This window comes from Cololabis saira, chromosome 5, assembly GCF_033807715.1.
Source record: "Cololabis saira isolate AMF1-May2022 chromosome 5, fColSai1.1, whole genome shotgun sequence".
NCBI classification, from domain to species: Eukaryota; Metazoa; Chordata; class Actinopteri; order Beloniformes; family Belonidae; genus Cololabis; species Cololabis saira.
The window spans coordinates 35249577-35393755 of record NC_084591.1 but is presented as its reverse complement, the minus strand read 5'-3'; the positions used below and the strand labels follow the sequence as shown (position 1 = coordinate 35393755).

The following is a 144179-nucleotide window of genomic DNA, read 5'->3' as shown; positions in this document are numbered from 1 at the left end:
GGAACATAATTCATGCGCCGGAAAATAAATGTAGGCCATAAATCTGGGAACCCAGAAGAATCGAGCCCAATTCAAATATGTACCAGCAAAACGATGAAAAACCACAGATGATGCGTGTAGTCAGCCGTTAGAAAGAAATACCTCAGCGAAGCTGAACAGGAACTAGAAGACAGAGTTTTCTCTTCAACTCTTCAAATGTGAGATCAAGCTCATCGCCATCTCACCTCTTTGCAGCCACCGGTTTTTTTGATGTCACCAGGCTGTTTTACCTGGTTCCAGAAGCACAATCGTGCTGTTCTTTAAACAGCGCTGCTGTGTATTTGCTGATCTACTTCGCGCCGCTTTTATGCTGTTACCGTGTCTCTTGTAACTTCTCAGCACTCGGCATCAGAGCGGTGAGACGCGGAGCTCCTCTAAACAGCAGAGGTTATCCTCAGTGTGGATGTCTGCAGGGGAGTAAACACCACTGGAGTGCAAGTGAATATTTTGTGTGTAAGAGGATATTAATTATTCATGCCAGTTTCATTGTGTATGATGATGTGTCAGGATGTCTGCCAATAAACAACAATATTCCTTGTAGGATTGATCCAATATGAAAAGTTGTTGAGCTAGTTACTGTCAGCGTGGAGAAAGTCTAACGAATGCAGTGTATGCGGGAGAGCTGGTACCAGTACTTATCTGCGACAATATCAATATTGTATCACAATGCGGTATTCGCTCCACTTAGGAAAAACAATACAATCAGAAGGGTGTTTTAAATCTGGACCGTGAAAATGGCAGTGATATGAGGATTAAAGGAGCTCCTGAACCGCCGCGTGAGAAGCTGGATGATAAACTGGGTCAAGCGTTGGGATTTTCTGGATTGGCAGAAAAGTACCCACAGAAGAAACATAAAAATACTCCTGTGCCTTGCTTTAAAGTGTTTACTCTGCTCAAACGGAGGCTCTAAATAAACCTGGCACACCCAAATAAGCTGGATGCTCATTGGTTAGTGGTGCTGAGTGCAGGGCGATGAGCCTGGTGTGTCTGGGCTTGGATGGGTGAGTGGGGGGGGACCTCTGCTCTCTTTCATGGTAGCGGTACCCGCCGCTACCGTCTCCCTGTGACGCCCCAGGGAGGCATCACCACACGCGCGGGACGGCAGGCCAGCGTGAGCGTTCTAATTGCCTTCTCCTCCTACAGCATGTTGTGTACTGTGCAGCACGGTGATTAAATCAAAAAAAAAAAAAAACTCCTCGGCATCCCAGCTCTTTACCTTGCAGGCAAAACAGCCCGCTCCTCTGGGACAGGGTCACCGTGGCCCCCCCTGTCTTCTGTGATCTCTGCAAAAAGGGAGGGGGTGCAGGCTGTTCGCTCTCATCTACCGCTGGGGTAAAAAGAGGAGCTTAATTGGTGTTAAAGTCGAGCCTCGTTTATCGATTTCCTTATGCACAATGTTCACATGCACTATAGAAATGTGGATAAATATTTGGATTAGTGGAGACTAAGAGCTTTGGGTTCGCAGTACGTTGACACCACAGGTGAAATAAAATATCCCTGCTCCTCATTAAAAACACCTACTTTTAGCTGATTTATGTTGTTTCTTTGACTTGTCTGACAGATGATGTAAAAGAAACTCAAAATTCTAAAACCGCAGATGTTTTTTTTGCCTGTATCGCCTCACCTTATTATTAACACTTCGGTGAGATGCTTCGTGATTCGAAGCTGCTAATTTCAGCACACCTTCTTCGATCATTGTCATTCTGATTAAAATGTGTCTATAAAAATACAGATAACTCACCTGAAGCCATAAAGAAGATTAGACCCGGGTTTTACACAGAGTTATCGTCCTTGGACAACCTGCACACACACACAGATCGGACCATCGTGGCTCGGGTTAATGGCTTTGTTAATTTGAAGACATTAACAACTGCTTGGCTGTCCCCAATGAATGTGTCACACAAGGCGGGCCTTGTATTGTTAAATGGGTTACTAAGTAGATTGATTCCTGAGCTGCAAAACGCAGCATCGATGTTGCCAAACAGGTTAATTAAACATTTACACACAAACGCCCAACAATCTATTGTGCTCGACTAATTTATGGCATCAATATGCACTTTCATCAGGATTTCTTGAGAGAAACATATGTTTGCTCGCTCCTTCTAATTGGCGCCATGCCGGTTCGGCTTGCACTGCTGTTTTTGAGCTGGGTGGCTCTCTGCAGTCACCCATAACAGGGACAAGGCGGTCCCCCGACTGCGCAGCGAGACTTTCAGGTACAGACTGCAGCACCTGCACCCACACCTCCGTTTCCTTTTATCCCCCACACCAAACGCAGTCGGAGGAAGCAGAGCCGTTGGTTCCTAATCACCTCCGTCTCCGACGCCTCCCCCTCTTAGCTCTGCTCAGCTCACGCACAAATACAAATTTACACATTTGCACACAGAAATACACACAAACACACTCCACCTGAGAGACTCCCGCACAACACTCAGATGTACAAATGTAGAAACGAGCAGCACACCTCTCCCAAAAAATAGCTTTTTTCTTCTAATTTTGAACACTCGTGGGGTCACTAACACGGGAGAATTTCTCCCTCTCTCCCTCTCTCCCTCTCTCTCTCTCGCTCTTTCTGTTTTTGTTATTTTCCAAGAATTTCTACATTTGTGAAAGTGGGATTTGGGCCAGAGGCATAGACAGCTTCCGTCTTTCATGTATCCTCCGCTGACAGAAAGTGAACTGACAGGAAGGCAACAAGGGAACAATCAATCACCTTTTTCTTATCAGCTTTCTTCTTGGCCCACATATGTGTTGGTTAATTTGTTAACTCTGAGGCTTTTCTACTTTTCTTCAGTGGTTGTCTAAGTGATGGAGCGTAACACTCCCGTGTTGTAACAACAGCAACAGAGCTATGATGAATTCCAATGATCACTCCATATGCCAGGCCTCATTAGCCACGGATGTGTTTGCTCACAGCTTCGCCTAAACACCTCAAGTGCTCGATGCGTGTTGTTTTTCTCTCCCCTTTTAAGTTCTCTCCTGCATTTATTCACACATGCAAACACACACACACACACACACACACACACACACACACACACACACACACACACACACACACACACACACTGGAAAAACCTTTAATACACTTGCCAAGCAGGCCCTGGGTAAGATTCCTCGAGGGCGATGTGTATCCACGACAGTGTCTCTCCCTCAGACATGTGGCATGGGTAAACAACGCGGTTAAGCCTAAAACAATGTGTGTCCCTGATGACTGCAATTATTTATGAAATCAAACACAATTCAGCTCTTAGCCATGTGGGACAGCTCTCCGGATCACTCAACAAATCACTCTTTGCAGCTCACAATTACCCCACAAAGCAATCCCAGTTATCCCATCCTTGATAACTTGACCATGAAAGAGACACCGATCCACACTTTGATCTTTCACTCGTATTGGACAGAGCGATTCGTTCACAGCGTCCAAACCAAGTAGAACACGTGTAAACGATGCTGCCTTGAGGCTATTCCTCCCCGGGCTGTCTTTGTTGATGATCGCTGACTTGCAGCAAAGAGACGGCTAAATTATTCAACACGAGGTGAGATGGTTCCTGACAGGATGAGCAGCACAGACGTAGAAATGCCAGTGTCAGGACAGCATGTGTGCTCTCGGGGCATTAGCCCACAGCCAGCAGCTGCAGCAGATGGTTTGCTCACTTTGTCATCCACTTTCTCGACACTGCATGTGAAGAGCAATTAACTAACAGGGCGCTCATAGACAGTCAAGCTCATTTCATTTCCAGGAGAAAAATTAGAGAGGTGGACCCGGGGACAAGGCCATTCATCACTCAGGCGCCTCTTTATCTCACACTTTCTGGACTTTAAAGAGTCTCAGGACTTTAATCAAACAGTCAGTTCTCCACACCTTTAACACAAGCGGTCACACAGGTGCTGACAAGCCGCTTTCACCCATGAACTCTTCTCAGAGTTAAGGTGGATGACCTCTGTCGTACGCGCATTTCTCAAGCTGAGAAATATGAGCCTGTTCACTTGTAATTTTTTCCCTTCAACAACAACCAGCTCTTTTTCAGACTGATGGCATCACATGGTGCTGTTTCGCCGGGACCAGTCAGCATAACAAGGATGCCTTTGAACCTCAGTGTTCAGTGTGGTGAGAATGCAGAGTAAAGCTGCACATTTATTTATTCATGTTGTGGAATGGTTTCTTGAAAACAACTATTATTTCTTCAATCTGTCCTAGTAGTTTTGGTAGCCGAATGTGTAAAAACGAAATGGAAATATGCTTAGTCATGTCAAAAACAGACTTTCTGAAGAATAGTCTTAACTGGTAAGCACTGGTCAACACTGTATCGGCAAGACCTGCCTCCGTTAAACCCTGGTTAATCCAGGAATGGGCTAACCCGTAGCCCCTTTTACATTGGCGGATAACTAGGGGTGTAACGATACACTAATCTCACGATACGGTACGATACACGGTATTGCGGTCACGATAACGATACGATACGATATTATAGCAGTATTTTTTTAACAACCTTGAATGAGGAACATATGACTGGAAAAAATTGTCTTTTATTTGAAAGACACAAAATACAAAACAATGCTGTGCGTTTGCCCTATTGTTACAGTTTGTAATTCTTTATAACTGTTTAAGTTTTAAAGAGAAAGCCAGGCCAACCATTTTCCACAAACTGAACTAAAAGTAAATGTCAGGTTTGCATTATGCATCTTCAGTTTCATACAAGTAAAGATATTTTGTCACAAACTGAATAGTTTCTCTCATGTATGATTTGAATTTTTTCTTTTCCAGAAATTTAACAACTAAAATTAAATAAATAAATAAAAGTAAATAAATAAATACAATTTTACATCATAAAAAAGATTGATTCATGCTCACCTTATAAGTGTAAGAGGAGATTTATTTTTGTTAAGAAGGTTATTTTGGTAATTCAGGGTTCATTATTTTATAAATATATTCTTTATATTCTGATGTAAATCAGGGACTATAATGACACTAGTCAGTTTATCTGTAGTTGTTAATATGTTTTAGATTGGGCGGAGTGATACAGCACTAGGTGCTGTGTTGATGTTCTAAAATCCTACACTGTTGAGGGACATTAAAGTACACTGGAACTCAGCAGAAGTTGTCCCCGTGTTTATCCTACTCAAGACCCGAAAAAGGTTTAATTTAATAAGGTAAGGCTTAACTCTACACCACCCTTACAAAAGTAAAAGTTTAGAGCTCAAAAGGGGACTGCAAAACGGGACTAGTTTCTTCTGAGCGGAGTAAGATTTTGGTCCGCGCGGTCGCGGTCGGATGCGCGTTACTAGTCAACACAATAGATTAATATTAATAACCCAATATCGCGATACACTTTGTCACCTCCACGACACGTATCGTGACGTTTTTGTATCGCAAAATTTCGTGGCACGATATATTGTTACACCCCTACGGATAATCCACGTTTAATGCACAGATCTAGCGTGTTGCCTGTCCTTTTTACATTGACGAACGCGGGGTAGCTGCCCCGCGAATAACCGTGTGGTGGCGGGTCGTGGGAGGGATCTGTTGAGTACAACCCACCAAGGGAGGTTGTTAAAAAAAAAAAATTATTATAATAATTTTATAAGATAAGGTAACAGCTGATGAGAGTAACAGCAACAGCAGGACGTCACAGGTAGGATCTATATTTGCAAGATGAGTAACTGGGGAGACAAGGACATCTGCAAGCTCTTCAGCCTTGGAGCCAAGGATGCCATAAACCGGCATATGTCCGGAACCATAGAGGATGGTCCGTTGTTTATACAAGTGGCCACAACAATGACCGGGGCCAAAAAACGCTCCTCCCGATGTTCGTCCATCCTCATTTTGAAAATGACACCTGTCTGACGGCGTATGAATCTTGCTGTTGTAGGGACAATGCGTCATTCTACACTTCCACACAGTTTACGTTATGTTTCGTGGATGACACCCTCCAACTCGCCTTCCTTCCTCTCAACTCGCCTTCAGGCCCGAGGTGACAAATAACACACCTTGCGTTTATATTACCCAACATTAAACACACGTTCATCATCCAGCGATTGTAGTGGGATCCAATCTATAAACGCCTACAGTTAGCGGCTGGTTGGAACACGCCCACCTTACCCCAGCTACCAAAAGCTAGCTGCTTTACCCTAGTTTAGCCCCTGCTCACATATGATGTTAACCACAGGAGCATTGGTTGGGCTTGATGAACATGTGGCTGTAGTTGGATAACTGCTGGAACCTGTGTTACTAGCTGACCACTCCGCTAACTTGGTAGTGGCAGCTTGCTGGAACGCCTAGCTAACCTAGAAAGGTCATTATATATCCCTTCGGCCAGGGATAGCGGTATCTCCTTACGGCTGCTTCTGTTTAGCTGAGCTAAGGCCCGGGCTCTTCCAGCTAACACCGAGCCAATTGTGGCTCGCAAAATAAACAGCACGAGAAGCCATAACACCTCTAAAACCAGGATAACTATGATCTCTTAGGTTTATTTACTTTATTTACAGCTCAGAGGTCAAATTCACAAAAAGTGCTGTGTAGATCACACGATGACAGCTAGATGTTTGACAACACACTGTTGTCCCAGTAGACTGTCAAAAACAACGGATGAAGCATTAAGTCACGTGACCCATTGGCTGTTTTGAAGCCTCTTTTTCTTAGTACTGAGCGAAGACTTGTTGCGTGGGAAGCCGATGGACACACTATGTGTCAATCATAGTTCCTTCAGCTGATCCCCGCCAAAATAGCTGCAGAGATTCCAGATATGAACAGCAGAACATCCCGTTTCATGTGCTGACACGATCGCAAAATCAGAAGTAAATGTGTTAAACTGATGCTGGGTTGAAAAAAAAATACTGACAGGTTAGGTAAGTGAGGTAACATGACGGTTACATGTGAGGAAGTGATCATGGCTAGCGATTAGCAGAGCTGACTGTCAATCAATCATATTAGGAATAAATGAATTGCTTTATTTAAACTCTCCTAATGTGGTACAAAAATAATCACCCTACTGAGTTGTCATGGATGTGAAATCAAACCATAAAGACCAAAATAGTTTTTTTAACCAGACCGTAAATATGTTTATTTCTGCTCTAAAGTTGGACATTTTTGAAAGGGAATCAACTGAGATGGACTCACTTTTGCAGCTTCTAGCAGCCATTTGAGGAACTGAAACAGATCTTAATTCCACAGGAGCCTCAGCTCGGAGGTCAGGCGGTTGGTGCTTGGTTGGCACTCACAAAACGGAGCCCTTATTATGCATGAAACTGTGATTTTCATTCGATTCAGCAACACTTAATATGGTTTTCACCTTGAACACTTGATGAGCTTCCAGAAGAAGAAGAAGAAGAAGAAGAAAAGAGAATGTGATACCTGGGATTGCTTTTCTTGGATCAGGATAAGTACGTGTCACATGCACGAAATTAACTTTATTCATTGACTGAAGAACATAACCATTTATTGGATTTTATAATTATATTTTCACACTTTGGTTCATAACAACTGCTAGTAGGTCAAATCAGAGCTCCACACATTTCCTTTCAAAAGCACAGTTAGCGCTTCAAATTGATTGTAACTGCTCTGCACTACCTTCTTCTGACGTACGGCGAATAAAACATGACATGAGGGTGAGGAAGCTGGATAATTTTATTCCTGGTCAGGGCCTGTGATAGTAGAATCCTGGAAATCAGATTTTACAGGTTTAGTTGGCCCTAAACAAAGTGACATCTTTGTGTTTTTTTCTTTAAAAAAAATGTCCCTTTTAAAGCATGAAGCATTACAAACAAAAAAACCAGAAGCAACACAAATATTCCCAGAAATAATTTGTCCAAAAACATTATGATATGCCTCCCTGATGATAACTCAAAGGAAAGATGATCTATTCCCGCAACAAAGCATGAACTTCTGTGGCTTGATCCTGTGAAGAGACACCTCACATTTGCGGTGCATAAATTCCAACCCCATAAATCACATGTGGAAGATAAATACGGGAGGGCAAGTAAATTAAATGGTACTTAGCCTTGTGAGATGCACTGTAATAGATCTAAGGCGGAGGTTTAGGGAAACAAGGACATGTGCGCTCTTCTTTGCCCAGTCACCGACTGTACTCTTCAGTGATCTCCCAGAGCCAAGAGGGAACCAAAGATCATTTCAAGACTTACTGTATACTGGAAGCATAACTCATTATGCTGCCGGCATCCCCCCCCCCATCATTTCAGAGTGCCCTCTTTGGGAATAGAGAAAGAGGGCTTTGTCTGCTCCGTCCTCATGGTTCCTGTCAGAGTCTTCTTAATTGTGATTAATTGCACCTGCGAAGAATTCCTTTACAAAGAGCAAATAATCCAACAATGATAACAATAATCACGCAAACAAAAGAATGCTCTGACTAGATACTACATTATTTATCAGCTGCAGGTCTGTTTCCTGCAAAACAAAACTCATCTTGAGGATATATTGCCACAGTTTTTCATATTTTCACTGAGACTTCAGAAGCACATCTATTTCTTTGCAAAGAGTGCCCTGGCTCCAGGCTCCGCCGCGTACGGGAGGTTTTCCCTGGGTGGATGCAGTTGTTATGGATGCTGTTTATGGTGCTGCTATGACAAGTGTGAAGGGCAGGCATGGTGAAAGATGTATCACTCCTTTATCTGTTCGGTATCTGAATATGTTATAGGATTGTAAATGACCCCGTATCGTTGACACGAGTCTCACAACAAGCACCCCCAACCGCCCCCCATCCCCGCCCTCACCTTCCTTTTTATTCTCTATGACAACTTTTTTGACACAAAGTGGTAAATATTGCTCTGGAGGCTAAATGTCTGTAAACTCATTGAATTTGAATTTGTTTGCGTGCTCTGCTTGTTGGCGGTGGCTTCTTATAAAACATTTCATACGAGATCAAATGATCGTTTCCTTTTTTCGTTGTTGTTGTTCCAAAATTCCCACTTGTGATAGAAGTTTTTTGTGAGTTTGCTGAAAGTCGTGAAACGAAAAACAGCTAGCTGTGAGTAAAATGGCAGGACTGAGTGACAAGAGGCAGACTAATGATAAGGTTTATAAGTTGTGATCGTTTTTACGGCCTTCTAGTGCAGCTGAGACACATCACTGAGATGTGCTCTTGAGATGCACAGAGAACAATGTGCCTTTGAGACACTCGCTGCACTGAAGCAGCCTCGTCCTTCCGCCTCCTGCTGCATATGCTTTATAGCCGACAATAAACCATTTTAGTGCAAAATAAATTGGGATCGTATTGAAATGCTGGCGCTATATATGTCATCGAAGACATACAGTTATTTTTTAGCAAAGCTGGAGTGTAGTTTATCATGGTGTCAGTGCTGCGACGGCTCTGTTCCACATCATTGGCTCCTTTTGCTTAGTTAGATTGTGAAGGTCAGAGTTCTCAAGCCTTTTATGGCTGTTTAACTTGAGAGAATTATCACAGGAGCAGGACCTGGCTGATATATCCAGCACAGTCCTATATCAGCATAGTGTCACATCTGTATATCCTTCATTTTTGGTGGAAGATATAGCACCACTATTTGGACCACATCACAAGAAGAGCTGGGTTTACGATACAGTAGAGCTCTTCTACTTGACTGAAAATAAAGGAAACATATCCCTCGACTAATGTTCATGAGTTTGGTGTATGAAATTAGACGGTGTTTGTGAAAGTTGTCGCTTTTGAGGCACAAATAAGGATCAATTAACAGACTTTTATTTTGAAATTTAATGCAAGTTCATTTATTAATTTAAAATCTTAACATTGCAAGCATGCATCTGTCAACATTTCATGCCTGCTCTGGAAAAAAAACATTTGTATTCTGCCATTTTCTGTTACAACTATTTGAATCGTATGCCTCAATTGAGTTGTAAAAGTTTGCAAATATAATTAAACCTCCTTCTAAATAGAAACGGTGTTAGCACATGGCGTGGTTAGAAAATTACCATAAGAAAGAAATTCTAGATTTTCCAAATGAGAGCTTGAGGGGAGACGCTTTCTCCCCTGAAACACCAAGGTGACATTTTTGTCTCCAGCTTTTAATTGATGTTCTGCTGATTAAAGCATATTTAATGCCGAGGACCGGGGGGGTTCTGTTTCTGTGAGCTATCAGTTTGCAAGCACGGATTGCAGCAGAGTTACAAGGCGGTGCTCAGCTTCATATCTTTTTTATGTATTGCATCAGAGATCCAGTTTCTTCTGGGAAAGCTGCAGATAAAAGAGCAGATTTAAAAGACAGGAAAGTATAATTAGTTTTTAAAAGACAAAAAAAAAGTCCTGTGTTGTGTGAACACCAGCACGTATACTGTCTTACAAGAGAGTGACAGCACTAAGTGACATTACTCAAAGTATACCATAGGATCCCAATTATTACAGTATTCTATAGTAAAGATGCTGTTGCATTGTACAATTGATGCCTTTTTCTTTTTTTTTTTACTTGTAAATTACCCATGTCATTAATCACAATATTTGCTAGAGCAAAGCAGACTAATAATTCATATCGGCCCCTTATTTATGGAAGTGTACAATTGATAAAATGCCAGGAAGCAATAATCTTTTAAAGCACTTCTTACAAAAACCTCTTTGTCAGAATAATATAACACAATCTGCATAATTTACATCACTTCCTTGGATGCATGTAGACCCTGAGCTTAAAGTAAAGAAGTTTGTTTTCTCATGTTTGTGCCTATTAGCCACAAATTAATTAATCTACCATCCGAAAACCCAATTAGGCCACAAGCTATTTTAATACATCGCCCATTTTCCCAGCGTGCTGAGGAAGAAAAACAGACACGCTATTATTTTCACAAACACAATCACAATGCTTTGCTTCAACAGTTGCACCCACGTATTTTTGGTAATGTATTCAGACGCCAGCAAAGCCAACAGAGGAGGAAAGAGGGAGCCGAACCTAAGCAGGGAGATGATTTTAGGTTCAAAAGACAGATTTATTGTCTGCCACTAGGGGGAGAGGTGCTCCTCGCACGCAGGTTTCGCTCCTTACACCAATAATATGCAGCTATAAAGCAGTGATGAGGCTGGACAGTCCTGAATTGGATCCCCCCCTCACAACCGTGGTCATCTTATTCAGAAAGCCTCTCACTCAGTTTTATGGCTCATGTATAATGACTCATCCTGAGCACCAATCATACAATTACCAGCGTCTCCAACTCGAGTATTCATTCACCGTGGGTTCCTTCAGCCTTTCAGATTCCTCTGTCCATCAGCGATGTGAAAAACCTCAGCTCCTCCATTTAATACTGTTTGTTTTGTTGTTTGTCAACACAACAGAGGAGATGTGCTTTTCTAAAGCTGGGTGTTAAAGAGGCACCCCAAAAGAAGAATACACACAGCGTTGCCATGGAGCCCATTGATGTGCAAATGTTTTCATTTAAATATTTTTAAGAGGATCAGCTCAGATTACGCCAAAGTTTGACAGAGCTAATTCGATGGCTTGTGTAGCAGCTTTGTTTGTGGAGACCATCATTCAAGGCACGTCAGACCACCTTCTCAAGCCACATAGCCTTTTTAATGAAGTTTACTTTGAGAGAAAGGCCAAAGTTACTACTGCGCAAAGCTATAACGGGGAAGTCTCGGAGTGAAGTGTTTTAAAAAGTTCCTATTTTTGCTCGCGCCCTTGTAAAGAGGCTGGATGAGTGTTGACGACCGTGTATTATTGCCGTTCTGTGGTAAACAAAACTATGCACTTAACATGCGCTCTTATTTAATGTGACACTGCTGAGGAAAATAATGCCAAAAAGCTGTTATTGTAGCATCTAGTGGATACATTTGCTCTTTTTCTTGCATTATGGATAAATGCACCATGGAGACCCCCCAGTATTTGGGACAAGGGAGAAGAGCTTAAATATTTATGCCTAAGCCTCTGGAGGCCCTCTATTAGAAGTAAAATGTTTTACTTTCTGGGGCTGTCACTCTGCTCCGGCTCCCATTAACAACAGGGCTGACAGGGACCTCTGGGTCAAACACTTTGAAACAACAAAAGGCCCTGATGAAATCACTCAGCGAGACCCAAATTACTTCTGTGTCATTGCTGAACAATATTTTCTCCCTAAAGCATTCCTCCTTCTGTTAACGCCACGACCCCGTCCGATGCATATGGAAAGGACTGTTTGTCTATAACACTGGGGGATGGAGATGAGGAGAAGTTCATGGACAATGTTCCTGGCTGTGTTAGCCCCCCCCACAAGCAGCGAGGCTCTCCTCCCTCTGTTTTGTTGTGCTTTGTGGAAAAAGTTGATAAAAACAGGTTGTAAATGGAGATGGGCAGTTGGAAATGAACATGTTGGGGTGGAGCAGTGAAGCGGGAAATCCAAATATACAAGACCTCAAAGAAAACTGGCAAAAGCAAAGAGCGACGCACTGGAGATGCCTAGCGCCGCTCGCTCGCATTCAAACAAGGGCAGCACATGAGGGGATTGTGCAGCACGACAATCGTGCTATTGGGCAATCCTTTATTTTAACATTTTTCATCAATTCGAAAGACAGGGAAGTGGATTCTCTCCCTTTACTTCAAAAATTATGTTGAAATATCAGATTGTCAGGGTTTCTTTAAAACACAAGGTTGGATTTTCAACTTGTGGATATACCAGCTATAAAAAGAAATAAACAAAATCAAAGCCCATCCTGAGTTTGATGATTGTCTGGTAAAGAATTTAAGTATAAACCAGATTGAATGTAAGAAACTTTAGTTCAAGCTTATTCCAAACGTACACTGATGTGATCTGACAAGAAGCACTGACAGCTAAAATGTTTCTTTAGCGTGTTGGTAAAAGCGGCACAACTGGATGAGCTCAAACACTATCAGAAAGACCTGGAAAGGAATGAGCTGGCAGTTTCAATTCCCCTCTCAACCCTAAGTGGGTGGTCCTTTCACTGTGGGTAACTGTGCAGTCGCCAGGCATTCACTCCGCTCGGTTTTCTTCCCTCCTCCGAGGACGACAGGCTCTCCCGACGCAACAGTCACCATCCAGGGCCCATACATCCAAAGAATTAGATTCATGCTACACTGACTTTATTTAAGCTGATAGTGCTGGCAAACCCAGAATGAAATGACGGACAGTTGTCTGGGCTTTTTCTCTGGATTAAAGGATGATTCAGGAGAGGAAGGCAGAATGGATTAAGAAGGGGTTCATTCAAGGAGAAAGAAGCCTACAGTGTATTTTTAAGGAAAAGGCGTCTGAGACTTGCACAGATTGACAAATTCTATTGAACACTTCAGACACGAGTAGCGATTGACAGAGAGATATGCCGTCGCCCGTCGACCGCTGGACACACAACCCAGCACAGTCTTTTTCACACATAAATTAAAGTACTGCAAAATAAAAATACAACAGAGTATATTAAAAAAAAAAAACTTTAAAAAGGTACTAGTCATTTACAGGATATCTTTTTACACCTATTGAGATGTTACCCCCACCCACCTCATTTTCTTGAAATAAATCACCAAAAGTTTCACATCAGACATTTTCTAACTCAGGTATCATGGTGACAACTTCTGTTTACATAGTTGCAAGCCCACTTTTGCTCGAACAGTCAATATTTGAGCGCCACCCAGGCATGGGAATGAAAAGCAGCCTCTGAGCCGGGCACATAAGAACTGTTTAAGCTGGCCCCACAAGTCATACATTTCAATGATTTCAAAGAGACCTCCAATTAAAAGCTACAAACATGTCTTTGGAATGCGAACCAACACAATTAAAAGTGCTTCATGAGTGTATTAGAGGAATAAGTTGTGAATTAGCGCCTTGAATACACAAGGCTGTTTTCTATCCGAAGCCATTCACTCATTCAAGAAGCGGAGGGGGGATAGGTCTTTTTGAAGTCAGCCGGTACTCCTTTCTTTCACCCTCTCTCTCCGGGCAAAAGAAGATTGAGTCAGCCTAATCTGCTCCTTGTACATTTGAATGTCCTCAGCAAAGAGCTCATCCTGGCCGCTTGATAAAGGCCCAGGTGCAGAGACAGTGGCCGTGCCTAACTTTGTCTCTGTGGGGGCTGTAAATCACAGAGGGAAGCCCACCCTTTGAAGATACGAGCTTGCCTTCCACACTGATTTGTGGCCACAAGGGCAAGCCTTTTTCCAGCCGTGCACAATGCTCCCGCCAAAGCGGAGGGAATGTCAGCAAGAGGCAGACTCGTAACTCGCTGATATGCTCGAGGGCTCTCAATCGAGCTGCACAACACACACTTCATGTGCTGAGAAACAGGGGATCCTGGCTGGCAAAGGTCAAGTGGACTTGGGTGAAACCGTCGGTCGGAAATTCATATGCAAACAAAAGAAATATTAACAGGTGCTGATGGCAACAAAGATGTTTTTTTTTCAGGTTTTTTTGACACGTCAAACACTGGTTTCTCGTTCTAAGGCCACTATTAAAATCTCAAGCACGAGAAAAGGCTGCAAATCTTCCACGGACACTATATACTTACCCGGGATACTTGAGAGGATGCTTGTAAATAAGATCCGAAATGTATTCACTGCTGCAGGGCATACACGTAGTCAGTCTTTCTACACTGAGGCCTCAAGATGTTCATTATCTAACTGCTATAAATAAACACCATAGGAGCCAGCTGCACGCTTTAACTAAACTAATATATTAGTCCGGCTAATATTGGCCGCATTTAAACTGCGTTACATGTAATACAGACTTTTATTTGTTCTTATTTCCCTGTCCAAGTCATAGGTCCTCATGCAAGGCCAAAGCCAGTAATCCGTGTTATACAAACACGCACACACAAGCCGCTGCTTTTCATTTGTCCGCCACACAGCCATAATGATGCCGGAGAAAAGAAATTAGCCGACCATCGAGCGCTCCCCTTGACAGAGTCATTAAAGTGGCCAGTGTGGGGTTGAGGCTGAGCCCTGAGAAGCTCGCTGTGACACACGGGCTCGTAGGCCTCTGTTTGTTATTTAGATCCTTATTTACACTTGTTGTCAGAGAGAGGCTGGGAGCACCGCGGCGACTTGCTCCATAGGCTGGGTGACAATGAGCAGCAGGGAGCAGGCCAGCGAGGCCTTTATCCCGGCCCCGCCCCGTCATAAGGAGGAGTGCACAGAGAAGTTTATGAGAAATTTCACTTCTCTCCCACTGATCTCTGCCTGAGGGCCAACAGGAGTTCTCTCTGAAACGATACCCAGGTTTGATTTCATGTCTGAAATGGTGACGAAGCGTGCAGCGGTCCAGCATCTTCAAATTCTGAGTCCCTTAACGGGGGCTATACAGGCGTACAAAGTGCAGCCGGTCATCTGCAAGAAGAAGGAACTCACTCCTCTCATCTGCTCCACTTTACAGTTCACAGAAAAGAAAGATGAAGGCACATAGCGAAAGAGTGATGTTCATTTGTTGTTCTTAAAGTGCTGGTCTGGCTCTTTCACCACATTTCATCATTCTGCGCTTTTGCTAATGAATTTAATGAGTGCATTAAAAAAAAAAGAAGAAGCAGTGAAATGAAAAGAACACCACTTTTTCAATGCATCATCACAAAAACTGCCACATGAAACTGGGGCTTTCCTTTTCTGTCACAAATGGAAAAACCCAACTTTCATACAAAGACAATACAAAGTATTTCGGAGATCAAGATACTTCCAAGTTGAATTTTGCATAACGATAAGAAAGTGTGGTTTCAATAAGAGCCTTATCAACAAGCATGGAATAATTATAGCTGGAGGATCAATAGAACCATGTTGCATCATTTATTTACCCCTTTTTCTGGTGAATTGATGACTCTCATGATCATCACAATTAGGTTGGTGAAACGTAGGACGTACTGTATGAGAATGCACAGTTTGAAAGTGGTCTTATCCGAGCCGCGGATGGGTGTGGGCGTCCATTGTAACCTTTTTTGTTTGTCGACTTCCTGAGAAGACAGGCGGTGTGTTCGGAAGGCATCAGCAGCTGTGCGATACATGCCTCTGATCCAGGCAGCTATTGACTTCCTGAGATTTGAATTAATTACTTGCTTCACAAGAGAAACTGGATTGCAGTGGAACCCCCTAAGAAGTCCACTCATTCTTAGGAAACTGCCCCATGGACTTGCAGATGGTTTCACCGAGTTGTGCTTTCCCATAGAGAACAATTACACAGGGGATTGTGGCGCTGGTGTAAACCGGGAGCACACAGTCTCCATTCTGAACGTTTCAAAACAGCCATAGGGGAGGTTTGTGACTTAACATAAATTAGACCACCAGGGAATGGGGAGATCTGAAGTGGTAGAAGGGCAATATTGCACATAAATGCACTGTGCTGAGAGCCTGTGCACAGTGCAGAAGAGGGGAAATTACACTGTGACACCTTCAAATCACATTACAACCAAATTAAAGCCTTTTAATGTTCGATAAATAAAATCACTGCAATTTTGTCTGCTTTTATATTGTGATGCTGTGCTAATTCCTCCTCTGTGTGTTATGATAAGAGCAATTAATGATGTGAAGAGACAATTACGGTCTGTAATTTTGAGCCTGTGTGTTAGTCTGAAAGGGATTAACTTGGCGCTGCGTTTGTATTCTGCTTACTTACAATTGGCTCAAGGCCTTGCGTTTGGTCTTGTTAGCTCCAGCGGCCCTGCTTCCCGGTGAAGAGTACACTTCAGCTGTGATGAAGTATCCAGGAACACTGAGGTTACCAGTGGCTGCTAATTAACCTCACATTGTGTTCACTAACAAAGAAACAAAGGAACAAAGTGGAATTTCAATGTAGAAGATTATCACAATCACAATGAGCGTGGTGCTGGATCGTGCACTTAATAGGGATTTTCACACTAGCCATGACAACATGAGATTAGATCAAAGACAGATGAAGTTACATTAACAAAACAATGCAACAGCAAGCAGCCATCTGGGCTCTGTTTGGTGTAGGAAAAGGGCCCCAAGTGTGCAGCATCTACAACCTCCACAACTTCTACATGATTTGATAGGAAGAACTTTATTGCATCTCTGCGCTGTCTGAGAGGAGGTAGCGCGCATCTTCAAACACACGCAGACAAAGAGGGAATGGGCTATGTGTTCTTCGCTGGTTATTGTTGTCTCTGTTTCTGTTCTGTCGGCTGAATGGCAATTACTGCTGACTTCCTATCCAGGCGTGGAGCCCGGGCCTGCTGAGGGTGCCCTGACCCTGCAGTATCCAGAGGGGAGTGACGAGAGCTGTCAAAACTTACACCTCTCCCTGCTCCCGTGGGGAGTCCTCCTCCAGCTGCTTCCCCACGGGGCTTTGCTGCACACTCCTGCTAATCAGCTGCATTTCATCTCTGGAAGGCCCCCGAGTGGATGTAGGGCCTTTTTCTCACCTCTGCGACCCAGCACACCTTTGAAGTCCAGAGTAAGTGTTAGTTTATGGCTGGAGAGGGTATGATAAGATCCCCAGAAAGGCGAAGAATTAGGTTTTGGTAGCACATTTAAAGGGGGGAAATTGGGCAGCTGGTAAAATCCACAGAATAAGTTAGAGTTTTAACACCTAACAGCTAAAGCACTTGTGAAGCCAAAACATTGTGGTGTCAAATTTGATAAGTAGCTTCATTAAAGCAGCTTATTTGGACTTCCTCGCAGTGAGGGAAGCTCAACCCCTTGCAGGGAGACTTCTTTGAAAGAAGAATTAATAAATATGATAATTGAATGTCCAACAGATTCACCCGAGCTGACAAGCTGGGACAGAGTGGAAACCTTTTGCTTTCAGTTTACACCCCTCACTTAATCAAGGATTAAACACAAGAGAGGAAAAAAGTGTAAATTGATGCCTTAGAATTTGATCCTTGTATGGACCTACACACACACACACACACACACACACACACACACACACACACAGTCCCAGTTTTAAACATTGAATTCTACGTGGAGCTTATTCATGCGCTGAAATGTAATGAAAGTACATGAGGACCTGATATAACGAGGAGACGTTGAGAGCTGGAAGCTGAAGTTTGATGGATGGTTTTCTGTTAGATGCTTGTCTCACCTTGTCTCAACCCGTCCAACTCTCGCTCACACTCGGGCTTATCAAATGATCCATCTGCATGCGCGCAGAGCTGCAGAGCAATGCATCAAATATTGTGATAAGTAACTGTGAAAGCATGTCAGTGGCTGTCGCTGCGCTTTGAAAGAATGTCACGCCCACTGGTACGCTATTAGATAAGTTAGCTTTATTTACACAGATTAAAAATCACAGTTTACACATTTTTTTCATTTCTGGGACTTTACACTTTCAGCATCATTGAGTACACTTTATGTCTTCTTTGACAGTTAACAGCTAACAGAATGGAGGGGGGGGGGTTACAGTTGTAAGTGCGTTTCCCTTTTTTTTTGCGAAAAATTAAAACTGATAACGACACAATTATTGAAAAATAAAAGCTTGATAAGAAAATCATGAAAAATAAATAAAAACATTTGATCACAAAAAAAGCAAAATAAAAGCTTCCTTCACACACTATGTACAAGAATAACTTGTTTCTATAATGTTGTGAAAGCCGTAGCTCTTATTTACACTCTCTCTGTCACAAAACACACCTTAATCTTGAGTAGCAATTATCACGCCATCTCCCAGAATCTTCTTTATGGCGCCAGCTTCCATTAGAGCCTTCAAAAGCTGCCCGGCCTGCAGCTTGAGAACAGCCTGGAAACATAACTCCTAAAATTAATTTTCTCTCCAAGTTCGTTACTGAGAAGAAAGGCTGAAATGATTTAAATTTACCGCTTGATGCATGTTTAGACTTTTTTCACAGATCCCCATCCAGAATCTACGGCCTGCTATAACTGCCGCCGCCACTGTCTGCTCCGGCTCAGTGGAATTTGCCGCTGCCACCCACTGACATAATTTGTTTCACAGTCGCCACCCAGCAGCATGAATCAGATGTTGACACTCTAATTTCATGCACACATGGGTGTTTGGCTGAGCCCGCTCTGGACATTGCTGTTTCTTCTCGTCTCCCCCCTCCGGCTGCCCACTATACCTGCCCTTTGCCCTCTGGAAGGGCCACGGTGTGTGTTTATCCCGGGACATTATCACTCATAATTTAGGGGTTAACTGTTGTAATGACATGCAGTAAGCTCTTCTACTATACTGTTTCCACTATAAAACAAACATATGAATGGTAAGATCTATCAAAATGAAAACATGTGACCTGCTTTCGGTTACTTTAAACCTGTAGATGAAATGCTGACAGTGTGAAAATGTTCAGTCAACAGCTTCTCCTGCTGTCCAGGACAGCCCTAAGTTGCTCTGTTTACCACTAAAATAAATCTGTTTACCATGGTTCACAGCTCCATCGGAAAATATTTGCTTTACTTTGTTGTTTTAACTAGAACTACATGCGCTTGCAAGAAGCGATGCAATACAGCCACTAGCCGTGTTTCAAAATGTCAAAGGCTTGCCAGGGATTGGCACATTTGGAGAGTATAATTAATGCAAGTTTGGTCCATCGCCGAATATTTTGCTTCTTCTAAAAAGTCAGCACTGACAGACTGCTGTAAAAGAGAGGATGAGCCACCTTGTGCAGTTTGTCCTCATTCTATCATCGCAAAGAGTGCAAGCTAGTTTCACTAAAAGTGGCCACCTGGATTTATAAAAGAAATAATAAAAAAAATAATAAAAGGGAGGCCAATTCCCAATGCCATATCCTCACATCAGATCTGGCACTTTTGAGTAGGCATAACTCCTCAAGATAAACACATAAAGGATAAGTTGTTTGTGTACAGTGGGAGCCAGATAGCAGTCAGGGTTTGCAGAGACACTTGCTTACTTGACAAACAGCAAACACAGTAAATAATAGCACCCTGTCCATATCAGTTCCTTACTTGAGGTTAAGTTGAGTTTATTGCAGAGGGCACTGCCTGCATGCATTAAGCAAATCATAAATTATACATGCTAATTACTTTGGGCTTCCACTTTAATGAATTATTTTAATTAAACGACAACATTGGGCTTTTGCTTGTGGTCTATATTTCCTCCCTTGCCTGCCTCGGATGACCTTCTCTGTCTAAGTGGGACGTTGCAGAGAGAACAAGGACGACGCTGAATTTCAACTGATGACTAAACTAAATGAAGTGGTAAAAAAGAAAGGAAGCAGGCGTGAGAAAGAAGAGGAGCTCTGCAAACATCTGGGACTGTGGTCCCTAATATTTTACAGTGTGAAAAACATCCACATGTTCATTTTGTATTTTATTTACCTGTTCATTTTAAATGAGAGTTTCTTCGAATTCCACTAATGTCAGGATTTGTCTTCTTGGCTGAAAGGTGTTTTTCTCTCCTCCCACCTGTTACACTATTTTTAAATCAAGTAGTTTTCCACTGAAATGTTAAACCTATTTGTGATTCAATTGATTTCAAACCAAACAAGAACCGTATTATTATGATTAAGGTTATTTTTAAATTGATATTGATTCATCCCACTTATTGTGTAAGCGTTGCTCTTTTACGTAAAATTTTAACAAATTGGCATTTAATGATTACATTTCTGTTGGAACATGAAGTATTCAATGAAACCTGTTGGTGGGGTAAATTTACAATGTCTTATTTACATTAATATTTTGTCGACATTAATATGTACTCTCTCTCTCTCTCTCTCTCTCTCTCTCTCTCTCTCTCTCTCTCTCTCTCTATATATATATATATATATATATATATATATATATATATATATATGTATATATATATATATAATTATATATATATATATATATATATATATATATATATATATATATATAATTATATATTATATATATATATATCACAAAAAATTACTCATAATAAAAACACTAAATACTATAAAAATACAGCGAAATCCAAACAATAGTTTAGAAAAATTGCAGATATAAATATGCAGTGTATAATAGAGAGGTTTATAATTCACATGATTCCCCGTGTCCTTAACACAATCTGAATAAAAAAAAACCCAACAAAACAAAAAAAACGAGTGTTATTATTTTTATTTTTTTTACTGTTTTAAGGTAATTTCCACGAAAAGCCAAAACCACATTCGGTTGATTTAATTCTAAACTATAAATCCGGCCTTGCAGTTTCAATTTTCAGTGCATTTAGTCATTCAAAGTGGAAATGAGTGTTACTTACACAAATGCACAAAGTGTGTGTGGGTAAAGAAAAAAAAAACTAACACTGTTATACAAACAGTCCGTGGGGGGAGGGGTGGATTTAAATTCCAAAAGGGTCTCGCTGCTCGTTTCCTAGTTCCCCAGTCAGCAATGTGTTTGTGAAAAATCAGTCCTTTTTTGTCTCGCTGAAAAAAGGCTAAATCTACATTGGTGGCCCAGTCTAAGTTGACCATTCTTTGCACTTTCAATACCAGTGAATGAGGGAGAATGAAGTGGCCCGAGACGCTTTATTTGATCGACTGCATTGCACAAAGTGACGGAATTCTAGTGTATTTGCTTAATGCCCCGAAAGAGCTTTTTGCTTTTTATGTATGAAGAAGCTGCACAAAAATCCTGCAAAATTTTGAAAGATATGTATTATTTTCAATCCTTAGAAAACGATCTTACTTTGCGCCTTTTTTTCTTTTGCAGAATATAAACCTGTTGAATTGAAGCTCATCCATTTCAGATGGACACATGTCAGGATGACAGGGATGCTTAAACATAACATGTATTTAACAACCCATGACATTTAATGCTCGAAATATGGAGCACTGTTCATTTGGATAATAAATACATATTCTGAATATTTATTGTAGGGCCGGATCGGCTTCCATCCCTGCTTGATGAATGAGGCCGCTTGTTTGCGCTGTGAGCAGAGCATCACAACTCCCTGCATCCTAATCGACTGCACGAACTGTTTCTGCTGTCTTCGCTTCTTCACCTTTTCAAATCACAAAATGTCTTGAATAATAATCATTATTATTATTATGATTATTATAATAATTATAATGATAATGAAAATAATAATAATAATAATAATAACATTAGTTTTCCTCCGATTAAATATCCAGAAACATTCTTATTGTTTACTTCACTTTTAATGAGAAAATATTTCGATGACTTTTTTTTTACCAATTCACTGCAGTGTTTTCACACTTTTCCAAAGCACGCATGCTTGCAAATAAAATTTAATGAAACCAACAAACAAACAAAAGAAAGAAAGAAACAACAACATCAACAACATTAATAGTAACAACACAAATTTTAAAACGCATGCTTCACCTAAATAAAAGAAAAGAAAAAAGAAAAATAATACAAATGTACAGCTTCTGATACATATGGTCACCACAGCCTTTAAATTAAATGCTTCACAGAACATTATTCTGCAAAATAGATATCTAAAACATAAAACTAAAAAAGTGCATTTTACAATATTTCAGTATCAGTTTGCAATATTCACATCTTGCATTTTGTGGACATCTCACAATACTGTTTTTCAATGCTGTAAAGATTTTTTTTTTCTTAATAAGTCAGTTTGCTTCTCTTTTACAGGGATGATATGAGAAGAAATTCTAATCCTATTCCTATTTGGTTTACTCTTACCCATCGTCAGAGTTAAAAGCAAACAATAACACGTAGCCATTGCCTCGCAATTTCATTGAGATTACAGTGGTCCCACAGAAACGGTGCAAAAGTTTTGCCACTTGGTAAAACTCAAAAACCTGTGCCACTAGATTGGAGAGCGCTTATTCGCCCCCCGTTTCCCTCAGCACCGGCAACACTCACATATCACAATAAACTGAAAAATAAAACTATCAAATAATTTATATTTTCAAGAGCAAATACTTCGCTGTGCGATTCTGTGCTGGACACTTGACACGATTTGAAGCGACACATTCAACACGTATACACAAATAAATCGATATGCAACTGCAACTCGCCTTTGATAGTTTCCGACGGCAGAGAATAGAAACTTTGGATTTTGGTAAAAGGTGTAAGGGGGGTGTGTGTGGGGGCTCCTGGGAGCCGGCCAGCAGTCTCAGTGTGTATATACTGGGACAGTTCCAGCGGTCAGTGCACGGCCACGGACTGCAGGGTGGACGGGCTGGTCAGGGTCTCGCTCGGGGTCGCCGGGCTGCTCTGGCTGGTCGCTGTCTGTGGGGACGTCGGGCTCAGAGACTGCGGAGAGTTTGAGAGGAACGCGGGGATGTGGGCCGGCAGCCCGGCCGAAAAGCCGGCCATGGAGGTCGGGGTGGGCTTGATGGGCACGGGTATGGCCGGTAAGGACTGTCCCCCCCCGTGACACAGGGACTTTAAGGGCACGCCGTAGGCACTGTAGTCGCCGCCCGCCATGGAGATGGGGGCCGCCGTGTCGATGACGCTGCTGTTGTACATGTGCGGCCACGCCGTCGTCAGCTGGTTGTGCAGCGGGTACCCCGCCGACATGGACTGCATGGTGGAAAACGCCAGGCTTCCCGGGACCTTGTACTCTCGGGCGATGATGTTCTCGATGGCGAACGGGTGCTTGAAGGTCGAGGTCTGGGACACTCCGAGGTTGTAGGGTGACATCTGGGGAAGGTGCGTGCCGGTGGCGGCCAGCGCGCTCAGCCGCAGCTTGGCCTGCTGCTGCAGGTAATGGGCAGCGTCCGACTGCTTACTGGGGGCCAAATGGTCCGAGGCAGACAACACCTTGAACCTCTTGCGGCGTCTCAGAAAGCTTCCGTTCTCAAACATGTCCCCGCAGCTGGGGTGCAGAGCCCAGAAACTGCCCTTCCCCGGCTGGTCCGGGCGTCGGGGGATTTTGATGAAACAGTCGTTAAATGACAGGTTGTGGCGCAGGGAGTTTTGCCACCGCTGGGTGTTTTCTCTGTAATAGGGGAATCTATCCATGATGAACTTGTAAATTTCACTGAGGGGCAGCATCTTCTCGGGACAGCTCTGGATCGCCATGGCCGTGAGGGAGATGTAGGAGTAAGGTGGCTTCTGGTCGCTGTACGTGTTTCTCCCCGGACGAGGCATCCTTGGATATTTTCAGCGGAGGAGGAGGAGGAGGGGAGGGGAAAGGAAGCAATGGAAGGAAATAAAAAATCGTCTCCCCTTTAATTCCTTCGTGAAAGTTGGATACTCGTCATGAAAACGGGCGCCGAGGAAAGTTTGAGAGCTGGTGGAGCCGGAGCTGCGTCGTGCGTAAAGGCGGCCGGTGCGAGTTCCTCCGCGGTGCAGTGCAGGCGAGCACGGGAGAGGACGGTGCACATTTATGGAGCCACGGCCGCTCGGAGTCTTTCTGGAAAAGTAAGTCAGCTTGTCCCGCTAGCAGACTTGAATAGACTTCATCTGGCGTCCTTGATAAGACGAGCTAAGCGTGTGCCTCCATGGCCTTCCTCTAACCATCTGATAGTTTTATGTAGTGACATGAGCAGAAAAGACCCCTGTAGAGGCGCTCCATTAATGTGCCACCTCTTTGCTATCACATGACAATTGCCATGGGAGGAGGGGACTGGGAGGAAGGCATAATCTGGTTTCATTTACACCTATTTACATGGACACCTTGGGCCAATGGAAATCATTTCCATTTGAAGACAGAAAAGGGGGCGAAAAGGATCGGTAACCGGAACTGAACTGCGATGGCACTCAGTGTGTGAAGGTATGCGTCCTTCTGCGGACTTAACACTTGCACTTCACAAGTAAGCTGCATAATGTCAATTAGAATTATTCAGCATATTGTCATTTTCATATTTTACCAGCACCGTACTCGCAGTCTGATAAACAGACCTTTGCGCAATTAAGTTGCGGAAAGAGCGGTTAAGGATTTATAGTTTTTGGAGTGTGTTTGGAATGCTGATTTAACAGTTAAAATGCTGAGGAAATGCACTTCTGCTTCCACCTACTAATTACACTCTAATATTGTTTACGAAATGCACACGCCACGCAAAATAATTCGCCGAGAGCAAGTTTGTTGATGAGCCGACTATTAGTTTTTCTCGGCTAATTTCGCCCAGAGCCGCGCAAAGGAAGCAGACATATGAAAACATCAACACAATGCAAACAATGCTGTTCAAACTGAAAAACTTCATGAGACAATCAGGTCTTTTGTGTTTATGTAAAGAAGATTCAAAAGTACTTCAGAAATGCAAATAAACCCTTGAGGATTGTGTGGCGAAAACTGTATAAAATATCCATAAGTCAATTATATGAATGTGAAACCCGAATGGGAAGCCTATTTTGAGCTAGTGCTATTCAAGCTTTTGGCCAGGGCCACCTTTACGCTTGGAGGGTTTGCAATGCCGGGACCACACACACGCACACGCAGATTTACTCATAATTTATGCTAATTTGCCCCCATAAACCCACAGTGCACCCCATCACCAGTCTGATGGATTACGACAAGAATCGCATTGCAGGGAACACCGGGACACTTACACCCAGAAACAAGCAGCGGTCGACACAGGAGCGTCCTCCAGGCTGTTTAACCATGTAAAACCCGAAGCCAGTAACGTATATGAAGTTATAAATATCTTTTCAAATTTTAGAAAAATAATTAGGAGAAAAATCCAAAAGCATTTTGCAGAACAATGCACGTGAAATAATTTTTAAATAAATTAGAAAAAGTTGACATATAGGGCATCTCGTCCAAAACACCACCTTGCAGTCTCTTTCTAATTTCTTTCTCTCTCCCTGCAAAGTGGCTTTTAACACCTGCCATTTCCCATTACTGTTCAGCTGAAAAGGTTTTGTCCAAAAGGAAGTGGCCCCTGTCGCGCCAACCCAAACACTGCGGATAATGACAACAACCTACCAAACTTCTTCTGACACCCATTCATTTTTTAGAGAAAAAGAAATCCATTGTACCGTTAGGTTTCACACAAATTAATATGTCCGGTGGATCTCTCCTCGAGTGATGCATTTGGCTCCGTGCAGAAATACATCATTTTAAAATGTCAACGCCAGTAACAAACACCGAGACACGCAGAAAATCCGCCGAATTTCACGGAGAGCTCATCTTTTTTTCACGCATGACTTCAGACTTCATGTTTCTTCCCCGAAATCAAAACTCTTTCAATTTTATTTCTTTGCTCCGAAAATTTGGGAGCTGTAAACCTGCAACACTTGCTTTACGTGCACCTGAGAGCGCCCCCCCTTTCTTCTTCATTTTTGACTCGTCTCACTCACAAACGGCGTGGCTTTTTGAGCTCCAGGGTTATGGGATATTGGTAGGCCTTTTGTCCCCGCCGAATGAACACACTGAAAATACCACCATGACTCTGAATCTGAATAGGATTTTTAGCTGCTCCCAAACTCCCGAGTTCAAGCAGCAGTAGATCAAGTCTGCACTATGTTTGGTCATTTGTAGAAACCCGAACAAAGGTTGGGATAAGCCAAATTGCATTGCACTTGTGAACCGTGCCTCGGTCTGAAGTATCTTTTATAGCAGGAGGGGGACCAGGGACAATTTTGTGTGAGCTTAAAAAAAAAAGAAGGAGCGAAAACAAAGGGCACTTTCTGAAACATCTTAAAGTAGAGTAGTGAGGCGTGACATTCCCAGGGTGACGAGACACAAAAGCTGAGGTCATGGGGATGAAAAAGAGAATCAAACAGCCACTTTCACACGTCTGCCCTCCGCTGCTGCACCCCCGAACACAATAGGAAACAAATGTTGTTAAAAGAGGATCGATGCCATTCATCCTAAAGCAGCGAATGATAGCCAAACAATATTGTCACACTGAATCGAGTTGAGATATGCTGCCACCCAGACCCGGGGAGAGGGAAGAGGGAAAGGGAGCTGCTATTCAGGGCGCGATTGGAACATTTTAGAGTGGAGCTAAAACGCAGGGAAACATTTATTCATGGGATGCCCTCACGTTGGAAAATTAAGTCCAATTAATGAAACTGGATCACATGTCAAATCAGTGAAATTTGAAGGTGTGTGTGTGTTGGTTTTGGGGATGTCAAACTAGAATTAATTTAATTTCCCTGTGCTTTAATGTTATTATAATTGTAAGTGTCATTATCGTTTTGCAGGTGCTGCACTGCTCCAGGATGCCTCCTGCACTCGCGAAGCTCCGTCGCAGACTCCAGGCAATGTAGATTTAGGCCATTAACCAGGCAATAAATAAACAAATCGTTGCTAGAGGTGCAAAAATTCGCATTTCAAGGCAAACATTTACAATCCAGTAGAAGGAGTGTAAATCATACAGTGATTTCCCGTTGACTTGTTGGGATTTTCTTCGCACTCATCCCCATTAGGCTTGTGATATTTACAGGGATTTGTAATCGGCCGGCTTTTGTGTTAAACATGTAAAGAGAGAAAAAAAAAAGAAAGGAGGGGAAAAAAAAGGCAGGTAGAGTTGCCGTCTGAACCCACTCAGTAGCCCGCGCCTCTAATTAAGTCCGCGGTGGTTTCAGACCCCCCAGAGATGCTTTACGGCGCAATTAAGGACGCGCTGATGATAAGGTATGAATATTCAGCAGAATGACAATTAATTAGCAGACAGAGTGCTCTCACAAGAACCCCTCAATGGCAAATTTAGCCTATATGATGGGATATTCACACTTCTTAAAGGCCATCTTAACATGCTGCCACCTTGAATTTTGACCAGATAATGTCAGAATAAAAGCACAGACTCTGACTACCACTGATCTCATGATATGGTAAATATAAGTCATCCAGAGAAGGATTATACTCTTCCTGGCAGTCTGTCCATTAGCTGTTTGTGGGTGACATCAGAGGGGGGTACCTGGAAGAAAACCTCAGGGCATTCACAACATATGCTCAGATTATGGTTAATGGTCTAATTACATAAATTAGGCCTTCATTATACAGCACATCATCTGTAACAGATATCTCAATTGTGTGGAGGCGGGACGTGATTCCGTTTTTCTGAGAATAGTTTAATCCAATTAAACAATAAAATATGGAAGGGAAGAAAAGGAAGAAATTGAAATTTGGCAGGAGCTTTGTTTAGCCAAGGTGCCAAATTCTAATATGTAAAAAATGTTCAAATGTAGATTTTTTTTACTGTACTTGGTTGATTTGAATTGTTTTTCCAGTTTTAACATGAAGCAGCAGCAATTTCACTCTGCAGCCATCAGATGGTGACAGTGTAAATGAATTAAAGCTCTCCAGTTCTCCTGAACAATATAAAAACACTTCCTTCTGTCTTTATTATGAAATTGTCTTTATGCACATGGATGTGTGTGTGTGTGTGTGTGTGTGTGTGTGTGTGTGTGTGTGTGTGTGTGTGTGTGTGTGTGTGTGTGTGTGTGTGTGTGTGTGTGTGTGTGTGTGTGTGTGTGTGTGTGTAGGAGGCTGTGCCAGTTCATTGACTCCATATGGTGAGAAGCAGCAGGACTGATGAGCGCGCTACCTGAGGTCCATGTATGCGCTGTCGACTGTAACCAAAACAGAGGCCCCTGACCCCCCACCACCCACCACCACCTCCCCCAACCACCACAACCCACTGCATAATTCATTACAGACAAGACAGTGCTGCTCCCGCTCTCATTTCATCATTTAGCTTTTTGGTGACAGATGACTCCGCAACAACAAATCACCCTGTTAAACTACACATGGCACTTAGCCGGCTGACAGATGTGAAAGGGAAGGAGGAGAGAGCAGGGCGATACGGCGAAGTGATGGTGAGATGAAAAAAAAACTTCAAACGGGAAAAAGATGACAGGAGGAAACAGTGTACGAGTATGATAGAGTCCATATCAATATTGAGAAGAAAATGCAGAGTCTCTCCCTACTGCACTATGAATAAGCTTATAATGAACTTTGATATGAAGGATAATTATGGGAATTTTCAATTCCAGTATCTATATTGTGGAAAATGAAGGAATAATGCAATATTAAGCAAAGTGAGATCATAATATATTAACAACAAACTTCCACAGAAGCTAGAACTTTCATCATGAAGAAGAAAGATGAAAAAGCTTTAAAGCAAAAAAAAAAGAAAAGAAAAAAGGTATAAATTACCATAGGTCAGTCACATACAAAGAGTTATCACTCGCAGAGGATGAAAATGAGGTGAAAGGCTTTGTGGTATAACCATGAACCTAAGATGCACAACCAGCAGCAGATCACAGGATGAGGTCATTTTAATGAAGGTAAACTACGTTTTAAGGGTTGTGGGTGAGTTTTTTAATTTATTTCTTTAAAATCATAAATCAAAATTCCAATGAAGGGTAATGTTGTACACATATGTACACATGCGCCATGTGCTCAGATGGCAGGTGACATATTATTAGAGGAGAAGGGAAAGGATCAATAGATGGGGGTCACTTAAAATTAAATTACATCCTCTTTAGGTTGGAGTTGTACGTTTCATTTCTTTCTCCACTGTAGCTTTATTTAAAGGAAAATACTGAACACTCCCCTTTATTTGCTTCCCTTCCAATAGGAATGGCACTACACCTTTGATAGAGGACATTAAAGAAAAAGATAAAAAAGTTTTGAGTTGAATATCAGTTGGGAGCCAGCTGACATGTCCTCTGCAACACCGCCATGTCTCTCCTTTGGGGAGTGGGAGTGTAAGACGGCTAACTGATGCAAATCCCTTTACACTGGGAGCCTGTGTTTTTGGAAGGCATGGTCTTTTGTGAGGCTCATGTTCATCCAGACCTTGGCACTGATCTGAACACGCTAAATCAACTGGGACCAAGCGAGGGGCATTTCGCTCCGTCTTTAATCTTATACATCAGGGAGACGCTTGGTCTCAACGGACGGTTGGCGGAGCGAAAGACCAGAGCAGCACAATACAGGAGACTTTACATAACATGTAAACAACAACACATGGCTGATCCCCACAGGGAAGGTTAAAGACGAAAAACATACCACGGAAGATCTTAATAATAATACAAAAAAAATGAAAGTTTACAAACAAAATTAATTTCTGGACACTTCAAGCACCTAAAGTGAGCTTTGTTCTTTCTATCCTACTACACAGTTGTCGCTTTTGGTGGTAAATGTCTTGTTCTTTGTTTCCTGCTTTTAGTTCAGACTGCAGCCATCAGAACGATGCTTGATCCATTTCAATTCAATTCAATTCAGTTTATTTGGGAAGGGACAGTGTACATTCATATACATTTAGAATTAAAAATGCAAATGCACCCAATTTTAGCTACAGAGCTAGTTTCCATTGGCAGTCCCCCGGCTAAAAATATATAAAAGAGAGACAAGTTAAACAACAAGTTACAAGTTACTTCGCTTGAGTTACTAAAACTACTTGTCCAAGTCCGATTTTTAGCATCCAGTCTGCATCTGGATAGACGTTTTTTTGACAGTCTGGACACTCAAAAACACATTAAATGCAACTTATGTCCACACTGCCAGCCCCAATCCGATTTTAGTCTTTCTGACTGACCAGTTGCATTAGATCTATATTTAAAGCGATCAGATCTGATCTGTATGACCTTGCTGACCTTCCCTTGTCCACATGGTTGCTATGGTAGCACCAGCGATAGAGGATGCTTTTGTTTACTGCTTTATTTAAGGAAGCTGTCTCTGCTGGTATGACAGTACGGTTGCTGGTCCAGACAGGTTAGATGTTATAGACAGCTAAGGTTAGCTGGTGGGAAGTCTCCCATTGCTCCGGTGGACGCTGTTGTTGTTCTTGTTGCTGTTGTAGTTGTTTGTGTCATGCAGAAAATGACACAAAAGACAATTTTAAGGCTCATTTGAGCAACATCACCATTCAGATTGAGATGCATTTGAGCAAATCCGATTGGAATTGCATTTAAAACCACCAGCATATGAATCAGACTTGGAAAAAAAAAATCACATTTCATGTGGTTTTTGGAAGTTCAGACTGTTAAAAAAAATAAAAACAAATTAAATATGCTAAGAACCTGGATTTAGGCTGGCATTGCCATAGATCAATCACCATGTATCAATTGTATCTGTATATTTTAATTACTGTTTGATACACGGGGTAGTCTTGCTCAGCATGTCCACTGTTAAGCATACACAAGTACCATGGGTATTTACAGAGTTTCAAAATGAAGCAAGCATGTTGCAGTGAACCACTCGTTGCCGTTGACCAGCTCAGTGTGCGTTCTGAAAGCTAATGTGCATGACACATTTCCAAGCACTAATTCATTTGTTTGGTAATAAGGGAAGTAACCTGTGCTGAAAACATAGTTGCAGCAAGTAATCCACGGCTAATTAAAGGGGCACAGGAAGCAACCAAGCAAAAGGATAGTGTTATATTAATCAAGACAAGACTTGAATATTTGTGCATGCATTAAAGCATATTAAAGAAGCAGGGCTCAGTACACACTGTGCATTACTATTCTGGACAGCTATGACACAGTAATAGTGTCACAGCTGGGGCCGACCATCAACAGGTGGGTCGAGCGGTCACCAACTGGGTGATTGGTAGTTTCATCCCTGATTGTGAAGATTTTTTAAGAATATTTTCCACCTACATCAAATATATGGAGTGCATGTATTTGAATTAAGAATCTATGAATGTGTGTGTGAATTGGTGTGCAGACTATTCAACAAAGTCAGTGGGATACGGCTGCTAACTGAAGAAAGCATGGGTAACATCCAGAAGAAAACATATATTTATGTGTGTGAAATCCAGTTGATTAAGGGCTTTTGAAGATCCACTGCAGTTACTATAAGGGAAGATTTATTATTGAAGAATCACAGTAATAGAGTTGATGAACTGTGATGTTTATTAGTAGACTCTTGAGAATCTACCTGAAAATAATGTTGTTGACTCTGATCTGTTCAGGAGCATGCACTTAAGACACTGAGTCATTAGAAAAAGAGATGACAAATGCACACAAGAGTGCATGCACACAAAAGAATGCAATCACACTTCTATCAAACAAATTTCATCTAGAGTTGAGGTTTGTGCTATTAGAATGCTCTAATAGAAAAGCACAGGAAGAATCCAATGAAATGTCAAGTATGCACATCAAGAAAACTCTTTATTGGTCACAGCGACTGTAGGCACTGAGAGAGTGTTAACAGGCTTATCAGCAAGGGAAATGTCCCATTCCCCTGCCAAAACCAAAGCTATTACAATCCCAAATAATTAACTTTCTGTAGAGCAGCCAGTTGTCTTGACAACAAGGATAAGAAAAGCTCCATGTAGAATCATTTCCATCCAAACTATCTGTTCAAGAAAAGGAAAAGGTCCTTCCTAAGTTCTGCATCTCTCTACGTGGAACACAAGACTCTCGTTGAGAAGGCACGTATCAATCCATTATCATATTCAAGTTCAAGATAGAGGTAATTCTAATAAAAAACAAGCTTGATAGTGAACGTGTGTGTTTTATTTGTTTCGTGTCTGTGCTGTTTCCTGCAGGAAATGTGACACAAAGGGGTGCAAAAAATACAACGTTGGAATTTGAATAGTTAACGGCCAAGACTGGGAAAAATATTTGTCTAATTAAACGATTTAGTTGCTTTAATTTGGGACTGTTTTCTGTGTGTGTTTTATAATGAAAGTGCTGAACGTGAGGTCTGGTCCTGAAGTGCATCCATGTGACTGTAAGTCAATCATTACTCACTTTATATCTGCGACTCACTGTCAGACTTGAACAGGCCTTAAACCAACTCAGGTAATATGGCCTAATAAATTGAGACCAATAAAAAGCATTTAATCGTGAGTGTCAACATGATTAATTGTGCACTAAAATCCATTTGAGACCTCATAGTCATGGGGGCAGTGAAAAGGCATTTTGCATTTCAGCATAACTGGCACTGGGACAAGCAGTTATGTGAGTCTATCCATGGAATAGTATGAATATCAAATTAATAATTAGTCGTGTAATTTCTCCTCAGGAATTACTATGCCTCAAACTGGTTGGTGAATTTAATTATTAGCAGCCTTTTTGTTTCCATGTCCCTCTCATTACTGTCAGGATTGATGTAACGTAAACTTCATTAAAAATTAAAGCAAGAGTCTTAATTATGAGGCTACACTGACTGAAGTTAGAATTAGCCAACTCAGTGATGTGCAAATGAGAGCATTATTTAAGAAACATGCTGGAAGTAGTTATGCTAATTTCAAGAGTTCACAGTAGCAGACCTTTTCACTTGCAGTTGCATATTCATTAAACACACTATGCAAATTTAATGTAGCAGTCTTAGTAATGCCTTGTTAATTTATTCAGATTTATTGAGAACAACTTGTAAAAAGTACCAATTTAATTACCCTATCTCCTTGGAAGGTAAGGGATATGGCCAAGGTTTTAAACTGTGTAAATCAGGATTAGTGTGGTTTGATGGAGAAAACGGGAATGAAAGGACACTGCAGCTAATAGCCATGCTTGAAAGACATATTGATTTACCTAAGACATGATCCAGGTAAAGGCCAAACCAGCCAATAAAATGAAATGAAATAAAATAAAATGAAATACATTTCTAAAAGTTTAATTAAAATAGAGTTTGAGTTAAACAACATTACTCTTGCATTACAGTATCACAAATCTGTGAATGCATCAGGATTTATAAAAGAAAAAAATATATAATTGTACATGAAATCAGAACCAAACACAAGGAAATAAACAATACAGTTAGAAACACATTTTTGTTAAAAAAAAGTTTTTATGAGCTCCCATGTTTGCACATTTGAATAACACACTAACATCAACATAATATTTCCCCAGTTTGAAAAGTTTATCATTTGTAACAATTCACTTACACTAAACTAGTACCTCAAATAAATCGACCAAACAACCTATAAATGCATATGGAGAGTCACATTTTAGGATTATTTACAAAAACAGCTCACCCAGAAACAGCACAATTGTATATTTGCTTATTCATATTATTTTTTCTTGAAATAATTTTAATTTCAAATGTTCAGATTTGCTGTCTTTTTCATAAAAAGGCCCGAACTGCTGTAATTTCAATCTCAGCATTGTTCACCAGATATTTGATTCTTTTCAGGTCAGTTGTACCTTAACGTGAACATCGATTACCATTTCCAGTTTTCCAGTACCATTTACAACTGTATGCATATACATATAATGGATTAGTGCCAAGAATGGGGGAAAAAACAACAACAAACCCTTTTGCAGTCACTTTTGTCTCAGCTAGAGTATATATAGCAAATAAGCTTTACACCTCCAAACCAAATGTAATTTCTTTGCAACATTAAAGAGAAATATAAATAAGAGTAGCTATTACTTTAAAAGAGATAATGCAGTCTTAGGTGCTTTCTGATTGGTTAAAGGTCTGGAGGTTCTATTGCCTCTGTTTGGCTGAAAATGATAGGTTTTCTGTGAGAGGATGGGTAGCCTTATGAAAACACACATTCTCTGTTGCTTCCGATCAAGCATGAAACACACACTACAAGGATAATTGTGATGTCTACAAATCAAGAAATTTGGCCACGTGGGTTTGAGCCAGAATCGGATCAGGAGGATGAAAGTCATCATCTAGAGGAGCAACAGCAAAGATTACACAGCGTCTGTTTTTGGGATGGCTGTAAAAGCTGAAAAACATTTGTTGCATCCTCACAAGCAAATACACATTTCTTCCAAAACCAATATATTTACAAAGCAGAAGCTGATCACCCCGTCATTGGTGCACTGTTGAAAACATTTACTTTCAAAATAGACATGGTGTCCATATATATCGTAACACTATACATTGCTGTTTCCCATTGGCTAGACTGCTGACATAATGACACATCATTTAGTTGAAAGCAATCAAATCCAACAACTTGTGACGTAGTTCATTGATGTCCTGAGATTAATTTCAGAGTTAGTGAGACTTAGATAAACCAAGTTTATTTTGCATAAACATACATCTCACGCCATGTCCACTCAAACAAAGTTAACTCTCAAGCTTAAGTAACAGCACCAAATGTGTTTTAAATGTCTTAATAGGTCTCAATGAATAAAACATGAAAAAATTGTGTCAATCAACACACACAAACATGTGTTTTACGGGTATTTCACTACATACTGTAGTCAGAGGCATTATAGGGAACGTGCAAGTCTACAACTATAAGTCAGTTGACCCAATTGTCTTGCTGAAGATCTAGTACATCAGTCCATCATCATCAATTTAAGACTCAATAGTGAGTCTGCTCCATCGTTCTGGTTCTGCAGCAAGTGAATGGAGTCTGCACAATAGCTAAACTTTGTATGCAGGGTCCTGTGCCAGATGCCCCAATTAAGCCAGGGAAAACAGTGTATTTGCCCTGTGGGATCAAAACAAATGCAACATGTCTAACAACCAGTACAGAGAATTTGCGCAATGGGCATGGACCTTGTTAATCCAGGGGACATTTGAGCATCCATATGTCTCTTGCACATGGCTCTGTAGCTGAGGTATGTGACTGCAGCCTTGCCCTGATCCTGATACAAACATCTGCCAGATGTGGGGTTGGAATTCAGGTCTCCCATACCAAAGGCAGTAACATTGGCACTGCACATGATCCTTTGGTACTTCCACAACCAGACCGATGAACAGGTGATGGTTAACCAACCACACATTGTGGTAGCGTTCCCAAGGAACAGCACCATCAAGAAGAAGGAACTCATGAAACTTGAGAAATACCAAGGGTTGAAGGAAGAGATGGAGAATATGCAGAAGACAGGAGTGGTGTCCTTGTTAGTTTGGGCACCAGGAGCTTGGAGAGTAGGTCCAGCAGACCTCAGGAACAACATCAGAGAGCTTGGCTCAGAAGAGCGTAGTCCTAGGAACCAATGTTGTGTGATCGTACCAGGCGCGTAGCCAGTAATGGGCCTGGGTGGCACTGGCCCACCCACATTACTAACTGGCACTCCCAGCCAACTTTGATCAAAATACATGTTTCACATAAACATATTCTAAAAAATTAGAGAAAAGGTATACATATAAACGTGATTTGTTGTTGACTTGTGTTCAGCCTTGAAACAAGTTGTAGGAGCCTCAGGACATAATTGATTGCTCTGGTTCCGACAGATTGAGCTGCCTTTAGCCAGCAAGCTAACCGGCGTTGCAGAGTTCATTGATTAGTTATTTAAAAAAAATCAAAACTTGAAGAAGACACGCCCCTGCCAGTGCCTCGGACTGAGTCCACCCAGCCCACTTCTTCACACTCAGCCCCAGAGGAGGTTAGCCCTGCCGCTAGAGCAGGTTAGCCCTGCCGCTGGAGGAGGTTAGCCCTGCCGCTAGAGGAGGTTCGCCCTGCCGCTAGAGGAGGTTAGCCCTGCCGCTAGAGGAGGTTAGCCCTGCCGCTAGAGGAGGTTAGCCCTGCCGCTAGAGGAGGTTAGCCCTGCCGCTAGAAGAGGTTAGTCCTGCCGCTAGAGGAGGTTAGCCCTGCCGCTAGAGGAGGTTAGCCCTGCCGCTAGAGGTTAGCCCTGCCGCTAGAGGAGGTTAGCCCTGCCGCTAGAAGAGGTTAGTCCTGCCGCTAGAGGAGGTTAGCCCTGCCGCTAGAGGAGGTTAGCCCTGCCGCTAGAGGAGGTTAGCCCTGCCGCTAGAAGAGGTTAGTCCTGCCGCTAGAGGAGGTTAACCCTGCCGCTAGAGGAGGTTAGCCCTGCCGCTGGAGGAGGTTCGCCCTGCCGCTAGAAAAGGTTAGTCCTGCCGCTAGAGGAGGTTAGTCCTGCCGCTAGAGGAGGTTCGCCCTGCCGCTAGAAGAGGTTAGTCCTGCCGCTAGAGGAGGTTAGCCCTGCCGCTAGAGGAGGTTAGCCCTGCCGCTAGAGGAGGTTAGCCCTGCCGCTAGAGGAGGTTAGCCCTGCCGCTAGAGGAGGTTAGCCCTGCCGCTGGAGGAGGTTCGCCCTGCCGCTAGAAAAGGTTAGTCCTGCCGCTAGAGGAGGTTAGTCCTGCCGCTAGAGGAGGTTCGCCCTGCCGCTAGAAGAGGTTAGTCCTGCCGCTAGAGGAGGTTAGCCCTGCCGCTAGAGGAGGTTAGCCCTGCCGTTAGAGGAGGTTAGCCCTGCCGCTAGAGGAGGTTAGCCCTGCCGCTAGAGGAGGTTAGCCCTGCCGCTGGCTCGCCGGCACCAGCACTCTCTCCTGGTCAACCTGCAGTTCCCCTCCATTTTCCGCAATTGATGAACCACCTTCGCAGCCAAGTTTGGGTGTATTTCCAAGCACAGTCAAGAATGGAAAATCAAGATGATTCTCATCAAAGTGGTATGGACAGTTTTCTTGGTTGGAATACAGTTTTTACACGATTTTCTGTAAAATGTGCATGTGACATTTCCCCAGTGGAGCTGACCCCCTTTAATCTGTCTGTTTGTCATGTTTTCTGCTTAAAAGTTTTTATAAGTCTGCTTTTTCTGGGACAATATGGCCCACCCATTTTTGTCCTGGCCCACCCAAAAAAATATTTCTGCCTACGCCACTGTATCGTATGGTTAGCATTAGTGCATGTTGCTTTTCCAATCTGCAATCTGCAGCTGTCCACTTGCAGCACTTCTTTATTGTTGACAATCAAGGGGAGGTGGTCCTCGTGTCTCCTGTAAGCCTTGGGTCTGCCCCGAGGCCTCCTTTCGGCAGTGCATGTCCAAACAACCTTCCCAGGGAGGCATCGATTGGTTTATTTCAATGCAGAGGATCAGCAGTTCAACCCTAACCCCTTCCTGGATGATAAACGTTCCTCGTCCATTCTCTAGAAGTGAACCCAGACACATTTTGGAGGAAGTTAATTTTTTGTCACTGGTATTTGTGATGTAATTTATTTGGATGAATCCCAACATTTCTGCTGTAGGTAAGGGTTGGGAAGCTGATTGATTAGGCCAAGCTTTTTTGTCACTAAGACAGACTATTACAGCAGTTGCGTCACTGTTAACATGGCCCGTGTCAATCTCACTTGCTGTACTCTAACTCGTGAACAAGCCCCCCCCTCTTCCAGCTGAGGTACTAACTCCTTCCCCACGTGCAATGGCAATCCACCTTTTGCGGACTGAATATCATAACCTAAGAGTTGTAGGTGTTAATTATCATTGCATGTTTCACAACTGTCGCTCCCCCATTGCAACATAGAGGTCTCTGTTCAATAAGGTCAGTAGGACCACAACAACACACACAAACTTAATAGTTTTATTATATGTTAAAAGTTCTAAATCGAATATACAAATGGAGAGGAAATTAAAAATTAGTTATCTTATAAGTAACTAAATTTTATTGTATTTTATTTTGTTTTTTACTATGATATGGTTATTCCAAATCAGGATTCTTGGATAGGGAGTTTAAGGAACTTTGGAAAACTGTACAGAAAATCCTGCAATCCGTAACGTTGCATCGCCTGTGTTACATATTTAAGTATTCTTTATTTGCAATATTTAACTGATGTGTCAGAGCATATAAAATGCTGGTTCAATGAGAGGTGACAATTACAAACAACACAGCAATAAACATTTGCATCCGGGACCACGTTTACTGGGTTGGACCACATCCAAATAGAAAGAATTACTGCACAAAGAGAGGGTTGTTAATTAATACGCACTTTTAATTCAATATGTAAAACCCTGAAGATAAAAAATAAATTTGTCTGTACACATGTGGGTACAACTTGTTTATTATAATAAAAGCAAATTTAACAATAGCATGTATTTCTGGATCAGCTTTTGATCTGTATACAAACATCAAATGTGTCTTCTCATTCGTTTGCCGCTTCAAAAGCCGAAAGAAACGGAAATATACTAAACTCTGCAACCAAATCATCTTGTTAGTTTCAAGTGGTACGGTCAGTCGGCAGTGACTACATGTCAGTCCCCAGGGACCCAGTTGAAAGGCCGAGCTGCAGAAAAACATCCTTGGGGCTTATGAAGGGAGAGGCACCATCTCTGTGGAGTTTTTTTTTTTAATGTTAAAAAATTGTTTTTTTTTAAACTGCATACAAGCTCTGAGGACCGTGCAGCTCTGACCGTGGCGGGGCAAAGCTCACAGACTACATGCACCACTCCAGGAGATAATTACACTGACTGGGTGTCGATTGCTTATGTATGTTCATTGCTCCCTGTTGTCACTAAGGAGTCCCTTGGGGTGTGTATCGGCAACCGTGTGTGAGTGTGTGCGCACGTGTGTGTGCGTGTGTGCGTGCACATGCTCATCGGGAGAGCCCCACAAACGTCTAGTTGCTTTGGTGCTCAAAACATTCACTCGTTTGACAAAAGCATCAAAACAAAGATAATGAACCCATTAAAAGCACATTATACACATGTATCCTTTACATGAGTTTAAAAAAACTCAATCTTTACATCTTAGAAAAAAACACTCAATGGATTCAAATGTAAGTTGTTAAAAAAAAAAAAATTGAGAGAAAAAAGCATGCAGCGTAAACCGATGACCTGTGTAGGCATTCAAATACCTCTCAGTTGGCTACACAAATATTACATTATTCAATTATTAAGGAGTTTGTTCTTATACCAATAAAAATATAATAATACCCCCAAAAAGAAAATATTTGTAAGTAAATTTGTTGGACTTTTATTTTTAACGTCAGGCTATGCTTAACAGAAACATAGTTGTTCTGCAAGCTTTGTGTAAAAAAGAAATACAGCCATAACATAAATATGTTGATATGCATTTTTATCCTTAAACAAGCTACAATAAATCACAAAATAATCCCCTTATTCTGTTAAATATGCTTAAATCCATTTGTAGATGAGATATTGATATTTACCGACAAAAGAACAAAACAAAACACAAGACCACAAATAGCACTTACAGACATGCAAAATATGTTCAGATTTAAAATATTTGAGTCAGTCGTGGTAGTTTCTGCTCGACTATTTAATTATTTTTTGCACAACAGCTGTGTACAGTGCCAGAATTAAAATGCTGATTGTATTCATTCTTATTGAACCTCCAACCAGAAGATGACTTAATATACATCCTTTATCATCTTGAGGGAGATCATTTCCATTTTTCTCACTAAGAGTGACAGATGTGAACCATCCCATTGACCATAATTAATCTGTGTTTAAAAGGAACGGCCCTGCGTAGCAGTGGAGGCGTAGCCCAGGGTCTGAGGGCCCGTTTCACAGGAATATCTCTCTGGCCCCATGCATCCCAGTGTAATTATCCCATTGCGATGAATAATGGGACAAGGGGGGATCCGAGTGATGCTTTGATAGAGATGAGATTAGTTCAATCAAGTTCATTGCTTGAGCTAGGCCACCGAATCTCATCATCGCTCCTCTCAAATCATCAGACCCTCACCCCACCCGCCGAAGCTCCCTTTATGCCTGCCACATTAGCCAGAAAAATTTATGACATCGTTAGTTGTAAGCGCTACCTCTGTTAGGACAATGCACACTTAAAGCAGACGGCTTTGTGGCAAAGGGATTCATGTTAAACAGCTAACAGCACGCTTTATTTTAAGGCACTAATTATATCATATGTCCATAGACTATACACGTTTACAACACAGAAAAAAATTGTGTCTATACCGTAGTAATTATATCATTCATAATATGTGCTGTGGCTATGGCCAAACTTTTTTTTAACACGATTCTGTATTTTGTTATCAGCTCTGCATGTATCTCTTCCTCAACTCGTAACTACAGCTAAATAAATAACATTTTTAGGTTCATCAGAAAGAAAAGGTGTTGGTTTTGAGTAGTGTAAGTACCTCTCACAAGACTGCCAAACATGGGATTAGTCATTGTAATGTGTTGCCCCCCTGAGGCCCATTATTCCTTTAAAGCGGAGAGAACATTGCAGGGCATTCAACAACACACAACAAATCACATTTGGCAAAAGAGACAAGCGTGCAACAACAGCAGCGAGGTCCTACGGTGATCTCAGTCACTCCCTGCAGCCCTCAGCCGGCCTGACGTCAGAGGACGGGACCCAAGGTGTCTAGAGGACCACAACTTTGCAAACAAAGCCCTAAGTCAAGCCTCCTGGAAGTCCCGACTTTGACTTTCTCCTAGTTGCATGTCAACCACAGCTTCCGAAAGCCCCCTCGGAAAAAAAAAAATAGTACTATTACAGCACTATTTGGGAGCCATTTATCAAATAGGATTAATTAAGCCTGAGGACTGAATTAGCCTCCCTCTTCACTCATCAAGGTGTACCCTTGGCCTGAGGTAGGAGATAGAGGTGGGGGCTCTGCACTGTTGGTGAGGTGGGCAGGTGGTTGGTCATGATGATTGCATACCACAAGTATGCTTAGGACACCACAGATTTATGCATGCATGGACTTAATAATCCTAATAATAAATGAAAGGCCTAATTTTCTTATGATGTATCACAACAAGAAAACTCAAGAGGGTAATGCTAGTGCAGTGACGTTCAATACATATTAGCTTTTTAGCTTTTGCTGCAAAAAAAAACCCTCTTTATTGTGCAAACTGACTGCTGGGGATGACGGATTTCTCAATGACATTCAGCCTTCCAATATCTTCTTTTTTTAAAGTTGATTAACTTCACATCCATAGCAAGAAAAATGGCAGTGAGGATACAGCAGACACAGAAGAATGTTCTGTTGTGTGTGTTTTATGTGTTATGACAGCCTGCCCTGTGATAAGACTTTCTCTCACTGTGTACAGAGATATGACACGCATACGTTCATTAAACCACAGCATCCTGTCCCTGACTGGAGAGGGTCACGCTTTTGATGAATGGACTGCGCTGCGTATAGCTTCAGGCTAAGATCCAGCACCTCAAGAGGCAGAGAGGACGCCACTCTGGATAGAGCGAAGAAAGAGAAGAAAAGATGGGAGGAAATGAGGGGGAGAGAGAAAGAGAGAGAGATGAATTTGGATTACCCTTGAGTTCTGTCTCCCCCGAGCCCTGCATCCAAGATATATTATGAATCTAATGTGCTATTATTCTCCATCACCCCCCTAAGCCTAAAACATCTGTCCTTGGGGTGTCTGCAGTAATAGACAAGGGCTTTCGGACCCTTCGCTAAGACAAGATAGCAGCTTCTACAAGGGCCCTTGACATCCTGCCGACTTAATCTGCAAGTGCTTCCACAAAATCGACATTGCCTGGAGAGGATAGCAATCAGCAGACATGGTGTTGCGGAGCATTTATATTGCAGCTGCCATCTTTCCAGAGACAGGGAAACCTGGTCTTTTGGACGGGTTTGTCCATCTTCAAATTCATTTTTTTTTTCTTTTTGAGTCTTAGGTTAGTATTATTGTGTTTTTGAATGCGTGAAAGTGAGTATTTTGTGATCAAATTAACAGTAGGATCTATATTCTGTAATCTTCAGTCGCAAGAGATTAAAATATATTTGCATCAAATGAAGAGATTTATTTGTTTTTAAATATATATATCTGAAATAAATATGTATAGTTGAACAAGCTAATGATGATGCATTTTTAGGGTAGTTTATTGTCTGCTTTTTACAAAGATTATACAAGTTCCATAAAGTAGGCATTTTGTAATATCTGTAACCACTAAAGCACAAAGAGAACCTTTGTTAAACATTATAAATTTGTATGTTTATTTATCTATTTATTTATCTATTTAAACGTTTGCCAAAAAGTGCCATTTCACATTAAAACAACAGTACACTGCAACAATTTCTCTTTTTTTAAACTAAAAGTGACTATACCTATGCAACAAAGGGAAACTAAACATTTTTTTAACTTAGCAGTACCAGAGAATAATTGCTTTTCTATGACAACGAATGCAATATTAATGATACTCATTTTTAACATGAAAGCTCTGCTAATGGAGGCATAGTATTTGATGTTGTATTTCCACTAATTGAATTAAATCTAGTCAAAGAGCAGAAATATTTGTCTTGGGGGAGAATTTGGGGCTCAAATCTCTGATTATAAATGCATCGTGTTCAATGAAAAGAATATATCTTGAATCATTAATTATTAAAGAGAGGGAGAAAAATTAGCATGAGCACTCATTAATATAAGAGAAATAATATCTCATTGTTGTAAAGCAGCGATTCTACGATTAGAAAAGTCCTGCGGATCCACCATTCAGGGGGATGGACACCGGGCAACTTGTTTACCGCGCACAGGAAGTTTCATCGCTGAAGTGGCGGCGTCTGGAACAGATGGCCAAACCTGTGCCTTTCACTCCACACTTCGATTGAGCAATTAAAAGTTTCTCACAGCCCTCCTCCCCATTCCCCCAAAGTACAGATTGCAAACATGACAAGAGGTCAAATATCTGCAAGGGAAAAAGGAGCGGAACAACTGTTCCACCAAGCTGCCGCGGCCACACCTGGTGTACACGCAGACGAGTGTTCACCTGCACGAGGACTGGTAATCACCCCACACCAAAGTGAATAATTAGTGTAATAATTACAAGGCTTGGAGTGAATCTGCTCGCCGCCCCCTCTCACAGCGCCATCAAGAATAACAGGTGTTGAAAGTGCCTTGAAGGGACAGAGATTAAAGATTATTTCGTTATCCTGGGTCTCCTTCAGGCGCTACTCTGTTGTTTTTTATCCTGTCATCCGCAGCGAGGGTCATATGGGGGCTCATTTTCTTCTGGCTTGGCAGTTTTGGGAGCCAACCATTTGACAGAGAGCGAATGTTGTTTAATCTGGGAGTGTGAGCCGTCCTTGAGCTTCCTGGACTCTCCGTGTCCACATAACCTCCAGCTACAAGGAGTTAGGTTGTACTAATGCTTATTATTATATGACACAATGCCTCTCTCATGTGATAAAAAGCTGAGGTACAAGGACAAAGCATTTCTGGTGCCAGTGTAGGCAGATTCGAATTGATTACACGTTTAAATCGACAAAGAAGGCAATGTTTCCTCAGTGACTACTGTAAAATAATCGTTTTAAGATTTCTAATTTAAAAAAAGTGGACATTTCCTCTCTAACTTTGTTATGTGTACTCTGTTTTGACTTAAGCAATGAAGCAAGTGAGCCTAAGGGTGTTTGTTCATGTAAGAATTACTTAAAGACTTGTCAAGATGCCATAACTCGAGCTTCAGCTCCGAGGCTCTTTCTGTGTTGGTTATTCAGACTTCCTGTGTGTTTTTGAAATCACTACAGCAGGTGCAACACTTAATAGACCCACCAAATTAAATATTTGTTTCTGATGCTTGACAGAGTGTGTTTTTTGTTTTAGTTTTAATCACTGTTTAACTGGCAAATTCCCAGCAGTATTGCAGGAAATAGGTTGTAAAAGCACACAAATGCTTGAACTCGGGAGTCATAATGTCTCGATGTTCTTTTGCAACACAAAAGGACCTAACAGCAGAAAAGAAGTGTTTGGAGGGGATTATTCTGTATTTCCATCCAGCACTCACTAGAATATGTGAATGTCTATGCAAAATCAAGATGAATAGGTTGCTGAATGAGACATTGGTTGATTTTACTATCACAATGACATGCTGCACTTTATCTTTTACCCTGGCCTGTTGTCTTATAATGTTATATCATTAGTTTTTCTGACAATGATTTAGCATTCAGCCATCTACCCCATTGACCTGTGCTGTGTTTAAATGTAACCTTCTTTTAGCCCTACCCATCATTTGTCACCTCCAGGCTGTCAAATACGCACAAATTGGGCACAACCCGCCGTGGCTGTTTGACACAGAGGGGCTGCAAAACACGGAGCGTGGCAGTCGGCTGCATCTATTACATTTACATGGTCTGGGAAGGTTAGCCAATTGTTCCTGAAAGATTACCGCCTCTAATTTCTTTGGGGAGGGTGGGACCTTGGTTCTGCTGCCAAGTCTGTTTCTAGGTCAGGGCTCCCTGAATGTTAACTAAGACCCAGGAGCAGGTCAGCAGGCAGGCCCTGGGACCGGAGGAAAGCCTGAACGTACTCTTACACGGGCGGACAGGAAGTCGTGCAGAAAGTCGCCATCTATCTCTGGCACACATCTAACGATCCGTTCCTGGTGCCGTCTGCGGATGGGAAGGCTGTTCAGGCAGCTCTTCACCACTGCCTCCCCGCTGCTGACTGCAACTGCAGTGAAAAGACAGGCTTGCTTAGACGTGCGTACCGAGAGAGAAATTCTCGCTCAGAGCCAGAACTGTTTGATGTCCTCGTCAACCTTTGGGCTGTGTTCTTCAAGCTGCGCCGCAAGACATTTTCATACCCTGCCACAAAGGCAGTTACTTTGCATTCATTTCATTTCAACTTTACTTTGATCAAAATGATTATACTGTTTCAACTGCACTTCAGACTCTGACGAGTACTTTGACAGTGTTATGATACAATCATGTCACTGCAGCTGCTGCAGCTTATTTAAGAATGCAATTTTAAGTTTTGCTACGCTTTTAGTATGTTGCTGCTAGCTAGATGCCTGAGAGTATTCAAGCAGTCTGCCGTAAAAACTGGATAAAATTACTATTTTAACTGGGAATGTCAATGTAATTTATCAACGTAGAAAACAACACTGAGCTCTTTTTCACTGCAGAGACATGTCCTCTCATACAGGCTAAGAAATGCACGGTACAATTCACAGAACTTGAAGTAACTTAAAGCCACCTTTGTCTGAACTACAATTTTATTTATAATTCACATTAACTTTAACTGACATTATTACTGATATGCTACGAGCTAAAACCGAACAGCACATACCATGTTGACATATTACAACAAACAAGTAGGCTACACAGTGTTCTTAGACCGTGTACAGTATTTATATAATCTGTATGTCGGGGAAAAGGCTTTTACCAGTATATCATTTAAAATGTAAATTTACATTTACATTTACATATAGTTTAAACAAGTGAGAAGAAAAACAATGACTATTTGTCATCACTGAATGAGAATAGACACACAGGACAATTCTAATTATACACCATTTTTTCCAGTTTGTCAAACTAAGAATGACTTTATTATTTTGGGTTTACACAAGGGAACGTTTCATGTTAAGTTAATTAAACAGTCTTGTGTAAGACTGTACATCTGTTTTGTGCTCTGGTTCTGTGTCATGTTTGCACAGCTAACAAAAGCGCTGCGTGTTTAGAAAATGTTGCTTTTATTTGCTTGTGCATTAGAGCTGCAGTGGATCTAGCTCCTGTGACACAAGATAATAATCCCGAATGTTTGACTTTCAAAATAAAAGAATTACCACCCATTTGCAGTCAGTTGCTGCTGCTCTGTAAATAAATACACAATTAACCAAACAATTAATGACCACTGAGTCCAGGAGATACTTCAAGTGGATAAAAGGACCAAACGGGGTGGAATTAGAATATATAAGTAGCATTTTATCTCCATTTCTGCAGTGGACAGACGGAACAGACTGCCTTAATGTTTTCACCTGTCTTCACTGAATTGCTACAAAGATTTGTTTTTATGCCTTTCTGAGGTAAATGATGCTTGAACAGCAGTGAGATCATTCATTGTTAACCATATGGTTATGTGCAAAAGGTCACCAGTGTTTTTTAAGGGTTAATATCAAATGCCCAAACAAAGACAAAAGATCCCCATGCATATTAATGACACTATATGTTCCCTTGTGCAAAGAAGATCGGGCAGATGATTTTTCTTCTTTGGACAACCGTGAATGCTCAGCATTTTCAGTACTTTCATATGCAATTAATGCATCTAGTTACCTGACTGGGTGATTAACTTATCACATAATAGATTCAGACGCTCTGAACTCATATCAGGCATAAATACAAACATCTCTAAGGGTTAATGTGAGAAGCGTATCATTTTTCAGCTTTCTGTATGAAATACTGCCATTTAACTGTCAAAGAAAAACATCTGGATGCTCAAGGACGTTGCAAGGCTTTGCAAAAAAGCCTTTCATAGCATGCAGTCTTCCCACAATGCTGCAAAACCCAACTTAAACAACCATCACTTTATGTGAGAATTAGCAAACTGTTATCATTTCCATGACATAAAAGGCTCCGTGCCAACACGCAGTGAAATAATAAAATATTGAAACATCTATGAAACATAAATGTGAGTTCTTGCTACATCTGTCTCTTGCTAATTGAGTTGCTACCAAGAATGTTAGTACTCTGGAGAATAATTTGTCACTGCAAAACATGGAACGGACCAATTTATTGGTCGCTGCAGGCTGTAGAGATCCAACCGTCTTTGATCAACCTTTTTAGGTCAGTATCTCTCGAAATATAGAGAGGAGAATTACACAGCACAGAAAATATTTCATCTTTTTAAAAGACAAGGAAATGTATTTTTGGAGTTCCACTGTTTGGTGTAATTGTGAATAAATTCTTGGACCGACCCAGTGAGGGAAAATAGAGGCTTCTCTGCACAATATTTATTGTTTTGTGTGGATGGCAGCTTAAATATTTATTGTAAAACAGAGGCAGAAAGAGTAATTATAAGTTGTTGTTTTTTTCTCATCACTCGCATGCAATGACATTTTATTACTTTTTTTGATACTAAATGAAAAGTTCGCTTTGAAAAGTTTGCTGCTGGCTGATGTGTTAATTAAAGTTTGATTTGAAAGATTTCTTGACATTTTGACAATGCATGTACTAAACCCCATATGATATTCCCATCATGGTTCAAATTCATTTCAGCTGACAAATGTGCCATTTAAATTTCAAACAAATGTTGAAAGACAAATATTGGAGACGGTATCTTCTTTTCTTGCACTGATTCCTCTTTTTATCCTCATGTGAAACATTGCCACAAACTCATTGTTCACATTCTTACTTGTTAACGTTCAAGATCTAGACAATATCTATTAGCACTTAAAGCTTTGCTTTAGAAGCCAACAAAGTAAATATCATTGTCCCTGTTTCTCTCAAGCATGCTGTAATCACTCCTTTACTGAAGAAAACATGACTTGATTCATCTATAATCCATAATTATAGACCAATATTCAATCTGTCTTTTCCCAGTAAAATAATAGAAAAAATGGTGATAAAAGACTGGATGAATATCTCTTTGGTGTCCATCTTCATGGGTTCAGATGCTCTCGCAGCAGCTACCTCAAGATCAACAGCGACGTCTTCCTTCTGTTAGATCTCATTGCCACTTTTCCATCCATCCATCCATCCATCCATCCATCCATCCATCCATCCATCCATCCATTTTCTATACCCGCTTTATCCTTTGCAGGGTCATGGGGGTCTGCTGGAGACTATCCCAGCTAATTTTCAAGCGAGAGGCAGGGATACACCCTTTTACACACTTTTAACACTGTTAATCATGATACTTTAGTTCAAAGACTTAAAGATTTAACAGGTCAGGTTCTGGCTTTCATCACATTTCAAGGACAAAAGCTCTTGTTTCTGAAATCATCAAAAATAAGAATCCTCCCAGCGGTTCCACTGGACTCAGTTCTTTGTCCCCTGCTCTTTAATCTTCATGTAATAGTGTAAAAACTCATAATATTTCCTATCACTCATATGCTGATGAGACACAGTTAAACATTTCCCTCGGATGATCCCTCTTCTGTTCACAAACTGGTGGACTGTACTGATGATGGATGTGGGGAGACTGTTTAGAGCTAAACAGAGACAAGAAAGACGCTTGTTATGGGTCCAAACAATCAGAGACAGAAATTATGATGTCATTTGTCATCACAAGAGATGGTTATTGACTTCAGGAGCTCCAAGGTCAAGAAACAACACATCTTCACGCATGAAGTGGAACACACGTGAAGAAACAAGTGGAGACACTTGGCATGGGCCACTAACAACTCCCAGCTGGTCCCGGAGGCAGAACAGAGGTTCTGAAACAGGACAAACTTCCACAAGAACCTTTGATGAACTTCCACAGGAATACACTCCATCCTGAAAATGGTGTGATATGCCAGCTGCAGCGCTGCAGAGAGGGAAGATCTGTTGAAGGTGCTGAAAGTAACACAGCACATCATTGAGATGGAGCTCCCACATCTGGACTCCGTCTGGGACAGCATGTCGGGGAAGAAGGCAGACAGTACTACCCAAGGACAGTACACACCCTGGACGTTCTCCGTTTAATCTGGTGCCATCCAGCAAACGGTTCAGAACTCAGACTCAGGAACAGGTTTTAGCCTCGAGTGGGGGTTTAACCAGCCAAACGTGCACCACACTACGCACTTGACTGTAAACATGGCAATAAAATGTTCAGACACTTCAACACAGGTACATACGATACAGGGCAGAGGACATACTGACTCACAATACTCACAAGTTTTGCCTTACTTATTTTAATTTGTTCTATCTATTCAATTATTTTTATCTTAAGAGAAAGCTATACCTGATTTCATCGATCTATGTACCGCATAATGACAATGAAGATTATTCTTTCATTCATACGTCGTCTCTGAAACGTTGTGAACAAGTCAGAACAGGTGAATTATTCTAACTTCAGCTTTGATGATTACATTGATCGTGTCACCAGGATGGCTTTTTACCACCTAAAGTATATATCCAAAGAAAGAAATTTATATCTGAAATTGTATTAAACTGGACTACTGTAACGCTTTATTATCAGGATCATCTATACGATCAGTGGGACGACTTCAGCTTATTCAAAATGGAGCAGCCACAGTTCTGGCACAAACGTACATTTGGATATATTATTCCTATTCTGCAATAACCACACCGGCTCCCAGTTCAATATTGAGTAAAGTAAAGTAATTATCAACTGCTTAGATGCATAACGGGGGCTTTTCTAATGCGGAAGTAGTTTTGAGGAGACAAAAATATCTGGAAATGTATGAACTCTTGTCTGATTTAAATGTAAAGAAACACATTTTTGTGGAGAACAGCTGCTTTTTTTCTTACTAAGCACAATTTGTGAAGAATAACGGTCAAGAATGTACTGTATATGCTGATCTTTCTTTTACTCTATGAATGGTCCCTTGGTCAAAGGCTGGAAACTAGAGTTAAGCTGACAGTAAAAGGAAATTTTGAGTGGAACATTTAAACATGCTGAATTGGTTTAATGAATCAAGAAATCGTAGACTTAGTGAACAAATATTCCCCTGTGTCCCCTCAGAAATGCTGTCTCAACACTGTGCCATCTCTTCACTTCATCTGTGACCACGTGAATCTAATCGTACCTTTGCTCAAATTTGCTTCAAGAGGACACTTTGCTACCGAGTAAATTATGAAGGAGATTCTAGTTTACAGACCTCGTGCAAATCATCACACAGTGCCAAGTCTGGTTGAGCAAAGATCACTTCATTTGTCAACGACAGTCACAAACCAGATACATGTGTCGTGCATCAAAACCAGACCTCTATCAAGAGCCTTATGGGGTGACTCTCTCAAAATAGAGAGAGAAAAAAGGCAGAATTAGCTCATCAATTAATTGAGGAACAATAAACTAAAACATGTTTGCTTGGAATATATCCATGCTTTGTAATAGTGAGGTCATGCAATTCATTTTTACTGAAAACATCCCAACGAGCCCTCGAGATAAGATATCAGGTTGTGCGGCTCGCTACATCATTAGCTCACACATGTACAGCGTCTCAGAGGACCTTTAATTTGAGTAGGAAAAGTCTGTTCCGTTGCTATGAGGTTAAAGAGTGGGTGACAAGTGAAGAAAATCACAGCGGAATGCATTAATTAGGTAGACCTAAAAGCATATTTATCAAAGGCTAAGCCATATGGGAATTATCTTAGAAAGGATCTAATAAAGACAAGACAGGTTAATAGAATAAAAGGCCTTGAACAGAATGTGTGCTTATACATAAAATATCAACTGGATCTCACATGTAAACTATTATTAGGATGTACGGATTAAATGTTACTGCGAGCTGACTCTTGGCAACTGGGATGACCTTCATGTGGCTTGACAGGGACAATTGGCTTCTTATGTTCACTCTGATTATAATGTCAAAGCCTCTGACTTCATTCGTCCGGGTAATATTCTACATGAAATGGCCTAATATTTGCTCAGACTGAAAAGACTGATTACATGAGCATGAATATGCTGATATCAAAAATAAATATTTAATGAACTCCCACAATCAGAAAATACGGGTCCGCAGAGGAAATAAACAGCCCGGTGATTCTGGCTGAATCATCTAAATGGTGTCAATCACACGTGAATAAGGAGGGCCCCGTCCCCGGGTAGTGGTGACTTATGGTCCCTCTGTGGGGATTGAGACAGGGGGAGCTGATTGAGAGAGCTTATCTTTATGGCGGAGCCGTGGAATTGTTAACAGGGTGTGATGGCTTGCGTCCGCCGAGCTGAGCTGGGAAATAAAGCGGCCGGGCCCGGCTGCCTTACCATCATTCACGGAGGTAATGATGTCTGTCTGACTCAGAAGTAAGTAATAGTCTTCCCACAGGTTAGTAAGGGCAAGACACAGCTTCCCTGGCAAAGTTGAACTTGTACAGATGAGCACAGGTCAGGATGTTCCTTCATTTCTATTAAATTTAATAAGCAGTTTAATGAGGATAAGAATATGCTGTTACTCTAAGGTTCATGAAGTTCCAGTATGATGATTTGTCCTTTATTCCTAAGATTTTTTTTTTTCAGGTTTCAGGATTTTACATCTGGAACAAGATGACTATCATTCAATATATACAGTTTTAATTTTTTTATTTTTTTTATTTTTATATTTAAACTTAAGCTTTTGTGGATCAAAAAATAGGCAGAAATGTGTTTGATTCAGTCAAAAGGTGTAGCTCCACTCAATTATCTTCAAGCTAATTAATCAATTCAGTATGCACATCCAAGTCTCAGAGGCGTCTTTGAGTTAATTGTTCTCATTGACTTGAATAATTATTTGTTTGCTGATCTAATTATTTTCACATTTGGAAAACAAATGAACATGTGCTTTACTCCAGAATTTCATCTTCCTCTTCTTTCATGTTTGTTGCTGCAAATGCACTAAATGCACTGCAGATGAATCGTATGAAAACACTTCTGTTATGATTAATCCCTTTTGTAGGATGTCTCTTGAGAAAATAAACAACAAATTTAAGACATCGTGTATTTACTTCAGAATCCCAACATCAGTGTCATGAAACTCAATCAGACATTGTGGAATCTATGCAAACTTCCCCAAATCAAAGGCTAATATTTCTTAAATAAAAGGTCGCCGCTGGGTTGCAGACGGTGAAAACAATTGTTGGAGTCCTCAATTCTCACTTTTACAAGTATGAGTGAGACCTTGCGGCTACTGTAACATCCAGCACAGATTACAAGGGCCAATTTAATGGCACTCACTACTATTTATCATGCTGTTTTAAATGTTTTGCTCATTTGTTTCTATTAAATATTTCATCTTCCCTTAAATATTCATTTAACTTCCTCTTTAAATTTTTCACCACTCTCTTTGCAGTTAACATCTTCTTGCCTCCCTTTTAGGCTTTACGATCATAAATAATTATTCATCTACACTCAAAAAGGGATTGCATAAAATATGCACATGAATCCTTTTTTGTCTTTTCTCATTAGTGATATATTTTGGGTAGCCTAAATACTTCCCGCTATCTCACTTATTGAAATTAGTTGGAGAACCTTAATGATCCTGCTTGGCAAATAGGATACAGCCTCAGTTTCTGATTCTAACATGCATCCCTCCCTTTATGATGAGGGGTCTGCAGTTCATGTGTTACTTTATAAAGAAGGAGTCATCCTGTTATATCTATGCGTCGGTCTAAGCAGACAATGCAGCTTTGGTAGTCATTATTTAAACCCGCTGCAGGCCTGGTGTCTTACTTTTGGACATGCAACAGTAGCTGTTTATTGGCTGTTTTTAATAAACAAGGCAATGCAACACAACAAAAACAGCATTACAATAGCTCTATTTTACCTTAGCTATTTTCACTGCTCTCTTCTATTTGCAGGATCAACTTAATAAGCAAAAACAAATGAAATATTTACAATCACATCAAAATTCTCATAAATTTCTCATATGCTTTTGGGAGATTAAATGTTTTGATTTGTTTTTTCTTTTAACAAAAATAGGGAGAAATTATTTTAACTGTGTCCTGGTTGTTACATGTAAAATGGTGTAATTGTCTTGGGAAAATATGCAACATTTGTCTTCATTTGTTAAACACTTTTAACATGACTCATTAACATACAGCGCCATGATGGAAAGTGAAAGGAAAGCACAAACTCTAAATTTGTCTGGATTATCCCTATGTGATGAGGACTAATGATCCAGCAAAGTAAATAGCAATGTGTTAATTAGAAATTAAACTGAAAGATCACACAGAGGAAGCATTAACCCGACTGCATCATTATATTAGATACATAGTTGTATTTGCTTTTCTTTTTTGCTGTGAGGTCTGAAAAGAAAATTGTATTTGCAGCTATTCCCTCTGGACAAGGTGTAATGCATTTGTCGGGTAATATTGAGTCGATGGGTTTATCAGAAATATTTGCGACTAAAACCAGACCTTAGAGATGACTAACCGTGTGAAATTGAGATTTAAACTAAAAACACATTTACTGTCATTACCCTGAAAAGCAAACACACATCAGTATGTCACAGCAAAGCTTAGACCGACGCATAGATATAAATTCAACACCATAGTCTTGAAAGTATTTTAGAAATGATGAGATTTTGGTCAAACCGGAACATACATTTTACTGGCGGTAGATTTTCATCAACTGAGGTTTTCCCACAGACTGCAGCATTTAAATTGGCTTCTGGCTCCATCTAGTGGCATAAATTGGTAACTGGGGTAAAAAATATTAGACATGGTAAAGTGATTGGCATAATTGATTTTGAACTAACATTGAAATTGGAATGATGTGATCTTGAAACATCTGAAAATCGTGATAGACCTATGTGTTTTATAATTTTTTTTCAGTCGACACAGGGGGTTGTGTTCCACATATTGATTTGGCATAAGTTTTATATCATGTCCTTCCTGATACAATCTTTTCTGTTTATCTGGGCCTGGGACCAGAAATGTGAGAACAATGGCTTGTGTCCCCTCAGTGGGCGGGTTATGTTTTTACAGCCAAGGAATGAAAAATAAATTGGAATAAGACAGTTCAATGCAATTTCTTAAAAGAACATCCCAGAGTTAATAGACACAAAACGACAAGAGAAATCATTCACTCTCATTACTTCAAAACGGGTTAGAGCAACAAAAAAAGGAAAGGAGATACAAAAATAAAACAAAACAAAAAAAACCAAGCAGGTGCAAAAAAACAGCTACAGAGCTAAAAAGGTAAAAATGATCTTAATATGACACACAAACAACCAACCTTAATGAGATGCAAAATAACATTTAAAAAAAGATAGGTTTACAGGAAACATCAGTGCCATGGAAACACACAACCACAAATCAAATAGCCTATGCAAGAAATTGTTGAAGTCTGGCCAATATGACTTCGCCGGATTCAGAATCAAGAGGAGAGACAACAGGTTAAGACTCACGAATGTATTTATTTGAAGTTTTACCCAAGATTGCATTCTGGAGATCAGGCACGCACCTTCTCGCGGTGTGTGGCTCGGTGCAGATCTGATCTGATCTGCAGCACAGGTCGGGCATATTTAAGTTTTCAGATCTGGGGGTTGTTCCAACTTCTTATAGTTCTCATCTCTCCGAATTAAATCGTCGGAGACCGTCCTTGACGGTTATCAGTTGTGTTTATCAGTTGTTATGATGGAGGTGCTCGCTCTGCTGCAGCACATCCTCCCGTTCCTCACCTGTTATCCGTGTCTGTCTGATCTCCTCACATCATACAATTATTACATTTCCCAGGTATTTTAATGCATCAGTAGATCCACAGTAATGTCAAACTTATTAGTATTCATTTTAACAATATATCTAAGAGTATAAAAATGTTTACAAGCGTACTCTTAAATTAAATACTACCTGCTGTACTCTACTGCCCTAACAACTTGTGCTGTTTATTATTTTACCTATTTTCTTATCATTTTATTTGTTGTTTACTGTTTAATTGTGTCTTGCCGCTTTTAATGTTGATGTAAAGCACTTTGAATTACCTTGTGTTGAATTGTGTTGTACAAAAAAACTTGCCTTACTTTGCTTTAAATTAAATACTTACCTGCTGTACTCTACTGCCCTTACTTTTTAACAAATTGTGCTTTTTATTATTTTACCTCTTTTCTTATCATTTTATTTGTTATGTAGGCTACTGTTTAATTAAATATATATTTAATTTAATTTTGCTTTTAATGTTGATGTAAAGCATGTTGAATTACATTGTGTTGAACTGTGCCTTACAAATAAACTTGCCTTGCCTTGCCTTAAATTAAATACTTAGGCTACCTGCTGCTATAGGCCTACTCTACTGCCCGTACTTTTTAACAACGTGTGCTTTTTATTATTTCACCTCTTTTCTTATCATTTTATTTGCTATGTATTGTTTAATTAGATAGATTTTAATTTAATTGTGCTTTTAATGTTGATGTAAATTACTTTGAATTACCTTGTGTTGAACTGTGCCTTACAAATAAACTTGCTTCGCCTTGCCTTGCCTATAAGAGTGCAGAACCCTCAGTCACATAAAATGTATTTATTTTAGTTTTGTAATTTTAGGATGTAAAGTAAAGCGGTCCCTGTAGAAAACGAAGCCCATTAACCTGTGGTTTCATAATAACCGCCCATGTTGTATTCAACACGGCCGGAAGGGGGAGTGTCAGAAAACTTTGCACGCTTAAATAAATGTATGAATGAGGGCTTTTTTTAATGTTTTGTTGTTATTGACAGCTGGACGGTGTTTAAACATGAGCAGCTGAGCGCGTCCGCTCACGTCGGCGGCTGGTCGGCGGCCAGTCGGCGGCTGGTCGCAGCCCGGTTGCAGGCAGACACTCGGAGGAAGGAAGGAAGCTGACAAGTCGGACCTGGTTTATGGTTCCGCGTCACACCAACGCAGAGTTTACGCCGTAGGGTACCGCGGCGACGCGCACCATACGGCGCGCGTCGCCGCGTCCCCTACGCCGTAGGTTACGCCGTAACCGTACGCCGTAGGTTCTGCGTCGATTTAACGCGGAACCATAATCCAGCCTTCACCGCCGCTTGAGCAGCGCTGGCGCACTTCTCCCACTGCTAACTTCGCACTGTGACGCATTTAGAAAACAAAAACAAAGGTGACTAAACCTGAACATCCAGTGTGGCCTTTTGGACGTTAAACTCGGACATGTTAAAGGCTGTTAAAGTCGTCGTAGCTGCGCGATAGCGACGCGTCTGCAGACCATCTGTAGGCGGACTGGAGCTAACCCCGCTAGCACTAACTTGGGATAAAGTCGTGGAAAAGTCCCATTTAGCTCCTAAGTTAGGAAACCAGCTAGACCGGGGTTTTTCTTTCTTGTTTTAATAGACTCTGTGACTGATCGGGAAACAGCCTCATGGCAGCGGGGGTGAGAGACGGGGAAGCGGCGCTGAAGGGTCTGGGTGATCCGAGTGTTGTGAACAATAGCAGCTCCAGCAGAGACCGGGGAGACCGGGGAGACGGGCAGGCTCGGTCTAGTACTCCCTGCTCCTCCGGGGATGGCGAGGAGGATACAAACCAACTGCAGACTAGCACAGCCTCCACGGTGGAAAATGGCGAGGAGGCTTTTGAAAACAGTCCCACCAAAACGAGAAGTGCGCCGGAGAGATGGAGGACCGCGGGCTGTGAGCAGCAGCAGCAGCCGGGAGGAAGCGGCTCTGCCCCGGCCACACTGCCCCACACTCACCCGCCACCCGGGCCCACTGGCAGGTCTGTTTGGCATGAATGTTGGAAACTTTAACTATGTTGTGATGTCACATTTCCATTGGATTATCAATGTTTTTCCCTCTCACCTGAGTCTCAAAGTGTGAGCTGGATTATTTGAAAGTTGAATAGAATGAATAGAATACTTTATTGTGTGTCCCAATGGTGACAGAAATTCCTCTTTGACAGGGCTCACAAACACATTCACACATTCCCATCAAGACACATTACAATAGAAAACGAATAAATACATTAGAAATACATTAAAAAGAAAAAAAAAGCAGTAAATAAGTTAGAACAGACATGATTAGTGCCTGTTAAAAGTGCAATGATTTATTTAATAGTGTTCAGAATGATTGTGGCAGATGGAATGAATGATTTTTTGTTAATGTTTTTCTGGGCCAGTGGAATTTTTTCCCTTTTGCCTGACAGCAGTAGTTGAAATGAGTGGTGGAGAATGAGAGGATGAGAGGAGGATGAGAGGATGAGAGGATGAGAGGGGTCTTCTGTGATCAGAGTGGTCTTCCTGACCACAGTGCGGTTGTAGAGATCAGACAGGGGGGTGTGTTGTGATCTGTATATTTTGCTGGCCTGGTTTATTATTCGGGAGAGTCTGGTTTTGTGTTTGGTGGTGAGCAAGTTGTACCAGGATGAGATGTTGAATGTAAGAATGGATTCAACGAGTGAACGGTAAACCAGAGTGAAAATGTCTTTGCTGACATTTTAACTCTTTCTCTTGTGACAAATCAAAACAATGAGACTTTCAAACACGCGTCGCCACTATTTAAGTTGTTTGACAAGCCAGAGGCGTTTCATTTTGTTTTGCATGTCATTGACAGCTACAAATCAAGCCAGAAATCTTGGTGTCATTATTGACTCATACCTGAACTTCAACAGCCATCTAAAGTTGATCACTAAATCTGCCTATTGCCACCTGAAAGACATTGCTTAGAATTAAAGGGTTTCTGTCTAAACAAGACATGGAGAAACTTGTTCATGCATTCATTTTCAGTAGGTTGGATTATTGCAATGGCCTCTTTACAGGCCTGAACAAGAAATCAATCAGGCAGCTGCAGCTGATCCAGAACGCTGCCGCCAGAGTCAAAGGATAGAGTTTAAAATCTTACTGCTGGTCTACAAAGCACTGAATGGTCTTGAACCAAAATACATGCTGGATCTGTTAGTTCCTATGAAGCTCCCAGACCCCTGAGGTTCATCTGGATCTGGTTTGTTGTGGTTCCAGAACCAGAACCAAGCAAGGTGAGGCAGCGTTCAGTTATTCTGCTCCTCACCGGTGGAACAAACTTCCTGCAGACCTGAGGTCTGCTCCAACTGTAGATCCTTTAAATCAGGGCTAAAAACATTACTGTTTACTGGAGCATACTCTTAAATTAAATACTTACCTGCTGTACTCTACTGCCCTTACTTTTTAACAACTTGTGCTTTTTATTATTTTATCTCTTTTCTTATCATTTTATTTCATTTTATTTGTTATTTACTGTTTGTGTCTTGCTGCTTTTAATGTTGATGTAAAGCACTTGGAATTACCTTGTTTTGACTTGTGCTATACAAATAAACTTGCCTTGCCTTGCCAAGAAACAGTGCCATGGACCTTTTATAGACATAAACCTACTAGTGCACAGATCCTCGATTACTCTAACTTTTTTTTGTGTCTCAAAGGTGTCAGCTTCTTAAGTAAAATGTATTAACTTCCCTTGAACACCTCTAACTTATAAGTTACCGCTGTGAAAAGTAACATACCCATGTGCAAAGAAAAAAGAAGTAAAGAATGTAACATAAAATATTTTTGAACATGAGTTATGAATATTATGAGCATCTTTTGAAGCATAAACCATACTCTTATAAATGTATATTACTACAACCCACTTAAGTCACAAGTTAAAAACAATAAAACAGCAAACTGTTGGCACTAATCAAATGTTTTAGTACAGTAAAGATAACTTTAGCAGATAATTACACTGATGTTAAGTTACTTTCCTTTTATATGCTTTATAATTCTGTCATTTCTGTTCTAAATAACATGCATGCATATGTTTTGATTTGCTTCCATGCAGTCTTGCTAAGATACATTGACCAACCCCCAGCATAGGACATACTGACCGCTACTAACCTGATCAGCACTGCTCATCTTCATTAAGTGGAGTTTTTCTTCAGGGGTAACCTGCACTCTGTTATTCACATGGATGCCGCTTTGACACTTGCCCATACCCTAACATTTTTGCAGACCGGCCATAGACCCCCAATCAAACGATCAAATGTGATCACATGACATTTGGGGGATGCAAGACAAATCCACAAAGATCCCCCCCACAACCCACAAAGCTCAAACAGTTATTGTTTAAGTTCCTGCACCGAACACTCATGAATATCTTTGCAAGTTCTTTATTTACGCCCTGAATTGTTCAAGCTCTTTTGTGGCATCAGGAGGACCTGCGTGGTGTCAGGGACGTGCTCATAATGCTGTGGCTGATTGGTGTCTATTTCATCTGTAAACTGTTGGTCATTTCCTGTTTTCTGAATTTCATGAAAATCATAATTCAATTAAAATCCTTAGTTTATATCGGCTTAGAACTTGAAATATTTAAAGTATATATTTAGTTATCCACCTAACAAACGGACAAATATACAAATTCTGGAGGTAGTCTCTGATAAACCTGCTCTGTGGGGGCGAGCGTTGTCGTCTTGGAGGATAAAATTCAGTTCTAGACCGTGGAGATTAGGGATTTCCACTCGTTACAGAAACTCATCTCAATATCTCTCTGCATTGAAATTCCGTCCAATGATGACGAGCCTTCTTTTTCCAGTGAGGGAGATGCCGTCTCACACCATCACGCTGCCTCCACCCAAATATGTTACGCTATCACTCCAGCGATCAGCATCGCATTCCCTGCATCTTCTCCACACTTTGACCCTACAATCCAACTCCTGTAGGCAGAATCCAGACTCATCGCTGAACATAATGTTCCTCCACATGTTCAGGTTCCAGTGCACATGTTGCAGACACCAGCAAAAATAGGCCTGATGGTGAAGGGCAGTCACGACAGGCCTCCTGGAAGCCCTTTGAGATTGGCTGTTTTCTTTGAAAGAAGAAGATTGTACTTTGACATGGCCTTGTAGAATAACAAGCCGTTTTTATTAATACAGGTATATTAAACTTAAACATTTGAGCATTATGAAATCCAAAGAAGTTCACTGTCTAGCCCATAGACAGATGGTGACAAAATGTGTTTATTTAGTGTAAGTAGGATTGTGGTTGGGAACATAAATTCTTTCAGCACTAAAAGAACTAGATTAGCAGGAAGTACCATCATTAATCCAAATCCATGATTTAAAATGTAAACAAAAAGAAAGGAAAAGGAAAAATAGAAAAAAAATGTTGCTAAAATATGATCAAATTTTGAAACTCAAACTTCAAAAGTACCAGTGCAGATGTAGAGCTTTATTCAAATGCAGCTGAGAACAGGTGAGTCTTCAACCTGGATTCAAATAAAATGAGTGTTTCAGCTCATCTGAGGCTTTCTGGGAGTTTTTTCCAGACACACGGAGCATAGAAGCTGAAAGAAGACTCTCAATGTCTGGTTCTGACCTGAAACCGATTAAAACATGTATCCTGATGATCTGAGTGGTCAGGAAGGTTCATACTGGGTCAGGAGGTCACTGATGTACTTTGGTCCTAAACCATTCAGAGCTTTATAGACCAGCATCAGAACTTTGAAATCTTAGCCAGTGCTTTTGGGTTGCCTACAAATGTGTTATTTCTAGGAAATCACATTTGTAGTGTTTTGTATTTCAGATGTTCACTCCATAATTGGCTAAACTGATTCATTATGATGAATTGGATACAAAATCTAGCAACTGCACAGTCGGGACTCTGTGCAGCAATGACACGGACAGCATGGGCAGCATTTGTTAATAGTCTTGTGATTTATAAGCTGAGCTCTTAACACAAGCTTCCAAGCTTTTTATGAAGCCAATGACCTGATTATGAGGCCAGTTTTAAGCTGAAATGATTGAGCTTTTTGAACATGGGACTTTTTTGCTGCATAACAATAAGCAACCATATCACATCTGCATGCTGGCACAAAGGTATTAGGATTTCGCTTTCTCCAGTTTAATCTTTTATTTTAGGAAATTATAATGCAGTAATAGATGAAAACCACACGCACTTAATGTATAATCCTGAACAAGACTAACGTGCGAATTTCCTTAAATTATTTGCCAATTTCATGATTAACTTGCCAACACTTAACAGAATACCCTAATATACCAATGACGGTTTATGAATCTGTAAAAAACAATCAAAGCATTTAATCAGTTAAATGTAAAAATGAAATTTGATATAAAATCTTAAGGAACAACAAAAGCTCATCCGTCAGTCAGCAGGTTGTTGGTTAGATCCTTAACTTGCATCTTTCACATATCAAAGTGTGTTTCAGCAAGATATTGAGCCCTACGTTACCCCCAATTTGTTCTTTACTTGTAAGTCATTTTTGTATAAAAGCGTCTATGAAGCAAATGTATTGTAATTTACAAACTGGCCCAGGTCCGTAGACTGTCAGCAGAGGCTTCTCTCTGCCTACACGAGGAAATGTCTGTTGTACCTCAGACACTAACAGATGGTGCAGAAATGATCAGTTCACAAAGCCAGATGATGCCACTTCTCCACCCATATTTCCAGAGTTTATCCGTATTTAGTAAAAATAGTAATGTTTTATTTTCCTCTTCGAAAGACTACACAGAGACTGCAGATAACCCCATGTAATAATTAAACACCTATATTAAGACTTGAATCAAGACATGGCATTTCTATAAATAAAAGCAACAGAAGTATAGAGGGAAATAAAATGGCTATGTGGCAATAGTGCAACCATTTTGCATAAATGCTATAATTGTGGCATAGTCTGATAGCCTTTTTTTTCCTTTTTTTTTTTTTTAAGCCAGCTGCAGTCCAGACTTGTCATGTGATCAAAATATTTTGAGCATTAGGACAAAAATGGCACTCAGCGCTAATTAACAATGGAAATCTTATATTAGAAAATATTAATAAAATATTTATATAAGTAAAAGATAAACTAAATGGTTGTAGCAAAAGATGCTGAACGACAGATATTGGCATCATACCAACCTTTTTGGTTGATATTAGAAATTGTAAATTTTTTAAACTTGCATTCTTAATGTGATGTTTTTTCCTGAAATATTGATTCAAGAATAACTGTCGCCCTTGTACTTCAGTAAACCGGGTGAACTTCACCGTTTCCATAACCCTGAAGACTGTCACATTAAAAGATAACTGATTACGAGTTCAATTCCACAGAAAACCTTTGCCATCCTGCTCCTGATCGTTAAAATGTACAAAAGACCTTTTTAGTAATTGGAGACTATCAGCCATGAAATAAACTTTTTATGCTTTCTTTCCTAGCCTCGAGCGCCAAGAGTCAGTCGCCACAACTGAAGCTCGTTTAAGGATGGAAGGAGTTGAACTTAAAGAAGAGTGGCAAGATGAGGATTTTCCACGGTATTTGGTCTTTCATGCATGCGCCATAGTTTCGTCATAATTTTGTATCAGCAGCTTGTTTTTACCATTAATGAAGCAAACATGCACCAAAGGAAAAATGTCCCTCTGAATTATCAACAGGCCCCTCCCTGAGGAAGAGGAGCTTGATGAGGAGCTTTTTGGAGGAACCTCAGAAGAGATACACTCAGGTAATCAGAGCATAATACTGCAACATAAATTGGAGCAGAGCTGGAAATGTATAAATGATTATTAAAGAGCACTTTTCTTAAAAAAAAAAATCCACATTACATTAAGTTATGATAAGAATGGTTGCAGTTATTTCTCATCATTCTTTTGTCATTTAAAATTTAGCCGAAAATAAGATGAATGCTCAGCAGTCTGAAAAGTCTGAACAAGTCATTTGTTTAAAATCTGCTTATGTCGTGTTTTGTTCGCTGAGTCACATGAGCATTAAAAGTTAAAGTGCATGCGGGTAACTCTTGACTGCTAAAGGTTATATTAGATCTGACGGAGATTTTGGCACCAACAAACACTTAAATACTACAACAACAACAATAAGATGCAAATATAGCGGCTTCTAAGGTGCTTTTACAAAGCAGGCAGTTTTCTCTCTCCCTCACACACAAACACACATTCATTATATTGATGGTATTTCATTTATTATATTTGATGGATGAGAGTAGCAATACATTCTTTCAGAATAAGTATGGTAAAACCAAATCCAGAAAGTGGAGGTAGATGCACAGAGAAAGTAGAAAGCAACAAACAATGCGGAGCAGAACACAGTGCACCAGGGATGTAAATAAAGTAGAGATGATCTTTACTGCCCATGATTTGTTATTGTCTTGGTCCTGACTGAATCTGAACCTGACCAGGAATTATTCCTACAATGATTTTCCAGCTACTGTAGAGTATGATTCTGTTGAGAACCATGGCAAGAAGACCCGGAAGAAACTGGCTGCTCCGAACATCAGCCTCACACTGGACCGCAGCGACGGCTCTATTCTCTCTGATGAGCTGGATGAAAGTACAGAGCTGGACCTCGACGACATGGACACGCCTTCTGACAACAGCAATGAGTTTGAATGGGAAGGTAAGGGATTGATTTCAAGTGAAAACTACATGAACATCTTCAGCACATAGATTATGTCTTTCAATTGTAATTGTTTTGTTATCATAGAGGATATAACTATTGCATATTGAGATGATGATGCTTAAAAAAAAAAGGAAAAAAAAGCACATTCATTGTTGTTTTTTTGTGTTTTCCACACTGCTGCCTTCACCTTTTTCACTTGGAAGAATTGTATCTCTGGTCTGCCTGGAAACAGGCTACAGGCCAGCAACAGGTTTCTGTCTTCCTGGTGGTAAGGTTTCTTGGACGGATTTCTTTTTCTTTTCTTTTTTTTTAAATTTCAAACCACAAGACAATCAACCCCTTTTTGTCCCGATCACGTCTTCAGATGTCCAAATGAATAACGGATTTTTTTTCATGTTTCACTTCCTTTCATTGTTGCCTCATGTTTGCTTGTGTAACATTTTTATTTTCTATTTACATATTTTTGAGAGCGCTATTGCAACTTATTACTTTAAAGCAGTTTCATAATCAGATTTATATTTTTAGCTTTTGCATCGTTTTTCCAGTCTTCCAGTGTTTGTATTTTGAAACTCAATGAAACTGATGAATAAGCTAATAGCAGATTTAGAATACTTTGCCGAAGTCAGCAGTTTAATTGCACTGCTGTCATTTCTCTTCATTCAGGAAATTTCAGTATTATACAGACACTTGCTTCTGTGTATTTTTCAAGTCACGTTGTGTGCGTTTGTGACTTTCAGATTGTCATTTGTGTGGGTTATTTCATAAAGAACATTTATTTTCCACATAGATTTGGGAATGATACATTTAGAAAAACAGCTTTATATGAGTACCATGAGGTTGGTATATTTTGTAAATAAATAGGATCCTCACAGGAAAAAAACAAACTATTAAGTGTCACTTGGTTTTACTTTTTTCAGTTAATTTTGATTCTGCCTTTTGCATGCTTGATATACGTGATCATTTCAACACATTTCTTGACGTTATTTACATCGTAGAGGTAAATGTCCAAACAGGACGGATGTTCCTGGAGATCTCAGGACTGTTTTGTCGCTGAGAATTCAAGTGTTCCTTAGAAACATTTTTACAGAAGACCCTCACTCGACAGGTTTTTTTCCTTTAAAAAATGTGACATTTAATTTGAGCAATGATTGTTGGTGTTTAATCTTTGAAAGAGCATGGCATAAAGGTACAAACGATTAAAACGAATGACTGATTTGATGCATGTCATTGAGAAGTGAATATATGAACACAGTATTTCCTCAAATACAGACCTTTTATGTACCTCAGCTAAGTGCTTTGCAGCTTTGGCCCTGGGTTTTATTTCTGATTGTTATTAGTATAACTTGTAATTTATTTTCGGTAGCTTATTTTCTTACCTCAAAATGTAGATTGGAACAGTGCAGAAATATTTACATTTGCACACATCTGTGTCTGAGAGGCAGTCAGGAGTCATTATTATTTTTTTTTTTCTTTCTTACAGAAATGGTTTCTCACAAATGTTTGAAAAATTGGAGGCTCTGCATCAGTTTGATGAAGTACCTAACAGACTACCAAGCTACTAGATGAACAAGCTGTTACTGCATACTTCCTATGTCATTTTAAATTTAAATGCCCTCTGCTTTGGGCTTTTATTGTGAAAGCTTGGCTAACATAGCCTGCTGTATTCCAAATCAAACTTGACTGATCCAAAGTTGTTTAAGAAAGGCATCTTTGTCAGTGAAAATGTCTCTTTGACAGTTACATTATACAACAGCAATATTATTTACTTCAATCAATAAGATGAAATTGGTTCAAATTATAGAAACTTTAATCGTTGGTGTTCAAATAAGAAAGATGACGTGCATTTTCTTTTTTCTTTACCTCCCTGGTTTGTATTTGAGGAAATACGATAACTGCGTGATCAGAAACCTCTTGACATGTTTGATCAAAACATCTGATTGAGACCACATTTAAAGCTTTTTGCAGTCAAGCTGTTTGTTAATAGTGCCCTTTGACCCCCAGATGATCTCCCAAAGCCCAAAACAACAGAAGTACTACAGAAAGGTGTGGAGTCCGTTCAGGAGTATTCCGCCTCGGAGGAGCGGGAGGAGGGCCGGCGCTGGAGGGTGTTTCGTTTCGGAGATCAAGATCACAGAGTTGATATGAAGGCCATTGAACCGTACAAAAGAGTAATCAGCCATGGAGGTGCAACAAAGATGCAGTTACCTGATTTGTATTAATTTCTTCTTTTAGACATACCATATCTAGCTGTGCTTATACACATGATTTGAAAGCTTTTTTTTAATATTTTGATTTTTATCTACAGGTTACTATGGAGATGGGTTAAATGCCATAATTGTGTTTGCTGTATGCTTTATGCCTGAGAGCAATCAACCAAACTACAGATACATCATGGATAATTTATTCAAGTGAGTCTCTTGTTTGATTTTCTTGGGCCTTTCAAAAGCTATCGCTGACGAGGCTTTCACGTTGCAGGTATGTCATCGGCACGCTCGAGCTCTTGGTTGCTGAGAACTATATGATTGTGTATTTAAATGGAGCAACGTCCCGGAAAAAGATGCCGACTGTCGGCTGGCTCAGGAAGTGTTACCAGCAGATTGACAGGAGGTGAGTCTGCTGCTCACAGTCCTCAACGAGTGAAGCAGAGACCTTGCCTGCTCTCCAAATCCACTATTTGAAATAGACGATTACAAAGCAACTTTTGTTATTTGTTTGTTTTTTGCGAAGGTTACGAAAGAACTTGAAGTCTTTGATAATCGTGCACCCATCTTGGTTCATCCGTACCCTGCTGGCACTCACAAAACCCTTCATAAGGTATTTGCTGTGTTTGTCACTGGAATAACGCCACACATTTCTGGACAGTGTTCTTAACTTTCCTGTTTTTGTTTCTAGCTCTAAATTTACTCAGAAAATCAAGTACGTCTACAGCTTGACGGACCTTGCTGAACTTGTTCCGATGGAGTATGTGTCCATACCAGAATGTATCAAACAGTAAGTATTAATTCATCCCGCTGTTTTTCTTATATGCTGTATAGGGATTCTGTATGTCTAAAAACTGAAATATAAGTAGTGAACAGAGTTTTTGGATTAAGTCCTGTGATCAGAGAGTCATGAGCCGGCTTCAGCGTTTAAGTTGTCAACTGAAAGGTTGAGGGTGTTATTTTAAGTCTTTCACAACTTAATGTGGCGGACACTTGGACACAGACCTTTTTGTTTACATTTGCTTCTTTTGGTCTCAGGCTGACTTTCCTGTTCATATGTAGGGAGTCACTATGTTGGACAGACAGGAACTGCTAGAGCCTTCATACCAAGGCTGAATGTTAAACAAATATACCAGTACAAATATACCAGTACATTTCTGTTCACTGTTTAAAGCATAGGACGAGCTTGTTTGTATGCAGCGGAGGTCTGCTGTCAGACGTTTACGCCAAAGCTGAGCTTCTCAGCTGTAAATTGAGTCATTTTCACATTTTGTAGCTTATCAGTATTTACACCCAAATTCAAGGCTCTATTGGGTTCCGGTTTAAAATACCAAATATCTTTTCTTTAAGTCACATAAAGGTGATCTGGCTTAACTCTTAAATATACAGGTGTTACGATAAATACTGTAGTCAGGTGCGGATTACTGGAAAGTTAAGAAATAATAAAATGTTACACACTCTCACTTGATATGCTTTTTTTTCAACTATTTTGTGCTACATCTTTTATGTCTGAAAGGCCAGCGTGGCTAATTGCTGGTGGTTTCCCGGTCACTTAAAGTTGTTAATGTTGGATCTTTTAACATTTTAACCTGAACGTTCTCAAGCAGCAGACATTCTAAGGAAAACGTGGATCCCTTCGGCCCAATTGCTTTTAATTAACAATGTCCATCATATTTATACTATCTAAAGTGTAATAACTGTACATCATAAGTGTCAACATTCCTGGAAATGGCTTGTCTTGTAAACCGTTCTTATAAGAACAAAATGTATTCTTTGTTAAATTTCATGACGTCTTGTTGCAAAATAGTGCTTCCTGTTGTTTCCCCTAATGTGGCTAAGCATGAGGCAGATCGTTTGTCATCACTATATTGCAAAAAACGCAGCACAAAAACTTGACTCGATTGATTTTAAGAAATGTTCTGCTTTGCTGGACTTGTGGTTGCTGTCATCAGTGTGTTTCTCTCTGCTGAAACCCGTCTCCCTGCCCCCTCTTAAGGTTTGACGACGAAAAAAATAGGAAAAGCCATAAAAGGTATACGCACTTTCACTGAGGGCAAATCTCTGCATCTTTTGTACTTCATAAAACTAACAAATATCAGGCGGCTTACAGAAATGCACCAAGACACCTATTATCTTATGTTTTTCTGAGTAAGATGATTTCCTTTTAGTTTCTGGCTTAAATCGACTGCTTTGCTTTGCAAAGTTCAGCGTCACCTAATACTGATTTAAGATTGGCATTATTAATACATTGAAAGAGTGTTGGGTTTCATAGGTGACTTGGTGATTGTTTAACCAACTAAATGTCTTGTCTGAGGTAATTACTTAATAAAATAGTTATTTTGATTCCTTTAAAATGATAGTCCTTTATGCTTCTTGATTAAATTCAGTTCAATAATTCACAATCAATCTCTCACATCCTAACTTCTCCACTCAAGTCGTGTTAAGTGAAGAAGTCTTAACTTGAGTTTTACACATCCATTATTTTTCGAAGGATAGTCTTCCTTCTATATGATGTTAACTGCCACCAAAAGTTGCATCAGTAAATTTGAACAGTTTACAAGGAAGTGATTACGAAAAGTTTGCGGTTCATGTTGCACTTACTTGCATTTTTTTCTGTAAAAATAACAGGTTTAGAGTTTAATGTTGTTGATGTTTGGTAAGTTTTCTTTTCTTCAGACTGAATTGGGTGAAGTTGCTAGAGTCACGGTGGTGTGTGTGGTTGCACCGTAACCATGTCCTCACATGGTTGTCGTCAGCAGCCGGCCCTCGCCGAACGTCCAGCTTGTTCACTCTCACAGCTCTTTGCATGACTCACTGCACTCCCTCACCTCACTGATGTTTGCCGTTTGCCAGAGATCTTTGTCCGGCTTCCTCCTGCTCACACAAATACGCTGCTCATTACGCTTAAGTACTGAGTGCATAGCTGCTGACGTGATGGATTGAATAAAGTTGGGCAGGAAGAAGTGTGACATTCACAGAACATTGATATTTTAAGTGCAGAGGCTACACTAACTCTTTGCAGCATACTTCTGATAATGAAAAGAGATTGTACACAACAGATTGGTATATCATCATAGTACACTGAACCACCAATATGGGTCTTTACAAATAAAGTAAGGATGATACGGTAGGTACTGCCGCTGTGTATATTCTAATGATTCTTTATTTGTTTTGAAAAAAATGGGGCTGGTGTTCACCACAAATGTGAAAATACATATTTGTTTTTTTTTTTTTCTTTGATGCTGTGAAGTCACTGATCCCATTTCAGGTTGTGGATAGTCATGGATTGTTAGTTGGCAGTGTGGTAAGTTGAGACTGTTGATGTTGAAGCTGATACCGACATCCATCCCGCTCCTGTTAGATGACATGCCATCCCAGCCACACAGCTGTCTCATGACTGCCGACTCTTTCTGCAGAATCGACCAGGACATGCACAGAAGAGTGGAGATTGCAACCGCTGCTGCCCCAGAGTGACACAATCGCACTGCAGGATAAACGCGGAGAACGACGTAGAACTAAAACCACAGCTGCTCATGTTCATGATCCAGTCCACAGGGCCGGGAACTTCACTGCATCTGAAAAGTGCCTTTTTGAAACAAGTCATCCTGTAACATCATCAGAGCTTCTTTTTTTTTGAACAAGCAGCTTAATTATCAACATTTTGTCCACATGCTGTCTGAAATGTTTTTAATCCCTTTTATTTACTCCTGTATATTATATCAGATTTGGCTTATTGGGGTTCCATAGTTACTGTTGTATCTACACTTTATTTAACTCACTCTGTTACAAGTTGTTGATGCAGGTTCTGCTTTATTACATTTAAATATATATATTTATATTCAAACGGTGTCAAAGGAGATAAATTAATATATTTTTATGGTCTTGATTTTTTTTTTTTAATTGCTTTTTAGGTCTTGATGGCACCTTTTTCACTGTTCACTGCTGGTGTTTTCTGTTGAAATCCTGCCTGGGGGAAATAAAGCTTTATTTTGCTGCCCCTCACCTGATAGTGCCCTTTGCCTGGTGGAGAGTGAGCATTTGTAAAAAAAAAAAAAAAAAAAAAGACATTCGCAATTAAAAATGCAGCTCTTTCATTTCTTTATTATTTCTTCTATGTGAAGGCATGAATCCAATCTGTTACTTTATTTTATTCCTAATAGTTGAGCTGTGAGAGGACACGACTAAAACAAAAGACTGACACAGAAACGGGGACAATATCGTCCATAATGCAGGTAAATTTAATTCAAAACCTCAGAACATATTCAGTCAAAAACATGACATCAAAATATGAAGCATTTATTGTTCAAATGTGCAAGTTTAAGTTACTAAAGAGATATAAATATCTTCCCCTAAGAGAGCACTGGATTAGACAAACACACAAAAAAGAGATTTCACTGAAATCATAGAAGCATTGAAAGTTTTTGATGACTTGAAAACGTTTACAACACCTTGACAGTAGTATGGATGGGTAATGAGACAATGTCTACAGTCATATATATATATATATATATATATATATATATATATATATATATATATATATATATATACACAGGACTGTCTCAGAAAATTAGAATATTGTGATAAAGTCCTTTATTTTCTGTAATGCAAAAATGTCATACATTCTGGATTCATTACAAATCAACTGAAATATTGCAAGCCTTTTATTATTTTAATATTGCTGATCATGGCTTACTGCTTAAGAAAACTCAAATATCCTCAAAAACTTAGAATATTCTGGGAATCTTAATCTTAAACTGTATGCCATAATCAGCAATATTAAAATAATAAAAGGCTTGCAATATTTCAGTTGATTTGTAATGAATCCAGAATGTATGGCATTTTTGTTTTTTTAATTGCATTACAGAAAATAAAGAACTTTATCACAATATTCTAATTTTCTGACACAGTCCTGTAAATATGTATGCGTATAACAGTGAGGCGTCTCAGAAGAAGGCCTTTTCTACTGGATTAACTTGGTTCCTAAAATTTGAACCTCTTGACTTGGCACCATGGCTTAAAGCTTTAAAGCGCAGAACTGACTCTAAGCACCTGATGGCAACGTCATCGACTTCTGGATCAAACTTGTTTGCAAAGAGGTGCTGTTGCCTGAGGAGCCACAAGAGGTCCCCAGCTCCATACACGCAGACGGCCCTCCTGTGGGTCCCCGTGCACGGGTTGTAGGGGGCTCCTTTGTTAACGTCTCCTTCTAAGTAAGACCACTTCACCGCGCGGGCAAAGGCCTGCATGTCTGGCACGTCAAACTTGCCGTTAGCAGGCACCGATCCAGGAACAGAGGGCATCCTCTGCAGAGTGGCCCACAAATGCTCGTCGGGGCTGTATGTGTCCTTCTCCCACTCCATTAGAGTCTGCACCTCTTTGTCCTGCTTCACATGCTCCACGAAGGCTCTTGACGCCACAATGTAGGCATTACCTGAGAACATGGGACTTGAGATGGGCGGAGGACTCTTCTTCACATCCGTCCGGGTGACCGAGTCCGTGACATTGTGATGGTACTGCCAGCGACCTTTCTTGTAGCCGTTGGTGGCTTCAGTTTCCATGCTGTTTCTACCATTGAGGGCCTTCAGCGTCATCACCATCTCTCTGTTCGTTTTGACGGGGAAGTCTGTCCCACAGGTGTTGAGCAGGTACTTCCAAGGGACAGGAGAGTCCAGCAGATCGCTCATGCAGTTCAGATCTGCCTGTACTCTGGACCATGAGGCGTATACAACTCTTTCTAACTTACTGGCTATGAATACATTTGGAAAGCAGGAAACGATGGCTTTCACGGCACTCTGAAAGTCCGGAGAGGATTTCTGGTCTACATGCACGCAGTAGATATTCTGAGGAGCGTAAACAGCTCGCAGGAGTCGCTCGAACATCTCGATCTTCTCATGGATCACCATGGAGTAGGCGATGGGGAAATCATTCTCCTCCTCACTAAGAGGCACTGAAATGAAACCTCTTCTTTTAATAAAAGCAGGGCAGTCCTTCGTCACATTGAGGTAGAAGTCCTCAGAAAGAATATTCTGCTTCCTCCTGGCAGCTAGAAGCCCTTCTAAGTCCGTTTCCTTGCCCATTACTTTTCCAGTGATGATAGCCAAACAGCCAGGCAGGTCAACAGAGAACTGATGCGGTATTTTGAGATCAGAGGATGACTCTCTTTTAAAATTGATTTTCCAAAAAGCAAAAGACAGGAGTGCACCCAGGAGTAGAGAGAGGGAGACGATCCTGGACGACATCCGACCTCTCATCACCGTTGTAGAAATCATTCTCATGCTTCGGGTGACTCAGCCCTCACCGTAGCTTGTAGTCTGAAGGAGCCGCTGCAGTGCCTCATTGTGTAAAATAAAGTTCCCACCTGAGGAGGTGTGTCTTAGGAAAGTATGAAAGGAAGCTGTAATGACTCACTTGAAGGAGTTTTCAGGAGGATCTGACTGATTGCAGATCCTGTTGGATGTTTAACTTTTGTATTGTTTGCAGATTCGATGCGATTATAAAAAGAAGCGTTATCGGGACAGATGTTCTTGTGTAAAAGTGTGCTGCTTCATGACATAGTAAGGTTAAGTAAAGATTTTATTTTCTCTCTTTTAATATATTACAACAAACCAGTTTTCACTTACTATGCAATCAGCTGATTCACAAACACCTCTTTAATATGAAGTTAAAAAAATAAGATACATACACTTTTACACAAATATACGCAGTCTGAAGTTCGTTAAACAGGATGCCACTGGGAGTTTCAGGCTTAAATGTTAATGATGTGCTCAAAACACTGTCCCTTATCTTCAGATATGCTACCCTTAAAAAATAATAGGAAAAATATGTTGTTTTTTTTATTTACTCATATTTCTTTGCAAGATAAGGAGGTGAAAGGGGAAAAGAAAAACAGTCAAAGCAAATATGTGCATAGCATCTTCCATTGGTCAACACGTGTGTGAAGAAAATGAAATAATGTTCCTTCACCAACAAAATGATCCACAAAAATGTGAAAACAATGACACCATACTGTAGCAAGACGTATATAAAAGGAAGAATGGAGGAAAAGGGGGAAAACAATAAATCAATTGAAGATTTCAGTGCTTATATCTTTTTATGTCAGAATGCAATATCCACTTATATGAGCCTTAAATTCCTCACCAGTTCATGACAACTGAAGACGTCTTTCAGACAAGTGGTGAAATGTCTTCAAGAACAGGAAAATAAGTCCGGGTGCGCTCTATTTAAGCACTTTGGATCACCAGGGACTGGATGACTGAGAATCAGCATCATACCAGCATACTGTACGTAGCTTATCTGTCATTGCTTCCCCACACATGCAAATTATACAGATACAGGCACTTTGTTGGAAAAAAAAAAAACACAAAACAAAACATAATCTTCAACTTACAAGCATTCAAAAACAAATCAGAATACCACTACCAGCTCATCAAGACACTGACTAAATACTTGTAATTCTATCTGTCCTGATACTGAGCATCAAGAATGTACTACGCTGGTGCAGACTCTCAGTCATCCAGGTTCTGATAACTCTCAAAGGTTTGAAACCGGACAAATGAACTTCCTTTTCTTTTGTTCCTGAAGATGTTTCACCTTCCATCCAGACGGCATCCTCAGTTTGAAGCGATCGCCTTCAAGAGCAAAAAGAAAAAGGACATTCAGTTGCCTTATTTCAAGCCCTTGAGAGTCGTCAAAAATAAAGTCAGCCAATGTACGCTCTGGTCTTTGCTCATTTAAGAGTGACTGAGACGAGAGTTCTCGTCCACATCCTGGTCTGCGTCTGTGTCTTGCTCGTGCATGAAGCTGTAGCGGCGGTATACCGATCCACCTCTAGTGGTGTAAACTACATCTACCTCGTCTCCGCTATCTGGCTCGGGCACACCATGGGGCATGTTGACGTTGGCGCTGCCACTCAGTCTCTCGTAGCTCTGGTTCCAGCAAAGTCTTCTCCTGGCGTGGGCCTTGATCAGCCCGAACACGGCCAGGGCCAGCCCCACTGCCACCAGCATGGCGATGGGCAAGGCAGCAGAGGTGTGCTTCAGAGCTGCGGAGGACATGGTCAAGTCCGTCTCCTGGCTGTCTCCTGACTTCGATTGAGGGGGTTCCACACATAGTGCTAGAAGAAGGGGGGGAAAAAATAATGCCTGTAGCAGGGTGTTCCCTCTAAACGAGGGGTCGGCAACCCGCGGCTCTAGAGCCGCATTCAGCTCTTTAGCGCCGCCCTAGTGGCTCTCTGGAGCATTTTCAAACATGTTTGATCTTTTTTTTCCTTTTTTCTTCTTTTTTTCCTTTTTTTCTCTTTTTTTCTTCCTTTTTCCTTTCCTTTTTAATCTCGACATTTCGACTTTTACCTCAAAATTGTGACTTTTTCTCGAGATTGTACTTCAACATTAATCTCGACATTTCAACTTTTTTCTCGACATTTCAACTTTTTTCTCGACATTTCGACTTTTTTCTCAAGATTGTATTTCAACATTAATCTTGACATTTCGACTTTTTTTCTCGAAATTGACTTTTTTCTGGAAGTGCATAATGAAAAAAAAATCTTCCCCCAGTTATAACTAATATAGATACATGCAGCATGTGTTGTCTTCATTCTAAGGCTGATACAAGACTTTTCATTTTTTGCGGCTCCAGACATATTTGTTTTTTGTGTTTTTGGACCAATATGGCTCTTTCAACTTTTTGGGTTGCCGACCCCTGATCTAAACAGTCCACGGTTGTTTCTGATGAGTTGTATATTCACCTGAGTGGCTGTCGCAAACACAGCAGCTGGTGTCGTTCTTTCCAGCCTGGCAGCAGCGGGCGCAGCGGTTTCCAACAGCATGAAGAGAGAAATCTCGGTGACAGGTCAGACACTGGTCAGGTCTGGGACCATTGCAGTGCCTGCAGGAGACGTCACAAGGCTCACACATTTCCTGCACATGAACAGAAGCACACATTCATGTGCCACACACATAAAAGTGGGCCTTCTTAACCATCTGTCGCTGGGTAAATACTGTAAAACTAAATTAATCATTTCAAATCTAATGGGTTCTGCATAAGTACATACTGTGTTGTCAGAAGATTTACCTTTATTTTTTGTGCTTTTTTTAACCTAAATAATTACACAAGCATAGTTTGATAGTTCAGTTTGTAAAAGTTGTCTTTATGCATAGCTCACTTTCTCTTGACATGTATTTTGATGTTAGATATCCTTCCTTTATTATGAGAAGGAGGGTTAAGTGTAAGTTTGGCCTGGATCCAGAGAATCCCAACAACTTTCGTCCTATCGCCAACCTTCCCTTCTCGCTAAAATTGTAGAGCGCTTAGTCGCGTCTCAACTTCAATATCACCTCCTTTCCAATCAGCTCCAAGTCACAAATAACCTCCTTCTTGCCTCAGACTCTGGTCCCCTCTCTATCCTCCTCCTCTTGGACTTCTCTGCAGCCTTTGACACCATTGACCACTCCATTCCCCTCCACCGTCTCCAGAACATCTGCATCTCTGGTTCGGCTCTCTCCTGGTTTACATCAGATCTCACTTCATATCCATCAACAACTGCACCTCCCACATCTTACCTATCACTAACGGAGTCCCTCAAGGCTCGGTGCTTGGTCCCCTCCTGTTAATCCTGTACATGCTTCCACTTGGACTTCGATTCCACAGTTACACCAAAGACACTCAACTCTACCTCACCAACAGCCTTGGGGGCAGCCTTCTCCATTGCTGCCTCCACCCTCTGGAACTCATATCAGAAACTTGCACTCTTAAGTAAACTTTAAAACACTTGCCTACAGTTTACAACAATAGCCCCACTCCATTTTGTGTTGTTTAAGTGCGTCTTGTTGTTTGTCTGTTGTCTTGTAAAGCATCTGAGTATTTTTTTGAAAAACCGCTATATAAAACCTCCTCATTATTATTATTATTATTATTATTATTATTATTATTATTATTATTATTATTATTATTATTATTATTATTATTATTATTATTATTATTATTATTATTATTATTATTGTTATTAAATTGAACAAAACTGCAGTGCTTGTTAAGAACAGTGCAATCCACCTCTGTATCCCAACACCAAGCTGTTAGCTTAGTTTCCGTCCAGCCTGCCTACTTTGGGAATTCACCTGTGTTGTTTCCCAGCACTTCATATGATGTCATCAGATAAGACGTAAATAAACTGCAAACACCTATATGGTGAGTTTGGGAGGGTTCAGCCATGCCTTTCTCACTGCTACACTCCCAACTGTCCAATAGTTTGTCATCTGATTTATTTTTTCTATCCATTTATTTTCCTCAATATTATGGACTGCAAGAATACAAGATCGATGAAGGGTTGATCTTTTTGACATGGACTTCCTCAGAAAAAGTCATCTGATGACTTTTCCAGTATGACTGGAGGCGTGACCACCCTATCACCTTTGACAGGATGGTCACGCCTCAATAACACCAGTTGATAACGGGGACACGTCACGCTACACTGTCAGATGACTTTTCTTGAATTTCCCTTTCAGGATCATTAAAGTATCCGTCCGTCCGTCCGTCTATCCATGCATCCATCCGTCCGTCCGTCCATCCATCCATCCATCCATCCATCCATCCATCCATCCATCCATCCATCCATCCATCCATCCATCCATCCATCCATCCATCCATCCATCCATCCATCCATCCATCCATCCATCCATCCATCCATCCATCCATCCATCCATCCATCCATCCAAACAGATTTCAATCCCACCCTTTTCCACAACAGCCTTCTGGTTTGTCCAGGTGTCATTTTGATGTTCATCACGTCATATTTATGCAGAATCATAAAGAAATCACAGTTTTAACAGCATCATAGCGCACCTCCTCAGAAAAGTAATGTCCTTCCTCACAACGCGGATAGCAAACTTTGTCCTTTAAAGTGCTGCCCCAGTCGCATGTCACGCAGCCCTGAGGCGAGGAGTCTGCAGGAAACACTCATATTACCATTGCGCAAAACTCAAAATTGAATATCCAATATTGACACACTGGAAAGATAAACAGTACTACAGATGGTGAGGCTTGTGTTTTTTCTTTAAGAAGGACAAATACCTGTGCAGGTTTGACAGCTGATGTGGCACTGTTTGCAGATGCTGTTGAGCTGATAAAAGCGGTGAGGGCACCGCTTAACACACAGCTTGGTGCCCTGGAGCTCCAGAAGAGGAGCTGGACAGGTCCTGCACGACTCAGGTCCTGGTCCCGTACACAGCTCACAGGACTCGTCACATTTCTGACAATACGAGTCTTCTCTGTAATACCTGATGAAACATAGAAATCAAGCGAGAACATTTAATAAACAATTGTATTATTTGTAAATGGAAAATGACAAAATGATCCACAGCTACTAAGACGTGTCCAAGTCACAAGTTCTGTACCCGGTGGGACAGTGAGTGACACAGAGCTGAAAGAGTCGCAGGTATCCCGCAGAGCAAGTCAGGCAATCTCTAGGTGATGCTCCAGTACAAGTGGAGCAGACATGGTCACATGGCAAACAGAAGCCCAGCTCCTGTCCATCAGCTTCCTGCCTCGTGGCGTACTCCCCAGCTGGACACTCACTCGCACAGGTGCTGTCTGGGAAATCGCACACAGAGAGATACAGTAAATAACTTTTCAAATGATTTCCTTTTCTCCTCTTATTAAAGATTCATGAAAGTTCCACCTGCAAAGTTGAGAAGTAGTCATTCAAAGCCTTGCAATCGAAGAGAGGCATTATCAGTAGCTCAGAGCGATAAAAGTAAAACTAGCTTTAAAATAACGCGTTTCCAAAATGTTGAGGTTCAACTCAAACACAAATAATGAACGGACAAACGAAGGAAACTACGGGTTGTAGTAAAATCATAAAAATTAGCTTGACATTTAACAAATTTTAAAAGAAATGAATGAAACCTATTTACTACAATACTTACAAATAAATCTGGGCTAAAATTGCATTATTTCAATCTGAATTCATGTATTTCACAAACTTCTACATTTTTCATTTTATCTTTACATTATATTTGTACTATTTTCACTTAAATGTGGCTTTTAAGAGACGTTCACATCATTGCATTATTTATCCTTTTTTTTTAAGGACTTTGTAGGTATACTTGTATGACATGGACAGGTCCCATGACAAGGATATTCTGGTGAGGAATAAAGAGATCTGATGTTATGATAGTTATCTCTGATCTTTATCTTTATTTGAAGTGGTTGTATTTTTTGTCTGTCGGTATCTGTGTGGGTGTAGTAACCATGGACATGAACGGTCGATTTCAGGATGTTTTATTACTTTACTTTACTGTACTTTCTTAGTTCTTATAGTTCAATAATATTCAAATGAGTTGATATTTAACTTTTATTACCTCAACTTTGTTAGTGAAACTTCATGATCAAATTATGACTTTAGGCTTATGTTTTCCTCCCATTGGTGATCAGCTCTATTGTTAAAAACTGCAAATCTATTCAGTAAAAGTTGAATTGTGAATTCCCTCTGGGGATCAATTAATGAATTAAGTCAAAATGATGCAGAGAGTTGTCAAAATGTGCAATGGGCATTACATAACTGCAAAGACTAAAGCAGCTCTGTTATGCAGTGAAACATTAGTGGAAACTGCTCACTGTGAAGGTATCTGGGGACGGCGCAGGTCTGGCACTCGTCGTCGCCCGGCCCCTCGCAAGAGTGGCAGTGCCGGTGGCAACCCATGCACGTGAACTGGTCGTCGTGTAGGTAGGTTCGTGGTGGACAGGCTGTATCACCCGTCACACCGCAGAGTAATGTGTTTGGATCCAGCACAAGTCCCTTCTCGCACTGGGTGCACTGGTTTGGATCTGGACCAGTGCACCTCATGCATGTCTGGTGGCACTCTGCAGATAATGAAGTTAAAATGTGTCTTTAAAATCTCACCTTACAGCATTTATCAAAGAGGATGAAGTCACAGTTATGTTTCAGCTATAAATGGTTTCAATTTAAGTAAAAACTATATCTATGGAGTATTACATAAGTATTTGTAAATGCACCATTAGTTATTACAATAAAAAAAATCCAGCATTTCAAGTTTGCTGAGGAAAAAGAAAAAAAAAGGTTCTGTCATCAGCTGCTTTATTCACGTGTGAGGTCTTGGACTTCTTCTGCGATGCTCCTGATTTATTGAAGGATTTAAAAGAGTTGAAGAAAATGTGGTCAGATAAATGTAAGTCGCAGCTATAGATAAATCCATCTAACTGAAAACACGACAAGAACCCTTTTAACTTAATATACTGCCAGTGAACACAGTGAATAAAGATTTACAGTTCACTGGAACAAGTATCTGAAGCTCTCTGCTAATGACTCCTAAAGCAACTTGGATGCAAACGTTGCTGTCGAGGAGGAGAGACTGTGGTGGTTTAACCAGTACGGTTGCTCCTCCAAAAAATGCAGTTATGCAAAATATCCGGTTAGTGACGGTCTTTCCATTTCTGTCTTAATCTGTGGGTCTAGTTATTGACAATGAAGGAACAGGAAGTCGGGAAGGACACAGGATGAGGCCACAGGCCAAGACCTGAACCAGGCTCAGCTGCACACGGACTATGTTGGGTCCGCTGTGCATGATGTTAATGGCTTTGCTGCTAACAGAGGCCCCAGTCAGTAAATAGCTTTTGAAGATATAAAAAAAAAGAAAAAGGAAAAAAAAGGAACTTTATTACTTATATTCCAACAACAACACTACATTGATTAGAAAAGCATTGCACATAGTCTGTAATAAATCAACTTAGAAAAATGTTAAAACAGTCTCTTGATCATTTTAGAAAACATTTACAATTTTTTTTCTTGTATACAATTATATTTATTTATTGTTTTTGGAAATCTTTTGATTATGTGGTTGGTGCAGAATTTTTCCCGTATTGTGCTGGGATAAGGCTCCAGCAGCTTCTATAAAAGGGAGGATGGATGAATGGATGGATGGATGGTGTTATGATCTTTAAAGATTTTCTGCAAATCTGTAGAAAACATCCCTTGTTAGTTGGATGTTTTCTTTCTTGTCCCTTCTCGTCTTTTCTGTCATCACAACCCCCCCTAACATGCTTTGGCATCTCATCCACTCACATCTCAATCAGAGGTGGGCATTTAGTTGAGTGAGGACACATCTCATCGCCCGGCTATGTTACTCAGGGGCGGATCTGGGGGGGGGGCATGGGGGCAGAGGCCCAACCTGAAGTGCCCCTGTTCTGTCAATCAACGGGCAAGCTGCAGTTCCACCCCAAACTGTTGGTGGCAGTGCGCCTGTTGCGTCAATACAACTGAATAGAGGAAGAAACAGCTCGGTGCACTCTAGGTGGGACAAACAGATTATGGTAGACGTTATTGGACAGTTTGATTTGGAGGGAAGGTTCACTTCCTTTTAAAATATTTGTGGCAGGCTGAACGTAACGTAAGGATTGCGTTTTCATTCTGCTTCCAAAGAAAGAGGATGATGTTAAATTCTGCCAGTCAGCGACGAAGACATTGAACTTCAAACTACACGGCAACAACGTCTTTTGGTGAGTTAAATGTTCTTGCTGATTTTGTACAGTAAAGTTTAGGTTTGTATTAAACTAAACTGTAACTAGCCAACATTAAAACTGTTGGCTTATAAAATTACCAACCGCACTTGTTAGCTACATTAGTGTTAGGGCTTGGTCAGCTAGGCTGTTCTCCGCGGCGGAGCGCTCGGCTACGAGGACGAGCCTGGAGCGCTCCTGTGGAGCGCTCTGCTGCAGCTCGTCAGCTCATCTATGGGAGAAGTTAAAGAGCGGGACTGCCAGTAGCTCAAGGTGAGTTCGTCGTGTTTGTTTTGTTTATTTAGTTGTTTGCTTGTTGCTGTGTGCCTGGTGATTTTCCAGTGACTTTCCAGAGGGTTTGTGTTCCTTTTTGAGTAAGGAGGTTTTTTTTGTACGTCTCTGTGGATCTCCTGTGGGAGTTTTTTTGGTTTAAAATTAAACTACGCCTTGTTTTTGGCTAAGTTTAACCCTGTCTGGTGTCGTGCGCTTGGGTTCAAAGAAAGAAATCCATAACAATTAAAGCTTGGATTATGGTTCTGCGCTACACCAACGCAGAGCACACGCCGCTGCCGTGGCGCCGTTGTGAACCCTCCGGACTTCTCCATCACTCCATTTCGCCGCGGTGCAATACCCCCCGCGAGCGCTAGGGGGGTGCATTTTTTTTTCCTGAATGGTTTATCCGACTTTTCCGGTCACAGTGAATCAAAGAGATAAGGACAACTATTGTGCAAAAAAAAAAAAAATCACACACACGCAAAGAAAAGAGCGCTGAAAGTTCACGACTGCTTCAGGAACCGGAACCAGAAATGCGTTGCTACCAAGCAAACCAATCACAGCCCTCTCGGTCTGCGTTGGTCTGTGACCTCTTGACGCGAAGTTACAATTTTTGGGAGGTGCGCATCAGGCACGGCGTGGGGCACGGCGTGGGGTGCTCATTGCGGCGCAACCTGCTCGGCATCGATTTAACGCAGAACCATAATCCAGCCTTAAATTGCAATTGGGTTGGTAGGATAGCACTTTGACCTGATTGTTCAAAGATTTAGAGATTCATATTTTCTCTGTTTATCATAAACTGTCGCGTTTGTCGGGTATTGAGACAGAGAGCATGAGAAGAAAGACGCAGGGAATTGCTCAGTTTCTTATCAAAAGAAAGCCTTAAAGTCAGGAAGATAGCAGCACAAGTTTGCAGGCACCAGCGCCAACGGTCAACAACAACTTCAGTACCAGTCTACTAGTCCAAGTCATTCTTCACCAGGCCAGAGTAAAAACGATAGCAGATAAGGCCAAACCAGATGGCCACAAACAGTACTAACAGCGCTCTAAATTAACACCAGCCAACCAATTAACACGGCCAAATGCTGGTTAAATTCAGTTTGGCTGGTAGAAAAGAAAGTTTACACACTTTGACTGATAGTGATTGTATGTTCGGCTAGTACAATTAACATCTACCAGCCAAACGTGGCTAGTGATGAAGAAAAAAGTTAATTCATAGCCCTGAGTACAATGTATTGTTCAGGAAACGGTATTCATTGAGATTGTAAAGAGGATAAAAGCAGTTTAAGGTTCTACCGATTCTAACTTGTTTTAGTACCCAAATGCCTACAGCTGCTAAAAAATACAAGAAGTAGACTTGGTAATTTACAAATATTAAGTAGCCTATATAGTTAAGTATGTTCAATTTTTGCTGTAATACCTGTAGGTAATGATAATGATGCCATATGGATCTAGTTTTTATTTGTGTTTTATGTATTAAAATAAATACATTGGTAAGATCCTATGGCATTTTGAATAGAAAAATGGTTTATAATAAGGCTTTGATGGGTAAATAAATTTAGTCAGACTATGATGGGAATCAAATTGGTTCAAGAATGAGTCCCAGCCTTGTGGCAAACAGTCCACAGTAATTTCACACTAATTCCACAGACCAGAGTGCTGTTTCATAGTCCATAAGATGCTCAACGGCAGGGAATCAAGTATTCAGGGACGTAACCTAGTGTATAGTTGATGGACACTCCAGCCATAGATATAAAACACTGGATGTCACAGCCTTTTGGCATGGCAAGTCATCTTGATGCATGTTTCCTGTTTTTTCAGTCAGTCAACATGTTTTGCCGCCACCTGCTGGATAATGCTTATTGCATTGTTGCCAATTGATGTTCAGTCAAGCAGCGCTATTTCTGGATGAAAATGTTGGTAATACTGTTGGCCCCTGAAGGTTACATTTGGCCCCATAATGGCCCCTGTTTCAGAAAAATCCTAGAACCGCCAGTGACGTTACTGACACAGAGAGTGCAAATCCACAGTACTTGAAAATACAATGAACTACCATTTAGTGCACTCCAAACAGCCTTCAGCGATGTTGACATTGCACATTATTATTGTGACAGTGATAAATTGTCAATATATGCATATTTAGTGGGAATCCCCCCTTGATGGCAGCAGAACCTTGGTGGAAAAATCAACAAATCCAAATAAAGTCAAATCCATGAATCCGGAGGCTCACCTTGACACTCCGTAGCTGCCATCTCATAGTAAGTCCCAGCAGGGCAGTCCTCCAGGCAGGCACCCTTGTAGAGCTTGGGACTGAACGTTGAGCAGGTCTCACAGTCATCCGCTAAAGGTCCTGAGCAGCTGGTGCAGGTTGGGTGGCACTGACCGCAGCGGCCCTCGTCCATGTCCTCGTAGTAGCCCATGGGACAGGTAGCCTCACACACGCCGTTCAGCATCAAATACAGGAAAGTGCATTCTGAAATGACATGCAGCAAGTAGTAATGGGCGATATTTTACCGTTCACGATAAACCGTCAAAAAAATTCCCAAGAATTTGTCATCTCGCGGTAAAAACGATAAATTCCCGTTGATGGCGTTTTTGTGCTGATTTATGGTTCTGCGTTAAATCGCCGTAGGCTCTGCGTCGATTTAACGCGGAACCATAAATCAGTCTTAACAAACATGGCAGAAGGCGGATCTGAGAGCGAGGAGCTCGTTGTTAAACGAGGCTCCAGCTCCGTTATCTGGAACTGTTTTGGATTTAAAAAGAGAGACGAGGAACAAACATCATCTATTATATGCAGAGTCTGCAAAAAAAACAGTGAGTGCAAAGGATGGCTTTTATTTATTTGTCCTGTTTCTTTATTTATCAGGTTGTATTTTTCTCTACTTTGTGATTTTATAAGCAAGAAAACTTGAAGTACAATGGTACTTTTGCTGTTTGCACTGTTATCCCACTTTAAGCCATGCAGTTTGAATAAATCTGTTCTTACATTTCAAACTTGTTTCATTTGAGTCATTCCAGTTTTGCAGTACAGGTGTACTAATTTAATTGTTTTTATTAATTCAATTTAATTGGTGTAGTTTAGTAGCATTTAGTATTCTTTTAGAGCAGTGTTTTGGGGGCTCCAAATACTGAATGTGGTGATAGATTTATAGTTACAAAGGTGGAGTTGAATTGGTATTTTTTTTTTATCGTCATTTTTATCGTTATCGGGATAAATGCCCGAAATTATTGTGATACATTTTTTAGTCCACACCACCCATCCCTAGCAGCAAGGGTGAAAAGGTTATAACACAAACTGGAAATGTAAGAGAGTAAGGAATCTTTTCTCTCATTTCTCTCATCAAGCATTTTTTGGCCTCCATTTGTAGATAACTCACTGAAACAGGTCCTGTCGTCCGAGCAAACCTCACAGTGCGGAGGACAACGTCTGCAGGTGCCATCAGCAGCAGGGTACGTCTGTAGGGAACAGTTCAGCCTGCATGAACCACTCTCTAAGTAGTGGCCATCGGTGCAGGACAGACACTGGGATTTTGTCTCATCACAAGTGAGACAGGAGCTGTCGCAGGCTTCACATGACGCCTCTGAAGTCTCAAAGAAACCTCTGAAAGAAAAGTCAGGAGACGACTGGTTGAATATAAAGAGGAATAGTAGCAAATAAGACCACTTTTTTAAATGGATTTGTCCACAGGTAATACTTACTCCGGGCAATTTGACCAACAACGTCCCTGGTGGAGAAAGAGTTCGTCACTGCCTTTGGAGCAGCTGATACAGTTATCACCGCTGCCCACACACTCCTCACAGTTGGGCGAGCAGTCCTCACACAGCTGAGTGGCAAGGTTCGCATAGGAGCCGGATGAACACTGCTCTACACAGGCACTGTCCTGGTCCAGAAAATAGCCTGTGACACATAATTACCCATAAGCAAAGCACAATAAATAATCCAGGAAGATCGTATTTCATTGCAGAGGCGAAGAACCGTCAATATTGTACCTTTGAAACACGAGGAGCAATCGAGTGCCTGGGGGCCAAAGCAGGTTTTGCAGGATGCATCACATGTGCGGCATTCATTATATTTGCCTAGAGTTGGAGCAATGAAGAAAGCCATTTGTTCAATGGTTTGTTTGTTGTTTGCTTTCCATAACTCCAGAAAAAAGACGAATCAGTTTACCCAGTTTTAATCGAAGACACCGCTGATTGGAAGTGATCAGTATGTGCTATTAGCTATTCTCAGTGGATCTGTGTTTTTTTGACAAAATATATCTATTATGTTTAAAAAGAGTTTGCTCATGATATGAAAAAAAAATAGGGTGGATAACACTGAGGTTTGCACAATGGAAACCATTAAAGTTTATTCCGTACAATGCTGATAATATCTTTTCAGTTCTTTTAACATTTTTTTCCTCATCAGTCGACAGACTAATCTACGACGGAGTATTAGGGCCAAACTAAGAAAAAAAAATTAAATTGGAAATTACGAGAATAAAGTCATAATATAATGAGAATAAAGTCGTAAAATTACGAGAATAAAGTCATAATGTTGCGAGAATAAAGTTGTAATATTATGAGAATAAAGTCGTAATATTATGAGAATAAAGTCGCAATTTATGGAGAAAAAAGTCGTAATATTATGAGAATAAAGTTGTAATATTATTAGAATATAATTTATGAGAACTTTAACAGGAAGAGCAACTTCTCTCTGTGTTAAAATTAGGAATATTGAGCATCTTTTGAAGTTATATTTATATATTTATAATTTATTTAGTATTACGACTTTATTCTCGTAATATTACCACTTTATTCTCGTAATATTAAGACTTTATTCTCGTAATTTTACGACTTTATTCTCATATTATTATGACTTTATTCTCGTAATTTTACGACTTTATTCTCATATTATTATGACTTTATTCTCGTAATTTCCATTTTTTTTGTCTTAGTTTGGCCCTAATACTCCGTCGTACTAATCAGCGAGGGCTATAGGTAGAATATGATTTGAGGAAGTTTATTTCTTCAAAATATGTCTGAAATGTGCCAAATGGGTTGTGAGACCACAACTGAGTCCTCGTGCATCCTTCTTCTACCATTGTTGCTTAAAATAGATTATAGTACACCGAATTCATTAGAACCAATTAAGAAGACATGCCCCCCTTGTGATCATTTTTATTCCAAAATAATCCTGTAATCGTCTTGAGACAGTGTAAATCTCTGAGGCGTAAATTTAAAAACAAAAAAAGATGAGAACATTTTACAGTTCATAAACTGCCCAAAAAATGCTACTTGTGGAAAATACTCAAAAACCACCACCAGACCTCCTTGGTCTGATAAACGGGTAACACACAAAGTACCGACAGAAGTGTGCAGAAAGCCAGTGCAGCTCTCTAATCAGGATGTAACGAAATGACACTAAATGTATGAGAAAGAAACATTTCTGAAATCTTCAAAGAGGGACTGAACTACTTATTCACAACTACCAGCAGAGGACACTACAGAGGCCAAGCATCGCCTCATCATGACAGCGGCAGCATTCAAACAACAGACTGTATGAAACAAACAAGCTTTAGGTCACGTGACCCGTTGGTTTCTAAAGACTGTTTTGAAGCCCGGTTTTCCTACATACGGAGCCTCAATGGTTGCCGTTTAATTTTAATAAAATGAGTAGGATGAGCTTCACACGTACACTTTGGAAAACTTGAAAGGATCTTTCCACTTACATCGTCTGCCGCCACTATAAATGGAAAGATCTGTTATTATCATAAAAGCATAGTGAATTGCAAATGTAGTGTGCTGGTTTATCATTTTTAAGAGGCAACAAAAAGGTTTGAGTTTGGGGGGGGGAGGGCATTGAGAAACATACAATACTTGGCTACGTGACAGGTGTATGAATGTCCTGTAAATAAAAGAAGAAAGCGTTGAAGCTGAGGTGATAGTGCATGATCAATTACAAAGGAGCTCTGCTTCTCTGCCTCGCTGAGCGAGAAACCAGAGGTAGAGCTCACGAAGAGCCAGACACGTGATGCACAGGGGCCTTTTGTTGTCATTTTAACTTTCTAAACTGCTCTAAACCAAGAGCAGGATCCCAAATGGGAGACTGTACTAACTACTGTCACACAGGGGAGAGGGATAAACATTTTTTCATTAGGAATAAAAGAGAATAAAGAGCCACAGCCAAGTTGGACAAGAAATATCCACGTGTCTTTTTGAGGTAAAAATAAAAATGACTATAAAAGGTTTACATGTGTATATGCTCACTTTATCATGTTCAGTGGAAAGAGCTGCACCAGGAGTGTATAACCCCACCCACTGGCTGGTCTGGCATGTGATGAGACATTTTTAAGATCACATATCCAGAGAAGACCAAAAGGAGGCAGATAAAAAAAAGACATGCAACAAAATACAACCTTGGCTTATAAATGCAATTTTTTTTAAGAACACCAAATATTAGTTCACAAACATGCAAAATACATGAATAAATTACCAAATGGGTCAGTAGTCTATTTTTTTGTAATGGCCCGGATATTTCATGACTTCCAATTTCCATTTCAAAGATATTCCTACGTACAGTAGCCCCACATAGGGCATGGATCTTTTATTCTACAGAGAAATAATTGCTCTGATGAGCCTTTTCGTAGTGCCTTGCCATCAAGCAGTCCTTATTATTCACCTGAATTGCATATTTATGTTTAGCGGACCTCTGCGGCCAAAGCCACATAAAAGCACTGACGATGAGAGCTGAAGGAAAGATACCATTGATCTTGTATTCTCTCTGTGGTTGCATGTCACAAAATGTCCTGATCAGAATGAATTGTTTGTTTTGGAGCCTGGTAGGTGACTTCACACGAGCCTTTCTTGCACGGATGATGCCTTTTAAAAAAAAAAAAAGAAAAAAATTGGTACTAATTGGATCAGGACAGATTTGTTTTGATGTTTGATCATCATTATGCATCGCGCTCAGCTTGTATTTGAATTTGAGAGAACTGGAATGCACCAGTGTTTATTCCCTGAATCTGGACTTAATTCCTTAAGCCTTTCTTTCAACGTCTGCCTCAGCACAGCCGATGTGTCCGGAGTACGTCTCTGTCGGGATGTGGTGTGGAAATACACAAGTTTTGTGTTTGTGTTTTGTATTTTTCTTCTGTACATTTTTTTCCCCTAAACCACAATAAGCAGCAAAAACTTTGCTTTAGTCGCTCCGCTTACCATCAAAGTATTGTCCGGGCGGGCAGTTAACCTGGGGGCACTGCCCGTGAACAGGAAGATTCCCACCGGAACAAAGGTCACAGTCTGCTGAACGAGCTCCATGGCACGCCTGACACGAGCCGTGACACGGCTGACAGCGCCACCCACTGGTGTCGCTGAAGGTTTTCTCTGGACACTGTTTCATGCACGCTTCTCCTGATGTGGCAGAGACACACAAGGGTAATCATCTTATTAAATCTTATCTAATAATCACACTATTCAAGCTTCAATACAGCCCTTTATCCATTAAAAAAACCCATCTAAGTCCACTAGTGTTTATCTTCTCTGTTTTTGTCCTCCCAGGACTCCACCCGGCTGCAAAAGCCCAAAGAAATGACCTGGATTTCTCTGAACCTGGATCTGTGGCTAGAGACGGTAGGGACTATATACACATTATAGACCCCAACTGACAACCTACACTCACGCGCCCATGAATGTGACAGCATGTGCTTGCTGATCTTTATTAATAATCCGATTTTATTTGACAATCCCAACACAGTTTTCCTCTGCTGCCAATAAAGAACGACATAATCCAACTTTGCTGTTTGCATTGGCTATATATTTGCATATCTTTTCTTTCAGATTTGCTGACACAAACATGATTTGCAATCCAAATGAAGACTGTCGGCGCTAAAGTGTCGTCATCTGCTTGAAGCAAAAATTGACAAAAAATAAAAATAAATGCACTCACACTGACTGATAGATAAAAAGACAGAATTTCAGACAGAAAGATGGATTATGCTCTTTTAGCATAGGCATTTGCAGTCTTCCGCACAATAGCAATAAAGGACATTATGTTATTTTTGCTACTAGTACCGGTAAGGAAGTAACCAGGCTGGCAGGCAAAGCAGTGTGTGTCGCTCCTGCAGTCTTCACATGGTGCTGGACAGGACACACAAACTCCTCTGCCGTGGTCCTCGTACGTGCTCTGAGGGCAGTGTCTGCGACACTGGTGTCGAAAGCTGCAGGGGAAAGCTCGTTTTAAAAAAGATATACTTTTCACAGTATCAATATGCAAACTACGGATTTAAATTCCACAGAAGGAAATAATTTGTTTAGAAGAAGCTTGGTCCAGGTGTGTCTAAAGCAGTGATTGCTTGACTGATAGATTTTTTTTTGTTTTGTTTTGTTTTTGCTTAAATCAAACAGGCACAATGAAACTACTTAAAATCAAAAAGCTGCCGAAAGCAAATGTGGTTTAATGGCATTCCCAAAGCTTTGCAGCGAGAGAGAGGGAGGGAGTCTACTGTATCAGGCAGCTTCTGCCCACATTAGTCTGAGGCTCGACAAATGGAAACCCGCCATTTCAACCCTGCATCAGACCGCAGCACACCTGCAACGGCATTGTTGACTTCAATGCACTCCTCGACCAAAAAGGTGCATTCAGTCAAACAACAGGATGAGGAAAAAAAAAAGGCCAGAGAGAGGAGAAAGTATCAGGTTGACTGCCTTTGTTCCACTTTGCTGTGGTTCTAATCTTCTTTAAAGACTCAATGTTAATGGATATTTATTTGTTTCCCTGAGTCCAGAGGCGATTTTTGTCATTAAAGAGCCCCACCAGCCCCCTGGGACCTAAATGAGTTATAAAACATAAGAAGGCTGACCTAAAAATGTTGAAACCATGTTGAGATTTTGAGCTGCACTGAAGTCACAAGTGAATTATTAAAGCGAAAAAGACTGTGCTGTAAATGAAATGGACCATGAGGCAATTAGCCACAAACTTATGTAATACGAAATCCTCAGCTGCCTGTTCCTCCACCTTCCTCCACGGGAGGATCTGACCGCTGACAGCCCAGGCTGCACTTCCTACTGCGTTGCCTTGGATTTGGCGCTAAGATGCGGCGGCTGTTTGAGAGAGAACAGCTGCAGGCGCCACACTGCATCCATCAACTCACTTACAATAGCAGCTGATGGAGGCCAGGATCTGTCTCAGGCTGGGACACGGCACTCTGCACAAGAATCCCTCTGTGCAAATATTAGACTATACTTTCCAAGGGAGTGCATTTGCATTTTCCACTGCAAATTTTCATTTAGGCCCTTTCTTGCATGATTTTTTGTAGACATGAGTGAAACTATGCCGTAGAGGGTCTATAAAGGTGTAGAAAAAAAGACCCAGAGGAAATAAGGGTTTGGATCAGCTCATTTACTTTGAGGATGTTTAACCGCACTTACTTTTGCCCACTTTGGTTGTATTTGCTTGGCACCTTGGGAGGTAGGTAAATGCCAACAAATGCTAAGCATTCATCATGCTGTTATTATTTCCAATGCATAGCATTTTACGCAAGAGCAACATTGACCCCCAAGGATTCCCAACTGTGCCAAAACTGTCCATCTTTAGTATTTTCCATCTCCGCGAGGAAGTTCTCAACTGTCGACCTGAAGTAGACAGTTTCTCCAGATTTTGACGGCCTCATACTATAATAGTGTTCAATTTTCGTTACACATGGTAGGAGATGTAATAAGAGCTGCGGCTAGCAGAATTAGAGAGAACATATGTCATTTTAAATCTCTAAAACCATTGCTTTTAAAATAAAGGTTACACGCCTACATGAACAGAGAAAGACGGACTATCTCTGCGTATCTCTGCAAGGAGGCGAGTGCAGATAAGTGGCGAGTCTCCCTTCAAATCTTAACTGCTGTGATTCATGTAAGTGGTTAGCGAAGTCAGGAAGGTACACCTTGTTTTGTCACATACCGTCCTCCCTTTCCACTTACTGCATACGTTCTCTCTGTTCTTCCTTCTTATACCTCGTAACATACCCCGTCTGGTCTCCGCTGAGCTCGGATCAAGGCTCAGGTGGCAGTTTGTGACTGAGAATGGAGGATAACCTGACTCACACAAAACCAGGAGGCCTAGACTTGGGGAACAGGTACACAATTGGAGGTCTGTTCTCGCTTTATAACCCGTATTGGTCACTGGGCTCAAGGGATAAGCTGAGAAAACAGATATCCAGGGGAAATTTCCTCTTAGGGCGAAGCATAAGTAAGCCAGTTTGAAGGGAATGCATACTGAATATTGATACACCAAGCTCCTGTTCTAACAATGCAGTGCCAGTAAACATAAGAATTACACTGCCGGTTGGAGGTTACGCTTATTTTTTGCAACATAATTCATATTCACAACACTGTGAAGAAGCAATATCTGTATTTGTGTTGTGGAATGCATTACACTGCATTAAACAGAGACGAGTGGTGGCGAATTATTTCTGAAGTCAACTTTTCTCTTTGTTCTGTTTAAGAAAAATACCATTAGTCAAATTAATTATAAACTAATTAAATTTGCCATTTCATATGAGTATTAGTATTGTGTGTGATTGGCTGTTAAATATATTTTAAATTAAACCACTAACAAAAAAAAAAACAACCGAACTGATAAAAAGGGTTCTGATAAATTAAACTGTGCTGAGTTTTTGAACATCTAAAGAGATTAATTAAAGCAGAAACATACATTGAATTTTATAGTAGAAGGGAAAAAAAGGCAAAATATAAAAGGCTATGCATTAAAAGATAACAATAAAACAGGAAAAGGACTCACAGAAAGTAACCTTGAACACAGCTGTTGCAGATCTCTGGGTCTTCTGGGTACGAAGGAGAAAAGGTGATTAATTAGAATTCCGAGGAAGAAGCGAACGGCACTGTGCACTACCATCACCAGGGTTTTAATATACGTCACTGATCCTCTTTACATAATGGGAACAACAGACTGCTCTGTGGGTCTCGCACAAGATGCACGTTTACCTGTAGAACACGTTTTGCAGCCCATCTCACAGTTAATGCACTCTCCTGTATCGGGGTCCTGCACCTGCCCTGCAACCCAAAAAAAACCCAGAACAGTTCACATCTTTCCCTCAAATCACAAGCCTACATTTAGACTCTGGCTCACATTTACCTGCGTGGCACAGTGAGGGTTGACAGACCCCATTCTGGAGCTGGTAGTGTTCCCGACATTTGGCACATATGTTCCCATCTGCGCAGAGTTCACAATTGGCTATGCAGGGCTTGCAGTCATACTGACCCCTGTCAGGATAAAATCCCCTGGGGCAGTGTGTCCGACAGCGACCTTGGTGGAGGAAACGCTCCTGTCCATCTTCATCTGAGAAGGAGGAGGAGGAGGATAGGGGGCTTGTCATAGGGATTTTGATGATTCTGTCTCCTTTTGATGATGCTCACTAATACACGTCTCACATTCAGCATTTGGACATTAATATTAATAAATAAAGAGATGAAGTTAAAACTGCCCCCCCCCCCTCGCGAGACTCTTTCCTCTAAGGCCAAAAAGAGACTTGTTACTACTTTAATGTATTTGTTGGACTATGCCAATGTCATTTACAGGCATGCATCACTTCAGTACTAACATGCATTGGATACAGTCCACCATGGCGGCTGAGGCTAATCACAAACCTGGAAAACCAAACAAACCACTGCACACACTCCACGCTCGGAATGGATATTCTGATTTGTCCTCCCACAGATTCAATCACTGGCATATATTTGCCGCTATGAAGCTCTTCTGGCTCTGCTCACGCCTTATCTACAGACCTTCAGCTCTTCAAAAAGAACCGGACGTTTTTGTCTTTGTTCCAAAGAGACACTTCCTTTCATCTGTCTCCAGCGGCTGCACTGAACTGAAACAGGGCATTTAAGTATGTTTCTGTTTTTTCGGAGTTAGCTGCTAAGTTGCCTGAGTCTTGAGGAGAAAATCACACAAAAGCTCATTTCAGATGCGTTTTAGAGTAATGACTGGCTATTTTGCTCCTGATTGGCTATGATATATGTGGTGTTTAATATTGCAAGGGTTTTTTTTTTGTTTTTTGCTTTTAAAGCTTTTGATGTGATCTACTTACTGCTTTAAAAAAAAGGTTTCATGAAAAAGAAAATGGCTCTACTTCCTTTCCTGCTGTTAGTTGTCCTCTGCAAGTGAAAAAGACATACTCAAAGGGGACATATTATGAAAAAAAATACATTTTTCTGTGAGAGCATGGGAAAAAAAATCACTACTGAAGACATGACACAATCCTCTCATTTAGTTTTTGGCAGCCGAAGTCTGAATAGGTGTCATCCAGATTCCCCAGCCATCACAGACCCAGCTCTGAATTATAAAGCCTTTCCTTTCTTTTCCTCCACCCAAGTTCACATCATGCTGTACTCTCTGTTCCTCTGAAGTGGGTGACACAAAGTTCTAACTCCAATTTCCAAAAAAAAAAGAAGCACTCTCTGCAGAAGGAGAAGGGTGGAGTCAAGATGAGTGGCTGCATATCTCCACTCCCTGCAACCTGCTGCCATAAAGAGAAGGGGTGAAAGTAGGTTTTAATGGTAATTGTGTAATTGTGACCAAAGCAAGTCAAACTGATGAAATGTGTCGTCTTTTAAAGAAAGGAGCACAAAAGACTATCTTTTAAAGTGTCACAGTTGAATAAAAATGTGAAGCAATATCATGAGAGGGAGGAAAAATAACAGGACGCACTAGGAACTGTTTAAATAGGTGAGTAGAAAACATATCCAAAAGGCTATAGATGCCACAACTAAGTCACACACCGAGACCCTTTCTTTACCAGTGATCCTCCAAATAAAAGTAATCAAGAAAAGATGAGAACATTAGGCCGACTCAGTCCTGTTGTGGTCCTAATAATTAACACTCTTCCACCTGCCTCTGGCCTCGCTGAGCTGTAGTACCTAAGGCATCTCTGGAAGGAAACAAGTTACACCATTGTCTACAGCATCACTGCACCAGAGATGGGTGAGAATATGAACTCATGATTCATGGGCAGGACAGAGATTGCAAGCTGCAGCCTTTCACAGCCTCCCACCACAGACTCACCTACAGTGTGCACAGAGAAAGAGCAAAAAACAAAGATGATCTATCTCACAGAGGTTTAGTACAAACCCATGCATGGCCGTGGTGACGGGATTTGTTTTTTGAGCGACAACAAAACACTTACAGGTTAAGCCCAGTGAACTGCAACAGCAATAGCCTACTTCTAGCCTAAGGGGATATTTCTCTCTCTCTCTCTGATTAACAAAGGGCCCATTCTGATGTGATCAGATTACACTGAAAAGTGCAAAGGAAAATGATCACACCTTCATTTTTTTTAAGCCCGTTTCAAAGGTGCCTCTGTGGCAGAAAAACAAATCACATCCTTAGTCAATCTTTGAATGTTTAACAGGAGTAAACGTTAACCAGAGCGGAATGCGCCTTGTCCGGTACAAAAGCTCCTGAAACGCTTCGCTTTGGTAACCGTCGAACAAAAATCCTCCCTTTTTGTGGGATTAATGAGGCTGAATGGCTTTGTTACAAGCTGGCATCCAAGGGGCCAAAAACACAAATAAAAGAGAGGCGTAGCTACTATTTACTGCACTACTTTAAATACAAGGGAAAATCCTGAGAATGCAAGACAAATTACAAAAAATGCAATTGAAGAAAAAAGCATAAATAGCTGTATAAAGTCTACCACATTTAAAACACTTGTAATCTCCTTTCTTATTTGGAAATGCCATTCAATTATTTCTCATGATGTGTTCCATTGCTGGTATATAAAAAAGAAAAATACTCACAAACTCCACAGGTAGTGCATTCAAACAGCTCGTGCCCGTCGCACTCGGAGCAGGTGGGATGACAGAGGACGCACTGGGTTTTAAGCGCAAACTGTCCGCTCGGACAGGCCGTCGAGGGTTTACATCCACTCAGTCCGACACACCACACCAGGAAGATGAGGACCGTCGTTAATAAAGACCTCATGGCCGCGACTGTCCGTAAAAAGTGGGATTGTGAGGCGCTTGGAGCCCGAGGCGACAGAGACGCAGCGTCCGTGCGGCAGGTGCGCGCTGGCAGATCGATACGTGCGGCTCTGGGAAGCCGAGCCAGAAATAACTTGCTGGACCTGTTCGCTCAAGTGAAGCGCTGGACAATGAGATGAGAGGTGACCGCGGTGAGCATTTAGTAAGTGATCCTGGGAGAACACCCACAGCCGCACCAGCGAATAGACACGCACACTTTCTCATTCAATTTAGCAAAAAAACACTGCGCCTGCAATAGTTACACGTTAACACTGCGCTGTTTCAGATTTAACACCAAGACCCCGACCTATCTGAAGGAATTTAATGATGGTGTGTCATTGCGCAAACGTTTTGTTGCACATTTCCAGATCCGGTATTTCATTATGAGCTTTTATAAAACATAGTCTCACCAAGTCTGAGACACAAATATCGATAGGTATAAATGAACTGTGGACCAATATTATAGGCTGTAGTCATGCAAAAGTTGGTACCCCTACTTTTAATTGTTTTTGTGCTTAAACATAATTAAAAAATCTTCTGATGGGTTGGGCAACTGTTTCAGATGTGCCACATCTTTCCCCAGAAGACATTTAGGATAGATGTAATCAAACAAAAACATACATTTTTTCACCATGCCATTATTTAACAAAACTGAAGCCAAAAAACATAGTAATGATAATAATTTGAGCAGCATTAAGTACCCCTTTACTCTTTCCTTGGGATTTGAGAGAACAAGTTGCATCTGAAGGAATTTAATGATGGTGTCATTGCACAAACGTTTTGTTGCACATTTACAGATCCGGTATTTCATTATGAGCTTTTATAAAACATAGTCTTACCAAGTCTGAGACACAAATATCGATAGCTAAAAATTAACTGTGGACCAATATTATAGGCTGCAGTCATGCAAAAGTTGGTACCCCTACTTTTAATTGTTTTTGTGCATAAACATAATTAAAAAATCTTCTGATGGGTTAGGCACCTGTTTCAGATGTGCCACATCTTTCCCCAGAAGACATTTAGGATAGATGTAATCAAAGAAAAACATACATTTTTTCACCATGCCATTATTTAACAAAACTGAAGCCAAAAAACATAGTAATGATAATAATTTGAGCAGCATTAAGTACCCCTTTACTCTTTCCTTGGGATTTGAGAGAACAAGTTGCAGCCAGGCGAGTTAATCCTCAAGATGAGTTGATTATCAAGCAGACCTCCATCAAACTAGCCATTTCGGCATTTTCTAGTGTGTTGAAGCTATCGCTGCCAACAGCAGTACTACTAATAGTGCTACTGAATCACTGGAGTGTTAAGTATTGCTGAAAGTAATTTTTAATTGATGAGTGCACATAGATTTTTGCTTTTGTGAATTTTGAGATAAAAAAAGCAGCACTCAATTAAATTTATCCTGGTAAAGTAACCCCCTCCTCCCTCTTTGTCCACTATACTTTTAAAACGTTTGAGCAAATATTTACCCAAACAAAACAGAACCTAACAAAACAGCAACGGCAGAATGTGTTGATACAGTAAGTGATACAAGTATGTAGATCTGCAGTATGTAGATCTGCAGTATTACTCTCTGCATCAGTAGCCACAGTTCGTGACCGTAGGAGAGGGTAAGAACATAAATCAATAGGTAAACAGAAGGCAATGCTTTTTGGCACAGCTCCCTCGTCACCAACAAAGACTGGCACAGAGCTGCAGATGCTGCTCCAATCCACCGATCAGTCTCCCGTTCCCTTCTGCCCTCGCCTACATCACCTGTAGGTTTTCTGAAAAGAGGTTTGCTGTGAAATGAATCCCTGACCGTTTGTAGCCTACTAACCCAGTGTCGACTAAATGCAGTGGTCATTTCTGATTTTGCCACCAATGTAACATCTGAAATGGGGTATGTCACTGCAAATGCACACTGGCTACTCTACCACTCCTTCAGCTGATCCATGGAGAAAGGCAAGGCAAGGCAAGGCAAGGCAAGGCAAGGCAAGGCAAGGCAAGGCAAGGCAAGGCAAGGCAAGGCAAGGCAAGGCAAGGCAAGGCAAGGCAAGGCAAGGCAAGACAAGACAAGTTGTATAGCACAATTCAACACAAGGTAATTCAACATTAAAAGCAGCAAGACACAATTAAACAGTAAATAACACATAAAATGAAATAAAATTAATAAAAGAAAAGAGGTAAAATAATAGAAAGCCCAAGTTGATAAAAAGTAAGGGCAGTAGAGTACAGAAGGTAAGTATTTAATTTAAGAGTATGCTTCAGCAAACAGTAATGTTTTTATCCTGATTTAAAGGAGCTGACAGTTGGAGCAGACCTCAGGTCTACAGGAAGTTTGTTCCACCGGTGAGGAGCAGAATAACTGAACGCTGCCTCACCTTGCTTGGTTCTGGTTCTTGGGACACACAACAAACCAGATCCAGATGAACCTCAGGGGTCTGGGAGCTTCATAGGAACTAACAGATCCAGCATGTATTTTGGTCCAAGACCATTCAGTGCTTTGTAAACCAGCAGTAAGATTTTAAACTCTATCCTTTGACTTATTGGGAGCCAGTGTAGCGATTTCATGACCGGTGTAATATGGTCCAGTTTCCTGGTGTTTGTAAGGACTCTGGGGCAGCGTTCTGGATCAGCTGCAGCTGCCTGATAGATTTCTTGTTCAGGCCTGTAAAGATGCCATTGCAATTATCCAACCTACTGAAAATGAATGCATGAATACGTCTTTCCATGTCTTGTTTAGACAGAAACCCCTTAATCCTAGCAATGTTTTCCAGGTGGTAATAGGCAGATTTAGTGATAAACTTTAGATGGCTGTTGAAGTTCAGGTCTGAGTCAATAATTACACCAAGATTTCTGGCTTGATTTGTAGCTGTCAATGACATGGAGCCAAGGTGAGCGCTGATCTTTTCCCTTTCATTTTTAGGGCCAAAAATGATCACCTCTGTCTTTTCTGCATTTAGCTGGAGAAAATTCTGGCACATCCACTCATTGATTTGATGAATACAGTTACTCAATGAGAGTAGGGGACTGTAGTCACGTGGTGACACTGAAATATAGAGTTGTGTGTCATCGGCATAAGTATGGTAGGAAATGTTGTGATGTTCCATAATCTGAGCTAGGGGTAGAATATAGATGTTGAAAGAGCTGGTAGCCACATCTAACTTTGACTGTGTAAGGTGGGCGTGTTCCAGCTCATCTCCCCATGCCTTTTTGTCCCACCTATTAGCATCAGGTAATCAACCTGGTGCGGGAGATCTGCCACATACTAACTAGCCTAACCTAGACGAGGACCCTTGGCAGACAAGAAACCTAAGGAGGAAAGGAGCCTTCAAAACCACTCTTTCAAAAACCATCGGCGCCATGATAGATCATCTGTCCAGTAATATTTATATGGTTCTGTTCAGGCCTCTGCAGACTGCAACATGTTTGCAGTCTTATATGATCATTACATCTCACACTGAAGGAATGGCTTAATCTTGGGTAAGACGTCTAGAGCGGTGTGCACAGACTGTACACAGATGCCCCCTTGTGTGGAAGGCTACAACCTGATGTGGGGAGATGTGGGTTGAAGCATCAACATGTGCAGTGGTAAATGAACAAAAAGTGAAAATGCACTGCTCATTAGTCACTTTTATATGCACTGAAAATAGTTTTTTTGTGTGTCGAAGGAGAATGTGTTCCCGGTCAGGATTCAGGCGAAGAGACCAGCTCTGGATTTCAGTATTACAAATGGGATGTGTCTCAGGTTACAGACACATCAGCGGGCTGACTGCTGTTACCACAACCTCACCAAACCTGATTCCTTCTCAGAGTCTCATGAGCTTATTTTCTTTTACATTTTTCTTTTTTGGGGGGTTTCTTTCAAGGAACTGGGCTGAGTTGCGTTAATACGTGATTTTAAGTTTAATTTTAATTGGCTGTCTGCATAGAGTCAGGCAGTGTTTGTTTGCAAGAACAGTGTGATAGTGGTGGCTTCGATGCAAGACCTGCAGTGACAGATATTTCCATGATTCTCTCACGAAGGCCATCTCAGACTCATGCAGTGTGTAGGAGCCTTCACGGGCGGCATCCAAAGGTGTGGGCTTTGGAGTGGTGATCCTTGACTTCCAAAACTGGCTCCTCGGCCATTGAATTTGATGTTTTAACATAAAAACACCCTATTTCTTCTGCTTTTATCTTCCTTTACATGCTCATTGACATAATAGTTGTACATTTTTTTGGTTACCTTGTCTTGTTTTTTACATGATTTCTGTTGTTTTGTAAATATTTACATACTCTGGAAAAAACTGAAACACTTAAATAAATAAATAAAGCAATACACTGAAGCGAGCTTAGACTGCTGCAGCAAACATTAACATGGTCTGTGGATACTCAAACTTATGTGGTCGAAATCTCAGTGATGCTTTGATGCTATCTTTTTAAGGTTTCAAGGTTGTTTTTTTTTTCCCAACCTCTTTATTGATTTAACAAATAAAAAGGCACATTATACATTCCAGAAGAACATTTGCATCAAAGAACAATGAGTGACCAATGAGTAAAACAAAACAAAGAAGATACAGAGCGAAAAAGAAAGAAAATAAATAAACAATAAAAAAAATAAAAATAAAAAACGCAAGTGATCAGTCAGGAATTAGGGTACTTATACTACTGGGCTTTTTGAATCATGCAAGATTTTAAATATTTTTTGTACTGAATGATTTCGTTTAGATATGCAATAAAAATTGGATTAATTTTCAAAAAGCGACATTTATGAATAAAAAATGTAGCCAATGTAATTAAATTAAATTATTGATTCCAAAGTCTATTTTTTTGTCCTCCACTTGTAAACCAAATTTAATGCTTTCAAATCTAAGAATAGGAATGGTTTGATCATTATAGGTTATCCAGTATTGGAAAGCATCCCCAAAGGTCCTAGTTAGGCTACAAGAGAAAAAAAGATGCTCTAAGGTTTCGATGTCTGCGTTACAAAAAGTACAAATATTCAAATCTAAATTAAACCTTTTATGTAAAAAAAAAAATCATTACATGGATAGACCTTTAAGGTTTCAAGGGTTAAGAGCCAAAAACTCCAGTTTTACTCCATGTTTTATTAGTTATTAGCACAGCGCCCTCTGGCGGCGGCGGACGGGACGCTCCTGCGAGCAGCCCGTCACTGTGTGACGTCACGGCGCTGGCCGAGGGGGCGTTCCTGGATTCTGCTGCAGCAGAAACATGACAAGAGGATGAGCAAGAGGGAGGGAGCGAGACACCCTGGTAGGAATAAACGGTTCGTCAGAGGTCTGGAGCTGGAGACGGCATGATGGGGAGCAATGACTGAAACCACAACGGTAAGACAGCGCTCTGATTTTTTTTTTTTTACCCATTTCGTCATCATTTTTCCACATGCGGCGTGAATGCGCGGTTCATGGCTTTTATTGATAGTGAACACAAAAGGCTGCCACTGCAGACAGGTGCACCTGCTTATATATAAGTAGTACGTGCCTCGATGCATTCAACTTCAGCTTCCGTGCGACTACCTTTTTTTAAATTTAGGTCGAAGGCAAATAACACCGAGGGCCCGGATCTCATCATCGACGGCTCGGGGTGAGATGATGATGGGATGGATGCTGTAAACATGGATCTCTATGCTTAGTCACAGATCTGTGTGGGGTACAATCATACAGCAGCATTGTAACGTAGCCTACATGTGAGACAGCTGAGTAAAATTCTGTAGCAGCAGCACATCATCAGGGAAAAGAGAAGCAAAAAAAAAAAAAAAAAAGGCTATTAAGGGTAAGATGTACTTTATTTATTTATTTTGCAGAGCTATAATTTCCATCATCACAGTGTGCCAGATGACTTTACATGTTTATGGTGATGAAATGCTTCACAGCTAAATGTTGCATCTTGTAAATCACAGCAGCCAGTCGCACTTTTGGCTCACCTTTTGTAAACATAAGACACCTAACAACTGCAAACACCCCAGATTGGTTTCATTCTGATGTCTTTTATTGTTTGTCTTGTTTGCAGTATCTCCAGATGTCTGCCTGTAAAGATAGTGAGGCCACTGATTCATTGCTGTGGTATTTTTAAACCGTATTCTTGTCCTCAGACAAAGACCCACATAATAAGACCATTCATAACAGCTTTTATTTGAGCTACACTAAATTCCCTTAACCTCATTTATAAGACTGCAATCAGAGCCAAATGTGGCAGTTTGACTTTACAACTGTTTTCAGCTTCCTAATACTCATGTCTAAATGCGCCACTGATGTGTGTTTTTTTTTTTTTTTTGTGAAACCGGCAGCCGACAGCAGGCGTGTGTGATTTAGACATTGCTCGAATAGTTATAGCCAGAGCTACAAAAGCAGGGCCTGTGGCTGCCAGGCTGGGCTGGGCCGGGCCGGGCCAGGCCAGGCCAGGCCATGCCAGCTCCACGGAGGTCTTCGGTGGAGCAGGGCACTGGGGAGAGGGCGCTTGGCACCTGATCAGTTACCACAGTGAATTCTGTTCCTGTCACTGGCATTTAGCAAGAGGAAAGCAGAGCAGAGATGACTGTTGTTGTTGAGCTCAGTTGGGCTTTCATGTTGCTGAGGCGGTGCTGTTTTATCAAACCGCTCCTCCACTGATACAAAATGACAGCCCTTGGCAAACATCTGTGCCAGTGGCCCACTACTTACCTCAACATCCTCAGCTGAGGAAGTTACCTTCCTTCACATGATGTCATTGCACAAGCCACAGCATGTATCATGGATGTGACTAAAGTTTATGCTTACGGAAGATTGTTTCTCACTTATCTCGGTAATTGTTAAACAAGATGATCAAAACAAGTCAGTGTGGGCCCTGGGAGTGGGAAGTACCTGCCAGTAGGGCTTTAGCTCCTGTTCCTTTTCAAAACAACTTCATGTCTCTGTGACTGATTTTTCCCCAAAGTTTAGTCTTTGGAGGACATGAAATGAGTCAAGTGCCCGTGGTAATCACGGCCCAATCACTGCACAGCTTTGAAGTGGACCCTGTTCTCCAGACGTCTCTACAGGTGGGAGGCCAATGTTAAGTGCTCTGTCTGCAGGCAGGGGGAGGTCATCTAGAGGCCGTGGAGGCAGAGGAGAGGCTCCTCTCCAACATCATAATAAGGAAAACTGGAGCAGTGTGTGTGTGTGTGTGTGTGTGTGTGTGTGTGTGTGTGTGTGTGGCCACCTTCCCACTGTCACTGTCTTTTTTTGTCAATTTTTTGTGACTGCTTTATTATCACATTTTCTTGAAGTCATTCAGAACCATTTTAAAGACTTTCTCTGTTCTATAAAACATGTTTGATTGGGTGCGTGTGTCCGTAAGTCACCCCCCTTGTCTAGTGCTGAGTCTGGAAGCAGAGGCTCCTGGAGACGTCCGCCACCGTAGCGTTCACCTCGCAAGGCCCAGAAGGCACAGCCATCCGCTGTCCTGCCTCGGATCAGCAAGGGAGCCGTTTCTAAATCAAACAGGATACCCTGGCTGATTCCATCTGCCTGCAGCGTCCATCACTTTCATTCATCAACATATACACATCAGGCTTCTTTTCTCTCTATTTTTTTTAACATCCTGTGTATAATAATTGTAATTCTTATTTGTCATCATTTATTTCCACTGAAATGGATATTGGGGGGTTCAATACTCTAATAAGGCAAAAAAAAGAAGCAAAGACTGTTTTTCAGTTGAATATAAATCATTTTAAGTAGAGAAAGCAAGTATGTTTTATTCGTTTTAATCGTAGATTGTTAGCCAGTGAAATCTTTTAGTAAAAAGCAATTCAATTCATGTAAATCAAAATCTCTGAAACCTCTTCTCTCTGACTAGAGGAAACAGAGACCCAAGATGGCTCAGTAGGTCAAGAATTAAATCAGCTTTTGTAGTTACAGACACAGTATTTTGTCATCAACCTTTTGTAAACTTCATGCGACTTCATCCAAATTAAAAAAAATATATATATATAGTTGAGGATGCTCAAATATTCCTGCAACAACAGCTGCACTTTAGATGTCAGATACAACTGGCATTGTAGCCATTTTTGCTTTATCTCTCTCTCTCTCTCCCTCTCACTCTCACAAAAACAAATGTCACTTCAGGCAGGCTGACCACGGTGCAGCGAGTAGTATTGTACAGAATTAGAAATGCCAAACCACAAGAATTAACTTTGATTGTGCTCCCAGTGACCAAGCCATTGAATGTTTGTTGTTTTTTGTTGTCGTTTGATTCGATGTGGCTCTTTTTAGACTTATACTCCAGCCCTAAAATCTTACAGCTGTGTTCCAGACGGGCTGCATGTAAAAATGCAGAGGTCTGGTCCCGACGTTTTGCAGAGATTACCCGGCCAGCTGTCGTTAAAAACTGCCGAAGATCAGCGAGTGTGCCAGCGGCGCTCAAACACACAAGCAAGTGCGACACTGCGGTTATCGTAAGGCTGGACAATTAACCAAATTCAAATCAAAATGGTAATTTGATGTAATCTAATTAGTAAATGGCAAAGGCTGCAATTATAAACATTGTCTGCAGCAGGCTTAAAACTTGACTAGTTTGACAATGTATTCCCTTTGTGACCATTCCCGTCACCTTTATGTACTCGTCATGACTGCAAAAGGCCACAGTCCTGATATCTGAAGGTGGATGTGGAGGAGTTCAGTTGTAATCCTCAGAGAAGTGGCTGCTGTTCAACCTGAACTCAGAGATGAAACATCAGTCCCAAAGAGAGGAAGATTGTTTTGTATGGAATTATTCTGGATGTGATGAGGGAGAGACACGCCGCAGGAAAGGAGTAAACATGCCACTATACCAGACAGCTCCACAAACCATCACCAACGTTTTCTTTTCTAGGATTTTGCTGCTGAAAACCAGGAATGTTCTATGCTAAGGCCGTGAAACTGATAAATGTATGGCATCTGTCCACACAGTGACTAAATATGAGTTTAAAAACAGTATCCGAACTCATGATAAAAGATATACCATTACGCCTTCCACATACATCAGAGAGGTCACATTTAACTGTGAGAATCACAAACCAATTCACAAATGTGGATTAAATTCATCCGGAAAATCTCTGGTTTTCGGGAGTGTATATGATCGTTGTCTCTTGAGCATCTCAGATTATTTGTCTTTCATGAAAGAAAGCTGATCAGAATAATTTTTGTTCAAGTCCTACATACTTCAGATTCTTAAGATTTCAAAAGTGAATCGTTTTTTCTTTCTAATCTGTGAAGGTATGTTGTTCTTGACCTGCTGGTGTGACCCGATTGGACACATCGACATTTTAAATGATTCTAGTACTTGTAAATATAAAGGATATGTAACAGGGATTGCTTCGTGTCTGCAGCTAAATGGAGGTACGGTTGCCAGCCTTTGTTGGTCTGAACACCGATTTGGTTCTGGGTTTGCTTTATATGCTCCTCAGTGGAATTCCTGTTGGGCCTTTTTGGCGAGTTGCACAGCAGACTACCTCACCATCAGTAGCAGATTTCACGCACTCCAACAGGGACACCTTATTGATTAGTGAACCCGAGGATTGGTCGACCTCTGGGATGAGTCTTGTGTACCTGTGTATCCTGAGCTGCCATTCCGTCTGAGTGGGGGTCGAAACCGCGTGCAGTTAACGGTTTATTGTCACAAACTGATGCAAGACGTTTGTCCTTGGATTGTGGGAGGACAGAGAGGCGGGGGAAAACCTCATCCCGGTGTGAAACCAGGAGCTTTAATCGGTGTGAGGCAACAGTGTAAACCACCAACCAACCAAGCCCCCCCCCCCCAAGTAGCCAATTAGTGTATCCTCAACTGTGAGGGGAAACAATAACAAGCACAAAGCTTATACAATAATTCTATGCACGAGAAGTCACACCGTGGATGTTCCTCCTTTAGCTTCAAAAGTTTCCAATGTTTCTTTTATTTTTTTTCACCTCAGGTGCTAAATCAAGAATTATGTTATGTGATCTTGCTCCGTCCACCCACTACTGCACACGGCAACCCACACATTCAATCCAGTAGTGGTGATGCACTGTACGGTGGCGGTGGTGCGAGATGCCGACTCTGAAATGTACTGTGGTCCTAATGCTTTCCTCTCTTCTTGAGACCGTCTTCCCTTCCCATCCAGCAGAAAATGTGATGGGCTGGTTATTTTAGGGGTTTTGTAGGACAGGGGCAAAGATGAGCCTCAGTTAAATTAGCTACAGTATTTTATCCTCAATATTTCTTTAAGTGTCGCAGTATTGATGAGAAATAGAAATGGCTGCTCATTTCTTGCCAACTCACTTTCACCCTCCAAGAAATTTAAAATTGTCCCTAAAGAAGACATGTCTTAGATTTGACATAAACATTGGATGGCAGTGCAGATACTCACCTATAAAATACTTTTCCAGCAAGCAAAGTGTCAGATAAAATGTGCTATTTTTAAAAGAAATGATTATTGAATTAAGTAACATGACATATCTTTTTTTTGGCAAATCAAAATAAACCTTGGGAAAATGTACTATACCGTAATCCTTTTTTAGCTCCATGCTTAATATTTGTGACTGCTACTTTTATTAATTACAGACCGTAAACAGCCGTTTGTATCCCCCTTAAAACTGCCGTTGTACCAATCACGATATCAGTATTGGAAGTGCTCGCAGACACTGCCGACAATAACGGCATTGGTTTCATCCTGTGATGACTGAAATATTGATCGGGTCTGATTTATAGTTTTGTGCTTTCCCGAACTTCTCCCAGCTGTCGCCAAGTGGGAGGTGGGGTACACCCTGGACAGGTAAGCGGCCCACCTAAGTGGCTAAGCAGTATCGTAAAAATGAAAGACTAAAACTCCAGCAGAACAGCTTCAGGGCTCTGCATTGCAGCATCAACTGTAATGAACTCATGGACTGGCAGAGACTGACCCGGCTGTGATCTGCCCAACACAACATTGTTCACCGCTTCTCGATAAATAATTGAGCTGACAAGATCAGGAAGTACTTCATGAAATGGTAGCTTAGTCCTATGGCTGTAGCTGTGTGTGTTTCTCAAACTTAAAATGTGGATACATAGGAGATGTCAATATTAACAGCTATATTCTTCCTCTGAGAGTAGCCGGATGCGTGAACTTGGTGATGGCAGCCTTGTCAGTCTAAAATCATATTTCCAGCCGAGTCTTTGAGCCACTTTAAGAAATGTGCAAGGTTTGTGTTTTTAACATGAAGGACCATCTCCCTCACAAGGGATCCGAAGAGCGCTATTTTAAAAGCAAGCAGTTTCTTCTTGTCTCCTCTTGACATTTTCTACAATCTCAGTGGTTTCATGAAATCCATCAATTAGCCTTCGATACGGCTAGCACAACCTGCTAAATATACAAACATGCTAACACAGCATACCGTTGGCATCTTCTTAAAATCGAGCAAAAGTAAAGAATGCTGTTCTTCGGGGAGGCCGTCTCTCTCAGTCGCAGCTGTCTCCTCGTTGTACTGCGTGGGAGTCTGACCAGTCGGGAGTGAGGCACCGGCCGCTGTGGAGGGACGCTTGAGGGAGCTGACATTTTCAGGGGTTATGAACTTGTTTCGTGCCCCTCAGCATCAAGCTCTTTGGGCTGTGTGCTGCAGACGAAGCTGAGGTGCTTTCACAACTAGAAACAGCATGACTATACTTCAAGCTCTTAAAGAAAAAGTAATCTGCTGCTTTGCAAAACGTATATTTGTTGCAATAATTGGATAAATTGGATGTCTGATAAGTGCTTTCTCGAGACACCCGAATGTGAAACGCTGGAACTTGAAAACAACATTGACTGCGTTTCCATGCATCAATAACCTTTTTAAAACCCATATATTTGCAATAACCCGAATTTGCACGGCCATGTTGAATAACCCGAATTTGCTCATATTCTGGTTTTTAAAAACCCGAATATGACCCCTGGGTTACTCCTTTTAAAATCCGAATATTCGGTCATGTAAACGCCAAACGGAATATCCCCATCAAACGGAACATGAATTTGTTTTCTGCGCATGCTCTGTTCACAAGGAATCCTGGTCTTTTGAGTCCAGGAAGTTCTTATAAACATGGAGAAACGCAAGACCAGGAGGAGACTAATCACTTCATAAATGTAATGAAGGATATGAACATTTTAGTATTTGTAGACGGTAGAAAGTACGGGGATAGCGAGATTTACAAGAAGGTGAGTGAAAAGTTGCACGAAGCAGCATTTGTTTTGAATTTGGAAAAAGGAAGAAGAAGCGGAAATTAAGCTAATTGCATCATCAAGTTCTCCGTGCGTCGCTGGTTTGATGGAGATATCCCAAATGATTAATTACCATGTATACAGGGATAACCCTGTTTGCTCACGCATGTAAATGGAATATTCTGAATGTTTCAGTAACCGGAATATTAGCAATAACCCGAATTTTGACTGCATGTAAACGCAGTCATTGAGGTGCTCCCTCCACCGGCCAGGTACTGCTCAGACCGTCCACAGCACCACAGATATAAATGTAACTGGAATATTGTAAGGACACATTTTAGTGCAAATTGATAACAACTCTCCGGTCCGAGGAAATGCTGCGCCGGCAGTGTTCGGTGCAGCATTCACATGCAGAGTGACATTATTGCTTCCAGCAGCTTTTTTTTGTCGTCATATATTTCGTGGGTAGTATGTAGGACCCTTTTTTTTTTTTAAAGAAGTAATTAAAGATTTTAGAAAGCAACAAATGTAACACATGTACTTTTCAATAATGAGGACTCAACACGGTCGGCTTTTGCTCGGGACGGAGACGTAGGGAGACGTAGGGGCAGAGGCAGGGATGGAGACATAGGCGGCAGAGATGGAGACGTAGACAGGGGCAGAGGCAGGGACTGAGACGTGTAGGGGCAAATGCAGGGACTAAGACATAGGGGGCAGAGATGGAGACGCAGAGACGCAGACAGAGGGGTAGCGACGGAGACAGACAGAGACGTGGGAGCAGAGACGGAGGCCGCCCGACTGATATGAAGCTGCAGAACAAAGCATCGATTGAAGCTTGTCCTCTCAAGCGAGGACTATAAAGAGGAAAATTGTTTGGCTCGTTGTTTGGTGAGACATTACAGGCCAGTCCATGAATGTCCTGTACCTGAAGAGCAGGCCATGTACTGAAACACGCTGATAGATTGTGTTGATTATTAAATATTGATGCAAGGTGGAAGTGATTGGGTTTCTTGGAACTGTGTTCATTTACTTCTCCAACGTCAATTATCCCGAGCTGAATATTTTTTTTGCCGTGTTTTTATATAGGAGTCATGTGTTTGTAGTCGTGGCAACGGTCTCTAAACTGCCCGCTTTTGGCATTTCAGCAAACTAAAACATTAGAGGGGAACAAAAAACAGGAAACGGTTGTATTTTTTCATTTATAGATGTGCATTTTCTTTGAGACACATGATTTTTATTAAATACAGGAACAAAATAATAATCCTATTATGGTTGTGGGTTTTACACGTACAGTACAGAACATTAGATGAATAACAAAGTATAACTATTTTCAGCAAGCCAATGTTTTTTTAAAAAAGAAGCCAAGGTGAAAAAGAGACCGTGGAAGAAAAACATGGGCAATACTGAGTACCGCCATGATTCAGTGACTTTTGCCAGTATCTCACATTGTTGTGGAGGAACTTTGACCAATTCTTCTTCACAACTTTGTGTCATTTCATTAAGGTTTTTAGTCATTTGCTCACAGACGGCTTTCTCCATTTGTGTAGGCCATTTCAGAATGTCGATTCTTTAATTTTTTTTGCTATCGTCCTGTGGCATGACCCAGTTTATCCCAAGCTTTCGCTGTTGAACTGATGGCCTTACCTCTGCCTCTAGAGTACTCTGTTGTGCAGAAGAGTTCATGCGTGACTACGTGACCACAAGAGGCCCAAGTCCTGCGCCTGCAAAACAACCCCAAATCCCTCCAACCCCTCCACCGCTGTGTTTGACAGTGGACATGAATTGTTTCTGCTGACATGCTTTACTTGGTTGGTGCCAAACGTTGTGCCAGAGATTAAGGCAAAATAATTCCACTTTCTGTCATCCGAACATAGGACATTGTTTCCGAAGTCTTGTGGTTTGTTCAGGTTGAACAGTCGTGCTTTCTCTAGTTCTTGTCATGTACTTTAGTATTTAATACCCACAGTGAGACCTGTAGGGTCTGAGATGTAGTTCTGGATAATTTGAATCACATTGTTTTGACTCAGGTTGTCCCATGAATTATCACTATAATCTGATGTACGTGCAACTTGGATTTTAAGGTGCATAATGCCTTTAACAGTTTTCAGGGAAGTATGTAAATTGCAAAATTTGGATATTGAAATATCATATCGTGACTCAAGTATTGTGATGTGTATCGTATCGTGAGGTCCTTGGCAAAACCCACCCCTAATATTATATAATGGATAATGATCTGGAACTTGATTTTCAAACACAATATGGCATTATCTGTCAGAATTATTACAACTGGCTATTTTACACCAACTCCTTCATCCCCACTTTCCAGATGTATGCGTGGCAACAGCTGCTTCCCTAAAGCCATTAGTTACGTCTTTCTCTTTTGGCATTGTGTTAACACACATCATAGATCCTTTTCCAGCAGTAAGTGGGTACTTAGTATTGCCCACATTCATTTTTTCTCCCCCTTTTAGTTTTATTTTTGGTGAATAAATAATGGCAATGTGAAAACCGCCTCACGTTGCTGCTTTCTAAGTGTTAAGACCTACTTTGTTCCTATGTTTTTCTACAGACACGCAAACACAGGATTAGGGATATGAACTTTTGCTCTCAACTGTGTTTTTATTTGGTGGTTTTGTTTCCACTTGTGTTTGAAACTGAGAGAGTGGAACGACATGTGGCTGTGCTCAGGCATGTAGATAAGGTGGGAATGAAAACCATTTTATTTCAGTCCTCTACATTTTGGCAGCATTTTGTTGTAACATTTGTTGGCTTTGAGGCCGGTTAACATACTGAAGGCTGAGAGAGACTACACACACACACACACACACACACACACACACACACACACACACACACACACACACACACACACACACACACACACATACATAGTTGTGTTCTCACGCTGCTTCGGTGAGTGGATCATGGGGTGTTCATCTAAAAGTGAACACAGCAGTTTCAGCTTGTCGGTGCTCAGCGCTGCGAGCTGCCGCTCAGCCTGTACTCTGGCGCTGGAGCCTCAACTGGCCTGGCGAAGCTGCTGCACGGAGCCAGAATAGAAGATTTTATTCTCTGCTTGTGCTGAAAAATTCAGAATCTCCTCTCCAGCAGAGGAGGGATCAGACTCTCTCAGGTTTAAGACTTTGTATTGTGTTTAACCGAGAAGCCCGTATCTTCTCCATCCTTTTGCAGGACCGTTCTCCTACCAGTATTTTGCAACTGGAACTTCTGGCTTCAGCGTCTTGCTGACAGGTCAGACTAGTGTTTCCTGTTATACTTGGAAGAAGTGGACTGGGCTAGTTTCCATCACTGAATTGTAATTTGAGATTGTCTGCTTTTTTTTATTTGCTATTATTCAATTGCAATATGTGCTGTAGATGTTTCATATATGTACATAATATGAAGATGTATAGCAACTATCTCGTAAATTACGTTATGCAAGAAAAGCCCATGATACGTCAAGCATCAAACTTTCTAATCAAGTGTGTATTCGAATAAACAAGAAAAATCCCCTCAGATGTTTTTGCATGTTTAAAATCGCCACTCCCCTCTGCTCATCTTTTTTTCTTTTTTTTTTTGGTTGACACCAGCTGTTCTGCCACAAGCTAATTCACCATCAGCTTGACACTATGTGACCTCCATTTCTTATGAAAAAGGTTTCACCCGCCATCATCAGACTAAACTAATATACACTTTGTCAAGTCAAGATGGTGCTGCAGCAGCGCAGGCTTGAGAGGATTCCAACCGTGTTCAGTCGTACAGTACACGATCTTTCTTAAACATCTGTGACATGTTGCATTTGTTTATCCATTGCTAATTGTATGTCATCCTTCAGTTCATGTTTTTATTAATTTTTTTCTTCCAGTAAATGCATCATTATGTCATTGGCAAGCACGTTGTGGGAGTTTTTCCATCTGAATACAGAATAGCAAAGGAAGATATTTGTACTACCCACATGGTAGAAATAACCCACAGAGAAATGTATTATTACTGTTTTATTTAGGCAAGGCACGTTTATTTGTAGAACACATTTCATGTACAAGACAATTCAAAGTCTTCTACATACAAATATTTGTATAAATGCATTCAAAAGTAAGAGTTTAAAAGCAGAATAAAACAAATAAGATGCAAGACATAAAGGTTGCAGTGCATTATGGGAGATTACTGAAATGCAGCAGTAAATAAAAAGGTTTTCAACATTGACTTTAAGCAGAGTTTCAGCAGCCCTGGTGCATTCTGGGAGTTTGTTCCACACATAAAAGCTGAACGCTGCCTCACCATGTTCCTAACTCTGGGTGCAGAAAGTGGGCGTGACCCTGACGACCTCAGGGTTCTGGTTGTTCCAACATGGACCGTTCAGAGATTTATGAAACAACAGCAGGATTTTCTATTCTGCTTATTTATGCATCAGTTTGTGTTGTTTAGGCATTTCTTTGAGGCCATTTTGTTGCTTTGTCTCCCTTTTTCCCATGTCTTTTACGAATAGAGGTGTCCAAGACCACACAGGTCCCTTGGGCATATGTACAGATATCAGTTATCGATCTGTTATTCTACTGTTTTTTTTATCTAAATGTTTTTTTATTCCCTCTGATACATCAGAAATATTATTATTATTATTATTATTATTATTATTATTATTATATTTTAAATGATGGCACTGTACCTTGGTGTCTGTATACCTGATACCAGACACACTTGTATTTGTATCAAACAAACAAGCAACTTAAAAAAGAAATTAATGTAAAATAAAAGGGATTTTTCCATTTCTTATTTGAGAGCGTGGTTACAAACGTGTCCTGTTAACCGCAGCTGACCTTGGTGAGCTAACAGGATCTGCAACATGGGGTTTTTCAGTTATGAGGGAGCTGCAGCACAGAGCGTCTCAGTGGTTGGACTGTGTGTTCACCTCCCACTTACTGTGTATCAGCCTTACGTGTGGGCGATCACCGCTCACTGTGGAGACAATTATCTCAACTATATCTCATCCAGTTACTGTAAAATGGCTACATGCATAAATACAGATCATGGATCACGGAAAAAATGGCCTCCAGCCTCATTTTCTTTTTTTAATGTTTTTTAATGGAACAGTGCTGTATGACAAATTACCTTCTTTTAAAGATTGTGTCGTCTTGTCTCCTGAGTTCGTGTTGTGCTGTGAAGCTGGGCTTGATTTGTAAAGTTCCCTTGGATGCATTAACTGTTATGTTCATTCATCCTTTTCAATCAACAGGCTGGATCACTGGTGATTTAAAGTCGTGACATTTCACGTAGTGTTACAGATAAGGAGGAAGTAGTGGGTGGTTTTCTGTTTGCTTTAGTTTTTTTTTTTTATATTGACAGGTTGTTTTTTTTCCTTTCATGACAAAAGGTAATTACATTTAGACAGCTGCAAAGATCTTTTAATTGAAGCATGCTGAAAGGTGGGGGGTTGGAGCTGTGTGGTAAAGTGCATTATTTTAAAGGAACAATGAGCCTCGATGGGATTGCCGCATCTCTGCGCTTGGTTTGATTGTAAATTGCACAATTCTACATATAATTAACAGATGTTATATCTGCATCTGATGGCCGCTGACCTTATGTCACATAACAATTTAATACTCTTGTATTTCAGAGTGTATTCGATGGGATTTTTGTTGTGTCTGTTGATTTTATAAAAGGTGCCGGATGGTTCAAAAGCTAATCACTGTATCTGTGAAGGTTCTGCTGGCAGAAGGCTCGTGGCCCGGTGGACCGGGTGAACGTTTGTGTCCGAGTGTTTTGAAAACACAGTTACATGACAAATGCTTGACTCTCCTCCGTTACTGATGCTTGTGTGTGCAGCAGTGGAACTGTGAGGTTACAACGGCACCCAAACATTTAAGCAACAGAGAGACGGTGGCTGTTACAATACAGTTAGACCACAAAATCTGAGATAAAGCTGGTACAGTAGTTGTGTGTCTCTGGCTCAGATACTGTACTGTGTTGTGGCTTGCAGGAGCAACTGGTTTCATGCAGAAGCTATCTACTTCCAGGTTTCAAATCAAAAGTGTAAACTTGTATTTTTGCGAGTCAAAAATCTCCTTTTTAGTTTCAGTATTATTTCTATGGCATTTTAAGTAGTTTCCTCACTTGCATTGGCAATTCAAAGCATGCATTTGTATAAGGAGACTTTGTTGATTCAACAGCAGTAAAGTTGAAAGTTTTGGTAACCTGTGAGGCACGTCCTCACGTGCTGGTGCCACCTAATGCCACTGAGCGGTACGAAGAAGGCTGCAGTGTGAAATACGGTTTCATTTGAACAGGTTGTAAAATACGAACGCTAGGAAGCTGTGACCACTTTGGAGGTCTTTATATCAGCGGGTCAGACGCCTGGATCAAGCTGCACCTACTACATAAACCTCTGCTAAATACCCAGCATGCTGCAGTGAGCGCACGCGTGGAGTAACTTGAACGTGGCCATGATGATTGTGACAAAGAGTGTCGACTGCTGCATTTTCTTTGTGGCTTTTAGTTCAGGTACTTCTTTTTCACTGGTCACGTGTTTGTGTCTGCTCACACGACAAAGTCTCACCACCGCCGCCTGCCGTTTAGGAACATCCCATCATGCAGCAGCCCAACAACGACCCCCTTCCCTTTATGCTATTTCCACCAGAGAGAAATGTGCCCTGCAGAGCATTTCCTGCCATGGTAATGACGAGGGCACACCAAAGGTCTTTAAAATTGGTAAAAACATAAATTAATTGGGTTAATTTTGGTGCCAGCTGTGCGTGTGGTGATCTAGTGATAAAAAAGAGAAAGATTTGTTTGTAAGAAAGTTGAAATAAGTGGAGATTCAGGGGAAGAGCTCATTACCTAAACCCTAAACCATACACAAATTTTAGCCACTTTTACCTGAAAATACAGTACTTATTCACAGTTTGTTTTTCTTAAATTGGTAGCTGATAGGGCTGGGTATCGATTCAAATGTCAAGAATCGATTCGATTCCGATTCTTAATATTCAGAATCGATTATCATGATTCAATCCGATTCGATATTGATTTGGCTTAGTGTTATTTAAAATGTTTTTTTGAGCTGTTGCCTGAATTATATGACTGTAAAATAACTAGAGAAATAATAATTTCACAATAATTATTGTGAAATAACTAAGAAATAAATAACTCAAACAGGCCTTTCAATATCCATTTAAAGTGCAAAAAAGAAAGAAATTGCAACAGTTCATGCAGTAAACAAATCATCTTATCTAATTTATTCTGTCACCACGCACACATATTGCCAAAAGCACCTGGCATTTTTCAGAAGTGTCATGACAAACTGTGTGTCCGACTACTGGGATTAAAGTTCACCTGGCGAAAATGATGATGAAAAAAAAAAATCGATCTTTAGACATAAGAATCGATTTTTAGGAATTAATATGAGAATCGATTTAGAATCGGAAAATCGATTTTTTTCAACACAGGCCTAGTAGCTGATTTGCTGATTTACAATTTGCTACGACGTCCTCAGAGATGTACCACTCTGGTACGATATTGGGTGGTTTAGCGAAAAATACATTAAAATCACTGGAAAAATAAAGAAACAATCAGCTGTGAAATTCTGAACAACAATTACATATTCTTCCTTGACATTATTATTAGTAATGGATCACCTTTTTTACTTTGGGTGTTTGACGTCAACTTGAGTTGGAACGGATATGCATCAGCTTTGAACGTTTAGTTTGATAACGTTTGTAATGTATGTGTGTGTTTCAGGGCCCTCTGATTCCCCAGAGTCTTCCTCTCCTCCTGCGCTGCTGCTGAAGCCATGGACTAGAGCTGCGTCTGGTCCCGTCGGTCCCGCCGGTCCCGTGGTCATCAGATGGCTTCTCTACATCTGCTAGCGAACGTACGTCTGATGACACTGGATCACGTTCACCACAGTACACAGTTTTATGCTGCTTCTTGCGTAGACAAGCGTCAGTTGGGTTAAAGTCGTCAAATTTTAGGTTCTTATCATCATAAAGTACCATCGAAAGATTAAAAGGTCTGAATAAACAGCACAAAACTGAGTAATTCAGAAGTGAAATATCAGGCTAAGTGCATATTATGAGAGGAAACAAAAATTGCACCTGGGGGAGAAAGACGGAGTCGGTATTATTTAGGTGATGATGTTAGATTGGTCAGACGACTGAACTGTATCACTGAGCAGCGACATTACAAGGTTCATGTGAAAGTCTGTGTTGAGCTGATATAGGTTCAACAGAAAATTACATGTGAACTAAGTTCACAAAAATAAAACCTTGGAAGAACCCATCTGTTAGTGTTTTAACAAACAAGGACAAGTGGTTCTTTGTCGGTTTAAAGATGACGTACATGCAGCCTCAAATTAACAACAACACTGCATATTATATAAGGCATTATTATATTCTAAGGTTCAGTTGACATGCAGAATCAGTGTGTGATTAATGTAAGTACCTAATTACCATCAGCAGCAATAAAGTATTTTTCTGTGAGATTGCCATCAGTCTTCAGTGTCGCTGCTGTTTTAGTTTTGAAGGTCTGGATGTTGACTGGGCCGGTGCAACACCTTGACTCTTTTTTTCTGTCTTCCTGATGTATATTTAAAGATGCACTTTGGGTGATTCCCTTTGCATGACCTATTTTGGGCTAAATTTTAGCTGTTGGACAGATGGTCTCGGATTTGACTTTAGGTAATGTTGCTATACGGGGTTGACTCTGCATCTGCAAGATATCCCGGTCCTGCAGCTCCAACACCAAAACAGCACCGTGTTTGAGAGTTGGTATGAGGCCTTTGTGCTGTCAAACACAGGACTAAGCTGCCAATCTCTACTCTGATCAGTTGTCAGCGTGCCAGATGGTTCTTGGTTTGTGTGGTTAAGACACACTTTTGCAAATATAAGACGACGCTCGTTTAATGTAGTCGAGCAACTACTATTGGTTTGGCAACATAACAGTTTAGCTGACGTGCAGAATGTTCCTCTTCAACACTCCTGGCGCTGAAAATATTGTCACCGTTTTGTTGCATGCGCTTGTTTTGTGGAAAAGCTGATTCATCATCTGTGTGACAGATCTGCTAAATGTCACTGTGATTATTGGTAAGATGGACAGTATGACGCTCCTCAGACCCACATGGTTTTAGATCAGGAAGAAACACAAGCTTTGTGGCGTTATTGAGTCATGATTAACTCCCACGGGAAAAGCGATCTGAATACGGCTGCGCTTAAGGGAAAAGATGAGGCCATGGCTTATAATAATCTGTCATTTTAGTCTCAGTCTATGATATCAGACCCAAAGATTTATTGTACTGCAAACCAATATTTACACTATATGGGCACCTTATTCTTCCTGTCCCTTCAGTCCTCCAGGAAAGAAAATACGTCATGGGTTGTGTTTGTGCAAAACATTTAGTCCTTTTGGACAAACTTTTGTGCCATTTTGAGCTATTTACCAGCTATTTATCTTTTCTATGTAAGAATGTAAGCTTTAAACTGAAGGTATTGACACTCTGATAGGAAGGAGGGTTTGACAATTGGACCCTCTTCAACCCTTTTTTGTTCGTGACAAACTTTGGCTGCAACTGTCCCAGCTGATCTCTGTGCATGAGTACAATAATGCAGAAGCAAGGAATGGGGGGAAAAAAGCATTTTGGCAGTAAATAGGTCAGCTAAACTACAGCTTAAGTGCCGCTTTGACTCATTAATAATACACACGACGAAGACAAAAGTTGAGATATTTCCCTCTTTGAAGCCAGCAATAAAAAAAGCACTTAGCTATGTAGCTTTTTTTAATGTCATAAGCCTTTAATTATCATGCTGACTCGGTGGACTTTTAAGTTTGAGATTGTCATCGTTAGTAAAGGATGCAATGATGAATCTTGTTGCAGGGGCTCACATCAAAACGACATAAAGAACCAGCAAAAGGGCCAAGTACTAGCAAAGGGCTTCCTGCCGTGTCTCACCAAGTTGTCAAAATAAGACTTAAACACTTCACATACACACGCAGTTACACCTGCAGACGAGGAAGTAACTTTCCAGCTCACTATTGAGCAGTGGTCCATCTATCTAGTGGATAAAACCTTGAATCGTTCTCACTGAACGATGAGAAGAAAATGTCTGGACCTGGTCCTGACTGTGCAGAAGATGCACTGAAAGACAGATAGAACCGCTGATTGGCAGCCTGACGTATAAAGACCCTCGTGGTGAAGCAGCTGAGCCTTCAGAGCCGCTGTCAGTGCACAGAGGCCCGATGTCGGAGTCGAATCTGTGGGAGTTTGCTTTTCTACTGGCGATGCTCTGAGCTCAGCTCTTGTCACCCACACAGCCTCCAGTGGAATGAGAGCTATGCCTGAACTCACTCGTTCCATGAGCCGAGGGAGTGAACGCGTGTGCATATCTAACCGTTATTTATGACCTAACAAGGCCATGCTTGTTGATCGTTAGGGACACGGTGTTACACGGCATCATCCTGAATCACCAGGCATGCCTCCTTAAAAGTCTGGATACTTATTTCATACGGAAAGACCTCTGGCGGATGCTCGGCAGCAGATGGATTATAAATGTTGTTGAGTGTCCTAAACAGGCCCACTGGGTGTGTTGTTTGGGTGTGGAGTGGGTGCCAGCGCTCCTCACAGCACCATCAGCTCCTAAGAGGCCTTACACATCATTACTAACAGGCTAAAACACAACTATCTGAGGCTGAAATAAGACACCGGTTAGTCGGGGATGAGCTTTTAGAGGTGTGGCAGGACACTTGACGGCAAAAGTGCTTGTGTTGTGATCCTGGCTGCTTTCCCGTCCTTGCAGATGAGAGCGTGAGGCTGGCGTCCACCAAGGCCACCGCTGCACCTTGGGCAGCGCACACACATGACCGCATGACTCTGGACATGGACGCGGTCCTGTCAGACTTTGTTCGGTCCACGGGGGCGGAACCGGGTCTGGCACGAGACCTGCTGGAAGGTAAGAGACGTTTTGCTCGTTTCCGTCTCGATCAGCTGCTTACGGTAAGCCGCGCTCACAAGAACAGGGAAAGAGGAAGAAAACCGGAAAAGGACAGGAAATGAGAGGAAGGGAAAATAAGGGAAACAAAGGGTGGGAGGGAAGGAAGAAGGGCCTGCACCGGAGGGCCAGCTTGCTGATTTAGAGGCGAGTGTGACAGGTTTATGAGTGCACTCCCCAGGGAGAGCTTTGTGTCCATTCATTGGAACTCATTGAGGAGCAAAGTAGTCCTGGCACTTGTGCAGCTAAGATATAGTGCCACTTAAACAAAAAAAGAAAAAAAAAGAAACATAGCAGAGCAAAAGTGGACACAACAAACTGAAAGCTGGTAAATGGTTTGCAAAGTTGGCTTCAGTGTTGTGGAATTACTCCTGAGAAATGCTGAAGTCCTAATGAAGAGTCAGGTCTGCTTCCTGGAATAAGAGCAGATGTCACAGGTTTCCATGAGGGGATGAAGTCCTCGGAGGGCGTTTGTGGCACAAGTGAGATACTTCTGATAAAAAGAATTGAAAGTGTTTTCAGCTCCGGTTTCTTCTTTCCTTTGCCCCCTCTCTCTTTTTTTTTTTTTTTTTTTTCCTGAACCAGCGTTGTCACAAAGCCACAGAGGAAAATGTGTGACACGGACGGACATCAAACAAGACAATGCACTCAGACATGAAGCTGAATGTCCCGTCCCTGGGTTGCTGTGTTTGTTGTTGTTTCTTTTTTAACAGCAGCAGCTCTTTTAGCCTGTCCTCTCTGTCAGGGTGTAGTGAAGAGGCAGTGCCGTATGTGGTGCTGCCCTCTAGAGGCCATTGAAGGGACACACCCACCACTGACCGGGCCCTGACCATTTATTGTTCCACTTCATGAGAGTGTTGGTGAAATTATTTGACTGAATTGAAAGAATTACTATATTGAACGTTGTAAATTATTAGATTATTGTATTATTAGACCATGAGTTATGCATGGTTTCTAATCATTCTCAAAGACGGATGATCTTATATGGAGCCAAATCAAGGCCAAAAGTTTTGCTAATTTGAAAATAAAATTTGAACCTGAAAATTCTTTTTTACAGTTTCAATTTTATTTTTTTCAGTATCAGATCTTTTTTTCAGTTTCAAATCTTTTTATTTCAGTTTTTCACTTTTGGCCTTGATTTGGCTCCATAATCTTACTGTTGATGAATTAGTCTGTTGTCTTTTTGCAAAGTACGTTAAGCATTAGTGAAGGCACTTCAGCAATGTCTTCCGCACAAGCATCTAAACTGAATGCAGCAGGCGCCGAGCGGCTGCGCAGCTGGACATCGAGCTGTTTTCCTGGACTTGTGCAGCTCAGACTGCTGAAATCCACTGAGTGGAATCGGTTTAGCATCGATTGTCGTGAGAGCCGGTGATTAGTGGCGGCTCGTTTAATGTTCAGACCGTCTACAATCATCATGTCTGGAAGTCAGAGGGCAACTTCCTCCAGGTCTTTTACACAGTGAGTCCATTAGTGGATCCTGTCTCACCAATGTGCTCGGGTTACTTGGAGTGTTTGTAAATGGAGTCATTATTAGCTTGTTGTTTTTTTTTTTTGTCTTGATAGCTGTTGTGGAGCTGTGAACAATGCCACCAAGATATAAAAGGACTTGTGAACGTGAAAGCTTGAAGAGATTTCTGCTGAACAAACACCAGGGTTTTGCTCCATTTGTGCTTATTATTATTATTATTATTATTATTATTATTATTATTATTATTATTACATCATTGCCTTAACATTTATTTGCAAGATATTCTAATTTCTTTATTATATTTTCATATCTAGTCTGGTCAAAGTACCAGGTGCTTTAAATTTAAAGGGTAGCTGATTTGTTTGCAGCAGCATCAGCAGATTTTTGCATCCCAGTTTTACTGTTCACTAACTCCTGTGGGTATCTTATTTACTGCGAGATAACTCTGTTTTACCGTAAACATGAGGGCCAGATCTTTGTCTTTGCACCGTAGGTAAAAACTGGGACCTCAGTGCTGCTCTGAATGACTACGAGGAGCTCAGGCAGGTCCACACTGCCAACCTGCCGCAGGTCTTCAACGAGGGCCGCTACTACAAGCAGCCGGAGACGCGCGACACGCCCACCCATGTCAGCAAGATCGACAGGCCATGTGCACAAAAGCAGGAGGACAATGCGCAAGGTAGCAGGGCCGCATCGGCACTGGCAACCGTAGAATTGTCCGCGTCCAGCTCATCCATTGGTGCTCTGTTCTCAGAGAAGCGTCTGTCCCGGGGGATCTCCCACGCCAGCTCTGCCATCGTCTCCCTGGCGCGGCTGCAGGTGGCGAACGAGTGTACCAGCGAGCAGTTCCCTCTGGAGATGCCCATCTACACATTCCAACTGCCAGACCTCAGCGTCTACAGCGAAGACTTCAGGAGCTTCATAGAGAAAGATCTGATAGAGCAGTCCACCATGATGGCTCTGGAGCAGGCTGGTGAGTACTACAGGATATGTATTTATAGTAGTACTTCTCCAGCAGCTCATACCACATACGAAAGATGATCCCAATGCGTTTCCCAGCATCCTCGGTTTAGATTACACTGAAGTGCTGACGCTTCACAGAAGCAAGAGCTAACTCACAGAGAGCAATAAGAAATGCCCCGGAGAGTCAGTAATGCAGACAGATGTGCTGGGGGAGACAGATGCAGATCAGAGCAGATCAGACCTGCATCATCTGGAGGGGAGACGAAGACGACTAATCAAAGAGTGCTGCGTCCCAGAGGACGCTCGTCTCAGCTGACGCTTGGAACCTAAAGAAGGAAAACTAGTTAGTGAACTTACATGCCTTTCTGACCTCATTCTGATAAGCATTGGGGACAGCCAACCAGCAGGAATATTAGGTCAGTCAACCAAAAGAAGCCCTTTTTTTATCGTCTCGATAGATTTTTAAACCACTTAAACAACCACAAGATCGTCTCTGATTTTAGAAAAATGAAAAAGAAAACACAGCAAGAAAAAGAAAACACAGCAAGCAGCTGTGTGTTAGTATTGTGTGGCTACTTGGTTCTTTGTGTTTACTGTTAAAAGAAAACGACACGGTCCGGTCACTCGAGGCCCAGAGCTGCATCAGCTACCTGCAGTGTGCAGGACTCTGGTGTGAAACCCTCGTCTGTCCCTCAGGATGGCGACCTATCGGCCGCTGACGATGACGTAAAAGCTTAGCCGAGCAGGAACAAAGTCGCAGCAGCGTTTTGTAGACTGCTGGTTAGTCGAAGGAGTTATGCTCAAAAACAGACGGCCTGAATCTAAGACGTAACCGCAGGTAGATATTGTGAGGCCTACACAGTTTCAGAGTTCCTGTTTTCCTTTCAAAGTTCATCTCGTCTCCAGCACGACTACCTCCTTTTTATCCTAGTTCATGTTTCTCCCTGAGGACGTATTTTCGTCTTTTTATATTACCTGTATTTATTCTCTGGGCTCTGGTTGTTCTCCAGTGCTGAGCATGCCATTGTCCACGTGCTGAAGCAACCCAACCCTGCACAGCTGATATCTTATGAATAATAACAGTGTCTTTAAGACCTTCAGATCTGGTTTTAGAGCACTTCCATGTACAGAGACAGAACTTGTTAAACTGACTAATGACCAACTACTGAGTGCTTATGGAGGAGATGCCTACATTATAGTTCTTTTGGATACTGGGATCGCAGCATCTTCCCGGATCATTTAGAGACATAAAGACTCTGTAGAACCTCTCCTGTCTTAATATATGGTACATTACCATTTTTATGTGGATGATACCCAGCTATACGTGTCAATAAAATCCCCAGACTTAAGCAGGCTCATTAATCTCACTTTTTCTTAATCCATTTATTCCTGTTAGCCAAAAATTTTCCTTAAATTCTCAACAAAAGTTGAGCTAAGCTTTCCAGTTTAAGAGAAACTGAATTCAGGTTATTTTTTTCGGAATCCAGATTCTTAAAAAAAAAGGTTTTGGACACGTATACTTGGGGATCGATCAGAGTTTTGTCCACTGTCTCCATTTGCTTCAAAATGCTGGAGCTGGAGTGGTTGCACTTGCAAGCAATAAAAATCATGAACACCTCTTTTATGTGTAACATGCATGTCGGCTTTTTATAGTAGAAGCTCAAATAAACAAATCAATTAACCTGTTGATAGATTCAGCAGAGCAGATACAATGGCCGATTAGAAAAATAGTTGAAAGAATTACTCTTGATCTTGTTACATTTAACTGACAGGGATGCAAAATATGAGCAGCCACTATCCTAATAAAGTTCAAACTTGTTATTAATATAAAAAAGAACAAAGAAAATAGCTTTTGTGCACTATTGGGAATTAAAAATAAAGTAAGTATTTAAAACCCAATGAAATGTTGATTTTTATCACTGAAAAATTGAGTCAGTGTGTTTGCTGTCTTCAGTTCTTCAGATTTTCCAGACCTTCTTTTAAAAGGAGTTTTCATCCATTCACCTTGACTCTGTCAGGTCGTCTGAACTGGTGGTCCACCATGTGCACCAGCTGTAAGAAGCTGCTTCCTCTAGCCACCACGGGGGACGGGAACTGCCTTCTGCACGCTGCTTCTTTGGGTGAGTTTTTGTGCATACCAAGACTGTAAAGTCCATAATATTGCAAATACCGTCACAGTATCTGAAACTGATCCCATCAGTTTCAGTGCGAGCTGAGGTCTTGGCTAAAAAATAAAGAAAAAAACAGAGCCCATGTTCCATCACAGTTGCTGTCAAAAAAAATAATGAGAGAGAAATGAGGAGTTAGAGCTAAGGAGGCAAGGGAAGGAGAAAAATAACTGACCTATAAATTGCAGGAGACAGCCACATGTTGAATTTAGGAGATGCCAACATAGTCAGGTATGTGCTGAAGGGCGTCCTGACTCCCCAGTGCCGGGACTGCTAAAGCAGCAGAGTGCTGGAAGCACCACAGTTAATGTAATCTGCACTGACAAGCCATCCCTGGAAGACATTTTTAGTTAAAGTGCTGAGGTCCAAATGACATCATTTTCTTTTTTTGTTCTTTTTTTAGTCAGTCCTTTTGCATCGGCCTTGTTCCTTCACTCAACGTGTTATTTGCGTGTGTCGATCAGGGATGTGGGGCTTCCACGACAGAGACCTGATGCTGAGGAAGTCTCTTTACACCATGATGAAGAGCGGAGCGGAGCGAGATGCTCTGAAGAGGAGGTGGAGGTGGCAGCAAACCCAGCAGAACAAAGAGGTGGGGAAAGTGTGCATGCTGGCACGCTGCACCCTGTAAATGCATAACACCGTCTTTTAGAAACAGTAACACGAGGAGCCACTCAAGATTAAAGTTTAGTAAGCACTGATTGTTCACCGAGCCAGACTTCCAGTGTGCAGTAGTATACACACTTACTGTCAAATCCTCTGGACCTCCTTTGCTGACGCCTGATGTCATGGATTTAATGATTTTTCTCATTTTATCGAAGATTCTCAGAAAAAGGGGCATGTTGTGTGAAAATGTAAAAAGCTCCAGAAAAGATTGGATAAACATAAATGGGTGTGCAACGCTCATGCTAACCAGAATTTGGTGGTGGGGGGGGGCGTGTTTTTGTGCAGTCGGGGCTGGTGTACACAGAAGAGGAGTGGGAGAGAGAGTGGAACGAGCTGCTGAAGTTGGCCTCCAGTGAGCCTCGCTCTAATCTCAGTAAAAACGGCAACACCAGCGGAGGGTAAGGTCTTCACTTGACCTACATTCATTTATCCCTAAAAGACCCACACGCAGTCACATTTTCCCACCCCGGCAGTAGCTGTGCTACGGTCCCCGTCTGACAGGAGCGGGACGATGGAGAGCAGCAGTGGCGGGTTACGCGATCTTCATCACACCCCACAGCAAAAGGGGGGGCTTCCAGTCCCCCGCCCCTGTTCCTGCTCGCACTGCTGCTCTTGCAAACTGCTACCTGACCCTGAAATAACAGCGTGAGACTGCGCCATCTACTTGCTGCACTTATCACTTCCGTTTGCTCTGCAGGTTACTTTGAGCTGCAGAAAGCTGGATGGCTTTTTCTCATGATGCAGAGGTGGATCTGAAACTGACTCTGGTTTCCTCCTCCTACACAGAGAAACCTTGTGGTTTGCTCGTGTTTCCATATTCACCAAAATAAATATGCGCACGTTGCTTCATATATACGTTAGCAGCTGGTCTCCTGGAGTAAAAACAACAGTGATTTTAAAGAAAGCTTTCTCATGAAATTCAACTCTTTTTGAAAAAGGATAGCAAACATTTAATTGCAGTAGAGTTTTGATGCTTTTAGTCAATAATTTAACCTTAAAAAAATGAGCATCACTGCAACAACAGAAATAATTGGGTGTAGTATAAAGCTTTCCACCACTGATAATTCCACTTTCAAGAAATTGATTTACTCTTTCAGACGGGAGGTTTTAAGCTCTCATTGAGTTTAATGTGTAAAACAGTAATAAGGTTAGGGATGTTTGATGGTCCTAGTTTGAGATGAGCTTCTGAATAGGATGAGTGGGATTCACACATTAAGAGACTCTTTATTAGACTGAATTTGGCAGGGTGGCTGTTTGTGTGGCTGACAACCTAATTGTTGTACATCCTCTGCTTCCCTGGTGGTTTCATTGCTTGAGAACTTTGCCTCTGTATTTTATTTCTCTCCCCATCGCCCCTCCAACTTCCTCTCCGGCCTTTGTTTATTCAAACATGTATGAAAGGAGGATGCGGTCTTGTGTATTAAGGACAGACGAAGGGGAAATTAATTTCTTTTTCTTGCCCTCCTTCAGGGTGGACAACTCTGAGGATCCTGTCTATGAAAGTTTGGAGGAGTTCCATGTGTTTGTGCTGGCCCACGTGTTACGCAGGCCGATTGTCGTGGTAGCTGACACGATGCTCAGAGATTCGGGAGGAGAAGGTAAACGCACTGCATCCTGGCTTGATCTGCCGCTGCACAGAGGGAAAGAAAATATGTATTAAAAAAAAAACAACAAATCCCTCCTATGTTCTAACTGTGTTTCAGCGTTTGCTCCCATCCCGTTCGGAGGGCTCTATCTGCCCCTGGAGGTTCCTCCGAGCCGCTGCCACTGCTCCCCTCTGGTCCTGGCCTACGATCAGGCTCACTTCTCTGCCCTGGTGTCCATGGAGCAGAGAGACCAGCAGCGAGAGCAAGGTAAGCAAGCGGGTCCTTAGGTTGGACTCTGATTGCAAACCTCCACTGCTAAACAAACAAAAACAAACTAATAACATCCAGAGTTTGAGCCACAGGGATATGCAGTAGTTTGAGAGTCTGAGGAAGTGAAGGCGAGCGGTCTGCCTGTCCTCCTCAAGGTGAATAATGCATGAGGCAGCAGCCTGATTACCTGTGATCCATTATTAAAAGAGGCCAGTTAGCAGCAGGGAGTGGTCAGCAGTGATGGAAGTGGACAGCACGCTGCTTCCACTGACTCCTTAAAAGGGAGCAAAGTCGCTCTGCTTTTTGCTGTGTACCTGCAGAGCTTTTCTCATCTGTGAATTCGCCACAGTGGGTGTGTTTGTTTTTCTGTTTGCCTCTTTCGCAGGAGTTAAGAGATATGGAGTTCTGAAAAACACACCGAGTGTGGAAAGTTGCGGCCCCGGCGACTCAGATTCCCCGTTGTGTTGAGCGACCCCTGTTTTTGTCTTGTTTTTCGCTCATCCAGATGCCAGTTCACCCACTCTGGATGCCTCGCTCGCTCTGTAACAGAACGGATCTCCTTGACAACCAGTCTAACTAGTCACAGCACTCTTGTGTCTGGCTCAGTGGGTGGACGTCATCTTTCGAGTGGGAATTCAGCCAAATCTGCCTCTGTCCATGGGACTCTTACTCTCAAGTACAAGACTCACTTGCGCAAACAGTTTTGTTCTTCCTCTTTGTCTTCCCCCTTCCCCTTTTTCTTTTCTGAGTACGTAAGGACTTTTTTTCTGTGTGCAACAAACGCCAACGCAGTTTTTAAACCGGTGATCAGTCATTACAGACATTCACACATGATTACTAACCTGGAAACCCCTCCCTTTCAACGCCCCAGCAGCACATCAAAGGCAGTTTCCCCACAGCCCCTAACTGACTGCTCTGCACTTCATCTCGTCTTCGGCTTTGAAAGGGGACGGGGCGGCGGGGAGGGCTCTCTTTTCGTCCACCAGGTGGCGCATCTGTCCTAAGAACCCGCTACAGCTCAGTCACAACACCACTGCATGGCTGTACTCTTTCCGTCCTAGTACACTGTGTCCTGCGATAAGACCAGAAAGTCTGACTCCAAGATGACCTGAAAACACTTTGCTCCCAACGGGTTGCACGAGTAAGTCATGTGCCGTACTAATGCAACGCTGTGATGTGGCAGAGGTTCAGATCTGCTCCCCCTTTTGACTCTGATCGTCTTGCACCTGCAAAAAACACGTCATGTATTTTGTACGTGCTCAAGTGAGGGAGTGCCTAACGTGCGCGGCGTCTGCATTTTCCTGTAATTTCTGATTCCTATCTTCCGGCTGCTGCCGGCAGACCACATGGTCCGCTGCCACTCGGAGCAGAGTGGCCCCAGCCCACCCTTTTAACCGCCACCACATCAGTGCACAATCGGCAGGGTCTCGCGCCGTTGAGGCCCCAACAGGCCAAACCCCTCTCCTCACAGTCGGGCCTCTGTGTGCACGTCTCGGGTAGATGGTTGCTATTAATCCCCCCCCCTCTAGCTCAGCTAGGAGCACCTGAGGGGCTGTCGGCCTCGTGTGTGTTCAGGTGTCAGTGGCTGAGGCAGAATAGTGGCTCTTTCTTCTGCCGCCTGTATGGAAGATTATAGCGGAGTCCCTCCTAGTAACCCGACTCTAAATCTCACTGACAAATTCTGCTGCTGCTGCTTTTATGGGCTTCCTGCGTGGCATCTGGGGCTGCCATTGATGACAGGAGCTGAAGACCAGGATTATTGCGTCATGATCGAGAACCTTCACATGGTGCACGAGGGGGCGTTCCTCTCCGGCTCGGCTCCCCCTCACCTGCTGTGCGATAATGGCCAGCTCCTCGTTAGATGTCTGCTGACTGTCTTTCATAAGCGTATTTGTGCTCCTGTGGTCAACTCGCGTACGAGAGGAATTGACCCTCTGGAAAACTTGCGGAGCTATTTCAAGCTCTGGTTTCAATACCAAAACACTTCCAGGTTTTTGTTGGCATCCCATCCTTAAACTTCTAACACCCATTTGGAAGAAGAAAACAGTCGTCTTTTACACAAAGACCACCTACATAAGAGTGCGGTGCAGGAATTCAGCTCTGGTCAGTGGTCACATCTCTATCTAATAAAACACACCCAGTATTTTACTCGCCGTGCGGTGTGTAATTAGATCAATCAGCACTGAAATTCAGTTTGCTGTGTTTTCTTTTGCTTTTTTTTTTTTTCGTCTGCGTCAGATGTGATGTGCTTATAATTGCCTCCATGATTCTGTTGGAAATTAGGGGCTGAACATCCCATCTCAGCTGGCCTGTTTATATGCATGCCTGCTGTTTACTCTGGTGAATTGGACCCCGTAAATCTGCAGCTGTGCAGAGGGACCAAAGTCAGGAATTCAGTCTTTTGTATTTTCCAGTCAAAACAAATTGTTCTTAATTCTCACTACAGAGGAAACATTGGCTGAGTGTTCCTGCAGTAACTCAAACTTTGACATAAGCGGCTTTGTCTAGCAGAGGGCGTAAAAGATGAGCGGGGAGGCCCCGCTCGTTCTGTTCTCGTGACTCCAAGGCCTGTTATATTTGGAGCGGGAACACGGTGGTCATGTTCAATAAAGTTTTATTAATATACGCTTTAAAAAAGCTTAATGTAACAGCACGCTGCAATCTGCGTACGCGACTTGCATATCAGGAAGGGCAGTGAAGTCATCCACGTGCGTTAGGACAGCCGGTCATTCAGGAAGGAGGAGACGCGGCTGCCAGCAGGGATTGTAAATCCATTACGGCCTACTTGGGTCCTGCAGAGCTCGATCGGCCGGGGTGAATCCCTGACTCTGGACCGGGCCCAAACTGCAGCATGACTGCTCGCAGCACTTTAGAGCAGTGGGAGAGGAGGACAGCTGCACCGTGGGAGCCAGGACGCCACCTCACAGACCCCCCCCCCCGCCTTCCTGCTGCACGACCCCAATGGGAACTGAGTGGGAGCCGGCCCGCCGTCCTCTTCTCGTCTGCCTGTTTGTGATTACGACTGAATCTTCTGGGCAAGACTGTTCTTGGAAAGGCCCGTCTCTAAGAAAACCATATTTCCTCTCGGTTTACAGCGCTGGCATGCCAGCGCCTCGTTAGCATCTGACTATGTGGCTGTAGGCATTAGTCACGCATTGTTTTAGCTCGGTGCCGTAAAACGCTTTTTTGTAATTTGTATTTAATCGCGTCCGAGCTAGGGCGTGGTCACACCAGATCTCTCCCTGGAACTTCAAGTGTTATCACAAAGCATGCCCCTCCCCAGCCTCAACCAATTTTGACATCTAACATTGCACCGACAGTCAGCGCAGGATAGGGATGGGTGGTATGGACTAAAAAATGTATCACGATAATTTCTGGCATTTATCCCGATAACGATAAAAATGACGATAAAAAAAATACCAATTCAACTCCATCTTTTTAACAATAAATCTATCACCACATTCAGTCTTTGGAGCCTCCAAATCAAGCTCTAAAAGAATACTAAATGCTACAACTACACCAATTATTACACCACTCTGGTGGAGACCTCAGCAGCAGCTTTTTTTTATATATAATAATATATAATGTAAAATATATAATAAATTACTTGTATTGCCATCCTTTGCACTCACTGTTTTTTTGCAGACTCTGCATATAATAAATTTTTGCTCCTCGTCACTCTTTTTAAATCCAAACCAGTTCCAGATAACGGAGCTGGAGCCTCGTTTAACGACGAGCTCCTCGCTCTCAGATCTGCCTTCCGCCATGTTTGTTAAGCCTGAATTATGGTTCTGCGTTAAATCGACGCTACGCCGTAGGCTCTGCGTCGATTTAACGCAGAACCATAAATCAGCTTTACACAAAAACGTCATCAACGGGAATTTATCGTTTTTACCGCGAGATGACAAATTCTTACCGTGGATAATTTTTGTTGACGGTATATCGTGAACGGTAAAATATCGCCCATTCCTAGCGCAGGAGCAGGAAAAGGACATGAGTTTGACCCGCAGTGCCATCTTGGACAGGTTCTGTTGGGAACCCCAGCAGCCAACTGGCAGTGGGAGAACTGATGAGGCGAGGAGGAGACTGTGTCTTCCATCTGGGTCTGACAGCGAAGGCTGGAATGTCCTCAGCCCGAACAGCCTGCCTCTCTCTGTGGTCATGTGGACAGCAGCCCCCACACTAGGTAGCCTGAGGAGAGCTGTCATGTGGGCTGCCGGGGCCCAGCCAGTTCTCCGTGTACTGTTGTTTTAAAAGGCACCCACACACTCGCACAATAACACGCACTGTAAACGCCTGCGCTGTGTACACACGCTTCCCTCCAGAGGAAGCCTGGGTAGGTGTCTGTTTTATGTTCTTTGTCCACTGGTTAGTGTTGAAACGCTTTTCCTGCCCGTGAGTAGATGATGATGTCGGCAGATGAATGTAAATTTATTTCAGCAGCTTTATCCCGCATCGCCGCATCTGATTGCGGTCTATTAGTAGACCAAATAACGGTGAGCAGCGCTGAGCTCCTGCATCTAAAAAGAGGTTCAGAGCTTAACTAAAGCACAAGGACTGCAATATTTCAGAGAAGACATTTCCTGATGTATAAAACGGAAATGACAATATTTTAACCCCATACTGCCGGATGGATCGTGTGGATAGGTGAAGTTTGAAGACTTCTTTATCTCCTACACAATCAAAACAAACTAAATAATATTTTATACTGTATTTTATACTGTGCTTTCTCACTTGTTGATGTTCTATCTGAAATGTTGGTTATTTTGTTTGGGTTTTTTTTTACCTAAAATTCATTTTGTTCAAACGTCACAAGTTGATTCTCGACGAACTTCCTGAGCCGAGGGCTTCTATCAGTCTGCAGCTTAGTTAAGATGAACCAGACTTTCTTTTGTTTGATTCTTGTTTTTTAAGAGAGGCATATTTTGCTGCACTTTTGTTCACAGGCTGTCACAATTTCCTGGTATTGTAATGAAGTTTTAGATCAACATACCACCGTAATACCGCACAACCACTGCTTTTTTTTATTTTTACACCTCTCTTCAAAGTTTTAGGGGTCGGAGTGAGCCGTTGATTGACTTCATCCCGTCTCTTTGTACCAGAGTTTAGTGCGCCTGCGTAAAGATACATTTGTGAACAAAGTTATTCATACCTTCATGAGAAAGCCGAGCGTCCCAAGCCCAAGGGCTCTCCCTAGCAAACACCAGACAGAAAACATTTCACAAACACATTAGACTCTCAGTTACTCACATTTCATTCTCCAGTCCAGCCACGACAAAAGGACACATTCCAGTCGGTTCTTAGTGAAAGTCCTGCAGAAAGGGAGGGTTGGAGCCACATAACAGACAGGTGACGGTTAGGATCTAATCACATTTCAGTTCCTCCAGTAAAAGCTGCACTTTAGTGTCTGTTAATTTTCCGCGTTTGCCTGATGGATAAAATTGCGCACACGGGGAACTTTTCATTGATGTTTTAAGTTTGGTTGTGTAACCACAGGTCCTGTTGCTATGTTACGGATGTACGCCAGTGAGATTTCTTCTTTGGGATGTAAGAGATTTGATAGAATTCTGCTACCGAGATGTTTCCAGTCCTGTGGCTTCCTAAACAAACAATTGGTTATTGGTTATTCCACTACAGACACACTAAGATAAGCACTCATGGAAAGATATTATTTTATTTTAAAAATGTTCCTTTTAGGTTCTGTTCTTTGCAGACGAGTTCCTACAGGTAATGCACATCAGCACATCAGCCAGGCGAACTTCTCCAGTATTCCCCCACCTGTCCTGGCGTCCTGAGATCATTAACGTGGAATTATTCTCACATGTCAGTGAAGTGTGAGAGAAACGGTGTCCTGCAATGTTGTCTTGTTTCTGTTGTAGCTTCACCAAATGGATTTTCTGATAATCCCATCTCTTCCAGCTGTTATCCCTCTGACCGACTCGGAGCACAAGCTGCTGGCGCTCCATTTTGCCGTGGACCCTGGCAGGGACTGGGAGTGGGGGAGGGACGACAATGACAATACCAAGCTAGCCAAGTAAGTCTTGTATAGTACATCGCGGGCTGATTCTTATCAACAAAGCACACAGAGGCACTCGGTAGGAAAAACGACTCCAAAGAGACTGAGAGAGAGCAAAAACTGCAGGGAAAGGCAATTCTTTCTCTCCACCCACAAGGCTCTGTGAGTGGGGATTTAGCTCTGAATAGGAAATCCGGGCTCAGGTCACTTCAAACGGCGAGTAGTGAGAGAGCAAATTGAGTCACGTCAGTCGTGCGTCTCTGAGTTTTAGGGACAGGTTTGTGTAAGGGCTTTCGGTTTCACACTGATCCTTGAACAAGCTGCAGAATTCCAAAAATATGTAGAAAAGATGTCTAAACCAGCCCCAAACACCTCCTCCTCAGGCGACTGCAGGTACTGTTCAAGGCCCACTGTACTTTTTTTGATTTTTTGATTTCTTTTTGATTTCCATTTTGATTTCAGGAGACTATAAACTTTTTTATTAGTATTTCTTAAATGTATCATAAGACTCCTTGTTTTTAATGGTGGGAACATGTTATTCCACAGTCTGATCTTGTCCCTGGAGGCCAAACTCAACCTGTTGCACAACTACATGAATGTAACGTGGATCCGAATCCCATCTGAAACAAGGGTGAGTTTGCCTTATGTGTGTCGTGTCACAGTTAATTTATCGCTGGAGGGGCTTCCCTCATTCCAGATGTTTTCAAAACTCCACAGTCCAATCAATCAGTTTTATATCCTGTCAAAATGCAATTATCTCTGGTATTCATGTGTGTACTGCTTATAAGTCGCCAAAAATGGTGCAATTAAGTTTTAGTTTGTCTGGACGGAATTGATCAGACCCCCTCCCACTTGCAAATCCTTATGAATTTTGGACTTGTGTTTGTCTGCGTGCAGGCTCCCCTGGCTCAACCAGAGTCTCCCACAGCGTCTGCAGGTGAAGATGTCCAGTCTCTCGCCGAGTCCATGGACTCTGACCGCGAGTCTGTGGGCAGCAACTCCAACGTCAACACCGGCAAGCCCAGCAAGGAGAAGGACAAAGACAAGCAACGGAAAGACAAGGACAAGAGCCGGACCGACTCTGTGGCCAACAAACTGGGAAGCTTCAGCAAAACGCTCGGCATCAAACTCAAGAAGAACATGGGGGGTTTAGGGGGTCTCGTGCATGGCAAAATGAACAAATCGAACTCTGGCTCGGGGCGTCACGCGGAGAACGGAGGGGAAAAAGCAAAGAAGAAGGAGTCCAAGGCGAGCAAGGGAAGCAAGGAGGAGTCGGGCCAGTCGACCAGCTCCACCTCCTCCGAGAAGACCACCAGTCCCTCCCCCACAGACGGGGACAGGCCTTCCAGCTCTTCCCCGACCGAGAGACAGGACAGTGCGGGGAGAGGGTCAGGGGACAAGACCCTGGAGAACTGGAAATACAGCACAGATGTCAAGCTCAGCCTCAACATCCTGCGGGCCGCCATGCAGGGGGAGCGCAAGTTCATTTTTGCCGGACTGCTGCTCACCAGCCACCGGCACCAGTTCCACGAGGAGATGATCAGCTACTACTTAACCAACGCCCAGGAGCGCTTCACCCAGGAGCAAGAGCAGAAGAGGAAGGAGGCCGAGAAGAAGCCCCCCGCCGCTGCAAACGAGGTGGCGGCGAAGAAGCCCGAGCACGAGAGCGTCTTCCAGAGGGAGAGGTCGGACAGCTCGCCCCCGGAGAGCTGCTCGCCCGTCCTGCCCCACCACACCTACAACAACTCAACGCAGCCCCTGCTGGGCCTCAAGGCCCAGGGCAGGAACAGCCCCACTCCTGCAGCAGCTCTCATCTCCGTCCCGGCACCCCCTCTCACTCCACCCACAGTCTCTCACCACGTTTCCCACCCGGCGCCAGCCCCCGCACCTTACTCCTCGCCCAGTCTCGGTGCTAAGAGACCCGGGCCCGTCCCCGTGTCTGCCCATTACAGCCATACGCCCCCCATCCAAAGGCACAGTGTGATTCACTTACAAGATGTCAACATGCAATCCTCCATCTTCCAGGAAGAGCCCTACAAGCCTCTGATGGGCACTCTAAAGACGTGCGCCACGTACCCACAGCAGAACCGCACACTCTCGTCCCAGAGCTACAGCCCCACTCGCCTGCCGGGGGTCCGCACCGTCAACAACACCATGGAAACGCTGTCGTACAACATGCCCGGCGAACACAAGTCCCACACCTACACCAACGGATTCAACGCGGGAGACATTCAGGACCGCCTGGAGTTTGCGGACGAGGACAACTCGTCTCACACCTGGCTCAACCAAGACAAAACCAAAGGGCGGAGCTCTGGAAGCCCTTTGTACTGCTTTCAGCAGCGCCGCTGCAAGAGGGAGAACTGCTCCTTCTACGGGAGGCCGGAGACGGACAACTACTGCTCCTACTGCTACAGGGAGGAGCTGAAACGCAGGGAGAGGGAGAGCAAGGTGCAGAGGCCCGTATAGCCATCACCGCTACGTCACAGCCACGACGCGGCCGCTGGAGACACCGGAGGGAACACCGTCTGCACTCTTGCCTGTAGAGTCACCCGACGGGGAACGTTTTCTGGAACCATTCTGTCGAAGGATGCCCCGTGTATTCCCGTCAGCCCTTCCCTCCTTTGTAAAGGTTATGACTTTTATAAATGGGGGAAGCAGAACTTGAAACGGTGAGCAGCTTTGGCCAGATTTTATTTTCTTTTACTTCTGTCTCATCGGATTTAGTCTTTTACTTGTTTTAGAGTAAAAGTCATCTTCCCAGAAAGGTAATTTTTCTGTACGCGAAGGAAAGCTCTTTATTTTTTCAAGTACAAACGATTTGCATCTCATCAGGAAGGAACCTTTTATTAGCTCTTTTAATCAGTTTGAATGCAATACCTCTGCCTGGTTCTTCAAAACTCTCTGTGGGAAATTTGTAGTTGTTTTGCAATCAAAAGGAATGAAATGGGGGATTGATATTAGACTTTAAAGCAATAAATTGGTGATTTTTTTTTTCTTTTTTTTTTTTTTTGCTACACTCCCAATTTTGTCTATGCACCGATAATATAGTTACTGTAGGTTAACTGTGTCTTGTAAATTGTAAAAGAATGTCAAAAGTGTGCTTTTGTAAACAAATTTGAACTACAGGAATCAAAATATGTAAGCATTGTAGATTGTAACGTTGGATTAGGATGAAATGTTAAAATGTCTTTTGTTAAGTGTACCTTTTCTTTCTGTCCTTGCCGTGTGGCGAGGGTCGGCTGCGTCAGGATCGGACTCCGGATATTTTGTAAGAGATCATTTCACCTTTTCACGGGTAGACAACCTCTTGAAGTTCACAAGCACTGCCAAGCTGGCTTTAGACAACAAATTACAATCCAAAATTTCCAAGTATTTCCGTGCCAAACACTGAATAACGCGCATAAGATGAATCGCTTCTCCAATATGCAGTGTTTCTGGTGTGTTTCTCTGAGTTGCCTGTAAAATACCCTACTTGGTAAATGTGTTTAGATGAGACAAACTGTGAGTCGTGAGATCAGGCTGATGTGTATTTGTCTGAAGTGTTAATACATGTCTATTTTCCCCCTACAAACACACACACACACACACACACACACACACACACACTGGACACGATGTGCAATCATGCTAACTAGTACCATGCGGTGACCTGCAGCATAGACGCGTCACCGCTCCAGTGTCAGATTGTTCCTCTTTCATATCTAGAGGCCGTTAAAAGAAGCACCTGCTGCTACGAGCACCTCAAGCCTTTGTGATCATCAGTGCTTTAACCAATCAGAGAGATTTAAAAGAGGGAGAAAAAAAAAAAAGAAAAAAAATCCAGGTCTCTAAGTGCTTTCTGCTCATTCGACATGACTACTGTAAAAGACACAGTGTTTGTGTTGCTGTTTGTTCTGGTGATGCTTGGGTAATGTACCATGCTGTCCTTAACGAAGTGTGTCCTGGCCAAGGATGTCCACTGCTCCCTCGGTCTGCTTCTGTGTCCCTCCTGTACTGTACACGCTGCAGTGTTGCTCCTCTTCGTTTCTATGTGACTAGTTCATGGACTCTTCACCATGTTAGGACTGTAAGATATGATTTTGTATTCCTTTAAGAGTTTTACACTACTTTAAATTATTAATTTGCACATTAGGTACAAATGTAAATATGAAGAAAAAAAAAGTTTATTGTTACAAACTTTGTGTGTCTGTCTTACTTTCGGGCGGAGACTGGTAAGGATACGTGTTGTTTCTTGAAATGCACTCTCTTAAATACACCTTTTCCCTTGCTAGTGCAGCCTAAAACCAGAAGAAGGTACTTTCAAACTACCTGGCGATCTCCCAACAAGATTGTGGCACTTTCCGAAAACAAACAGACATTTGTTGTAGAAACACCTCCAGGTCCATCAGTTCTGGAAGTTGCCTGTCATCCTGAAATAGGTCCAGCGGTAGATTAGTGCTGCGTTTTCACCCTTTCAGTCAAAAAGTGGATATTATGCCTGTTTTGACACGTCAAACAAAATCTCAGAAATACAGAAAAAAAAGCACCCTTTTTAGCCATTACGTTACAGCTTTTTATGGCAGGTAAGTGGAGGTGATGGATTCAGTACATGCCCCTAATTTTTAACTGCCCCTTTTCTGTTGGCTGTGCTTTATTTACAACTAGAATTACAGGTTTGAACTACCCAGACACCAGATTTCATTTCCTGCCAGAACCACTTCCACTGTCTCATTTGTCTTAGCTTATAATAATAACAATATCTTTAAGTCTAAGAAAGACAACACTCTTAAATGATTCTTATCCTGAAGATTTGCAGAGGCGTGGATTTGATAAATACGATAATCAAAATGGACAAGTGAGATTACAGTCTTTATGTTTTTAATATATTCTACATTTATGGAAGTACAATCATTTTCATCAAACAATCATCACGGTTCGCTGGGCATCAGAATTGTGCGTGTATGTCTTTAAAACGAGCTTCACTTTGCTGTTTAAACTAGGACATATGCTGGGAGAGTGTAATTAGTCTTGGCTTTTTTTTGGCAAGTCACAACAGAGTGATGAATAAATTTCCACCAAAACTGCTTTTTGTGGTTAGAGTTGAGGAGCTGCCAAGTAGGGCAGCGTCCCAGACCCCGAGCTCCAGCCGTACCGTAGTCCTCCAGAGGCATTTCGGCGTCGGAAGGACTGACACCAAGAATAATAATTTGAAAAAAAGAAGCAAAAGCGTGAGAGAGAGATTTTCATTTGAGGCGTCTTCTCTTCCTTCCAATGAAGGGGAAAGCTTATAAAGCTCAAATGACATTTAAGACCCCAGAAACTTACTGAGGATATCGTAAGAGTTCTGTCATTAAAGCAGTGTAAGGCTCGAATTGATTACATCTTCATTTGATAGTTTTTTTTTTCTAATGCAGGGAACTTAAACTGCTCGTGAAAATCATGAGGTAGAAAAAGGATATGAAGTCATACAAACCCTTTATTTTATAAGATATAATATAGATAGAACACCAAATGCTAAGAGGGGAAGTTATGTGTCACTTAGAAAGTTTGTGGATGACTAGCAAGAGACCAGTCATTTATCTGGGAGTAACAACAACATCTGAGACGATGAGTCTTCATTCACCACAACCATCTTAAATTTGCAAATAGTTTGCGTATTTCATCACTGATGACATACATTTCTTAGTAGACAGACACATCTCTGTCCACAGGAGGCAAGGCCCGAAGCCAATACTTAATGGCCATTATACGCCCTCAAACTGAAATGCATAAAAGAGTGACGTGAGCTACTATGGCAATCATCCCGTTCCAGCTTGTTAATGGGACACATTTAAAAAGTAAGTGTCTGTAAAGGGGTGGGGGAAGTATCCTTGTTCAAGCCCCAGCTGAAGAATATTTACAGGTATATTGAGACGTCAGGAGTAGACCTCTGTTGCTGTTTTTAACACACCTGTATGGGCACATTCTGCATGTGTTGCAACATCGCTCTGAATCATGTTCAAAGCGGGCCCGCAAGCCATCCAGACATATTTTCCATTGAAAACAACATCAGTAACAAAAAGAGGAAACCACATCACCAACAGGGATAAGGAAACACAATGCAGCCTTCGAAAGTACAGCATTCAGTCAACATTTAGGTTAGTGGATTGAACTCATAGCAACAGCGTGACATCACAGCGTCACAATACCTGCACGTTTCAAACAATGAGAAAAGAAATGAGATGTTTGAAGAGGCCCAGTTCCAGCACAGCAGCAGCAGATTTGAGCGGCTTTAAACCGCTCTGTAATGTTTGGTGAGAGTTTAGTCATGTGACTGAACCAACAGAGACACTGTGAATTATACTTCTTCAGCTTTTACTGCTCTAAATTATAGTTGGGTTTTATTTTTCATATGGAATCAGTTTTAGGGAAGAATTATAGCTGCACGTGATACCCAGCGTTAATCACTCCGGTGCTCTTCAGGGGTCTCAGTCTCCGCAGCTGCTTCTCTCTAACAATCTGCATGTGACGCCGTCTTGAGTACATTCTCTTCTCTCTTGGATTTCTCAGGCTTTCCTTTTAAATTTTGCTCGAGGGAGCTCCCTTTGCTCTTCAAATGACAATCTTCGCAGTAGATGGGAGAGCTTTCTCCTCTCAAGCAGCACACGCTCAACTCTTTAGTTATCACAATATATAAAACGATTCTAGTTTGTGTTTTATTTGATGCGTCTGCCTCTTCCCCCATTTAATTAAAATAACCAAACAATGCCTCATAAATATTGATTGTTATGGTAAACAGCTGCCTCGTTAAAGTGAATTACACCCCCTCCCCATGAATATTGTAATCCTATCAGCACAATCCTCCAAACCGTTCCCCTTTGGTGAAACTGGAACCTACTCCACCTGACAGTGTGTTAACAGGTCTGTTTTCAGCACACTTTCTTCTTTTAATGCCTCTGCTGCTGTGAGTGGTATAGCGATCCCCTCCTCCTCCCTCCCACTACCCACCACCCTCCCCTAGCTCAGCCTTGTTCTCCACCAGTGCCAGCCTCCAGTATCTGAGCTCATCCCACCCGCTCGGCTAAATCTAGCGCCAGCCCTGCCATGCACCACTCTGGAGAGTGGGCGGCATCACATGGCCCTTCATCCTGCAGGTTCAGGGTTGGCTTTGAGTAAGAGCCACGCATGCATGGGCCTCGGCGTCTTTGAGACCTCTGCTGCTGCTGCTGCTGACCACCTCTCTTCCTTTTCTCAGTAAAGCACATCAACCAGTTCCCCAGTGGAACAGAGACTGTTTCAATCACGCGCCGCCTCCCACGTTTTGGGCTTTTGAGTGTGACTGCCATGGGTGTACCAATCAGCAGGGGATAGCACCACCTAACCACCCCCTCATTCCTGTTTTGCTTTTTTCCCTCTCACTCCTGCATTTCCATCAAAATTGCATTGAAAACTGCAATGCTCTTGTTCTAAACCTGAGTTTTTTGCTGCATACACGATCTCACCTGGAAACCGGTTAGCTATAATCCAAGACAAGGTGTGACTGGAGATATAAATCAGTCAAACTGAAACCACATCCTCCACCCCCACATCCTGTCTGCAGGGTGATACCTGGAGAGATGTGTTCCCGCTGTTCGTATAACCGCCTGTACTCTCCCCTGCTTCTGCAGAAGTACACCTCACTAAAGAGAGAGAATGCGTCATCCTGAGAATAAACATGTGACTGAAAGACGTGAAACTCTGAGAGAATGCATGCCTCGCCCACGCAACCACCAAAACCCAACACCTGTTTTTGTAATGCAAGATACTATATGTGAGAGTTCTCAGTCGGTTATCTGCAGAGGGGACTCCATTTAGATGCTGCGGCTGCGGCTGCTGCTGCTGCGACATGACCAGAAGTTCAGGGGTGCAGGTTAGCTTGACTGCAGCTTTTCAAAGCAAATGATAAAGAGAGAAATAAGGAACATAATAAACCACGTAGAAGTTCATCTCTGTTGTCACCCAAAAAGATAATGAGAAACAAGCAGAGGGAGCCTTCAATCTGTCATGGGCCACTAATGCGTGGTGCTGCCAGGAGTGGCAGGCTGCCTGTTTTTCCAGCTCCAAACTGCCTGGAGACAGGAGGTGTTCAGCTCGTGCACGAAGAACACCGGGATTCTCACAAAGAATTTAAATGCCTGCATTCTGTCTCTTCTTTTCCTGTCTCACTCCTTATTCTGTATGATTCACTGTAGGCAGGAAAGGCCACGCCTGTGATCTCTGCTCGCGGTGGTGGCCACACACTGGCTGAAGAGAAAGATTGGCCATTGGCAGGGATTTTTTTTTTTTTTTTTTGTAAAAGCAAATGCAGACCGCTTTTAGACCGAAGACCTGTGCTTGCATGCATCGTGTGGACCTAAAAATAGGCTATATATTACAGAGGGAAGTCTGCACTTGTAAGGAATTATTCATCGGTCTGCGGCTGTTGCTCATGTGCAGCAAACTTCACATAGTTTATTAGTCTGAAACACAAGAAGGAAGGAAGGAGTCTTAAGCAGTTTGTTGCCCCACCCATTGTTGATACCCCGGCTGTTACTGTAAATATTTGCATGGGTGAAATGCTGGAACAAGGTGTACTTCCTGTTGCAAGAATAATACTGAAGCAGGGTTGTGAGAAAAGGCAGTCTTGCAGAGGAATATCTAACCACCTCTTTTTTGCAGTTCTGTGCTGCTGTTCTGAAAGGCAACTTTGCAGTTAGAAATAAGCAAATAATGAGAGGGAGGCTGATAAAAATCCAACATTACAGAGAAACTACACACACAAAAATGTCCAGTTCAACAGGGCTTCTTAGCTTTATTAGAATGATCATTAGTTAATGTCTTGTAATGTGATTCCTTGACTTGAACTGATAAACAACATGCATTATGCATTGTACTTGATAACTCTCACTGACTAAGACTGATAGGATTAAAACTCATAAATGGCTTAAATTATTGAAATAAAAGTCAAGCCAGCAGTCATACAGTCATCCCAACAACGTCCAGCAGTGTGCAACTCCAGTTACTTCAAAAAGAAGTCTGTTAGACGGGACTGTTTCACACCTGGTTTGAGACGTCAGTAAGCATTTTCTAAATTAATCTTGCATCTTATTTAATGTAACGCAGTCTTCATTTAGCTAATTATGTTCCATCTATGCTATAGGAGAACTGTGTTTCTATAATTTTCAGCCTGACAGACATAACTTCCAGGTTTAAAAGACCAAGACTGGAAAGCAAGACGCGACCTCAAGGCTTCAAAATGTGAGCGTAATAACCACTGGGTATCTCCATAGCGCTGCTGCTGTCTATACGGTCGATGCTGACGACATTTACCTTGGAAATCGGATCTGAGAATAACATCACACTTAAGTCGACCAACTTCGGTTGGTGTTTCTAGTTGAAACTGCCAATTGGAACTGGGAAATTGTACTCACTTGTGCGAAGCAAGGACGGCTTTGAAACAGGAAGATACAGGATATGTTTAAGGTGAACACATTCTACTCCAGTGAAGCAGTAACCCATGAAACCCCATATGTATAATTAAGACTTTTATTTCATGACCAGGAATTGGTGTTTCTTATTTTAAACAACAGGCATAAGTAGTTTTTTGCATTCCCAATAGTAGTACTTTCCACTTCGCTGTGGCTGTAGTTGAGTGTAACTAACACACTAATGTGCTTTTTTCACCCCTACTCTTCAGTCTAAACTAAGTTAGAGATGAAGATGTCACAGCATTGTTTAAGGGGCTACCTCTCATGTAGTTTACACCCAGCATAACTCCAAAAGCCTGCAATTGTTTATTTATTATTTTGATGGGTTGAATTCCTGGAGTACTGCCGACGGGCAGAGACACGACTAGTGAATCCACACAGCTCCTGTTGCCCGTCAGGCAACACGTTTTCAATATAATGAGTTATCCGTACTACGATTTAAACACTCCAAGTTCTTCCATACATGTTCAGGCCCATAATCAACTTTACAATTTAAAAGTGAATAGCGGAACAAAGGTCTCCATTTGATAAATACCACAATCCATTTTGAATATCCATTTTAGCCCTCTATGACACCATGGAGAGCTGAAGTTAGAAAAAACTCCCCAGAAAATGGAGAGTGTCAGCCTAGGGCTTACTACATCACACTGTTAGCTTGTTTTTTCAGCATCTGGTCACGTCTAAGATGATAATTGATCATAATAACTGCAGATCAGTGAAAAATGTAACTTTTATGTCAATTTTAGTATTGCATGAGTAGATGAAAATTCATTTGAATGTCTAAAGCATAATTTTATATATAGCGGGCTTATAAATAAATTATAAATAAATGACACTATCCACTTTGGGCCTTGTGTTTAAATTTGACTACATTTAAATACATTTGAGTTGGACCTCTGAAAAATAATGTATGCTGCTGAGACAGACAGAGCTTGAATAAAGTGTTTAGTCTCTGATTTGCTAATTAAAAAAAATACTTGTCCTGCCTATTGTCAGACTGTTCAAAAGATGCACAGATTGTGTAAAATTAGCTATTTTTATTTGAGGCAAAATAGTATAAATAAATGTTAATATTCATTGTGTGTTTTACTTTTCCTTCAGAAGTTAATAAATTCAAGACCTGCTGTCCTCCTAAAGTTTAGTTTAGTTTAGTTTATTTATTTAGCAATAAAAGACAAATTGAACAATAAATGTAAAAACATTGAAACAACATGCAAGGAAAGGAAGAAGCCTAAAGGGAGGGGTTATTGGAGAAAAGACACACAAACACACACACACACACACACACACACAAATGTAACAAAAATCCATTACCAAACTTATCGTGGTGGCTTATTTTATGAATTTATTTCCAAATGTAAACCTCACTATTCATGCATACAAGTTATGACAACATACATTATTCAACAATCTGTTATTTTCATGTTTGCATAGGACATAGTCACAATATATCGTCTAACATGTAAAAAATAATGCCATAAAAAGGTACAGCAGAGCAGCTAAGACCAGCACATTGAATGTGTGTAGAATCCCAGGAACTGTACAACTGTAATACTTGAATGTAGTGATTTTGGTTTGCTGAGTGAAAAGAAAATCAAACAAACAAAAAAGTAGTTCAAAGTGACACCTGAAAGTTTAAGTGAGGTCATCCGAGAATGTACTGGCCATAGCTGAGTCGAGTTATTTACAGAATATATTATATTGGTGCTATTAGAGGGGAAGCAGCACCATGGAGTCACTACAACAGGCAACTGATGGTGAGGGGCAGCGGAGAAACACACGGAGGTATCAAGAGAGCAACGTTACACTGAGGAGGTACACTGAAGAAAGACAGGTACAGGAAACGCAACCGAAAAGCTGGTGAAAGGCTCTCTGTTTGTTGGGGAGGTCATTGACAGCGCTTTATGCTGCAAAACCTGGAACAGACTAATCCTTTAAGGGCAACAATATCCAAAAAAAGACGATCTCTACACTTAAAAGCAGTGGCGGCGCGGTGTCAGTTCAAGCAGCTGAGACCACGCAGGGCGTACCAACCTATCGGGTCTGCTGCCATCTCTTACTGCTTCAGACTCACTCAGCGTTAGTTTGCCTGATTGAATAAGTTGTATTGATTCAAGTTACTTTTGAAAGTAATAATTAATAGTCGCCTACATGAGGAGTAGAAAAAGGTCCATTTCAAGCAAAAACATCCAGTTAACAACATACACGGCACATAAAATTGAACCCAGCAGTACAAGCGGCGTTGGATTCAAAATTACTGCAACATTCATCTTTCCCTTCAAAGCCTTTGGTAATAACGATTAATAACCATCCTACAATTCTATGGCTGCCTCTTAAAAAAAAAAAAAGACAAAAAAAAAGACCCCAACCTCGAAAAGCCTCAGGCTTTAGTCGTTAGGGAAGACATCCTCTGTAACTCTGAACTCTGTAGATGTTCATTCAAATTGGCTTAGCCTACACAAAGAGCCTAAAGAAAATGGAACGATGAAAAAAAAAAAAAAAGTACCATATACACATCTCACAACATGTAAAACCTCACAGTCAGGACAAACTTCTATTCATAATCTACAAAAAAGCATCGGAGCAACAGAAGCAGCACATTTTAGCATCTTTCAGTCCTTTGGAATGGCTGGGCGTCTATCATCACCAGGACTGGTTTATGTCAAAAACATCTGCAGTAAGCCATTATACACCGCTTGAGCGTTAGACAGCAACGAAATAAGACAAAAATTAAATAATGAAAAAAAAAGCCACACATTCAAAATGTTTACATAAATCAGAGAAAGAAATATTTAACTTAGAGCAGCTGCATATCAAATACGCAGAGTTGCTTCATCGGATCCTGTACAGGACATAAAGACATACGTCTCCCCCTATAAAACTGTACACATTTGTTAATTCATGTCTGATATACGTTCGGCTAGTTACTCTCAACATTTGTATCCTCTTTATGAAGCTTTGGCACACAGTTGCGTCAATCATGCTTATACTTTTGCTCAGAAAGTCTCATCAGTTATTTATGGATGTCATTCATTTGAACTTAAACTGTGAGCTGTTTTCATACTTGACAACAATGAATTTCCTTTCATATATATATATATATATATATATATATATATATATAATAAATATATATATAACAATTAGAAGAAAATATGAATTGGTACAGTTAGTATCCTGAAACCTGCCATGGTTCTTTTTTTTTCCTTTGTGAAATATATGATTTTACTGGGATTACAAGCATGAAGTTGGATTTAAAAAACGGTTTCAGCTAAGATAATATGGAGCTCATGATGGTAGAAATCATGTACAAATATTCTCTGTCACATAGAATATTAAAGAATTGACCCCCCCGTGTAATATTCTTGTAAATATCATTATTTTAATCAATCGACAAGGACGTGCAGGACCTGGCAATATGGGATGGTTGTACAAAATGTAGCCCAGTGTTTGGATTTTCTTTTTCTTTCATTCCATACAGAAAAAAACATCTCTTTATGGAATTTCTCATTCAAGTAAGAGTAAATCATACTGGCCAGCCAACACCCAAACACTTTTTAGTAAGTCTCTCCCATTCACGGCCATTTCCACCAATACGGAACGTACCAAACCAATGGCAACACAGCGGGGGCGGGGTTCAAGCGATCACTCATTTATGCCAGTTTAAGAGTTGCTGTTCAAAACAACCGTTCAAAACTGCTGTTCAAAACGACTGCAGAGCTGCTAATGACATCAGAGCGACACGTTTTTACTGCAAAACTGACAGCAGTCGTTCACTGGCGTTCCTGATCCACCGCGTACTAGTCTGGCTCTCGCCCTGCCTACTTCACGTACTTCATTTCCCTGATTGGTCGATGCCTATCCAACAGCGCGCATTGGTACCGTCCCACGGAAATCAATGGAAGCGAGAGAGAGAATTAAGAGAATTAGGATGGCTGGCCAGGCGGGGGACGAATGAAACCACCAAATAATTGTGCTACTCATCAAGCAAAAGTAAGATACATGATGGATGTTTTGAAAAGATATGCAGGTACAAAAGAAAAGTCAAATATTTCAAGAGGTATGATTTTTGAAAAAATATACAACCTTAAACATTTCATGAGACAAAAAAAAACCCAAAAACTATAATGATAATAATAGTAAGAAATCATGACTACATTGCTAACTCACAATGTTGTGGTCTCTATGGAAAACTTTTAAAAGACTAAAATAATAAGGAAACTTAACCACGCAATCTGAAATTGACAAACATAGAGGTAAAATAAAAAAATCCACCCTTTTTTTTTTCTTCTTTTTTTTCATTTTATGACTTCGTAGGAGTTTGTGGATAGCGGGCCGACTGGAGCCGCCCGCATCCTGACATCAACAGAGCTTTACATGTTCCTGATTAAAGGGATAAACCTCATTGATGAAGCTGTGATTTAAACATAAATGGTGCTTTTAAATTGCTGAACAAAAAAAACAAACAGTCGACCTCTGTGACGAGTTCAAAAGAGTTGCTGAAATGACCTGAAAGATTTCCAAAATATAGATTTAAAAAAAAAAAG

At 41.5% G+C, this 144179-nt stretch overlaps 5 protein-coding genes across 9 annotated transcripts; 2 read left to right on the top strand and 3 right to left on the bottom strand.

Moving 5' to 3' along the window:
* Positions 1-22134: 22134 nt before the first annotated feature.
* Positions 22135-24223, bottom strand: foxb1a (forkhead box B1a). The gene has a single exon (XM_061722631.1). The coding sequence runs from the start codon at positions 23911-23913 to the stop codon at positions 22966-22968; it is 948 nt and encodes a 315-aa protein (XP_061578615.1). The 5' UTR covers positions 23914-24223; the 3' UTR covers positions 22135-22965.
* A 31281-nt stretch (positions 24224-55504) lies between these two features.
* bnip2 (BCL2 interacting protein 2) lies at positions 55505-69220 on the top strand. 3 transcript variants are annotated; one of them, XM_061721823.1, is made up of 12 exons: positions 55505-56304; positions 61739-61834; positions 61955-62022; positions 62736-62927; positions 64932-65114; positions 65236-65338; positions 65406-65537; positions 65658-65744; positions 65823-65921; positions 67128-67163; positions 67760-67787; positions 68548-69220. In XM_061721823.1, the coding sequence occupies exons 1-11, from the start codon at positions 55952-55954 to the stop codon at positions 67770-67772; spliced, it is 1362 nt and encodes a 453-aa protein (XP_061577807.1). In that variant the 5' UTR covers positions 55505-55951; the 3' UTR covers positions 67773-67787; positions 68548-69220. The 3 variants fall into 3 exon arrangements, with proteins under 3 accessions (XP_061577807.1, XP_061577805.1, XP_061577806.1); XM_061721821.1 differs by lacking the exon at positions 67760-67787 and having other exon boundaries at positions 55506-56304; positions 68548-69218; XM_061721822.1 differs by lacking the exons at positions 67128-67163; positions 67760-67787 and having other exon boundaries at positions 55508-56304; positions 68548-69217.
* A 732-nt stretch (positions 69221-69952) lies between these two features.
* Positions 69953-71558, bottom strand: gcnt3 (glucosaminyl (N-acetyl) transferase 3, mucin type). The gene has a single exon (XM_061722630.1). It carries the CDS (start codon positions 71407-71409, stop codon positions 70078-70080), a length of 1332 nt encoding a protein of 443 aa, XP_061578614.1. The 5' UTR covers positions 71410-71558; the 3' UTR covers positions 69953-70077.
* Positions 71559-71716: 158 nt separating this feature from the next.
* LOC133444745 (proprotein convertase subtilisin/kexin type 5) lies at positions 71717-94090 on the bottom strand. 3 transcript variants are annotated; one of them, XM_061722627.1, is made up of 16 exons: positions 93707-94090; positions 91044-91247; positions 90893-90961; positions 90690-90732; positions 87971-88116; positions 87116-87310; positions 83909-83995; positions 83618-83816; positions 83296-83519; positions 82146-82388; positions 77744-77989; positions 76522-76717; positions 76199-76404; positions 75971-76071; positions 73878-74049; positions 71717-73247 (listed from the first exon to the last, which is right to left on the bottom strand). In XM_061722627.1, exons 1-16 carry the CDS (start codon positions 93888-93890, stop codon positions 72865-72867), a joined length of 2898 nt encoding a protein of 965 aa, XP_061578611.1. In that variant the 5' UTR covers positions 93891-94090; the 3' UTR covers positions 71717-72864. The 3 variants fall into 3 exon arrangements, with proteins under 3 accessions (XP_061578611.1, XP_061578612.1, XP_061578613.1); XM_061722628.1 differs by having other exon boundaries at positions 90690-90729; XM_061722629.1 differs by lacking the exon at positions 83909-83995.
* Positions 94091-99123: 5033 nt separating this feature from the next.
* Positions 99124-133365, top strand: otud7a (OTU deubiquitinase 7A). The gene is made up of 13 exons (XM_061721820.1): positions 99124-99246; positions 113787-113919; positions 116837-116989; positions 118993-119178; positions 119254-119472; positions 121481-121582; positions 122095-122222; positions 122582-122694; positions 123767-123894; positions 124000-124149; positions 130072-130186; positions 130715-130799; positions 131066-133365. Exons 3-13 carry the CDS (start codon positions 116905-116907, stop codon positions 132632-132634), a joined length of 2880 nt encoding a protein of 959 aa, XP_061577804.1. The 5' UTR covers positions 99124-99246; positions 113787-113919; positions 116837-116904; the 3' UTR covers positions 132635-133365.
* Positions 133366-144179: the final 10814 nt, after the last annotated feature.

Coding starts and splice junctions, on each gene's coding strand:
- foxb1a (XM_061722631.1), bottom strand. CDS start 23,913: ATGCCTCGTCCGGGGAGAAACACGTACAGCGACCAGAAGCCACCTTAC.
- bnip2 (XM_061721821.1), top strand. CDS start 55,952: ATGGCAGCGGGGGTGAGAGACGGGGAAGCGGCGCTGAAGGGTCTGGGT. Junction 56,305..61,738: donor CCACCCGGGCCCACTGGCAG/GTCTGTTTGGCA, acceptor TTTCTTTCCTAG/CCTCGAGCGCCAAGAGTCAG. Junction 62,023..62,735: donor CTCAGAAGAGATACACTCAG/GTAATCAGAGCA, acceptor ATGATTTTCCAG/CTACTGTAGAGTATGATTCT.
- gcnt3 (XM_061722630.1), bottom strand. CDS start 71,409: ATGAGAATGATTTCTACAACGGTGATGAGAGGTCGGATGTCGTCCAGG.
- LOC133444745 (XM_061722627.1), bottom strand. CDS start 93,890: ATGAGGTCTTTATTAACGACGGTCCTCATCTTCCTGGTGTGGTGTGTC. Junction 90,733..90,892: donor CTGCAAAACGTGTTCTACAG/GTAAACGTGCAT, acceptor CTTCGTACCCAG/AAGACCCAGAGATCTGCAAC. Junction 83,996..87,115: donor GCCCGGACAATACTTTGATG/GTAAGCGGAGCG, acceptor CTCCAACTCTAG/GCAAATATAATGAATGCCGC.
- otud7a (XM_061721820.1), top strand. CDS start 116,905: ATGACTCTGGACATGGACGCGGTCCTGTCAGACTTTGTTCGGTCCACG. Junction 119,179..119,253: donor GCAGGAGGACAATGCGCAAG/GTAGCAGGGCCG, acceptor CTCTGTTCTCAG/AGAAGCGTCTGTCCCGGGGG. Junction 119,473..121,480: donor GATGGCTCTGGAGCAGGCTG/GTGAGTACTACA, acceptor TGACTCTGTCAG/GTCGTCTGAACTGGTGGTCC.